At 42.4% G+C, this 144179-nt stretch overlaps 3 protein-coding genes across 7 annotated transcripts in view; 1 reads left to right on the top strand and 2 right to left on the bottom strand.

Moving 5' to 3' along the window:
- Positions 1-16939, bottom strand: part of LONP1 (lon peptidase 1, mitochondrial) — a 21871-nt gene extending 4932 nt beyond the window's left edge. The window contains exons 1-13 of the mRNA XM_021528178.2: positions 16689-16939; positions 14562-14650; positions 14042-14161; positions 12686-12914; positions 12171-12232; positions 11467-11596; positions 10922-11005; positions 9019-9239; positions 7642-7780; positions 6681-6859; positions 2459-2546; positions 926-1048; positions 74-190 (exon numbers count right to left, since the gene is read on the bottom strand). Coding sequence (XP_021383853.2) covers positions 74-190; positions 926-1048; positions 2459-2546; positions 6681-6859; positions 7642-7780; positions 9019-9239; positions 10922-11005; positions 11467-11596; positions 12171-12232; positions 12686-12914; positions 14042-14118 — 1449 coding nt within the window. The 5' untranslated portion in view covers positions 14119-14161; positions 14562-14650; positions 16689-16939. The remainder of the gene's footprint in view (positions 1-73; positions 191-925; positions 1049-2458; positions 2547-6680; positions 6860-7641; positions 7781-9018; positions 9240-10921; positions 11006-11466; positions 11597-12170; positions 12233-12685; positions 12915-14041; positions 14162-14561; positions 14651-16688) is intronic.
- Positions 16940-19508: 2569 nt separating this feature from the next.
- LOC110469444 (excitatory amino acid transporter 4) lies at positions 19509-44745 on the bottom strand. 3 transcript variants are annotated; one of them, XM_021528180.3, is made up of 12 exons: positions 44505-44742; positions 33877-34134; positions 32880-33017; positions 31890-32094; positions 31005-31047; positions 30135-30475; positions 27735-27968; positions 26501-26695; positions 25945-26079; positions 24441-24544; positions 22198-22224; positions 19509-21529 (listed from the first exon to the last, which is right to left on the bottom strand). In XM_021528180.3, exons 2-11 carry the CDS (start codon positions 34088-34090, stop codon positions 22220-22222), a joined length of 1614 nt encoding a protein of 537 aa, XP_021383855.1. In that variant the 5' UTR covers positions 34091-34134; positions 44505-44742; the 3' UTR covers positions 19509-21529; positions 22198-22219. The 3 variants fall into 3 exon arrangements, with proteins under 3 accessions (XP_021383855.1, XP_021383854.1, XP_031363031.1); XM_021528179.3 differs by lacking the exon at positions 22198-22224 and having other exon boundaries at positions 44505-44743; XM_031507171.2 differs by lacking the exons at positions 19509-21529; positions 22198-22224 and having other exon boundaries at positions 24163-24544; positions 44505-44745.
- A 28480-nt stretch (positions 44746-73225) lies between these two features.
- On the top strand, positions 73226-131519 carry RANBP3 (RAN binding protein 3). Of its 3 annotated transcripts, XM_021528175.3 has the most exons (18): positions 73226-73341; positions 87316-87371; positions 95806-96009; positions 101353-101389; positions 101479-101565; positions 104049-104120; positions 105274-105339; positions 106740-106832; positions 107921-108024; positions 115344-115463; positions 115992-116095; positions 118400-118478; positions 119389-119491; positions 120331-120455; positions 122699-122819; positions 124394-124536; positions 126165-126348; positions 127205-131519. In XM_021528175.3, the coding sequence occupies exons 1-18, from the start codon at positions 73320-73322 to the stop codon at positions 127246-127248; spliced, it is 1764 nt and encodes a 587-aa protein (XP_021383850.1). In that variant the 5' UTR covers positions 73226-73319; the 3' UTR covers positions 127249-131519. The 3 variants fall into 3 exon arrangements, with proteins under 3 accessions (XP_021383850.1, XP_021383852.1, XP_021383851.1); XM_021528177.3 differs by lacking the exon at positions 95806-96009; XM_021528176.3 differs by lacking the exon at positions 115344-115463.
- Positions 131520-144179: the final 12660 nt, after the last annotated feature.

Genomic DNA, 144179 nt, shown 5'->3' with positions numbered 1-144179 from the left:
ATGTAAGCCTTAATCTACCAAAAAAAATCTACCAGATGTAATTCACATAAAGCACAACAGTGATTTCTCTTACCTCTGCAATTGCAAGTTTCTCTTCTGCTACATATCCTGACACATTGATCACTTCCATTCTATCCCGCAGTGGCTCTGGAATGGTTTCTGTTACATTGGCAGTACAAATAAAAAGTACCTGGAAGCATTAAAAGATCCTATTAAGAACTTTCATCAATCAGTTGCTTTACTCCAAGTACTAGTTCCCAAGTTCTGTGTTTCTCTGTCTGAAGGGCTAGAGCAAGATCACCCTCTCTGTGGAATTTGTTTATATCAAAAGTTTGAATTTTAGAACTATGTAATAGCATGTTTCCTACCCCCAAAATAAATGTTTAGAAATACACAACACACAAGCTGGGAAATCAGAATGGTTTGATAGGGACCAGAAAATGGGAGATCTAGATCTCACTCAGAAGTTATTTCTACCTTCTAGGAAATTAGCTCAGAATGACCCAATTATATATTATATATACCTACTCCTAATGCGTCAATTTTGTAATTTATGTCAGCTGCACAAAAAGTGCAACAGTGTGTAAAGATGACCAGTTTCAAAAGCTTCACAGCAGCATTAGGCCACCTCCCTTGACAGCAGCTCTGTCAATCATCATGTAAAGGAAAACTCTTGCCTTTTCTAGTGGAGACCACACATCTGCCCCTGGCTCTGCAGGGAGTTAGGACATATGTGGGTGATCATGTTGTTTCATGTACAGACATTCAGTTAAAACCAACTCCTGCAGACACTATTGTGTACCATTTATGTTCTATCTGATTTTCCAGCGGAATAAAATGTCAGCATCTTTTCATAGACAGGAAATCTCTGCATTGAAACATTCAGACATTCTGGCTCTACAACCTCTGCAGAAAAGATAAATACCTTTGACAAATCCACAGGAACATCAAGATAATGATCCAAGAAGTTAGAGTTCTGTTCTGGATCCAACAGTTCTAGAAGGGCTGAGGATGGATCCCCTTGATAGCCTCTTCCTATTTTATCTACCTGTGGGAAAAAAAATTTAATACTCTAAGAAGTTTCATACCATGATAAATTCTCAAGCAAGCAAGACTTTTTTCAAGGCTCCATCTGAAAATGTTCATGAGTGCTCATTAACATCCAGTACCACTCTACCAGTTTTCTGTGCACTCATCCAAGTCTCCACTATCTTCCTGTGTGAGCACATGACACACCTGACAAGACACAGGATTTTTGAGTGTTGCAGAAAATCACTATGAAGTCTCAGGCAATGTGCATACAATAAAAAGCACTACTACTAGTGGGCTACTACTTGTTAAGCTGAGATAAGCTATAGGCACAGACCAGAACACTTACTCCACAGTGAGAGGACTAGAGTGCTAGCTTACACCACTTCCCTAATATGCAAGTGCAGACCTTGCCTTGCTCTGGCCAAGGGGCAAAAAGCCTACACACAGCCATTCAAGCAGAGCTGGGTTAGTGACTTGGGCTGTTGTTATAGTTGTAAGTTGATTGAGGCTCATGAGGACTTCCTGAAGTCATCTTGAACAACCTCACTGGTCATGTAGGGCCACTAGAACCAGGTGCCCAGGACCATGGCCAAGGTCATTGACTCATCCAGCACTGTGAACTTTGCTTCTGAGGATACAAACAAGGCCACTGCTTCTTCTCCCTTAGGAGTAGTGTGAACTGGATGGCCTCAATGAAATTTGCTGCTACAGCCAAGGCAGGGATTCTGGCCAACACCATGGAAGTATCACAACCTACAGGTTATGATAGGTTCCATTACCTTTCAAATTATGATACTCATTGGTTACATCATGCTGCAACAGATGACAGTTTATTGGTCCCACATACCATTCCTCCCAAGAATCTGCTGTTGGTCCTTCCCAGATATGGCACACAAGAAGGCCAGAACAACCTTCAGTCTGTTCTGAACACCTGTTATTATATCCTGTCCTTATCTGCTTTTCAACAAAGCATTAGGCTGGTAGTCCTGACTCATTCTCAAATCAGACCACAAATTGATTGTAAGTATCTTATTCCTTAGAGTCCTGCTTTAGACCTACTGAGAGAGTGACTCTAGCTAATAATCACACAGGCAACAGTGAATTTGTGCACAGTGATGTGCTCACACCTATGTAGGAAACACAAGAACTACAGAATCTCTGAATATCCAGCCAGGTCCATTAGGATCCAAACAGCTATAATTTAATCAGGACACAACTAGAATTTTAAAGCTTGAGTCTGTTATAAGGAGAGAAAACAAACTATCTAAAGTATCAGTGTCACCTAGAGAACTTGAGAGCCCAGCTTCATATAAACAGAAAGAACATGACATTTTTAAGAGAGTTACTGCTTCACCTTTTCTCTGGGGATCACTAATTGATACAAGCCTTTAAGAGCAAAACCTAGAAGAAAGATGAAATACTTCACCTCATCAATCAGTATAAGTGGATTCTCTGTCTTGGTCTTCTTCAGACACTGGATGATTTTTCCTGGCATTGCTCCGACATATGTCCTCCTGTTTTACCAGAGACTGTATTTAGGGAACCATTGAAAAGCACAACACGTATCAGAGCATACATCACACAGCTGACAGAACAAGTATATCCCACTGTGAAACAAGTCTTTATTTCTTCAACATCTATCAAAAGCATTCTGTATCACAATATTAAGCACCAAGACCCACCTAGTCTATTTCTAGTAAAGAACTGACATGAATTTTAGCAAAATACTCCTAGACTACAGTTTTTATCTTTAGTTTTAACCACTTCTCAATTAGAGAAAAGCAAAGAGGTTAGGCCGAGGACAGAGCTGTTTGAATTTTCATGGGTTTTGGGAAAGAAATGTTAGAAGGGGTAACATTTCACTTCCTCACTTGATAGGGACAAAAAGACCAGTGTAAATCAAAAGATACTAAAGAAACAAATTGATAATAGTAAAAATATAACCTTTCTGGTTTCTGGTATCCAGAAACAAGCAAAAGCAAAAAGGGTAACAACAGAGTGAAGGCTGAGAGGCACAGAACAGAGAACATCTGAGAAACATAGAAAGTATTTTTCTCTGCTTCTGGGTAAGACAGAGCCCTGCAGGTTCAATTTACTTCACAGAATAGCTACTCTTACTGGTTTGAAAACAGCGCTGGTTTTATGCTCAGATGCAGACCCTCTGCTCTGCTCTGGTGAGGCCAGACCTGAGGTGTCGTGCCCAGTTCTGGACTTAGGAGTTCAAGAAAGAAAAGGAACTGCTTGGGAGGGTCTAATGGAGGGCTGTGAAGGTGATGAGAAGACTGGAGCATCTCTCAGAGGAAAGGCTGAGGGAGCTGGGCCTGTTAGCCTTTATATGACTGAAAGGGGATCTTACCAACATGTAAAAATATCTGAAGGGTGGGTGTCAAGAGGACAGGGCCAGACTCTTGCCAGTGGTGCCCAGTGACAGGACACAGGCCAATGGGCACAAACTGAAACACAGGGAGTTCCACCAGAATATGAGGGGAATCTTATTGAGGGGGTACATTGAGGGGGGCAGAACCCTGGAAAAGGCTGCCCAGAGAGGCTGTGGGATCTATTTCTCTGGAGACATTCGAAACATGTCTGGACACCATCCTGTGCAACCTGCTGTAGCTGAACTTGCTTTACACAGAATCATACAGAATCACTGGGTTGGCAGAGACCTTTCAAGATCACCGAGTCCAACCCAGGCCCAGCACCTCAACTAGACCATGGCACTGAGTGCCATATCCAGTCCTTTTTTAAACACATCGAGTGATGGCAACTCCACCACTTCCATGGGCAGACCATTCCAGTACTTTATTGTCCTTTCTGTAAAAAACTTTTTCCTAATATCCAACCTATATTTCCCTTGGTGCAGCTTGAGACTGTGTCCTCTGGTTTTGTCAGTTGCTGCCCGGTGAAAGAGACTGATCCCCACCTGACTACAATGACCTTTCAGGGAGTTGTAGAGAGCAATTAAGGTCACCTCTGAATCTCCTTTTCTCCAGGATAAACAACCCCAGCTCCCTCAGACATTCCTCACAGGGCTTGTGTTCCAAGCTCCTCACCTGCCTTATTGCCCTTCTCTGGGCGTGCTCAAGTATCTCAACCTTCTTTTTCTAAACTGAGGGGCCCAACACTGGACACAGCACTCAAGGTGCAGCCTCACCAGTGCCAAGCGCAGGGGAAGAATGACCTTGCTCCTGCTGGCCACACTATTCCTGATACAGGCCGGGATGCCACTGGCCTTCTTGGCCACCAGGGCACAACTGCTGGGTCATGTTCAGCCGGTTGTCAACCAGTGCCCCCAGGTCCCTCTCTGCCTGGGTGCCGGATCTCACCCTAGGTTGGGGGTGGCTCCGTGTGGTGGAAAAATCTCTCCTCCAACCCGTGCTTTCAAAAAAAAGCTCTGAAGTCTTCTGTTGTTCGATCTTTATTGCAAGCTGTCTAAAATATTTTCTTCTCGGGCTGCTGCGGCTTGCTCACAGCTCAGGCAGAGGCACAGACACACCCTGACATCCTCTCTGACTCCTGACTGCTTCTTCTCTCCCCACCCAGGGCTGCTGCTGTCTTTTATATGGTACATTATGTGTTAAATGTTTATAGTTTTTCCCCAATGCCTATTACCTATATTAAATGGTGCCTTTCTACTCTAAACCAATCTGTGAGTGCCAACATCACCAAGAACATGGAGGTAAGGAAAAAGAAAGAGGGAGGATAGGACAGGCTCAATTACCTCCATCTTAAAACTTCTGACCCCCATTTACAAAACCAAAACCCCCCTGTACAAGACTTAAAACCCTTCTGTACAGCACTCAAAAATTCTTCCCTTTACTTTGTGACCACTTCTACTATAATATCTAAACTTTTGTGACTTCTTGTTCTTCCTGCAAAGTTGGTAAATTGTTCCATGGTTCAAACCCAAAATCACAGATGTTTCCAGCTGCCTGCCAGGGTCTCAAATGCTTCTGACCTGAACCCGGAACACCCAAAAATGTCTGAGAGACATTTTGAGTTCCGACACCTAGGCACTGATCAGCCACACCATCCCCAGCCTATAGCATTGCAGGGGTTTCTTGTGCCAAAATGCAGAACTCAGCACTTGGACTTATTAAACGTCATCTTATTAGACTCTGCCCATCCATCCAACTGTTCCAGGTCTCCCTGCAAAGCCCTCCTACTTTCCAACAGATGGACACACATTCCCACTTTAGTGTCATCTACAAATTTACTGATGTAAGACTCATCCTCATCCATGTCATCAATAAAAATATTGAACAGAGCAGGCCCAGCACAGAGCCCTGAGGGACGCCACTGGTGCCTGTCCCCAGCTGGATGCAGCACTGCTCACCCGCACACTCTGGGCCAGCCATGCAGCCAGTTCTGAGCCCAGCACAGAGTGCTCCTGTCCCAGCCGTGGGCTGCAGCTTTTCCAGGAGTGTGCTGTGGGAAACAGGGCCAAAGGCTTTGCTGGAGTCCAAACAGACACATCCACAGCCTGTCCCGCATCCACCAGGAAGGTCACCTGGTCGTGAAAGGAGACCAGGCTGGTCAAACAAGACCTAGCCCTCCTAAACCCCTGCTGGCTGGGTCTGACACCCTGGCCATCCTGTAAGTGCTGTGTGATGACACTCAGTGTAAACTGTTCCATGACCTTACTGGGTACTGAGGTCAGGCTAACTGGCCTATAATTACCTCAAGGATCCTCCTTCTCACCCTTGTTGTAAATGGGTATCCCATTGGCCAGCTTCCAGTCATTTGGAACCTCACCAGTGAGTCAGGACTGCCAGTAAATGATGGAGAGCAGCTTGGCAAGCTCATCTGCCAGCTCCATCATCATCCTGGGGTGGATCCCATCTGGTCCCATGGATTAATGAACATCCAAGCAGCTCAGCAGTTCTCTGACTGCCTCCCCCTGGATAACAGGGGGCCCATTCTGCTCCCTGACACCACCTACTAACCCAGGAGGACAGTTGTCCTGAGGACAAGCCATATTTCCACTAAAGAGTGAGGCAAAGAAGGTGTTAAACACTTCTGCATCTCCCCTACTTTAGCAGGGGAATGGTCTAGACAATCTCCAGAGGTCACTTTCAATGCCAACCATTCTAGGATTTTTTTTGTAAGTAGAAGGAAAATAAACCTATGGAAGGGTCAGATCTACCCATTTTTTGTTAACTTCTTGTTTTCCCCATGAGTCTACAGATTTTTTATTCACTTCTTGTTCTCCCCATGAATGTTCTTGTTTCCACATTTTCCTCATGCAGCATCTCCATCCTGATTATTTGGAAACCAAGTCTCAATCATACCTGAACACATATGTGAATGACTCTGTTCAAGCTGTGACCATTCTCTAGTTTTGACATCTACACACATGCATGTATTAGCATTTGTCATCAGTCCAGTGGTTTTGAGTAGCTCACTCAGCTTTTCAAAGCTGAGAATACACAATAAACAGGGAGAAACTGCACTTAAAAGCACAAATATAATTATCTTCCAAACTCCAACTTTTGCTATCTTTGTCACCTCTTTCTGTATCTCAACTCCTGTCAGCAAGGGTTGGCAAAACAGAGACGAGAATTACACACATTGTTCAACTTCAGTTAAGATTCCTATTTACTTCAGTAAAAACTGCTGGATAGAGAAATTTCTCAAGTTACACTGACCTGTGTCCTTTTATTTCTGCTACATCAGTCATCCCTCCAACACTGAAGCGGAAGTACTCTCTGTTTAGGGCTCTGGCAATGGAGCGAGCAATACTGGTTTTGCCAACTCCAGGGGGACCATAAAAACATAAAATCTTCCCCTGGGTGGATCCTCGCAGCTGGCTGACTGCAATAAATTCCTGTAGAACAGATAAAGCACCAGCAGTGAACAGAAGGGAACGTCAGCAACACCAAAACACATTTGTTATCAGGTCAAGCAGTGATTACAAAACAAGCATCATACACTAAACTGGTTCTCAAAGGACTTGGGGGAGGATAAGTGGAGAAGCTAAGTCAGGATACTGATGCATCTGTTTTGCCTCTGGTTATTTATATGCTTGGTTGTCCCCAACTTCTGTGCTCTGTATCATCTCATCAGAAGAAGCAGTCTCTCTCCACTGCCTTGGAGTGAGAAGATAGAGTTCAAGTTCTTCTCCCAGCTTCTCTTGTTCTCACCTGAGTCTCTCAAGCTACATGTGAGCATCTCCTATTGTATCACTCCCATGTGCTAAGTTAAGCTTGTTCTTATTTCACACTTCTTTGACAGACAACCCTCAAATAACACTGAACAATTGAGAAATCAAAAGATCACAGTTCAAAACTGAAACTTCAACTGATTATACACCTACAGTGAAGAAATGACTGTGCAAGTGGGAAAAAAAAAAATCAAGAGATTGCTTCCCTTGGACACTTACTTGCCCAGCATTTAGTGCAAACCAGAATATTGCAGTTTGAAATGAGAATGTGACCTTCATTGCCAGAAGTAACTAAGTACATGAACTGATTACCAGAACATTTGGGTCTTTCGTGCAGCTTTATGTTTGATGCATGAATTAACACCAATTAAATGGAGACTGCAATCTGAAACACATCCAAAATGCCTGATGTTAAGCAGTGTGTGAAATGCGACACACCGCCTTACCAGAATTCGCTTCTTGACGTCATCCATTCCATAGTGATCCTCCTCCAGAACCTCTTGGGCTCTAGCAAGCTCCAGGTTCTCCTCGCTACATTTACCCCATGGGATGGATGTCAGCCAGTCCAAATAGTTCCGTGTAACACTGACAGAAACACACAAATGAGAGTAATTGACCAGCTCATGTCTTCCTCCACCACCTTCCAAAACAACTTCATCCAGAAGAAGGGGGATATGAACTACTAATGGAAGAGAGCCTATGAAAAGCACATCACTATTTGGGTTGTCACTGCTAACCTTTTTCAGTCTTCACCTTCCCCCCCAAAAACACCAAAGCTTTTTTTCCCAGCTTTTGCTTTTCTGAAACAAAGAAACTCCAACACTACAGAGAAAGATTTAAGATGAGGAAAATGATGACAGTATGGAAGTTAACAGTAGAGATAATCAGCATAAACAAACTGAAGAGAACACAAGTGTGTCAAACCACTACTCACTGTTCTAAAACTACGCACTTAGATCAGGAATTCAAGTGTACAGGGAGGTCTGCACAACGCAGTAACTCTCAAGTTATGCACAGTCATGGACATAGGGAAGAACAGCCAGGCTGTCTGAGAGCAGGATCCACCTGAGGCCAATTGCCATGCCACCAGAGCTTTGGCTTTTTTCTCCCAAGTACTTGCTTTGCAAATTTGCAATCACTGCTACAAATCTGAAGGAAAGGGAAAGGTAATAATGCTGCCTGTGAAGCCCAGTATGTCTTTTCTATGATTGCCAAGATGCTGCTCATCCAAACGTATGCTTGCCCTTAAACACAGTCTTTTACTTTGTAAAAGATACTTTCAAAAGCAAAGACCCAGAACATTAAGAGAGCTGATAAGTACACCAACTGCTGTATAATATAGCACACTCTGACTCAACAGACAAGAAATGTTCACTTTGACCTTTGTTTCTAACAATTCACATCACAGAACACATGTTACAAACTATTCATTCACTCCTTAGCAATTCAAATACTTCAGTAACCACCTCAGGTAGCTTGACCAATGACATGTATTAGCTTTTCTCACATCTACTGAAGACACTAAAGTACGGGAAAGAAGAGCCAAAACTGAAGGCAGAAAAAGTATCACTGAACATTTCATGAGGAACTAATTGCACATATTGTATCTCTAGCATCAGACTCAAAGAGAAAAGACCTAAAATGATCAAAAGAGGTAGACTACGTAAGTAAACACAGGCAATTTGGAGAAAAATCCTATAACGTAATGATATGCTACGGGGAAGGGAGGGGAAGGGAGGGACTAAAGTAAGTGCTTCACAGAACTGCACTGATGTTTCACTCTCCCAACAAACCCTGACAGCATGACATGGCCATGCACTCACTTGAATTCTGAGGAGTGATTATCCAACAAACCCAACTTGTTCAATTCTTCATCAATCACATCCATGACATGTTTTGGCACTACCAGCTCCTTTAGTCGCTCACGGAACTTCTCTTCTATAGCATCCTTGTCCTCTTTTTCCAGACCTAGTTCTTTCTTAATTATCTTCAACTGCTCTTGAAGAAGATACTTGCGATGTGTTTGTTTGATCTTCTCTTCAACCTAGACAAAGCAACAAATATGGTAACTAATGTGCTCCTGGTACAGACCATCTAACATCAAACACTTCCAAATACTTCTCAGTTATAATGTTCCCAGCAAAAATACTACTTGGAACTAATCTGCAGTGTATTCTAACACAATAAGTGACTTAATAACATACTCCAGCACCCTCCATATCTTGGTGGCCTTCACTGGCCATGATTCAGTGCTTCAATGTTCTCTTTGTGTTGGGGAGACCAAAAGCTGGGCAGAGTAATGCAGATGTGACCTCCTTAGTACCAGAGAGGGCTAACCACTACTCTCTACCTGCTGCCTACACAGAGCAACTGAAGCTCAGTATGTAGTTGGCCTTCCTTTTCACAAGGACAGTCTACTAACTCATGGTGAGCCTCCTTCACATCAGGGCTTCAAAGTCCTTTCCTGTATAGCTAATTTCTATCCTGATTATTCCAGGCCTCGTCTGGGACTATGAATTTCTTTAGCAGAACTTTAGTAGGTTCTTACTGACTCCCCGAGGGGATACCACTAGTAGCTGGCTGAAGTTAGGATTGTGATCAACATGGTAAAGTCTTTCTGCCCATTAATCTAGCGAATTTTTCACCAACCTCATACTACATACTTCCAGTCTGTAACATCTCAATTTAGTCAGAATACTATTACGGTTGACCTCAGCAAAGGCCATGCAAATGTCAAGGTATACAACAATCATTGCTAGAATCATAGAATCATTTAGGTAGGAAAAGATGTCTGAGATCATTGAGTCCAACAATTAACCTAGCCCTGCCAAGCCCACCATTAAACCATGTTTCCTTTCTGTGTTCTGGGCCTTCTCATAGGAGAAGACAATTAGGCAGGTTGCTTTTGGGAAATCCCTTCTAGCTGTCCCAAATCATGTCCTTTTTCATATGCCTGACTTATTGGAGAATTTTCTCCATAATCTTCCCAGGGACTGGGGCAGGTTAACATGCCTACAGTCTCCCCAATTCTCTTTCTTGGAAATGGGCATGGCATTTACCTTTTTCTGCTTCCCAGGAACCTCTCCCATGACCACAGTGCTTTAATGATGAGTGAAAAAAACAGATAATGACATTGATAAGCCCTCTCAGCATCCCTAGATATATATCTGGTCCCAGAGGTTGTATCTGTTCAATTCAATTAAGAAGTCTCCAACCATTCCAATCCCGGTCCAAATGCATTTTGCACTTAATATGAATTCTAAAAGCCCCAGTTACTGGGAGTTAACAAACAAAACATGAGTCAGTATTCTCAAATATTTGTACTTCACATACTTCATTACCATTTAGATGCAGTTACTGTATTCTGATTCAATCTTACAACAGACAGGAGCTACTAGAGTTCACAAGAGTTAGCAGAAGGTGATTTGAAATGACATTGTGCAATTTACACTAGTACATACTATATACAGTATTAGGCTCTATATTGTTACATGGATGATTGGTAAACTGCAGACCTCTAGATATATCTGCTTGCATGAAACTATAACTTAGACACAATTTAATGGCAGATGCTGTAGCCTTATGTCTTGTTACTTCTACCATGTGCATGAAAAAACACATTTCTAACAGAAAACCTTAAATCTAAATAATGCACCCTTTAGAGCACATACCCATACTAAGCATCACAGTGGTGGACACAAGGTATTTGTTACTCCACAAACTTACCTCTCTTCCAAGACGCTGCTGAAGTTTGCTCAGCTCATACTCCTTTTTCAGAAGGGAAAGAGCTTTATAAAGCCGTTTAGGAATCTGGAAAAGATAGACAAAAAATGTATTTTGAGCAAAAAATGAGTTTTGAGATGCCATACCCTTGTTAAGTAACACACACAGATATATATATATATATATATATATATACACATACACACACACTTTCTCCCTCCCAGAGAGAAAGACAGAATAAAAAACTCCAACAGGTTGTCTGGGAGAGCTTTATAGCATTTGCAGATGTGGAAAGACCAACATGTAGCAACTCCATAGCAGTTAAGAAAATTATATGCTGCCAAAGATGCAGAGCACTCTGATTTAACCACAGTGCATCAATACTAATGATCTACTTTATTCTTCAACAGGAATCTAGTCACTGCTATTAACGTATCATCAAAAGTAGCACTGTAGTATCTTCTCTACTGAAGCTGGTAAGAAAAAGGTGACATACAACAGATATACTGATTCCATTCACATTGCTTGAGTTAAAAACTTCATCTTACACTGGTTTCTTCCAAGATGTCTTGAAGTTCGTGTGACTCTGCCCCTGTTAGGGCTGCACCCATGTCACTCAGATAGATAGGGTTATCTACCACACGCTGTCCAGCCTGCATCATCTGAAGTACAGACTCTCTGAAAAGAAAATGGAAAAAAACCCAAAATGCTCTGTAAATCTATATTCAAAATGGAATATCCTAATTTACTTGTCAGACAGTGCAATAGAATGAAACACAGCTCAGTTCCATAGCAAACTATTTTTGAAATTTGACTGTAGCAATACTCAGTAACAAATAGACAAATCACTTGGTTTAGAGGAATGATCACCAATATATAAAATGAAGTAGCTGAAATGCTCTCCAAACAGTTATGTAGGATTTTTTGTGCCAGTATGCCAAAACTTTTATCCAGCTTTTAAGACATGGATCAGATCATGATGCTTATTGCATTGCAGTGGGTTTCACTTAGACCCAGATCACCTGCCTTAGGACTTAATTGTTCTATGTTGTTTCTAAATTGCACATCAGGTTTCCAAAACTTTGATTCCAACAATGGACAGAGTTTATATCCCAAACCAAAAATCTATGTGACAATTCAGCAAATATTTCTACCTCATTACAACAGAAAAACAAGTGGTATAGAAAATGTCAGTATCTTCCACCCTGAGAACATGCTGTTCTCAAAGCAGGGAAGCATGGGAAGGACATACCTGTACAAGGGGTTCAAGGCAATGATGTCCCGGATTGTTTTAACGATTTCTGCAGTAAGTGCCTATAAACACAACAAAATCTAATCACCAAAAGAATGGAAAAAGATAGGCAAGATCTCAGTACAAATATTACATTCCCCAGAGTCCAGCCACTCACTGCAGTGGTGGGCTGTGATGATTCTTGGTGCTGGGGCAGTTCCTGCTCACAAGAAAGGCAGCAAGGCCTCTAGGGTGGCTTTCTGCATGCACAGAACTTGACTGGCTCTTGGCCAGAAGATACAATCAGGTTGAACACCCAAGCCAACTTCAAGGAAACACTCAGTTTGAGGGAGGTGATCACATAGATTTAAGTGCAGACTAGCCTCTTCATTCAGCAACTTTTTGAAGTCAACAGTTTTAAGGAACTGAGCTGTTATAATGAAAATTCTTTACTTTCATATAATCCCCTTGTGCAGTGACTGTGAGAAGGAACTAGTTTCTGCAGCCTGAAATTACAGCCTTACTAATTCACTTACTTTAACCTCTTCTGTGATCTGAAAATCTTCATGAACCACATTCTCTACTTCTACCATGAGAACTTCCTTTGAAGAAGCAGCTACAGGATCTAGTACCAACTCCACATCTTGGTCCTTTGTTCCAGGCTCCTCTTCAGCCTCCTTTTTAGGTCGCTTCTGTTTCCTTCTAATTTTTTGTTTGTTCTCAGGTTCCTCAGGCTCAACCTCTAGTTGCTTGTTTATACGAATCCTGAAAGCCAAAAGAAACCAGCAACAATCTCCCTGTTACATGAGATATCAGCTCTTTAGCATGAAAAGGAGAGTCTAAGCTGTATTTTGAACAATCTAAAATTTAGAAAGGACACACATTTGCAAGACACCATGTTTCATTATTTTGGCTTTTATACAGGAGTTTCCTTTTCTGTTTCCCTATAAATGCTCCTCAAATCTGGTATCTAGTGTGGTTCCTATGGATATGATTGACCAGTGCTTCCTGTCTTAATCAAATATAAAGACCAATCCTAAAGTTATATCTCAGGAATACCAAACCCTTCCAAGTTATAGGGAAATATTTATATTCCAAATAACCCCAAACCAGTAGCTTATTTCCAAAATGCAATCAAACATGGCTGTGCTTTGATAAAGCAGCAAGAGGTCTAACACTTCATTTGAAAAGGAACTGACTTGTGAATTCACGCAAATTTAGTTTTGACATGACTGCTCATTCTTTGCTGTCCAGAACAAATGCAAGTGAAGAAAAGTGAGAAGGAAAAAAAGACATGCTTCAAAGCAAACCCCACCCTGTTCCTTTGACCATGTTTCTGTCCTTGTGTTTTTCCTTCTAAAGGAAATTACTTATTTGATGTTTTTAAAAATATAATTTCTTAACTTAGTTAAAAATACCTGGCATAAATGGCTAAAACTAGATTTTCAGCAATAATCTTATTTTCTTCAGTTCTGGGGCAAAATTATGACTGGGGCAAGACATAATTAAAATTCTGAACCCCCCCCCTCCCCTCCCTTTTTAAAAGCAAAAATACTGGCTTGAATTAATTCCAGAGATTTTTTTTTTCACCAAGCCTTGCTGTAATTGTCAAAGTAACTGCTAAATTTCAGCTTAATGAAAGTTTGCTTGCATCATATCACAGTTGGTATGACAATGACATGCGCTGTCTCTTTTGTTTTGCAGCTAACCTGTCACAGCTGTGACAGGATATGGAATATCCTGACACTCACAGGATATGGCATGGTAACAAAGGAAAAACTTGCCATACATAAGTTGTGTAGAAAAAAATGCATGTATGTGGTGAAACTGATAAGGGATATCTCTGTTTAAACAGCAGCCTGGTGAGATGCAGTGAAGTACAAGTAACCAACCTTCGGTGTCCCATGACTATCATACGCAACTTGTCTCCAAGATCCTGCATTTCATGAATCTGGACAAAAGTTCCCATTTGGTATATTTCATTCAGATCCTCCACCACATCAGATTCATTGCTATTGAGCAAAAAAAATTGAGTAGATATTCAGAAACTGGAAATAGTAGGTCAGATTAAAAAATTTTTAAAAATCACTGCAGAACTTTAAACTTGACTTTGGTGCAAAGACACTTAATCCCCATTGCTACCACCATGTAACCCCTTTCCAAATCACCCAAATATCTGGACAGCTCATCTCCTTCCCAAACAACACCATTCTTTTCTATATCAAGACTCCAGCTCCCAGCAGCGCTGCTGGTGGCAACAAAGACTTTCATAGCATGAGGATGGTCCAAGACCACCCATAATTTCTGCAATGCTGTCCAAGGCAGGGCATTTAGGATGACAGCTTTTAGTGTAAATACAACCTGGACAGCTTATTTTTGTATTTTTTAAAACGATCAAGAGAAACAACTTACTTGTCATCCTTTTTAAGAAAAACACCAGCATAAGGCTGGGCAAGACGAACTTTCCTCCTCAGCAGTTCAACCAGCTTCTTATTTTTCACCTAGGACAACAGGTATGCAATCAGAGGTGGATTTTCTGTAATCTTTGCACTCCCAAGGTGTAAGGCCAGGCATGATGACACCCTACAACTAAATTATGAAGTTGGAGCTTGTACAGTTCTAGTCTTGTCTCCATTAGAGGACAGTAATATTGAAGTGGAAAAAAAGGTAAAGAAACATGAAATTTAAGTATTTTGAACAAGTCACTTCCCAGTCGAGATAAGACAAGCTCAAAGGATGGGGGAGGAACTAAGACCTGTACAAGTCTTACAAGCAAAAAAGCTTGTAAGTTACTTAACAGTATCTTATGTTATATCTTTCTGTTGCTATCACTGTTCCCTTCCCCTTCCATACCTGTGCATCCTAGCTTTCTGCTCCTGATGGGGAGTTAGTTCACCCTTCCCTATCAGTTACCTGAATTCTGCCACAAAACCCTAGTTAAAATGCTCTTCTCCAAAGCCTTCTCTGCTCAATTCCTCTCCTACACCCATGAGTCTTGAGTTCCTGCTTTGAGTTTCAGCCACTATTTCTTCCTAGTTTACTTTCTTACTTCCCTCTGATCTCTAGATGCCACACACCTGTCCCTGGCAGATCTCCCAGCACCACTGGAACTGTTAATCACAGCAGGCTGAATCCTCAGTGACCAAGAAAATAACTGCTTGTGAATTCTGCTGTTCGCATGAAGTCACCCTGCCAGCCACTGAGTGCTCTTCAAAGTGATGGACATAAGCTGCATTGCTCAATTCTTTGCTAACAATCAGCATGGTTCTGACAGAATAGCACGAGTAATACCACCACTGTTGGCCTATTCTAATCTTAGCATACCTATTCCAATTTTGTGCAATTTTATTTAGCAAAATATGCTTACCAATGTTAGAGACATTAACAGGAAGAAAATCAGTAATTTCATAGGCACTGTAGAGACTCGACCTTGTCAGGTAAATTGCAGCACAATGAATTCACAGGATAAGAGAAAACATTTAACAATTCTGTGAGACATTGTTGACCTAAGCATTGAAATTGATAACTTCTGTACATAACTGTTATATGACTGCATGCTCTTAATAACATATAACCTTCTCCTTCCCCTGACACATTTGTAAAGATGCTAGAAGATGCACATATTAGAATCTGACACGCAGAAAAATACTACAGTAGAAATAACATTATGCTAAATAATACTACAGGAACAAGAAAATATTGATTTATTTCATACTACATTTACTTCAAAATCAGACTGGCAACACACCAGAGAGGCACAAAAATACAAGTACTTTTTACAGATTGGGCTTCATTTAAGAAGGAAGAAGTATTTCTGGCCTGTAAGCTCAAGAAACACATCACTGATATAATTCATAACTATTAAGATCACACTCGGAAATGGCGACTGCCATCCCCATCCCTCAACACCCTCTCCCACCGCAGCTATACTGCTCTACACCGTATTCCTGCCTTTTTCTTGCAGCTCACAGCTTGCTGCCTTCACCAGCACGGGTCTCGGTGCTCTGACACCAGCCTACGGCGCCGAAACAAGGACACGTTTGTTTAACCTTCATCAGAGAACACAAAAATGACAGTGAACTTCGAGAGAGTATGTGTGAATCGCCGACCTTCTCTGTTAGAAGCAGAACTGCTGACGCAATTACAGTGAAACTTCAACTGGCCCAAAAGAAATCGTTATCCCGACAGGACTGGGTTACAAAGCTCGAGATAAAGGCCGAGCAGCGGCTGCCCGTGGAGGTCACGCTGCTGCTGCCCTGCTCTGCAGTTCAAGGGAGGCGCCCAGGCAAAGAGAGCGGCCAGGAGAGGCGGCATCGCCAGCGGCGGGGTCAGTCGGTGACCCCCGCACGGCCTGGGGTGATACCACCCCGGCACTCCCGCCTGAGGCCGCAACGCCGGGCTGAGCCGCCTCCGGCCGCTCTGCGAGCCAGCCCAGAGCACCTCCCGCCGAGGCTCCGGCACCTCGCGGCAGCTTCCGCCCAGGCCGGGCCGGCAGAGCCGAGCCCCGGCCCCGGGACCGAGGGCTCGGCGGCAGCTCACCTCGATGATCTTGATGAAGCGCGGGAATACAGGGTTGCGTGTCACGGCGATGAGCGGGACGTTAGGGAAATGCTCCGGGACGAGCAGTGGCGTCAAGGCCGTTATGACGGGCCCGGGCCCGGCCCCGCCACTGTCCGCCCCGCCACCGCCGCTGTCCTCACCGCCGCCGCCGCCTTCCAGTGCGTCGCCCCCAGGCAGACCACCGGGGCTGCGCTGGTGCCAGCGTGGGCCGGCGCTGAAGGTGGCGCGGGGCGGCGGCACGGAGCCCGGCGGGGCCGGGACGGCAGCGGCGGGGGCCCAGAGGCGGCGCCGCGTGGGCCCCAGGGCGGGCCCGGTGACCGCAGGCCGCCAGCGCCCGCACAGCCGCCACCAGCGCGCGGCCGCCATGCTGCCGGCGCGCGCGCCTCACTTCCGCCCTCCCAGCAGCGCCCGCCCCGCCCGCGCGGGGTCGCGTGGCGGCGCGCACGTCCGAGCCCGCCGGGAGCGCGAGTTCGAGCCCGGGTCCCGGCCCCGGCCGAGCGCGGTCGGCACGAGCGTGGCTTTGGCCACTGCCCGGTCTTCCCTTTCCTCCTCGGTTCCCTGCAGTCGGCTGCCCAAAAATGGAGACTCTATAATTTGGCTGCCCAAAAATGGAGACTCTATAATTTGCCTAATGACCCTGTGCCACTGCTCCGGCAGCTTCTGTGTAAAAAAGTATTTCCTGAGATTCCGAGGGAGCCCCCTCCCCCCACCGTGTTTCGTTTTGTGCCTATTGCTTCTTGTCCTGTCACCAGGCACTACTGAGAAGAGCCTGGCTCTGTCTTCACACCTCCCCTAAGTAGGTATTGCTCTACATTTATGACACCCCCGAGCCTTCCTTCAGCAGGCTGCAGTGCCAGCTCCCTCAGCCTTTCCTCAGGGGAGATGCCCAGTCCCTCCATCATCTCTGCAGTTCTTCTCCGGACTCTTCATGGTGTATCCGTGGGCGCTTGTAGTGGAGAGCCCACAGCTGGATGCAGCTCGCCAGCCGTGGCCTCTGCAGTGCTGAGGCAAGGCTCCCGTTCCTGAACCTCGCCGGGCCAGGACAGGCAGGGGCACCGCAGTGTCTCGGGTTCAGCTCAGGGTCCAGCAGAGCCCTCAGGTCCTTCCCCACAGAGCTGCTCTTCAGAAATTTGGCCCCTCGTGTGTCCTGGTGCATGAGGTTATTTCTCCTCAGGTGCAGGACATTGCAGTTTTTTTCATTGAATTTCAGGATGTTCCTGTCAGCCCATACTTCCATCCTGTTATAACTGAAAATTTGTCCAGCAAAAGTAATATGAAAAAATAAAATATTTCTTTTGCAATCAAATTCTATCTAGCCAGCCACAAGGAAAGAACAGAGCTGAGCCCGGGGTCGGCACTGGGTGTGCATCAAAGAAGTCAGCCTCAGCAGAGGCTTCCTCTATGCCCACACACCTCCATCCTGGCACAAGCGGTTTTTATAGGGAAAATTCTGTCTGAGGCCAAGATTTCAACAATCAGTCTTTTTTTCTATTCAGAGTCCATAGGTTAATGAGATTTTCTTTTGTTGAATCCCTTGATGAAATTTATGGGAATTCGGGAACTCTGCATTCACATGTATCTGCCCAAGGATTTCCATGATATCCATCTTGGGTCGTTTGTGAACGATCAGCACCTGGGGTTCCCCCCGCCATGGCCCATCTTCTGGCGAGCGTACCTTCTTACTTGTAAACCAGTTTCTAATATACACCCAGGCTCGCTTGAGAGGGTGGAGGGAATCCTAATACAAACGTGTATACTCTAACAAATACTCAATATCACATATATCATATCAGAAATGGCACGAAATATATCTACTACATATAACACTGTTCAAAGATTAAATTAAATTTAAAGATTCAAAGGAGCCTTGAGACTTGTCTCAGTGGTATTTGGTGAAAAGACAATAGGCAATGGACACACATTCAAAGACAAGAAATTCTATTTAAACTAAGAAAAGCATTTTTACAATGGGAGTGATTGAGTGCTGGAACAGTGTGTGGAACATGCCTCCTTGGAGATGTTCAAAATCCAATCACACAAAGTCCTGAGCAGCCTGCGCAAGTTATTCTGTTCTGAGCAGAGGGATTTGACTGGGGATCTTCAGAGGCCCCTCAGCCAAACTGCTGCTACCACACAGGAGTCTGCATGGCTGGGGGGGCAGGAGGGGTGGGCTAGATTGCAGATGTACCCCAAGTAGACTATTAGACCCTAATGGCCCTGGGCAGCCTTCCTTGGGACCCACACCTCAGACCTGCTCATAACTTGTTTTTGTCTTATGATCTGACTTCCGAGTCTGTGCTGTTGCCTTTCTTGGGTGCTGGGGGACTAGGGATGCTCTTTCCCCAGCATCCCTGTTATTCAGCTTGATTCTTGTCCCTTAGGGAACAGAAGAAAAAGGGGTATCAAGGGGAGAACAGCTTTCACTTTCTGCAGACACCTTGCCATTAATGCAACATTTTAGCAAGTAATGTAAACCCATTATTGTTTAAGCCTCTGAGACCTCTTCCACATAACCTTTTTTGGGGGTGGATTTTCCAGATGGAAGTATGTGCCTATGTGCTGTCTGGTGCAGATGAAGCAAACCTCATGTAGCTTTGTCAGTTTATGGACATATGCCAAAGATGGCATCAAAGAAGAATCTTTGGGGAAAGGCCTTGTCAAAATCTGAGATTGGTATTTCACCCATGAGGTAGGCACATGGAGATAAGAAAGTATAATACATAATGTGAAAAGTCATGTCTCTGACTTTGGAAGGTCACAGTACTGAGGAAAAATAATACAAAAAACATAATGGAAAAGTATTGTGGAAAAAATTCCCTTTATTTTTCAAATATGGAAACTATCTGTATTAAGACTGCAAATAACAGCATGAAGAAAAAGCCCTCAGGAATTAACAGGGTCAAATTGCACAAATGCCATGAACATACTGTACAGTACTGATTTCCAGTTCTTCTTTGGGCAGAGCAGAAAGACAGTTTTCATGGGCAGCTCTGACTCCTGGAACAATGTGCAACATACATAAAGTGGCATGCGGCCTAACTGAAAATCCATATTCTTCCTGGACTTTCTATCTTCAAATTAGTATTGAAGAGGTATGTCCTTATTCATGAGCTACTTGTGTATTTAGCATTGATAGCTCTCTGTTTCATTCCATCTCCAACCATTAGGAAGAGATTTGTTTGCAAATAGGAGAAACTTGGAAAGTTCCTGCAAGTAGAAGCAGCAGGACTTCAGTAAAGACTGCATAAGCTCACAAGTATCTGGTAATTTTAAAAGACAGTGGATAAAATTATAAAAAACTTTTCAATTATCCAGTTTTCAAGGCTGAGTTAGTACAAGGTCAGCACTGGATTTGGAAGAAGTACAAATACTTTAGTATTCTTGACTGAGCTCTGAAAGCTTGGCCTTTGCCAAGACTGATGCAGTGTGGATGGGGGTCTTTGGGACATGTACAGACAAGGACACAGTGCAGAGTTTTTTTATACATCAAGAAGTTCTCATTTCATCACCAGAAGGTGCAAGTCTAAATTGGCATGCATTGAGCTCCTTTCTGGGAAATCTGGCTTTGAAAGACTAATTTCTGGAATGAAGTAGAGCAACCTTAGGGTGTTTTTTAATGTACGGGGTTAAATGAGTAAATCAAGGTGGGCACCAAAATGAAATATGCAGCTTTTCACATTACAGTGAGACTGTAATATTGGCTTTCCATTTAACTCTATGTATACATATGTGCTGCAGCACGCACCTTGCAGGGTGGCTGCGGCGGGGGCACGACTGTTCCCTGTGAGCTCTGCAATCCCAGTTATCAGCAGGGACAGACAGCGATGGCACCGGGCTTGGGGTGGGACAAGATGGATTTATTCCTGGGCCCCCAGACAAGACTGGGGCGGGGGTGAACAGAAGTATAAGGTGGGGCAAATACACAGTAACAAACGGGGTGCCGAGGGCAACAAAACAGACACAGAACTCTGGAGAAGAGGGGTAGGGATAGGGAGGATTGACAACTTGGAAGGGAGGAGGTTAGGGAAGGGCTTGGGAAAATTGGCAACTGGTAAAGGGAGGGGATTAGGGAGGAAAACAGGGGGCAAACATGGATTCAAAGCAAAACACACAACAACACATATGATTGCACACATGCACCTCTTTCATATATATGTATAGATATATATGTAAGTATATGCAAATTTCTGATAATATTTTGATGTTCGGGGACTGTAAACAGACAATCTCAATCATAATCTGGTTAACAACATGGGTAAACACCAGAGCTAAAAGCTATAAAGTGAATTCTGAAATTCCCAAAGGAATACTGGTTTGCATTGTTGGAAAATGAGGCATCTACTTGTTTGTGCTCTGTTAATCTTGTGTGGAAAGCAGGAAATCACATATGGCAAGGCGTGGTGCATACCGCTTTGTGGGAACGTCTGTGAACATGTGGATGCAATGTGATATGGAGAGTCCCTTTTGTGATATGTGTACATGTCTGCTAACAAGAACTGAAAACAGGTTAGACTCCTGCTGAATTTTATTAAAGTATCATTAGAACCCTTTCAGGTAGCCTTTAGAAATTATTGGGTTGGAAAGACCCTTTGCAATATCTCTAAGCCAGAAAGCACATGCATATATTATAAAGCCAGAAGGGACCCTTATGACCATATAGTCTGTGTAACCCAAGCCATAGGACTTCCCAGAATTAATTCCCATTTGAGCTAGAATCCAATCCAACAATCTTCTGATTCATCCTTCAGTTTGCCCTTTTTATACAGGAAGTCACTTCAGGATTAGAATTCAATGTTTTCTTGAAAAGTTGGACAAGTAGTCTGAAAAAAAAAAAAAGAAAACCAAGAAGCAGTTAAATATGGACACCTTGAAATTACTATACTTCAATAGTAATAATTAACTACAAACACAAGCTGGGAAATTGCTTGATATGCAGCAGTCCTGCTTAATATGATGTGGGAATTATCATGTATTACCACTGGACTAGGGTCAATGCTATCATGCTGTTGTTAAAAAATAAAGTACTTCATTGGGTTTTATAAGCAGATCTCTTCTTTATGAAGGTTTAGACTCATCAACTGAGCAGTGTTATTGATAAGCTAGTGCTGTCTTAGCTCATTATAGATACAAGCTGATGCAGTATATCTGAAAACTCTTTGATTAAGATTCAGTCCTCAGATAGAGCCATCTCATCAAAGTAAACGTCTAACCTTGCTAAGAGTGAGGATAGGATGAACAGACTTGAGTTTCTTTCTATGTATGCATCCGGGACAGTTATCCTGATCAGCTGATGCATAGCCTGCTAACAACCATGGTAACGTGAGTCCAAGATCTAAATCTTAATGTACAGGAAATATTCTTTTCTCAGTGCTCAGTAATAATAAATCTTTAGTTGGATTGTTGTGTCAAATTTTAGTCATTCCACTTCAAAAAAGATGTGGAACAGCAAGGAGAATGTCCAGAGGAGAAGAACATGAATGATTATTACCTGTGGTATATACGGGATCTGTTTAGTCTAGAAAGGAGAAGAGTAGACATTATAAAAGTATTCAAACAAGATTAAAAAAGTGTTACAAAGAGAAGGATCATTTGTTATCCAGCTCACTCGCCTCCTGCTAGAATAGATCTCTTGTCAAAATAAGCAACCTGCCTTCCACAGACAGCAACTTGCTGCTGCCTTACAATCTGGAGTAAGCCACTACTAAACAGAACTACCAAACACTTCTAGTTACCCTGTTGTGCAACCTGTCATACAGGAAAAGGATGCATTTGTGCATTTATCTCAGGTTCCAAATAATTGTCCAGCCCATAAAAATAGAATACTCTGCCTACAGGATGTAGAATGTAGCAGCACCAATATATAACCCTGCAGTTTCTGAAAAACTAAAAAGACCCTCATGATCTGGCTTTGAACATCTCAAGAAATGTGCTTGAGGAAGCTTTGTTAGTGCTGGGGAGGGCAGCATGGGCAGCTATGCGGTTGTGATTGGCAAAGTTGACTCCAGCAATGACGCTGAGGTCTTCCTTCCATGATGTGCACCTCTGAGTGTATGGATATGGCTAGGGATGAAAAACATCAATGTGTAAAGCCAAGGTAGAGGGGTGTAAGTGACATAGTAGGTTGGGAATAATAAGCAGATCTCAAATTAAACTGGCCAGTTTAGATAGTACCTTGGTGGGTCAGGAGGCTGCTCACTGCTATTCCTGCTCTTAGCCATTGTTACAAGCAGGACAGGTACAATGCAGCAGCCCCAGCACTGTGGATAATTAACACCTTCCTGGTTAAATTATTGTCCTGTCTTGTCAAACCAAGACAATTATAGACATTCATTTTTCTGGATATTCATGGACCTGGATGTTATGAACAAGTCCTGGTAGTCCTCTTCACTGGTGTGAGAGATACCAGCTATATTCCTGGCCATGCCAGGGAAGGGGGAGAAAGCATGGATGAAGCAGGTCCCTACTTCTATCTTTAGACTCCGAGATGTTATGGATGTAATTTGAGTTTATGTCCAAGTGTGTTAAACAGAAGCTGAATTCCATTTGGTAGGAATTGAAAAATATATCCTGAATTTTTAAGTCTGGGATCTGGCAAACCTGTGCAATCTTTAAGATGTGATTTGTCTCTGCCTACAAAAGATAAGGATGTTTAGAAAGACAGAAATGTTTGAAAGCATATTTTAGAGCAATGTGACTGAGGGGAAGTCACTTCTGAAAATAGGCAGAGATGAGCACAGGAAACATTTCCTTAGAAATACTGTGATGAGGAGTAAAACTGTTTTCTGAGCAAATCTTGCATGGAAGGGAGTCATTCCTGGCATGGATGTACCACCCAGCTGCTCAGATGGGCAAATTGTTCTTAAACTTTGTGTTTCCCCTCCTGGTTTCAGCAGGATGAGAACAGCTTGCTAAAGAGAAATGAAGTTTATTGGGTTTTGGCAGACCTTGGTAGAGGGGAGAGCTGTTTCAAGACTGAATAATGGATATAACACATTTTTTAACTGTTTGCTTCTTTCACAATCCTTTAGGATCTTCCACTAATGAGAATCCTATTGATCCCTATTGGTGCTACCAGCCAGCTGTCCCTGCTATATGATCCCACATTCCTTCAGGAAGTGGGTGACTCTAGTATCTGCAACCAAACAGGTTGCCAGTGGAGTTCTCAGGAAGCATCAAGTGCATATCTGTGCAAACACCAGGACTGTGAGCAAGGAGGTAAATGCTAACATTTTGTTTGGGTGAAGGTAGTAACCAAGTGAAGACTTTGCAGCTGTATCTTCCAGGACAGAATTACAGCAACATTTTGGTGCCAGTCCACAGATGGTGGTGTTCCCAACTCACCTGGCTACTTATTTCAGAAATAAAGGAGCTGCTAGTCCAGCTCTTTCACTAGGTCTTCCTTACTCAGGCCTAACTATTTGGCTTCATAAGAATGACTAAATCAGGCTTTCTTTGCACTTTAATTTTCTCCTCTTTAATGCCAGTTAGAGAGAAATAAGGGAGCAACGGGATTAGGGAAGACTGCATGTGACAGAGGTGATAGAAAAGTGAGTGTCTTGCACAGTGGATCTTTCTCTGGACTTCTGTTTCAAGTTTTCACTTTTTACAGCATTAATCTGCACTCTGATGCCCAATTTCACAGTGCTGTCTCCCTCCTGGAGTGCCTGTGGGTGTCATTCTGTGGGCAAACTAGGTGGGAGAGCTGGTTTTTCTCCTCTATTCTGGAATTACCAAGTTCGCAGTCTTGTGCATCCAGCTCATGCCGGGAGAGATGCTCCACAATGCCAGCCCCCAGGGAATCCCCCAGGACATTCGTAGTTGTTCTAAGGCGGTCCCTGAAAAATCAGAGAAAAAAACAAAATAGAGTTTCATAGGAGCAGCTAAGGGGATAAAGATTATTTCAAGAAACATCTTCAGTGAAACTTTTTTTACTTTCTAAGTCATTCTAATAATGGATACTTCAAGCCTGACAGGAAAATTACTCCCAAAGAACCTTCCTTGATTGACATCTTGAGCTCAAGCTTCACATTCATTCCTGTTTTATTGCATTCTCAATTTCTTACTGAAAAGTTTTGGACTTGACACAAATGAAGATGAAGGTTGCTGTGTTTATACATGGACACTGTCTTTTCCAAAAGCCTTGCTGCAGACTCAGATGGCTTCAACACATCTGTTTCACTTAAGTTGCATTTTGTTCTATAAAAAGTGCTGAAATTCTGGTGCAATCCTGTAACAGCACTGCTGTGGACACCGATTTCCTTAACATGGACAGTGTGCAGTAAGACAAGGTACCAGATTCTTTGTGCAAAATAGCACATCTAAAAGACCCTTTGCAATGAGATATTCTCCACAACCACAACAATATGTCAGAGCTGCTGAAGCTGTCACCAGTCCAGCGTCCCATCAGATCCTTCAGTGGTAATAGTGGAACCTGATTGAAATAATCTACTCTGAGTAAGCACGAGAAGTAACCTGGCTTATTAGGAGGCAGGGCTCTTCCCAGACAAGTCTGGTTTTATTCACAATCCACAGGAGAAATGAAGGTGTTCTGCAAAACTGTTTCCAACTGGTCAGCCATGGCTGGGAGCAGAGTTTGGCTGCTCTGGCTACAAACCAACAATACAAGACAGAGAAGAACAGAGGAGAACAATGACATATGTATCCATATGTCAGGATTTTGGTATTTGAGAAGACAGAGGTGGGACTGTGCACAAATGCATTCTTCAATATGGCTTCTGAGAGCACTTCTATAATATCACTTGTCCCAAGTGATTTTATGTAAAAGGAAAAGAAAACTGAAATGTAGCAGATGAAACATGGCTGACTAGCTGCACGCATGTAAACACTCTTTAACTTTGTACAGCCCCGTCTCATCCCTCTTTCAGTGTTTGGTAACCCAGAACTATCATTCTGTAGTGTGGATTTTCTTATTATTGGCACAAATTTTCCCTATGACTCTGCAGATAATTTCTGGATGCATTTTAAATAAAACAAATGGAGGACATTCTGTTTGGTCACCAGGCTGACCAGCAAGTGACTTCTGATGCCTTGAGTCACTGAAGCACATGGTGAAGACTCCAGCATGGGCAGAGAGGGCTACTGTGCAAAGGTCTCAGGGATACACGTGTGTTTTAAGCTTAATGGTACAGGTTAGTGAGCATGTTTTTAGCAGATGTAATCTGTCAACACTGGCAGGAATGCACAGAAGTGCACGCCTGCTGGGCAAGGAACTTACAGAAACCAGTCCACAGCGATGATCAGTGTAATGTCTTCAGTAGGCAGCCCCACTGATGTCAGCACTATCACCATTGTCACCAGTCCTGCCTGGGGAATACCTGCGGCTCCAATGCTGGCTGCTGTGGCAGTGATGCTGGAGAGAACAGGAAAGCAAGGCTATCAGCAAAGGGAAGAAAACAGCTGGTCGTATTTGCAGAAATGTCAGGAAGTAGCTCAAACTCATCATCGTCTTGGCTGCTTTTCTGCCCTGGTTGCCATGAAGGATAGTGATACATGGGACATCAACACAATGCCAGGCTGCCCCTGCCAGACACCTCCTCATAACAGACTGCATACCACAGCTTTTCCTAAGACCTGGACATGGGCTCAAGTGGCACCTCAAAGACATGATGCCTACATGTTCTTTGACACCTGGATCTGTAGTACAGCCCTTCTTTCCCATACTTTTTTTTCCTTATTGTCTCTTCTGAGCAAAAGAGGAACCTGACCATACATCAGACAAGCCAGTAAAACTGAAACCCTTTCTGTAGTCCCAAAACTCTTTTAAAAGTCACCTTATTGTGATGATTTGCCCAAAGTCAAGTTCATAGTTGTTGACTTGTGCAATGAAGATGGCTGCAAGGGCCTCGTACAAAGCAGTGCCGTCCATGTTAATTGTGGCTCCCACAGGCAGCACAAACCTTGTGATGCGCCTGTCCACACCATTGTTTTCTTCCAGGCACCTGAAGGTTATGGGCAGAGTCGCTGAGCTGAAAGGAATATACAAAACCACATGAATTGCATTTATGCTGACTTTGGAAGAAGGACTAAGCCTCTGTCTGGTTTATGACCTTACCCGCCTGCTTTTTCACCCTGCCATGTGAACCAGAGGCCAGAAGCTGCTAGAAAAAAGAACAGTCTAAGCAAGGCTTCCTCAGAAATGATGCATGCTGAAGTTGAACATTCTGACATGGCTTTTCTCAGGGGGTTGGGACAGGGGTTGTATAACCCTGAGGCTGATGATGCTGGTATAACACCAAAAGAAGGAGGATTAAGGGTACATAGGGCAGAGTCTCAAGGCCAGAACTCCTTTTTCTGCTATTAAAAAAACTTGAGCCCTTTCTCATCCCTCCCAGTCCATAAGACAAGAATGACACATGTTTGAGAATATATCTTGCAGAGAAAGCAAAGAACCCTTTCTGAGAGAGAAAATGAGCAGGAAAAATACTATGAGTTTTCCTATGAGAATGTATGTGGAAGAGCCAGCTATGTGCTTGCCAGGACACCACTATAACAAGAAACATAGCACTTAGTGAAACAACAGTTACCTACCATCCGTTGCTTTGGCTGTCTGACATGGCAGTGTGAGTCATTGAACATACTGGTGTTGATGCTTTTGCCCAGGTCTCTGGAAAATTTAATGACAGCTGCATACAGTCTTTTTGTTTGTGAGAGATGGACGTGAAAATGTGTGCAAGTACATGTGTGTGAGAGGTATGTGCATGTGGAATAATGCTTTGATTCAGCAGAGTATTTGTCCTGAGCTCCGCATTTCAGTGGTAAGCAAAGTTACCCTCATGTTTGGTCAGGAGGAATATGGGCCATTCACTGATGTTCAGAGCTGGTCATATGAGTAGGGCTCCTGAGCAGGGCAGTGGGAACCTTCCCACTGCCAAATTAGTTTGGCTGGTCCACTGCAAAAAGCCACTAGTGCTAGAAATTGTGAGACCACAGAGCTGCATTGAGAGCAATGGAGTGCTGAGATGTAGTATCTACATCAGCCCAAACCCCACTCCTACATAGCTATACCTGGAGGAGGTGCCCAGGGCTGTGATGAGAGCCTGCAGGAGCCCTGCAATGAATACCCAGGGGTTTCGGTGAGTGACAATGAAGTAGAGCAGAGGCAGGATGCAAAGGGCGTGAATAAGGAGTCCAACGATGACAGTGAGCGTGTACATCCCCAGCTGGCCTCCCATCACTGCTAGGTCATCCATCTCCAGGATTTTGCCCGCAATTAAAAACATTATCCCAACTGGAGCATACCTGTGACAGAAGCACAAGGCCGATGGTCAGGACTGCCTCCCTCACTTTCACACCAGCTTTAGCACATGCTGTCTGGATAAATCCTCAATAAGCCAGCATACCATAAGTGCTCACTGAGCCTAATCACTGGATTACACTGCTGGTTTCTTTTCTAGAAACTTGTAGAGAGCTGGGAGTTGTTCATCCCATGGTCAAAAATCAGCTCTTGGTGCATGCCTGGAGATCTCAGCACTCTCTTTTGCACACATGGGCAGTGGTGGTTTCCTCCTCCTTTTGGGTTTTCTACATTTCTACAGCACTCTTTATAGAATTGATAAGGAAGGTTATGTAGAGAAACCTTCAGAGTCCCTTCTTTCCTAACAGAGCTTGGACTGACAGTATTTTTTTTCCTGAGAGGCACAGGAAAGTACAGGAGAAACAGGGGATCAGGGAGTAAAAACAAGTGTCCTATAGGCTCTGGGATATCAGCCTTGCTATTGTCAGATGCTCACATTTAGAGAATATGAACATCTAGGGATTCCAGATCTGGTGTAACAAGGACTGGACACACCAACACCTGTAAAAGCAGCCATGGCTCATATAACACCTCATTTTGAGGTATCCCACTATCTTTTCCATTCCTCATGTCTTTTTCCCCCCATCCATAACAATGCAGCTGACAAGCAGCACTGAGGTTACACAGAAAAGAAGACATAAGTGAGATATGGAGAGAATCATGAGCACTAATACAATAATCAGACCAAAGAAAACACCAGCTCCATGGCCACATCTCTCAGGGCTGGGACTCTGCAGCTCAAGAGTTCACATGCACCTCATGCACAAGGCTCAGAGTTCCACATGCCAAACTCCATCTTAGCCCGGGAGGTTTGGAAAAGTTTCAGGAAAGGATCTAATAAATATTTCATTTCCTCTGACCTTCCTGTTAGAACACATCCTTGGCTGCAGCTACTGGTCAGTTCTCCCCAGGAAAACAAGATCTTGGGAGGTGGTCTGCAGACTGTGGCTACAGGAAGGCATGCACAGGCAGTATCCCAAGTGTAACCAATGTTCTATACATAAACACCCTGCCTTCCTTCATCTAAAGGGAGTTTGAGGAGGGGTGTCAAAGGTCTCTGGAGTAGTGTGAGGTCTACTTGTTCCACTGTGCTCATGCTTTTGCTTCTGTGCCCCCAGGCTCTTACCTGTTCTTAGGAAAGCAAAGTCCCAAATTCTGTTTCAGACATGAAGTAAAAGATCTCAGGGGCCTGGGGCTTCCCAGCATCTCCTATGAGCTCAGGGATTCTTTCTCTTTGTGCCTTTTTCTGTAAGGCCTGTCCTGCTGTGCTCAGGACTTTTCTCTGAGATAAAAGACTGTGACTTATAAGACCAAGGAAAGGAAGCTGGAGTGATCTAAAATGGGAGACGGTGTCAGGCTGTCAGATTTCATCCTCATCAGATATTTGCATGTATTCTGCCAATGCCTCATCTATCCTGTTTTGCAGTACCTGACAAAAGTTTGAGCCCTAACTGAGTAAAAAGCTTAAAATAACAATATTTGGTAAAATGCTGCCTCCTAGATTAGACTTGTCTCAGGAATGCCTTGTTTGTCTGCACCATGTGTCATAGGCAGCCTTACACAGAAAGCAATGAGCAGCTGAGCTCCAGAGGAGTCATGATCTGGGAAGAATTTGAAAGGCAGTAACTTTGAGCTGATCCTCTCAACCCAGCTCAGCTCTCAGAGCTACTGCTTTACTGCATACAGCTGCTACCTTGAAAGCAGGAAAGGGGAAAAGGGTTACTCTGATTCATAGCTAAGTCAGACTTCTGGAACACAGCTGGAAGGAAAGCTTTTGGTGAGAAAGCCCCACACTCTACTCCTGTTGGTAAGGCTAAGAGAACTTCCACTCCAGCTCTCTGGTCTTCCAAGGATGTTTCCAGAAGCCTCAAGAAAAACAATTCCTGGTGTACCTGATATTTCTAAGGTAAAAAACAAAAAGAACAGGAAATGAAATGTGAACAAATATCCCATCCAGACTTTTCCCTCCAGCTTGATGGAACCAAAGTAGAGCTGTGCCCATCTGCTTTTCCTGTCTTGTGCATGAAATCCTTAAAGCTACCCCCACTTCTCATTGTGTCAATGGAAACTGCACCTGCAGACCTCCTGCTCCAACCGGCTGTGCTCCTCACCAGATGATAATGGCCACCAGCCTCATGATGGCTTCGTTGAGGCAGTTAAAGAACTCCCGCAGGGCCCGTCCCTTCTGCTTCATGCTGCCGATCATCAAACCGAAGCACATGGAGAACACTACCAGCCCCAGCGCGTTCACCCCATTGGCTGAGCCTGGGATGGGAATGACTTCTTCAAAGGTCAGCACCTCGGAGATGGTTCCCAGGGCATGAGTGACATTCTCCATGATGCTGGTGAAATTCTCAGGCACAGGGATCTGAGTGGTTGCCACACCTGCTGTGGCATTGCTGCTGTGGAGGATGGTTCTGGTGAAGACCCTGGTGCTGTACTGAGTCTTGTACTGAAAAGACACAGATTATCAAATGCACTCACAGGCCCCAGTCCAGATGATCAGGACACATGGTAGGCTCTTATATGCTCTGCCTGTTCTCAAGGTCCCCAGTTTAGTGCTTTCACCAGAAAGGTCAGAAAGTTCATAGAGCAGAAGGTCAAATGAGACCATTAGAGCATCTCATGTTGCTAGGACTGAGATATTCTGGCTTCTCTGATAACACTTTGTGCTACTTCTAAGGGCACTAACACTGCAGAAGAGACAGATTCTTGGAGATTCTATTCCATATCACTGCCAGTCCAAGCCTGCTACCCAAGATCATGCAAAACCCTTCCTGCCTCTGTGGGATGGAAGGGAGGTTGAAGCCCCCATGTAAAGACAGTTTGAAAAGCTTGCATGGGGGATGCTATAATATAGACTAACATCTGCAGTGCCTCCTGCAGCAGTCAGACCTCAGGAATAAAGTGCTATTCCATCCCTCAGAGAAATAGATAGGACCATGGTCCAGGGCACAAGGTGCAAAGATGAGATTTCATACCTGTTTGAAGCAGGCTTCTACCAGGTTGGGTGGGAACATATTCCTGCAGTAGATAAAACAAAGAAAGAGTTATTGTCCTGTTGAACTAGGAAGAAAACATGGGCTTCTTGGCCAACTTCTTTGTCCTGGAGCAGTGCCTGAGGTCACAACTTTCACAATGTCCACTTAAGCCCCTTTGGTCTGACTGACAGAAGGGAATATGCTGATCTGGACCCAGCACCTCTTGCAACTTGTCAAACTTCCACTACATGTTTTCAGACTCCGGAAGATTATTCAGGTATGTGAAAAGAGCTGACACACATACTGCCCTGGGGTATAGGTACATTGTAAAACCATCATCAAACCCAACCAAACCTTGAAACAATACCACACTACAATGATTAATACCCTGCCTTGCTCTTAGCCTCACCTCTACAGGTGTCATGTGAGCTCTCTGTTATCCTGTACCTCAAAAACATGGCTTTATACCACTTGAGATGGTACAGCTTTGCAATTCACTGAGTAAGGTCAAGGCAATGTCTTGGGACCCACTTCCTTGATTTCCTTTTGTCCTTGAAGATGGATATTTGGAATAGCCTTTGCCAGGTGAATTTCTGAAAGGTAGGTAGCCCACTGATGGTTTTCATTACTTGCTTTGTTGAGCACACCATGACCTCTTACATTAATACCTCTGGGGAAGGGCTGGACTCCAGGCTAAGCACTCAATCAGAGTGGCAAAGCCAGTTAGCTAGACTAAGCTAGAAGTAGTACACTTGCCAAGACTCAGCCATTAACCTCTTTCCCTAAGACTGTATGTCTAAAGCTGTGATACTTCAAAAGGATGCTCCATGGAGGAATGTAATCTCACTGATACGGTCTCAACATGAGGTCATCTTGATAACCTACCTCACCAAGTCCATGAAGGCATCAGTGGTCTGCACCTGCTCAATTCTGCCTTCTCTGTGAAGGTTGTCCTTAGATCCTTTTCCTGGATGTATGATGATCACCATGAAGATGCCGATGAAGACAGCTATGATTGTGGTCACCATATAGTAGATGATAGCCCGCATCCCCATCTTCCCAGAGACTCTGCTATCCAGTGAGGCCATTCCTGGGATGTCACACAGAGAGACAAAGTGAGGAAGCCTATCATCTTAGAGAGAAAGGGAAAGCTTGAGGAAGATTCAAAGGGTGCAGGGCTCATTCATGAGTTGGACAGGGAGCTAGGGTCTCTAGGAAGCACAGCCTACAAGGAACAGAATTTGGAGTTCCAGGGTGATGTTGATATGGAAGAATGTGGCTTGTGGGCATGAAGAAGCATAGAACTGGTGGATCTTAGTCTGCATTTGGGAATGTAGCAATTTTCTTCTAAAGCTCTCAGAAGGGAAATAATCACCTCCTAGTACATTGGGCCTTTCAGTCTCTAATGGTGGGATATTTCAGCAGGTGGAACACCTTGCAGTCCCTACTGCTGTCTGAAAACTTGTCTGTCTATCATGTCTTACTTGAGGATCTGGGTGAAACAAGCCCTCCAGCCGGTGATCAACTTCAACCCTTTTGGACTAACCTTCTATAGGCTGGAGAAAACCTGAAATTTATTTGGGTAGCAAACTTGAAGACAATTGAGGATTAAATCCTTTTTAGTGCTGGGCATTGGAACCACTGCATTGTGTTCTCCCCAGTCTTCTGAGAAAGCACAAGGTCTTCTGCTTCTCTGCATTGTTACTAAGCCAGCAAGGGTGTCAGTGTGGATCATGTTCCCTATGGCCGTAGATGCAGCCTTGTTACTACTAGCCAAGCTAATCCAAGTACCTCCAGCTGGGTCATGAAGATGTACCCGAACAACAGCTTTGCTGACCACTGTCTTGGCTGAAAGCAGCAGAAAGTACTTCTCACCTGTAATCAAGCTAGAGACAATGAGAGGAAGAACCAACATCTGGAGCATACGCATCAGCAGCTCACCAGGGAAGGAGAAATACTTGATCTGGCGATAGGTCAGCTGGTAGGGCCGGAGTGAGAAGGCCAGGATAATCCCTGTGGATCAGCAAGGGATGAGAACAGAAATGGGACAGTGTGATCCAGTGGTCTGTGTCTCAGCCTACAATGTGATTTTTCTCCTTCTCATTTACTCTCAGTTCCTCTTATTTTCAAAGGAACAAATGCTCATTTTCTAAAAGGCTATGATCCAGTTTTTATGGTATGCTCTCTCCCCTTCTGATATATTGATGTATAGAGGAGTCTTGTGCAAAACCATAGGTCTCCTTGTTCCCTGTCTATTGATCTTCTGGAGTCTGTTCCCAGGAAGCACATGAATACAAAATGCTGTGATGAGGGATATGATCTCATAGACTAAAATAAGCGTGACTACACAGTTCAGATTCTTTGTCTACCCACTTCTTAAAGTTGAGTTCAGCTAGTTAGAGTCATGTAGTCTGGATCAAAAGCTATGGACAACCTGCTATCTGATAAGCAGATTTTATTTGCATTGTATCAAGGCCATTTGCAGCATTTCTGGTCCTGTCAGGCTAAAGCTGTGGGACGAATCTGAAAAGCCCTTGTGCCTACAGCTGCACTCACAAGATACCTCTGAAGAAACCTAGATGACTTGTACAAGGATTGGTTGAGTTGGACCATCAAACTCTTTCTATTGTAGACTGTTTCTATACTGCACTAGAAAGGATCAACAAGGACTCCCTCCCACATAAACACTCTCTGTTGGGTCTCTTGTTCTTGCACACAAAAGTACTTATGATGTGGGCAGCACTCTGAGCTGCCAGCTCATCAGCTTCAACTCTTCAGTCAAATTGCTATGATAATATAAAAATCTTTGCAAAATAAAGAAACATTTCCCCATATTTATAAAGGGTGCCTGGTGCTGCCACCAGCTCCATACCTAGTAGGACCGCAGCAATGGTGAAGAGGACGAAGGCATTTCTCCTGAAGAAGCTTTTAGTGCTCTCAGCAGTGATGCTATGCATGCGTTTCTTGGCCCGCGCCGCCCGCTTGTGCACAGCCTGCCGGAACCGCTGCACGCGGCTGTCGGCATGAAGCCGCTTGGCTGCATCCTCGTTGAGAAACAGGCTGTTGACGTGGCTCTGCTCACTCATGGTCAGCACAGCTGCTTAGTCCTCCAGGCACAATGTTGCCTACACTGGGCAAGGAGAAGTACAAGCAGGAAAGCATAAGCTGTGGCACATCTTGCCTTCATCTTTAGGTCACTTCCCTGGAGCCTGCTTACGAAGGTTTATTTAAAGTTGATTAATGACCATACTCTGACCATCTGCAAGGAGCAGCCCTTGGGGAACGGTATATAAAGGGCTGCCAGGGTCTTGTCACTACTGCTTTGGTGCCTCTAGAGAAGCTCTGGCTGCTATAGCACCCAACCTGCACTGAGGAGTGGTTTATGTTGGCCCAGGCAGCCAGAATGGGCTCCACAGCCACCCAGGCTTGTTCAAAGTTTGACCACTTTGGAATGGAATTAATTTTTATCACCTGGCAACAAACCCCTTTCCCATACACAAACTCTTCCAATCAAAACCAAGCAGCAAACAACATTTCTGATGTACCTCCAAAGTGGACAGGTCTCTACCACAACAAATTTCCCCTTGAAAGCAAGTGGCACTGGCTGTTTCTGTAGAAAGGAACATTATCCTCTTGCCTTACATGGAGTCTGAGGATAAGACTTTATTTACTGACTTTTCTTTGAAACACAACAGGACTTTCAAGTAGTATCTCTTGTCAAACTCCACTGATGGGATTATCCTGATGATCTGTCTTCATAAATACTAAGACTGAAATCAAACATACTCCAAAGAAATAAATAAAGAACCAATTCTCCTCCATTACCAATTGGCTGAAAGGCCTGGACAGTCTACTGTGCTTTATCTGTTTAATTTTTACTGTTATTTCCATATTCCTCAGAACAGAAGAACAAGGAGGCTACACTGGTAAATCAGTCCCCTCTAGAGTGCTAGAAGGCACCAACCACCCAACAGTTAGCATAATGAGGAAGATTATTGCTTGGCTATGCAGGTGCCATTTTCCTTCTGTCACTGTGCCTTGACACATGGAAGGTCTGAAAATTATTCTTATTCCCAGGAATTTGCAAAGGTAATACAAACCTAAATGAAACCAAAGAAGAACAAAGTCACCTTAGCACATCAGCAAGTGCTGGAAAACCTTCTTTTGTGTTGCAAGTTAAATAAGGGCTAGTCCATTTTTAATCCTAAATTTAAATAAAAGAAACCCTCACAAATGAGACTATGTTCTCTATAAATTACCCACCTAGTATCTTCCACTTAGACCCAGATAAATGCCTATAATGAACTGAAGACATTACCTTAAAGAGGAATGTCTTCGTGGTACAAGATTGCAAGGTTGTGCACAGAAGGTGGAGATCAACATCTATTCTGAGACAAGGTTTGTTTGCATAGATACTAATGCCTTCATGAGGTTCAGAACAGCAGACACACCTCAGGTGGCCCAGCCAGGTCACTCTAAGCCTGCACAAAGGCCACTGGCAAAGATGATGTGTATTTGCTGCAGGAACCTTGCAGTGCTGCTGTGGTCATTCCAACTTTTAGGTCAGAAAACAGCATTCCATGGATTTTGATCCATGCATTCCATGGATCAAAGAACTGATGCTTGACCAAGCATTCCACTCCTTACTATTACCATTACCCCATTTTTATTTGTTGATAGAGACAATACACACCAGACTGTGTGAAAAGTTTGCCTGTCTTACTCCCTTTCATTGCCAGTCCTGCTTTTCACAGCTACATGTGAGAAAAAAACCTGCAAGATTCTTTCAGTTCATTGAGCTTGTGCCACCTGAACCTGACACTAGGTTTAGAAACTATGAATTCAGTCCCCTTGTGTCCCACAATAAACTCATATAATTTATAGACTTCCATATAAAGAGTTGAACAAATGACCCAGAACAGGTGACATTGGAACACACCTAGGTGGGTTTGAATGTCTCCAGAGGGAGGCTCCATGACCTGCCTGGGCAGCTATTCCAGTCCTGTGCTACCCTCAATGTAAGGAAATGCTACTTCATGTTGAGGAGGAACTTTTTTGTGCTTTAGTTTCAGGCCATTACTCCTCATTCTGTTGCTTGGTCATTAGGACTTCCTAATGTCCAGTCTGATCATCCTCTGGCACAACTTTGGACCATTCCCAGTTGTGCTGCCCCTGGATCTCAGAGAGAACAGTCCATCGCCTCCCTCTCCACATTCTCTCCTGAGGAAGCTGCCAAAAGCAATGCTTCCCAGCCTCCATTTCTCTGAAGGAGACAAGTCCACAGCACTCAGCTGCTCCTTGTAGGACATGCCTTCCAGCTCTTCACCAGAAAGTTCACCCTCCATTCCCCTCCTCTGGACATGTTTGAGGACCTTCACATCCTTTTTCAATGTTAGGGTGTCACTGTCGAGGCAGGATGGGAATGAGAAGACTCTGACTCAGAAAGCTACTGAGAGTAAAACTCTGATTTATTCAAAATACATTGCTCTTTTATACAGAGCTTCGTGAGGACCAACTCCATTGGTCCTGAAGTGAAAACAACCCACAACAATTGGTGCAAAGTGCTTGACGCACAGCGATAGAACTTAACTATAAACAATGTGAATAACAGGAGAGATAAAGAATTATTTACATTCTTCTCCAGCTCTTTCCCAAGCTTCTACCTTGCTAGAAGCTCTCCGTTTCTCTCTTTGACTGAATCTGAGACCCACTTTAGGACCTGCACACAGTGTTCCATGTGAGGCTGAGCAATGCTGACTACTATGGGATAATCCCCTCTCTGGACCTGCTGGTCATTCTATGTGTGATGTCTCCAGCATGCAATTTGCCCTCTCAGCTGCCTGGGAACACTGCTCACTCCTCTTGAGCTTGTGGCCAATCTGCACCCCCAGGTTCCTTTCTGCTCTTCAGCCACTTCTCTCCCAGTTTAGACTTGTATTCAGTGTTACTCTCTCCCAGCCACAGAAAATAGTACCTGGACTACTTCCATTTCATGCCTGAGATAACCCAATGCTCCAATTAATCAAAAATTTCCTTGTTCCTCAGGAAAGTCAGTGGCACCTCCCAAACTTGTCAGCAAGTTTGCTAATGGGATATTCAATTCCTGCATCTGGATCATGGATAAAAATACTGAACAGTACTGGCCCCAGTGTTAAGCCCCAAGAACACCAGCAGTGACCATTCACCAGTGCCATTCACTACAACCATTCAAGCCCTGCCATCCAGCCGACTCTTCACACTGCACACCATCAACTTGGCCCTCACACAGCTGGACAGCTGTCCAGAAGGATGCTGTGAGGGACAGTATCAAAAGCCGCACTAAAAGCCAGGAAAACGGCATGCATCACCTTCTCTTTATCAACTTGGGTTGTGACCTCATCCTAGAAAGAAATCAAACTGGTTAGAGAGGACTTTTTCTCTGCAAACCAATGTTGAAGATGGCATTATTCTTCAAATGCTTTTCAGTAGTATTCAGTAGGACCATGTGGAGACCTGGGGGCATCCCCTGAATTGGGGAGACACAAGAAGCTTTCCTCCAAAAGCCAATAAAACCCTATTGGCTCCTTCCCCTGTTCCTATGTCAGTTCCGGTGTCCCTGAGCCACTCCCTCCCTATTCCCTGACTGGACCTTATCTTTGTACTACCCCGAGACCAGGGACAGCCCCAGCGCCTTGGGAGAGAAAAAGCCTGGACCCTCCATGTGTGTGTGTGCCTGGGAGTTGAACATCTCTGGATACCATGCAAAAGCCCTTTCTGCTTCTTTACCCTGGACTTTATTAGCAGCAATTCCAGCTGCAACAGGACCTTCTCTAGAATTTTTCTAGAAACTGAGGTTAGACTCACCACTCTTTGTGTCTTCCCTTACACCTTTCTGGTGGATTAGAATAACACTGGCTTGATTACCAGTCAGCAGGGATGCCATGTGGCTTCCTACAGTAGAGCAGATGGCTACCCGAGGCAATTAATTTCCAAAAGAAGAACCACCAGAGGAACTTTCAAACCCCAGACACTCTTCTTACTCCCAAACCACTCACTCTTCATCAAACAACACAGCACACATTGGTACTGTGAAGTATTGTCTTACTTTGACATAGAAAGCTCCAAACAGTTTAGTGAAGTCAAAGTCACATTGATTACTCTACGATCACCCACCACAGATTTTCTACATACAAACCAAACTTCTCACATGCTGTGGTGACCTGAGAGGAGACCCATGTTAAGTAGGGAGAAGTAGGCTCCCCCTCATGCAAACCTTGCCTTTCTTAGAGCTGCACCATACCACAGCAATGGCACAAGTTTCCTGTACAGGGAAGGTGGGAGCAGAACCCACAGATATAAAAGGACTCACCCATTTTTTTCTCCAGATGTCTCCCCATCTATGTGCACTGGAAAATGTAGTTTTGTCCAAGCAAAATGAGATTTCTATTTTGATATGAGAAAGTACAGTATTAATCATTAGAGTCCATGTTGGACCATGTGTTCATCTGCCTTCTTAGAGCAAACGTTATTGCACAGAAGGAACTCATCAGCAGATCTTGCTCCTTTGATGTCCCCACCCTCTTGCTGACTTGCTCCCTTTCTCTCTCTGCATATTTTGCAACAGAGCAGCCCTCTCCACAGCACATTCTCTCTGTGTCACTGGTCTGGAATTGTGTAAATGTTCCCTATCGAATGAGCAGGAAATTCTCAGACTGCTGCAGTAAAGTCACAAAAATTCTCTTGTCAATGGCTTGGATTTTCCTTCTTGTGAGGAAGAAGGTGGTTTTGCTCTCTTGGTGAAGGTTGTTCTATCTGTAGCTGCTTCACCAGTCTCCACTCTGCCAGAAACACTGTTTGAGAGAGTATTTTTGGAGGTAACTTCAAGGTTTGAGCAGGGAGCACAGTATATTTTGCAAGAAAGATCAGTGTTGCAGAACAAATGCCTAGTTCCTGGCAGTGAGGTTTCACATAAACAGAGGATTTTTAGCTATTTTAGAGGTATCAGTCTGATGCTGGTGAAAGTGAAAAATGGGAAGGAAGGTTTCTGCATTACATTTTTTCCTGCTCTTTGCAGATTTTTCTGTGGTTATCTCCCCATCTACCCAATGAGATTTCCAACATGAGGGGAGGAGTGCAATACAGTTTAAGCACTTACAAAGAGCTAGAAAACAGGGAAGATCTGGATCAACTGAGATGCATCTGTTCCAACTTGTACTGAACATTGAAGAACATCTGTCCTCTTTATCTTTTGTCTCTGTTAAAGTGGTCAACGTCAGAAAAGCCAACATCAGCAAAGCATCCAGTGTGCGGCATCTTCCCGTGAGCATGTTTTCAAGAGAGAAGATATTAAAATTTTGGTGGAAGGTAGATTGGAGATAGCCATGGCACACTCAGTGCTGGAGGACCAAATGTGGGAGCATCAGGGCAGGTTTGCATCCCCTTCTCACAAATTGTATAATTTTGGTCCCACAAAGTTCTACACTCAAAATCTGAGAGTAAAATATTCTACACACCAGAGAAATTTCTTGAAATATTATCTTGAATGTAATCTTTGACTACAGGTTCCATAAAGACACAGCCTCCCACATTTTGGCCATACCCCTCTCCCAGAGAAAAGACAAGCTTGTTTAAATGAAGAACTAGGGAAAGAAGAAGTAAAAAGCAATGTTCAAATGCATCTAGTTGAAGGAAAACCCACATCAGTAAGGACATGGCTTCAGTGTCAGATCAGTCAGGGTTTTTAAAAACTTTTGTAAACGATTATGTATGAAAGGTTTTTAAAGCAATGGATATGAAAGGGAATGAAAAGGGAGAGCCCTTTTTCATCATTACTTGTGGTGACAAGATGCCAACAGAGATTTCAGTTGTGAGGTCCAAAAAGAAAGTGTGCAGAGGGCTGAGCTGTTCATCTGCTCAAAAGTGACAGGAAGAATGATCTGCTTTATGCTTAAATGAAAAGCAGTAAACACAGAAAGAAAAACTCTTAATTCTAGTTTCTTTGTGAGTTAACTCACAAAGAAACTGGAAAGATCACAGAAAAGCACAGACTGACAGAAGAAAGAACTAGGAAATATTTGGGAGACATTAGGGGACAAAGAAGAAAATATTCCATCCCTGAGAGGATGAGAAGTAGCTGGGACAGAGTTCATTTTCCTCCTAATAGTTGGTACAGTGCTGTGTTTGAAATTTAGAGTGAGAGTAATCTCAGACATTGTCTTGTGATAAAGGGAAGATGCCAAGACAGGAATCTCACTTGTGGAATGATACAAGTTTTCACATTCCAACATTAAATGCTTGAAACTTGTATTTAGAAACCCCTATACATATCTTAAATATTGCTACATCACAACAGAAAAAAAAAAGAAATTATTTGGACAAATTTCAAATTGCTTGCTGAAGGAATTTTGGATTTAATGCAGATTCTAGGAAAGCTGCTGTGAGTCTTCAATTACTTACTTTCTTTGTTGTGCAGGCTCAGCTTCAGAAAAAACCCAGCCAAATTTGTCTGTTATAAAGATATTTTACTGTCATCACTGAAATGTTCCTGCATTCAGTTATTCAAACATCAAGACGCAGGCTGCAAGTATTTATATGTGTTTCTTCATGACTGCGAAGTTTTGCACTGTCTGTATTAAGACAATTTGCATCCATGGGAGCTCACAAGCAAGCTCCTCCTGAGTCGTGCATGTTTCAGACTATCAGCAGAGGTGAAGGTCAGACTTTCCTTAGAAATGCAGTCTGTCCACTGGGCAGGCAGGTAGACTCTCAGTCTATGTGTTCCACGGTGCTGGGGTAGCCCTGCAGAGCCCCATGGGTGTGGTGCCGGTCACTGGGCAGTACTGGCACAGTGCAGAGCCCAGTGTTGTGGCACTAGGGCTGCATCTGGAGGAGATAGATTGCACCTGCATATGCAGATCCACACAGCATGCAGTTCTGCAGAGAAGGCAGAGTTCCACATGGAAAACATCTCTCAAGAGGTCAGGGCAGTGGTGCTGGCAGAGGAGGTCAGTTCTGTGTAGCAATGATACATTCAGTTTCTGCCAGGGAGAATAGACAGTTCTGCTGCCTGCAGAGAAGCTGTTTGACTGTTTGGAACTAAAGGGGATTATTCTCTGTTTCGCGTGAGCTTCTCATGCCTTAACACTGCTTCATGACAAGATGAGAAATTACATGTAGGGAAATAAATCTACTTCATGCCTGTATGCAGCTCTGCCCTCATTTCAGAAACATGCAACAGCTCCGAGGTCACAGAGAAGCAAGTGTTCTGAGCATGGGCTGGGCTGCAGAGGTCTCTGGCCTAGCTTTGTCCAGGTAATGATCAGAGCAAGGCTGTGGTAGATGAAGAAATATATCTGACTACTTTACATGGTCCAGATAAAACTCAACATCAAACCCCTAATAACAGTTTCTTAAGACCTGCATCTGGTACATCACCCCTGGGACCACAGAACTCCCACGACATACCAGGTGGACCAGCACTAGAGCCCAGAAACTCTGCTGTGCTTGTGCCAGCAGGTTGAGAGAGGTTATCCCTCCCCTCTGACTCAGCACTGGTGAGGCCACAGCTGGCATGCTGCATCCAGGTCTGGGTTTCCCAGTATGGATACAGGGAAGAGAGTCCACTGAAGGACTGTAGAAATTATGATGTGACTGGGGCATCTCCCATGAGGAAAGACTGGGAGATCTGGGACTGCTCAGCCTGGAGGAGAGAGGGCTTAGGGTAGGTCTTATTAATGTACACCTCCGTGGAGGGTGTGAAGAATTCAGTGCCAGACCTTTCTCAGTGTTGCACAGTGACCATGAGAGGTGGCAGACATGAACTGAAGTACCAGGAAATTCTTCTTAAGCATAAAGAGAGTCTTTGTTGCTGCAAGACAGACTGAACACTGGGGCAGATTGCCCAAAGAGGCTAGCAGAATGTTCTCCATTCTTGGAGATATTCAAAAGCTGTCTGTACACAGCCCTGAGCAACCAACTGTGACTGACTCTGTTTTGGGCAGAGGGATTGCACTAGATGATGTTTAGGGGTCCCTGCCAACTTCAGCAATACTGCGGCTTTCCTTCTGCTGATGTGCTGTGAGACAAAGTTTTACGGGACTTTAGACATCCTGTCCATGGCAGTGTCCTGGAGATGATTTACATTTATAATTAGCGCAGGGACATGGTTGGTTCTCCACTCTTCTCTCACTTTCTGACCCCTGCAAGCAGTTCTGCACTGCACTGAAAAACAAGAAAATGCTACCTCATTGAAACAGCCAAATGCCATTTGTGACTGTTGGACAGATTGTGAAGACCCAGGGGTGACCCAGCAGAGGGGGAGCCATCAATTAAGTGGATCCACTGTGAGATACTCCTCTGGGAATGGAGAAGGCCCTGACCACTGGCAGGACATGGCATTACAGGGCACTCTTACCATAGTGTGTGGGATTGGAAAAAACAACAAAAATTTCATATGAAGACTGTGTCTGCCTTCTTGCCCTGTGCTCCACTATCTCATGAGGCAGAGCACAGCTGCCATCTCATGCCTGCTTTCTCTGCCCTCATACAACATGTTGATACAGCTTTCTGATTACTAATGTTTCCAAGAGATATCAGCTGATGATCAAATAACCTGTCCCAAGAGAGGCAAAAATCTGCATGTTCAGCACAACAGAGAGCTCCATTCTTCAGAGGGTTCAGGCACTTGGCTGGAACAGGCCTAGTTGTCAGTACTCAGAAAAGACAGATGGGAAACAATGACTGAAATGCAGCTGCTTTACACCATTGTCCCACTATTGCTAATGTCTGTGTAGAAAAACACAAAAAGGGATTAATCTAATTAGCCAGTTTTACTCCTGGGACTGGCAGAAGTCAGCCAAAATAGAAATACCCATTGCAAACCCTCTCCCAGGTTTACCAGCCTCCAGGGGCTGGTGGAAGAGAGGCAACATAATCCCAAGACAGCAGTGTTTGGTACAGTGTGTACCATCAAACCCTGCCACGGGCATGGCACATGGCACTTGGTCAAGCCATGCTGCTCAAAGGATGACACTGGAAAAGCATGTCAGGTGTCCCCCTCAATAACAGCTGACCCTGGCTCCCTCTTCCCTCTGCTAATGCAACCTTTTTTTTTTAATTTTCTGAAAGCCAGACAGTCTGTGAAATAACCAGCACTTGTTTTTCTTGTCTCCAAGGAAACTCTGCTTTATGCTCAACATCAAAACCAACAGAATTTTCAGTGAGGGACATCTCTGCAGGTGGCAGCAAGGAAGCACCCAAAGTAGTAGAAGAAGGAAAAATCTCTGCAGAAGGAGAGGTGCTGGAAAGAATTATGCACAGCTAGGCAGATATGGAAAGGCAAGGTAAGGGGTCCCTGAAAAATTTGTGTTAGTCTTTCTGAGGTGGACTTTTGGTGCTGGGTCACCAAGGAGAGGAGTTAAATAGCCCATCCTTACATGGTGGGAGGGGAGGCTCAGTGCTTATGAGGAAGTGGCATGTCACTCTGCTCAGTGGTCTGAAAGGTGCTGTTAGCAGGTCTTAAGTTCTACTTGCTTTTGAGCAGACCATGGGCACTCCTGAGTGGGAAGCTACAGTCCCCCTACTGCCAGCTGAGTAAAACAGGTTCTTTGTGGGGTCTGTCTTTGCAAAGATGGCAAAGGAAGAATAGATGTCTCCACTCCCACCTGACATCCCCCCATCAGTAGCTCAGTACCTGTGATCAGGAGCATTAAATCCAGCTATTGTGCTATTGCCTGGGCTTTTTTTTTTTCAGTCCTGAGGACCAGGTTCTCTATCCTCACAGGGTTCATAGACTCCCCTTGGCTGAAGTCATCCTCACCCCTCATGCTATTAGATCCTTTGCAGCCTGGCCCATAGCTTGCCCTTGGGAAGGGAAATAAAAGCTGAAAGCAGTGCAACCAATGTTCAAAATTTCCATTTACAAACTGAACTCAGCCATCTTTGTTTTGTTATAGCAGCCCCTGGAAGGGCTTTATGCTTAGTAGGGCATTTCTGTTTCTTGATACCTGTCAGGCAGCTACCTCCCGGACAACTCCTACCACAACAATGGACCCAGGAGGAGAACAGATCTATTCAGGGCCCAGCCCCTGACCCATCTCTTTGGGAGAACACCAGATAAAGGGAGAGTAATCTGCAATAGGCAGGAATTTCAGCCCAGCTGAGCTCTACAACGACAGTGATCACCAGCGGAGCAGTGGGTTTGGGGCCTAAGTACAATACTGGAAGGACAAGTGCCACTTTCCACAATGCTCCCTGCTCATGCCAAGGTCCTGTGATAAGGTTGTCTCGCTCAAGCTTCCCACCAGGCATTTAACCCCACCCCAAGACACAGAGTCACATTTTTAGAGCACCCTACACTGGACTCCTTGTCAGCTCCCTGGACAGCTCCCTGTCCTAAAGCAGATGAGAGCTATCCCTGCTTCTCTCATGCACATGCCCAAGGAAATCTCCTGCCCTGCTTCAGCCCCTGGTACTGGCATCACTCTTATTCATGCATTCAGATTCACTGATAAAACAACTCACCTGGAACCAGTGCAGGTTGCCAAGCACAGAGGGAAGCAAGTAGTTTTTGTCTTGGGGGATTATTCTGCGCTGTTTCGTTCTTTAATTCTTTCAAAGGCAGGAAAAAGGATTTTCTCCCTAGAAAAGTACAGTGTTAGCAGAGAGCTCTGAGCAATACCTCCTGAGAGAGAAAAGGAAGACTGTATATGCTCAGGATACATGGCAGAAAGGGGTGGGGGAGTGGCATGTAGGAGGAGACAGAAAAAAATCTTTGATGATTGCACCAGACCAGAGCACAGAAAGCACCTGTCATCAGGAGGTTGCATAGAGCTCTTACTGGGTTTCACAGTACCAGTAGGTTAGCACTTTCTTCTGCCTCCTCACACAAGCTTCAAGGAGAGCTAGCAGTAGCAGAGATCAGGGCAGCTGTTAAATGAGAATCAAATCTCATCCCCATTCCACTCCTGCCCCTTGCAAGGACTCCTTCCACAAGGGAGGCTGCATGCATAGGTCAAGCCAGTAGCAACAGCTGAGTACTGGACAGGCAGGTCCTTCATGGGTCCAGTCTGTGTGCACAGGACCTCTGAGGTCCAGACACTCCTGTGGTTTGTACAGATCAGCTTTAGGGGATAGACATGTGTCTGTGCCTCAGCCAAACTGCTGCAGCTTCTCTTCGATGTATTAGGCATATCTTATGGAGGAATCCATTCACTCAGCATGCAAAGGAAATACAGTAGCTGTACAATCTGTCAGGGAAACAGACTCTGCTTCCAAGGAAGCAGGCAAAACTTCCACTGCTCACTGGTTTCTTAAATATTGATTCCTGATGCAGTTTCTTAGATAAAAGTGTCACATTTCAAAATATTGATCAATGCACTATGTCAAAACCACAAATCAGGTTACAGGTGTGGACACCACACAGCCCACTCTGGCCTCTGAATGTGGCGGAGTGAAAAATTATATCCAAAAACCAAGCCACAGCATCAAAATTACAACAGCACCTCTGTTTCTAGCCCTACCGAATATGTGACTTACAATGGAGGCAGTTGTTTAATGAAAGTAGCATTCTCCTTAATTCAGGTGGCCCCACTGTCACGGTTTTGCTGTGTGCTCTGGCTTTGGCATACCAAGGCTAATATGTTGCGTCTGTAGCTGGAGCTTGCCACAGAGTTTGAACTCATCTAGTCAGGCATAGGTCAAAGGCAAAGTATCATGTTCATTTTACAGATTATGCTGGAAATTAATTCCCCCCAAATCCTGTGTCCTAATCAGCTCTGTAGGAAGAGGAGAACTGGTCCTTTTCAGCCCAGGTTACAGAGAGCAACTCCCAGCACCAAATAGCTTTTTCAGACATTGATCATAGAATTGTTTAGGTTTGAAAAGAACTTCAAAATCATTCAGTGCAACCATAAATCAAGATGGTGATTAGGTGCGACTTTTCTCAATGAGCCATTTGGAGTCATGACTGTGTTTGTCATTCTCCTTGTTTAAACTTGCTCCAGACACAAGCCATCGCTGCCTTAAGAGACAAGGACACACTTTCTGAACCCAATAAATTGCTTGGTCTTCACACAATTCCATGGCTCATATGGCACTAATGACCCTAATCTTCTTATTGAAGGTTCATCAACATCTCAGGTCATGCAAGTGTCAAGGGGGACTATAAATTCAAGTACTGTGCCCTGCAAGGTTTCAGTCTTCTTTCCAGAAAAACACATTGGAATGGGCTACCCAAGAAAATAATTTTATTCCAAAATTAATATTTCTGGTTTTGGGGAATAGGTGTTCTCTGCCTGTACCACACAACAAAATCCTGCAGAAATGTGGCTGAGAGCCAGTCCAGCCGCAGATGTAAAGGGAGATTGATTGTGGTGGCCCAACCTGGTACATAGTTGATCTTCTTTGCTTCTTCTGATGGTTCACATCGGCCATTGCTGGGGCAGTCTCAGAGAAAGGACATCTCCTATTCCTCATGCCCCTGCTTCTCATGTAGCTTGGCCAGAAGCTACTCTTACAGAAGGGCCCCTGACAGCACTGTTGACACTGCTGGGGGCTGATGACGTGCAGCAGAGCACTCCTATGTGGGACTAGTGCATTTCTACCCAGAGAGTGGCAGAGCAGCTGCACACTTGGCCACCCCTGAAATGCTGTTCTGTTGTCTGATTCCACCTCAGGCAGCAATGTTCAGCTAACAGTGAATAGTTGTCCTTTCCACCTCCTATGCCTGAAGTTCAGCTTGGCTCCTAGAATCTCTGCTAATTCCTACCCTGGTTTTTAATCCCTGATTAGCACCCACAGGCCTTTTTAAGCCATAAACTTGCAGTGACAAGTGCCTTAAACCTTCTGCTTTGGCAACTTTTTCCATATTTTGACTTGTACCTGTGACAATTTCCAGGCAACTTTGAGTTATTAAATAGGACACAGAGCAGCAGCCTGAAGGAGGATATGAAGAGCTCTGCTCCCTCAGGATGGAGCTGCCTGATGCCTAGGCAGTCTTTCCAGGGTAGAGCAATCCTTGGGGAACAAACCCTGTGGTCAGCTAACTTCCCCAAGTCTCTCATCATTCTAGGAGTGCTGGGCACACTTGATCATTCACATCAGAGGCCACATGATGCTCTAAGTTTTCAACAATGGGTAAAAAGGAAACTCATAATGTCACCTTGCGAGAGGCAATGAGAAAAGACATGACAACTGCACCTCTTGTCATGGAGTCACCTTCCAGAGGGTGTTCTGATGCTATCCTTGCACAGCTGCTTGAAGATAAAGGAATGGTTTGATGGGAAACAGCTTTCCAAAATCAGCCTCCTGGAAATTTCCTCCACTAAGTACCTTTTGAAATTATTTATGCTAATTCCACAAGTAGACAAAAAATGTTACATAAGGACAGGGCAGTTTTGCACCCTTTCCATCCTTAGATACATCCTTGGTCTGTATTGATGCCTTTTTCTCTAGTCCTAGGAATACGAGCTAGACACAGGATAATAAAAAGGGGTACCTTTATGTAAGGATCCTTAGGTGCACAGTCTGTCAGGTGACAAACACTGAAGATGCCTGCCACACATAACCTGTGTATCACTTTTACAGATTCTGCAAATGAACATATCTTACAAGACCCCCCCCCCGAATTAGAAGTACACTCCGTGAAATAATGTCCTCTAGCTCTAGCACCTTCTAAATCCTCCTCCCTCAGATAGGGACCAGGCCCTGTTTATAAAAATATATCTTGAAGAGATGGTTTCAACCTTGGTTTCTAAGGAGAGCCAAAACAGCATAGGGGCCCTGGAATTTGTTTTTAACTTTCTGCCTAGGAAAATATTGAAACTAAGTTACAATAATAGACTACAAAGCTACAAATATATGTGTAAAGAATACAGAAAATATATACAAGAAAAAAAGGTACAAATCCAGATAACATCAGTATCTCAGTATCTCTGCCCAAATTGGAAAGACCCAGATCCCAAACAAGGGAAGTTCTGGGCAAATGACTTTTGAGACAAATTTTGGCTAAGGGCTTCTGTGTCTAAAGAAGAGGTTTGCAGGTCCAGCAGAACAACCCCTCCTTTATCATCGCTACTTTTTAAGAAAGACTGATTTCTATTGGGTCTTTAAAAAGCAAAACACCTATAAACGGGCTAAGAGTTGACTCATAATGTAATAAGGTAAATCTCCCATAGGAGTCTCTGTTAGAATGCAGTTAGAGTGTTCAGTTTGGACACACAACCTGGAGGAGGCATTGAGGCTGCAAGGCTAGGATACAAAACACAAGTAGCTGGTTACATCCACTGTCCCATGGCTTTCCTTGCTTCCAGCAAGCACTTTGCATATCAGTCTTTTGAAAGTGCTTGATTTTTCTGAATTGCTGGGAAAAAACCTTCAGGACCATGATGTAGTGAATGGCAGGTAAGTGTCACAGCCCTGTCAACTGAACATGTGGGGACTGGGAGGATGGATATGGACCATTCATACCTAGACCTGTCCTAGGACATGGATACTTTTTGCTGGAGTGTAAAAAGTCACTGGGATATTCCCTGCTGCTAATTGTCATGAGGAAAGATGTGATTTCTTTGAGTGTTAAGCAATCCTTCAGCCCTCCCTTCCCCGGATTTTGCAATTCTATAGTTTTGTTCTCCTTGTTACAGTAACCTTAATTTGGGGGTTGGTATTAATTCTTTCTCCTGCATTGCTCACTGGCCCTGGGAACGGAGTCCAATTATGCAGCTGTGACCTTCATTACAAGTTAGCAGACTTTCTGCAAATGAACTTCCTTCATGTTTCACAGAGCTACTCAAATAATGGATTTTCCTTCCTATGGGAAATGCCAATCTCTCAACATCTATTTTTGCCCTATTTTTAAATAAAAAGTCAAAATTTCAATTCTTACCATACATGAAGCTCATAAAAATTCAGAAATGTAAAGAATGTTTTGGTTTGGATCAGACTGATGTAAATCTACTCCTACGTGAGCTGTAGCTTTTCTTCATGTGAGTGCCTCTCATAACTTTTTTACCTCATTTTTTATAGACTTCAAGGTCTCATGGTGCTCTGCAGTGTCCCCATGTAGTCATGCTGCTATGGTGCATTTTCCTGGACGCAGTCTGGAGTGAGGAGCAAGGGCCAAGGAGAACAGGCCCCAGAGGGCTTAAAGAGACAGAGCATGTGATGTTGTTCTCACTAACAGCACCTGCCAGGACATGTGGTTAGAATTTCTGATAGGACAACAAAACAAAGACAGTGAAGCTAAAAACTGTATATCCAGTGACAAAAATTATTGCTCCCAAATTTTGTCTGGGTAGTTTCAACTGATGAATGAAACAAAGTTTTGTGAATTTCTGAAGTTTCTGTCTTTCTAAAGTGCCCTCATTTTCTTCTTGGCTGTGCTGAGAGTGTGTGCGACTGAGGCATTTTAGCTATTTTGAATCCCAGCTCATGCTCTCTGCTTCTTCCAGGTGCACTAAGGAACTTGTGTTGCACACTCCTAGGAGTTCCTAAGAGTTCTGCATTGGGAGTTTGTGTGATTTGTTATGTACTTTTTTTTGTGTACATACAGTGTACATAGGAAAGCAATGTACATACGAAAACTGTCCCTTTCTCCAGACCATTATTTCTGAGAACTGCTATCTGCCCAGGAAGAGGCATTTCAGACCAGCATGTTACCTGAATACCCACAACAGAGTGACATGAATGTCATCTGAATTTATCCCTTCATCTCCTGCCTTGTCTGATCTCACTCCATTCCTTCTGAGTCATGCTTTCAAATAGTGAGGATAAAACCTTAGGTGTTTTTTTTTGCCATGGTCTGCACAGTATTGTTCAGTTTGAAAAAGCCCTCTGAGATCATCAAGTTCAGCCATTCCCCCAGCATTGCGAAGCCCACTACTAACCCATGCCCCCAAGTGCCACATCCACATGGTCTTTAAATCCCTGCAGGGATGGAGACTCCACTACTGCCTTGGGTAGTGCCAGGGCTGGACAGCCTGTCCAGTGAAGAATTTTTTCCAGTCTAAACTCACCTGGTGCAGCTTGAGGCCATTTGCTATTGTCCTGTCCCTTGTTCCCCAGGAAGACAGCCCAACCCCTATGTGGCTCCACTTTCCTGTGAGGGTGATGTAGAGAGATCACCCTGAGCCTCTTTTTCTGCAAGCTGAGCCTGGCCTACTCCCTCAGTACTCCTTATCAGTCTTGTGCTCCAGACCCTTCCCCAGCTCTGTTCCCTTCTCTGGACATGCTCCAGCCCTTCACTGACTTTCTTGTCAGGAAGGGCCTAAAACTGAGCCCAGGGTTTGAAATGCCTCAGCAGTGCCCAGCACAGGGGACAGTCACTGAGTTGGTCCTGCTGGCCACATTGTAGCTGGTACAGCCAGGTGCCATTGGCCTTCTTGGCCACCTGGGCACACCTGGGCTCATGTTCAGCTGCTCTTGACCAGCACCCCCAGGCCCTTCTCCACTGGCAGCTTTCCAGCCACCCTGCTCCAAACCATGGGGTTCTTGTGATCCAAGGGCAGGGCCCAGCCCTTTGCCTTGCTGGCCTTGGCCTATTGATCCAACCTGTCAAATTGCCTCTGCAGAGCATTCCTGCCCTCCAGCAAATCAACATCCCACCCAGCTTGGTGTCCTCTGGGAAATGACTGAGGGTGTTCTTGATCCATCCCCTTGTCCAGATCTTTGATGAAAACCTTAAACAGTATTGAGCCTAAAACTAAGCCCTGGGGAACACCACTGGTCCCATCTGGATGTGGTTCCATTCACCACCACTCTCTTGGTTCAGATGTCCAGACAGCTTTTACCCATAAAGAGCACACCTGACTAAGTCATGAGCAGACAGTTTCTCCAGAATACAGTGGGAAACAGTGTCAAAAGCTTTACTAAGGTTGAGGTGTACAACATGCACAGCTTTTCTTTCATCCACTATACAGGTCATCTTGACATAGAAGGAGGTCAAGCAGGACTTGCCTTTCATAAACCCATGCTGGCTGAACATGATCCCCTGGTTGTCCTACACATGACATGTGACAGCTTAAGATGATCAGCTTTGCGACCTTCTCTGGCATTGACTTACTTGTAGTTCACTGGATCCTCCTTCCAATCCTTCTTCTATGTGTGCCTCATATTTGCTGACTTCCCATGGCCTAGGACCTCTCTGGCTGACTGGGAACTACTGGTAAAACGTGACTTGGTGAGCTCTTTCACCACCTCCTGCTGTACCCTTGGATTTGTGTTAGTCTAAGTGGCATAGCAGGTTACTGGCCATTAACTCTTGGATTATAGAGTCTTAATTCTGCTCCCCATCTCTGTCTTCTAGTTCAGGCTACCCTGAGGACAACTGTTCTTGCTATTAAAGACTGAGGCAAAGAAGACATTAAGTAGTTCAGCCTCTTCCTCATTTTTTGTGGCAATGCTTCTCACCACATCCAATAAGGGATGGAGATTCTCCTCAGCCTCCCTGTTGCTGATGTATCTATAGAAACACTTTTTGTTATCTTTTACAACATGGGACAGATTCATTTCTATCAGGGTTTTGGCCCTTCTAACTTTCTCCCTGCCTAACCTCCCAACATCCTCATAGTCCTCCTGAGTTCCCTGTCCCCTTTTCCAGAGGTGATAAATGCTCTTTTCCTCCCTGAGTTCCAGCCAAATTTTCTGTTTAGCCAGGCCAGTCTCTTTTTTTTAGCCTCACCAGCTCATCTTTCAGCACACGGGGACAGCCTGTTCTTGTGCCTTGGAGATTTCCTTCTTGAAGAATCTTCAGCTGTCTTGGACCCCTTCGCCTCTCAAGGCTGCTTCCCAAGGGACTCTCAATCAGTCTCCTAAACAGACCCAAGTCTGCTCTGCAGAAGTCCAGGGTGGCAGTTCTGCTGTCCTCCTTCCTTATATCTCCAGTATCAAAAACTCTGTCACTTAATCATTGCTGTGTCCAGATGGCCCCAGCTGTCACATCCCCCACCAGCCCAGCAGGGCAGCTTCCCTGGTTGTCTCACTTTCCAGCTGTGTCAGGCAGTTCTCTTCCATGCACTCCAGGAACCTCATATTCTTTCCACTATATTGTACTTCCAGCAGACATTTGGTAAATTGAAGACACACACAAGAACAAGGACCGGTGATTGTGGGGATTTTTCCAGCTGCTTATAGAATGTATTGTCTGTCTCTTCTTCCTGGTTGGTCAGTCTATGACAGTCATTGACACTCCCCCTTAACCATAAACATAAGCATTCAACCTTATCATTGAGATGCTTTTTTCAGCCCAAAATGCACAGCAGAATGCACACCGAAATGCACATGATATAGGGCTATGACACTCTTATAAGTTTAGCATATTAACAGAGTTGACAAGAACACCCAATTAGAAGTACAGTTAATGAAGTAATTCCCCCCTCGGTTTAGCCTCCTACTGAAGCCTCCCCTCTTGGTTCTAGCCCCACATTGTTTATGTCTACATACATATAAAAGCAGAAGAATGGCCTTGGTTCACTGAAGAAGTAAGATTAGAATAGGATTCCAGGAATGTGTGTCTTAACAGAGTACTGGAAAAGTACTGAAGTAAACTAAGAAACTATATAACTATACAATACAACAATAGTCTACAAAACTATGAATATATGAAATATATATAAAAAGCAAAATTCTTGTGGCATCAAATGCCATCATTAAGCTTGAGGCAGTCCCCTTTCTTGCCTGTCCCTTCTGAGAAGTCTACAGCCACCATTGCAGCACTCCAGTCATGTGAATTATCCCACCATGCCTCTGTGATGGCAACTATGCTGTAGTTTTTCAGCTGCACCATAGCTTCCAGCTCCTCCTGTTTGTTGTCCATGCTGTGGGTATTGGTGTAGGTGCATGTCAGTTGGCCTGTTGATCCCACCATCTTTCTGGAGGGAGGAGCCCTAATTCCTATGTGACCATTCTCAGATGATTCCATGGTTTCTAACTTGCTTCTTTACTGCCACCTCAATTTCCATCCCTTCCCCAAGCATGGAGATTACAGACTGAAGGACCTCATTAGCACACCATCTCTCTAACATCAGCACAGTGCCCCCAGACTTATCTCTAATGAGCTTGGGTTATTCACCTCTGTAGTTTTTCTCACTTTGTCTTTTCATTCCTCTGTTCCCTCCTCAGCAGCACTTTCTTGCTGCTCTTCCCTAACTCCCAAGCCTCCCTGCCACTACAGGAGGGTGATGATGAGGTAACAAAGAATGGTTAGGGAGAAGGGAATCCCACCCAAGAATAAGAGTTGGGTTCTTAAGAAGCAAAGGATATTGTGCTGGAAGTAATCACTCTGGAACAGTTTCTGGCTTGACTTATAATAGAAGGTCCCTGGTAACCCAAGAATCTTCAGTATAGAGTGATGTTATCCCATAGGACAACCATGGTAGTAGGAAGGCCAAAACTGGAAGAACAGCTGTCTTGAGAGGAGCTACATTTAAGTTACACTATATTGTTTGAAGGCATTTTTATGTAGCCAAGCAATTAAAAAAAAAGAAACAAACAATCACTGGCAGTAGCAGCAGAAGTCTTCTGAACAGTAGTGGACACAATTATTATTTATTCTGAGCATGGTTTGTTTCCGTGGCTAAGACTCTGCAATAGAGCACCTTCATATACACCCTGCTCCATGCCAATAGACTGAAATGTCTGAACTAGCAATTAATTATTTTAAGGGAATAGCTTGCATGATTTTGCAACAAGAGCATGTGACTTTCATTTGGCCATTCTCTATTAATAAGTTGTACAAACCAGAGTATGTCACAAAGCCTTTCTGTTGCTTCAAGTGGCTTGGTCTGATACTGCTATGGGGTGTCTGCCTTCTCTGAGCTGGGAAAATAGGATGGAAAGGCTTCACTTCTGCTGCTCTGATGATATATTTGTCCAGATTTAACTTGGTCCATTTTCTTTGCCATTCTCCATATTGTGTTACCATTGGCATTGTGCTCTTCTCCAACAGCACCCAATGCTGTGTATTTGTAAATGTATTACAAGGACAAAAGGGACCAAGTGTGATCATCTAATCTGACCTCCTTTTTCAGGACAGGAATAGCCCTGTGTTAATTAATTTTCTTTTAAGTAGAATATACTATTTTAAAGAAATTTTAGAACCTGCGTTACTATCTTCTGGTGGTCATGAATTCACCACAGTTTCAGGCAAATTATATAAGCTTGGGTCTACCTGACCCTGGAAATGATGCATAATCACTATGAAGAAGCAGTCAGCTGCTGCTGTAGAGGAGATGAACTGAAGCTACTAATGCTAATGGTAATGCTGACATTGACACACCAAGAAGCTGTAGCTTAATCACCACAGATAGGCAAACACTCATGCATACAGCACCTGCAGGCAGTCTTAGACACAATGCAAATGAGTTTTGTGGTATGAAAGTCTTAGTCAAGGTGAATGATCCTGCAGCTGTCACTGAGACAGCATCACCTCCAAGTTTTTTCCAGATGCTCCCTCAAATCTCTTCCCTCAGCATGGATTCACATAGTTCCTCTTCCCCTCCTTCCAAGTGAGATCTTGAACAACAGACTGAAGTGTTATGTTGACTTCTGGAGTTTGATTTTGCAATTTGGTTTCCATTCAATGACAGGGAGTCCACCCTGTTATTGAATGGCTTTCTGGAAGAAGGAGAATTAAAATCCAGAAGACTTCAGAGAATGCAGACAGCTCTAGAGGAAATCTACCCCATTTGCTTTCCTTCACTGAATTGCAGAATCCCTGAAAACCATCTGCTTTCAACCATTCCTTATGGATTTTGTATTTTATTCTCTCAAGTTTTGTCTAGAAAAAACACACTCCCTCTTCTTCAGAGACTTTATTTCACTCCATTAATGCCACTCTTCTGTGATGTTTCATAGGCTCCTAATTTTGACAAAACATCTGTTCACCTTGGGGTAGAACCTTGCTGTAAGACCCCAAGTGAACTCAAAGGTTCCCATATCCATCAGGAATCTCAAAATCTTTCCCATTGTGGAAGCTGTATCAGAAAGATACAGGATCTCCTCTTTCAGATTGCAGGCAACTCTACATGCATCTCCTTGCCAAACTGCTTTTGTGGTCAAATGGTATCTTATACCAAAGGCATATGTAGCTATATGCCTATCTTTGTATCTTGTCCTGTCAGCAAGATTTCTTACAAATCACTCTTTTATATATTAATATATTAACATATTAATGCAGTCTGAATTCAATAAATCAGCTTTCAAATAAACAGCTGAACAGTTTCAGCTTCATAAGCTTTGCCTCTTCTGCTACATCTTTGAAGTATTACGGGGGGAAGCATGACCATCTCTTCAAACAGTTCTCCAGAGCTGGTGTCACAGGAATTGGTTTGCCCCATTTGGTACTACAGAAGGGTTTGTTTAGCACACTTCACCCACTGAAACTGCACAGATCTGGTGCTTGGATCTCCCTGGCCCATGCAGGCAGCATGCACAGACAGTACTGGGCTGTGATTCGGAAGGTCTCCATAGATGGGTAGGGTGCTCCAAGCAGTCTGTCCTATGCCAGCACACAACACAGTCATGTATAGGCAGTCACAGTATGTGGGATCACTGCTGCCTCCAACCAAGCATCCTTTCCAAATTCCCACACAGGGAGTTTTCTCCCCATCCCCTCTCACAGGTCATAAAGCATATGGGTCATGAGGTGGTCCCCAGATGCCTGTAGGCGTTAGGCTGAGCTCAGGCAAGTATGTGGGGCTCAAGTCCTTCCTCAGAAAAGCTTGGAGCGGTGCTGTGCTGGCTGCAAGCTGTCAACAGAGGCAACACAAGCTATCTCACAGCTCATTACAGAAACTGAGCCAAAGGGAAGGCACGTTCCCAGCTTATCAGGCCACCTCCTCTGTGAGCTCTCTGATCTACTTTTCCAGTGATTGTTCCTGACCTAGGAGAAGCCCCTGAGAAATCTCACTGTTCATAGCCTGCAGCTAAATGGGCATCTGCAAGCAGCTATGGTGGGGAGATGGTAGGATGGCACGCAAAGTCTGATTAACCAGATGGAAAATTCCACTCTTCTTCATCACAGCACACCATGTTGAAGAACTTGGGAAGCAAACCAGCAGTGTGTTTGTCTGCTTGCCAGGCTGCTGCTCTGCTTTGGTCCCATGAATTGTGCACATTTGCCAGGATGCCTGCACTATCTGCTCAGCCCTCTTTTAGCACTGTGATAAGAAGTGCCTCTGGAACAGCATCTTGCACACTTTGCTCTGCTTTGAAATATTTTTTTAGCACTGCTAACAGTCAGTTCAGTGCAACATGAAGGGTGAGGCTCCAGCATGGACCAACAGAACAGACCTTTCCTTCAGTTCTGGCCATGCTGAGCACAGGAAAGCTGCTCCCTAATGCTTGAACTCCTTGCACCTCTGCTAAATGATCAGCTCTGGACATCGCCTCATCCCAGGTTAACTCAAACCCTGCTACATCGTGTAAAATTAGTCAAACTTACAGGCTCTTCTTACTTAAAGACAAGAATGATAAAGTGACTAATGAATGCCAGCCTTTCAAGAATTCAGGAATCCCAGCTGATGGTCTGAAAACCTTTGCGTGCTCTCTCTTTGATTTATTTGCCCCCTTCTGGAGCCTTTCCACACACAAACACACTCTTACCTCTAATCTGCAGCTGTGCTCACAGCAGGTTCATTTAGTCCCCTGTGAAGAGGTGAGAAAAGCGTGTGAGTGTATGGGCAGAATGTATGTGCGAGTGAATGTGCTACAATGTCACTCAGGTCACCAGTGTACAGCCAGTACTAACCAATGGGAATGAATCCCATGGGAATTACACAGCCGTAAATCCTGGCAACTATGCTACACACTGTGAATGCACTGTTGCTGATTCCCTTGCAATGCTATGCAATTAAATTATACAAAACCTGCAAATAAAGTATTAATTATTAACATACAGTATTATTCAGACTGTTCCCCTTAACACTCCTATACCATGGAGCATCTCACTTGCTAATGGCCACAAGCCGTCTGCTACCTCTGATCACAGCAGAGAAAAGAAAATGCAGAGCAAATGCCTCCACAAATGATCCCGATCCCAGCAGGGGTGGGGAGAGGCCAGTCGTCCACCTTGTAACGACGTGGTCTCTGAGGGATCTTATTTAGTATGCAGTAACAAGATAATTTAGTAAGGCTTCAATTCATTATATGCTTCCCTTGGATAAGGTTTTATATGCATATATGTTTCATCCACACGTTTAAAACATTGTCTCAAAAACCACTTGATGGGGAGGTCTGTTAGCCCTTTCCAAGTCAAATAATTTAAAATGTGGTGTCAGAAAAGAGAATGAAATTTAAAGAAGTTGTGCTTGCTCAGTCTAACCAACCAGGCATCTAGTACAAAAAATGACATACCGAGTTCTTATTAAAATATATAGTTTGCATAGCTGGCAGAGAATTTGTAAAAGATTGATATAAGGCAGTGACATAGCCAATATATTGCCTTAGGCAGGTTCAGCTCCTTTATAACCCAAGAGCAAAGCTGCTTCTTGAAGCTCAGAACTGTATGAACACCTGTTCACAAAACCTGGATTAATGTAAAATCTGTAAGGACAAATTATATTACTGATACCTCTTCCCCTCTGACTGTGATGGTGGGAGGTGCAGAAATACGAAAATACCAGAAATACGAAAGAGTATTTTTGATCCTTTCAAGTCCCTTAACATCTTTAATGATTCCCTGGATCGGGAATCCTGCCCACTTTTGGGATCTCCTGTATGATTAACAAAGTCTTCATGCAAAATTGAGCAGAGTATTACCTTTACAAAGTGCTCACCATACCTTCAAATTGTAGACCTGGAGTAAAGCTTGTGGAGGTCTCGGGGGGGAGGAGGAAGTTTGACTGTCTGAGGAAACAAGTTCTGCCTGCTTAGGTCGAATGACAGGCTCTGCCCACTTCCAACTGCTGAGTAACGCCAGGCACCGAGCTTTTGAAGATGGAAAGAAAGCCTTTGGACAGGAGGGGTTAGCCACAAGCATCACATCCACAGCTCATTTCTTGCTCTTTCTTTGTGCCCGTGACTTCCGCTGGCCCCAGCGAACGAGGCCCCGTCCCACGCCCAGCACGTCCCGCTGCCCGGGGCCGGGCGGACGGGGGCCAGGGCAGGCTGCCGGCCGCGGGGCTCGGGTTATCCCCTGGTGCTCAGTGGAGAGGAGCACGGCTGGAGCCGGCCCTCGTAAGGCTCAGGGAAATGCCGGGCAGTAGAGTCTGGGCTTCTGCCAGGCTGCTGCGGCAGGACACAAACACAAGCCAGGAGGCCTTGATAGGAAAAATGTGTGCTAATATCTTTTTTCCATGGGTTGATGTCTTTGAAATGGGTCTTAATATCTCCCCTAACTTCAAGCAGCAGGTTTGTTACTAGAGCCCAGACAGCCCAGCTCCTGAAACAGACAAGTTGGGGACTCTGCACAAGCCTGAACTTCTGAACTTTGGGGTAAAATGATGCTTTGAAGGAGGAATATGCAATAGGCAGTTCGGGAAGGCTGTACCTTCCTAGTACTTCAGACATGCGGCCAGGAGTTTGGGATAAAAAAGAGAGGCTGCATCCTCCAAAATTTCAAGAGAACCCATGGGGATATGTCCCAGTGGACTCTCTCCTTTTTCTATTTGAACAAAGTTGCAGGATTTCTCTGCCTCCTTTGTGGACAATGGCTTATCATAGTGAGATTTTACACACAACTGCTTCTCTGCCATTTTGGAGGAACCAGTTTCACAGACCTGACTGTGAGTGAAAGTCAGTGAAGCTATCTGCCACATTACTCTGCACTTTTCATAGCCTGCCTTCACTATTATGGCCATATTGTTTGCAGCCTTCCTACCTCCAGCAGCATCACACTATTAGCAAGGAAGGAATGGCTCAATCATTCAGCAGTTTTGTATTTGTAATTATTGTAGGCCACTGAGGTACAAGGCAGTCAGTAATGCTGCTTTGCAGAGAAGAGCAGTACCTGAGGAAGGTCCACCACTGCCCTGCATCTTAGATGCCTAATTTTCCACTTGAAACACTTCCTTTCTAGCTCTAGAAATACACAAGTATCAGTAGCATGGACTGGCTGTCATAAACACACTTATTGTGGCTCTGATCTGCTTGGAAACGGATGTATCTCATCAGCAGAATGGCAACAATAATCAGAATAATCTTTGTAGAAAATGCTCACTTATTTTGCTTTGAAACATGAAAAGTTTGACTACTGGATACTGATACTGGATTTGACAATGTTGCTGTGAAAGTCTGTGTAAGGTTGTTCGGCAAAGCTGAGGAAGGAGGCTGATAGTACATTTTGAGTGCATTTACATCAAACCTTAAAAGTCCTGAAAGCTTTTTTTTTTTTTTTTTTAATTATTATTGAAAAGGAGCAGCAAAAGTCTTCCCTTTAGGTTTTGTTTACATCAAAATTCGTGTTTTCATAATTCAGGAAACTTTTTCTTGTACAGAGACAGTTGCCTCCCATGCATAAATCTCACGTTTGAAAATTTCTGTTGTCCCCCCTAGCACCTTCTCATTTCTAGTTTGCATATGAGCACTTAGCTTGGAAAAAGGGTAACTCATCTTCCTTTAATCTGAGATGGCACCCAGCAAACATGATGCACAAGAAAACAGATCATTGTTCACGTCCAACATGGGAAGCGACACCCCTGTCTATATGTGGCAATGGGAGCAAGGAGTGCTGCTGCTATGGGCACTGATATGCAAAGCATGTCACAATGCGGGTATTTGTGATATTTACTGAACTGCAGAGATCAAGGTATTTTTGCTGGAGAATCAGTCCTTATAGTTACAAACACTTCCCCCACTCTTAGTCACAGACAGGAATGCAAAAAGCTGTGCTGTCTAACCCTGCAGCTCCTCCCCTAGGGAAGCCTATTCCATCTTGTAGAGCCTTTTGGAAGCTTCAGTGGAGCTAAGGGGCTTTTTGGTGCTGAGGGGATTCTCTGCAATGATCCCTCTGCTTACACTGGCAAACCCCTCTTCAAGGGCAAGTTGCAGAGGATTGTCCAGTTCAGCTCACTGTAATGTGCTGTTTTATGGCAGAGGTGGAAAATGCAGCATTGCTGGTTTCTTAAATTTCCAGTGCAGGAGCACAGGGTATAAATTGGCTGGGAATATTTGGTGCCATCTACCCTGAGTGGTGCAAGGTGCCTGCATTATTTCAGGTGGTATGTTGCTGCTATGCCTCTGCTTGGCCCCAGAGTAAAGATTTAGGGGCAGGGAGCTGGAGCTGGTCCCAATTTGTTGGTGAGGCTGGTGCTGTTGCTTGTCTGTGTCATTGCAGGATTTTCATTACTGACCATATTTCTTTCCTGTACAGCTCTGACATGCTGATATTCCCCCCAGTGCATCTCCAGCATGACATCTCTTTCATAGTGACTACTGTGTAATCTTCCTGAAGAGAAGTTGTCCTGGTGTAAGTGGTGGAAAGAGCAGTGTCAAGATAGACTTCTGAAAAGTTATCTGGGCTCTCTGCACTTGCCTTATCCAGTGGCCATAAAGAAAATTGATTTGAGAAATTAGGGTGGGCATGCTGCCATCCTGGTACCTTGGGATCTTCCCCCACATCCTGACTTCAGCATTTCCAGCACCCTGACCCTTCATGCTTCCTGGTGTGAAAGCATGTGTGTAGCCTGTCCACTTTGGCTGAGCAGAAAGCTGCTGTGTCCATGCCTATTGCCTCCAGAGGCTAAGCCCACCATGGTGTTATGTGTGATATGGATAATTCTCATGCCTATAAATAAATAAATAAATAAATAAATATATATATATATATATAAAACATGCTATATTGCTGAGAAATATTTGTATAAAGTTTTAAGCATGCAAGCCAGAGTTAGGGGATTGCCTCACATATGCCAAAACCACCGCTGAGTGATCCGAGGAACTCCCAGGTGATGATCGACTTGATAAATATCTAAGATTGAGATAGCTGGAGCCATTGGAAAGATACGTCTCAATGTCAAGTTCCAGCAATTCAATCATGGATATACATCACTCTCCAGACATGGTTTTGTTCAACTCAATGCAGAGAAAAGAAACTCCATGAATATGTGGGACTCTGAAAGGAAGAAAAGCGTGATCACAGAGAACTCTGACACAGGCAGAATAAACTGTATAAAAACCACTTGAACAGGACCGTCATGGTGAACATAGGAGACCCTATGCTTAGCAGTCAGACCTGTGTCTCACCCAGCACCAGTCCCGGGCTCAGCACTGTCCTTTTGATTGTGACTGTCTTAGACCAAATTTTGATTGCTGAATAAGAACTTATTTTTATTAATTATTAATTTGGCTAGATCACTTTTACATCTAACAATGGTGTTAACCAAGGAAGAGTGTGTTTGAATTTATACTGGAAAAGTAGAAACACATGGGAAGCCTGTGCTGAATTGCAGCTGCTCAGGGAGGGTCCTGAGAGGGGTCAGGGTTACACTAGTTCACGGCTAACATAGGTCTAGTGCCCTTGTTCACAAAGGTGTAGTGAGTGCCCCCCTCAGCATCACCAGAGGAAGAAACACTGTTCCTGAGATGGAGCCATAGCTGAATAGCAGATCCCCATTCTTAGTCAAATGGCTTCGTTTGTGTGCCTCATGCTCTGCTTGCTTCAGATGTTTCTCTGACATCTCAAGTCTAAGAAGATGCCATTTAGAATAGAAGATGGAATTCAATAGTCAGTGATTTCCCAAGAAAATATTCTAACTGCCTAATCACAAACTTGTGGCAAAAGTCACACTGGATAACTCAAACTGGCAACAGCCTTTGGGACAGACACTGATTATGAGGCACATGACAACCAACTTCCAAAACTTATATTTCTCCTTAATGTGCACCATAGTTTTAAATGTCCAGAGTCTGCAATTCCAATTTTCCAAATTGTAGTTTATGGTATTTTTCAAGTCCTAGACTGAAGTTAAGACAGGCCTCAACTGCTTTTATTATGTTCCAGGCTGCTGAAGGATCTTTAAAAACATAATGAAGGTAAATATTGAAGAGACGCAAATAATTGATTGTTTGCAGGTGTTATCAGCAAGCCTGTCTGTTTAATAGTTTCCCTATAAGTCATTCTCCTGCTGCACAACCTACAGAGACCTGAACCCATGCACAACCTTGCCTCAGACTCCACTGGCCATTGGACTTTCTGCCTCTCCCAAGTTGTTGAACTTCCAGGTGAAGACTGGGGGACAATGTTCCACCTGTCAGCAAAGAGCAGGTTTGAGATCACAAGGCACAAATCCATGGAGCCTGATTAGATGCATCCCAAGATGCTGAGGGTTGATGTAGTTGCCAAGCCATTCTCCATCCTATTTGAAAATGGTGGTCAGGTGAAGTCCCAGTGATTGGAAAAAGGAAAGCATCAATCCTATATTTAAAAGGTGTCATGCTTTTAAACCCAGCTAGAAATTCAGCCTTTTACAGCCTTACACCTTCTTTTCACCCCTTCCCCATAGAGACAAACAAAAGTCAGAGAGAGCAATTTACTGGAAACAGTAATGTGATGAGAAAATGAACAGTAACAGCAACAATTTTAATTTTAAAAGTGTGGAGTTGTGTTTTTAGGTTCCACTGTATGCATGTTCAAAATGGTTTGTCCCTCTGTACCTCCCTGTGCCCTTTTGGTTCATCCCAGGTTTTCCCGTTAGTACCTGTGTGTCCATCAATCCCAAAACTCCTGACTCATGACCCTGACCCCACCCAGATGAATTGTCCATGCTTCCCCTTTGTCTGGAGGCTTCTGCCAGGGTCACTGGGTGACTGGACAATGGCCTGGGGTCCCTCCCCTTCTGCCTCCTATGTCGATAGCCTGATTGTCCTTTCCTTGGAGGGCCACCTCCATGTCTTCTCCCGTTGGCTGATTGGGTTTCCCCGCCCTCCCTAAGTCAGGGCCTGTTCCAGGCTGAGAGCTCACTCTCTTCTGTTGGACCTCTTTGAGTGCTGTTAGGCTCTGGAGTTCTCTTCAGAGTCGCAATAATTCTTGGATCTATCCCCAGAAGGGTTTTGCCTCCTTCCTTGCCGTTGGGACTAGCAGTGTCCTTGGACCCACGAAGGCACTCCCTAAAGCCCTGCTGGGTTCAGCAGAGTGCCTCTTGCTCCTCTATCACCCTGTGGAGAGCTAGCCGGGGTGGCAGAACGAACTGGGGACGAGATGCTGGCAAAAAAGTATACAAAAGAGGGTGATTTACATTAAAAAAAGTGCTCACTGACCAACTAAACAAGCAGCAGGTCCTGCGCAGTTCTGAGACAATGAAGAAAATGGCCCCTGGGCTGCCACCCCTTCTTTCTCAGAAATGAGAATCCCCCACTTCACCCCATCTCCGCTGATGTGAAGTGGGTGCTACAGAATAACAACCTGGGCATACCCACCCAGCTCCAGGTTCTGGCCCCTCATAGCTATCACAAGAACATTAACCCTGTCTTGACCCATGTAATTACATACCAGTGACTGTCACCTCTGTGCCTGGGAAGATGTTACAAGTTTGGGAGGATGCACAAAAACTCAAAATGCACTCAGAATTGCAAAGCAAATTAATTTTATTAGCCGCACTAGCAATTAATACAATCCAGCCCTGGATTCTAAAGAAGCTGCCGAACAGGAGAAGGAGATGGAACATGGCTTCTGAGCAGGAGGGATAGGGAGGCAGGGAACCTTCAGAGCATCCCCTGGGTGAAACCAGCATGCATCATGTCTTCCTCTCCCCTCCACCCCAGGACCATACCTTATATGTCTTCCTCAGGAGCGGCTAGTTTCAACATCATCTCATTTGGAACCAATATGTGAGATGAGTGTACTCCTGTTGATGGAGTAAACAAGTTACCCTTTGTCTCCTTAAAAAGGAAAAAAAGCCCAGAAGTTTCTCTCCTGAATTTGGTTAAAAAACACTTCATAGGACCTTGGGGACTTCACCTCAAACTTAAGGACAGCTAATTGGACAGAAACCAAAAAGTCCCACCTAAGCAATTCACTATAAAAAAATAAACAAAAGAAGTAATCACTTTTGTGGAGTATTTTAGCAGGAGCAAGAACCTCTTGCCCTAGCTTGGGTTTTCTCTGTAAAGAGCTGTTTTATTTTGCCCTTTATTAAAACTTTTTGTTTCCAACACTGTCACAGAAGCCATCCTGCTTCTTTTAGGCCACCCGAGGTAGCTGAGCTATCAAGGGTATAATGCTTATTTCTGAGAGCTTATTAGACCTGGCATAAAGAGAAAAAGTGTTAGATGAGGTCATAACAGCCCATGATAACACCTCCATGCCAACAATGGTTTTTGTATGCTATTCCCCTTTCACAGGTTGAATCTCCTACCAAGTGACCAATACATAGTTTCATTTCTGAAGGTTAAAGTCTTACTAACTAACAATAAGGTCTTCTTCTACATTATTTTGTCAACATACATAACAGCAGACCAAATATGGCAGGCCTTAGACACATCTTCAGTCCCTGGCACAGAAAGGACTGGAGCAGATCTTCATGGAAGTAATATTAAGGCCCCATACAAGACAAGGAGTTGACTTGAGACAGCCAGCACAGCTTCACCAAGGGCAAATCATGACTGACCACTTTTGTGGCCTTCTATGATGGAGCTACTGCAACAATTGATGTGGGAAGATGACCAGTTTTATCCACTTAGACTTCTGTAAAGCCTGTGACATGGTCCCACATGGCATCCTTATCTCCAAAGTGGGAAGACATGGATTTGAAGAGTGGACTCTTTGGTGGTGTTGTGGTTTAAGAATGGTATTCTCCAGTTTAGTACTCCTGCTAACACTATGCACTGCTTCCACTCCACCCCCCTACAACTGGAGGCTCAAAAGACAAAAGATCATAGGTTGACATAAGAACAATTTACTGGAAAATTTTCTTATCTCACTGATAAGAATGTGAGATAAGAAAATTAACATGAACATCAACAATATTAATAACAAAAGGTACAAGAAAAATAAATTATTTACATGGCAAGTCCCCCCCAAAAAAACCCATACCAGACCATTCTGTCTACCATGTTTTCTTGGCTGGAAGGAACCCCTTCTCACTGGACAAGCCAAAGAGGGTGTCCCTTTTGTGTCAAGTAACATCTGGACCTTAGCCACACCTTCTTTTGGCTACTGCAAAAAATTAACCCTGTGCTATCTGAAACCAGGATAGGATCTGGAGTACACAGCCAGAGATATGTAGTGTGTTGAGAAGTAAAGTAAGTTTACTTTTAGAATATTGGAAATTGATTGTGTAGGTTTAAGTTTAATTTTAACTTGCTTACAGTTCAGCATGAGTGGGCCCTGCTCAAAGCTTGGCTTTGAGGTGAGCTGTAAATAAACTCAGTGAACATAAACGGCTGAGCAGGGGAGGAGACAGAGATCTGGAGATCTTCAAATAAGAGCTGAGACCCTGGAGGGCCCTAAGGTTACCCCAAGCTGGAAGAGAAGAGCAGTTAATGGCCTGCCCATGTGGACATGAAGAAAGAATCCAGTGAGGTATTAGAAGACCCCAGATCATAATTTGCCATTGGACTAAGAGGCATGTACAGAGCATGTGAAGAGCATGTGAAGGTCAGGTGCACAGACTGTGAGCAGATAAAAGCCCAGGAGTTGCACTGTTCAGTGTCCCACTTCGGAGGCACCAGCTCAAGCTGAAATAAACTGTCTGCCTCATAGCCTTTCTCAGAAGAGAAGGCCCTGGGGTGACCTCAACTTTCAGTGCTTGAAGGGAGCTTGTAAGAAGAGAGAGTGACTTTTTACACAGGCAGATAGTGATAGGACAAGGGGGAATGGTTTTAAACTAAAAGAGGAGAGATTTAGATAATGCTGAGTCATTAGGAGGAAATTCTTCCATGTGAGAGTGATGAGGCCCTGGCACAGGTTGCCTAGAGAATCTGTGGCTTCCCCCTCTCTGGAAGCGTTCAAGTCCAGGTGGGACAGGGCTTGGAGAAACCTGATCTAATGGAAACTCTCTCTGTCTGTGGCATGGGATGGAACAAGATGGGCTTTAAAGGTCCAAACTAACTCTAACCTGTCTGTGATTCTATGACTATACACCTCTAGATTTAGGGTCTTTCTTTTGTGGTCTTGTGCAGAGCCTTCTTTAAATGTCGATAGGCCAAAATCCTGAGGTTGGGTGCTACAACACAAGGTACTAAAGCAGGTACCCAGTCAGAGATGCTAAACAGAGAGGTGACAACCCAGTTAATTGTATAAGCATAGCTAAAACCACGGACATATAATTTTTCAGCAAGAAATGGTGAAAAATCAAGTGCTTGTTTCCCCATCTAGTGGTTATATTCAGAAGGAAGAATGTTCCAGTAAATATTAAGCTGCCAGTCTCTGGAGGCTGGGGCCATGTGCATGCACTAAGATCAGACACTACAAATGTGGTCTCACGTGTTTTTGCACCTTGATCCTATTTAGATAGACCAAGACTTGCAGTTATAACTGTCCATCTCCTCTTCTCCTTCTACCTGCACAGCCCTTTTAGAGAATCTTTTAAGAGTGCAAGAAATCAAATATATCACAAAATTATAGAAAGGTATAGGTAGAGTAAGATACTTTGTACTTTAAGTTCCTGCTTGAAACAAAGCTGTCTGCAAAGTTAGATCAGGTTATTCAGTCAAACTTGATCCAGTTAAATTTGAAACACTCCAAGGATGAAAATTCATCACCTCAGTGAATATACCACCTCAGTCCATATACTAGTACTGTTCCACCAGCTTAGGAAATCACTTGAATAAAACAAAGTCCTACCAAAAAAAGATGTTCCTAAGTCCTGCCAGGGAATGGGAGTGCAGGTTCCCTTTTTCTTGCACACTGTGATGTCTGCAGAGGAAGATGCTGTTTGCATTTTAGCTCTAAGGTTGTGCCAACAGGCTTGAATTGCCAGGGTCTCCCAGTAATGCAGGGTGGGAAGTAAGATTTCTCAGCTTTTTAGTTCAGGCCCTCAATAGCACTAATTAGTGACAGCCTTGCTCATGCTTTCAGGCTCTAGAGTTCTGGGCCAGTGTGTCTGGAAAGTCACAACTCAGGAACAGCACTGACATTGCAAGTTAATTAGAGAAGTGAACGCTGGACTATGAATTCTTCTAAGGCACTTCTTTGTATTTGTGAGTGGACTTAGTTGCCCTTGCACAGATGCGCTTTACTAGAAGTGAGCCACATCTTGTAAAAACCCAGCTTGCTTCCTCTGAGAAAAAAACATCAGGAAGGTAGCTTTAATGACCCTCTTGTAGTGTTTTTAGCCCTTTGCTCCTAGGTCTTGTGTTTTGACAAATTCCTTCAGTCTCTCATGCCGAACAATCCTTTGCTCTCAGGGCCCCTCATAAGCTTCCTTCTTGTTATCCCAGGTCACCATCTAGTGGGTGCTGGAGATCCCACCACAGCCAGGGAGGAGGGCTACGCCATGGCCTAAGGACATCAGGCTGCTTTTTTGAGCAGCCTCTAAGCGATGCCTGGATGAGCAGAGCTGTGTGCTAGCGGGACATCGCTGGAATGTTGAAGTTTCACTCAACGGGGCTCTTGGTTACATACAAAGGGTTTAAAAGAAAAAGCCTTCCCCTTTCCTTACAACTGGAGAAAGACTGATGGCTCTCTTCCCTCAGGGAAAATTTACAATTCAGTCCTCACAAAGGAGGAAACAAATGCTTCATGAGAAATCCCCTGCTGAGTTAAAACCTCTGAAAACATTAATTGTGGTAACCAACATCACTGTCATGTTGTTAAAGACCCTCATATGTGGGGTGTGTGGCCAGTCCCACCCCGATTAATTTTGCGTTAGGGTTACATGCAACTATTAGTTTCCAGGGATGAACCACTGGCTTCACATTGCATGTTGCCTGAAAGCAGGTTAACAGATGTATTTTCTTTATTGTTGGAATTTCCAGCAAACAAGTGCTTGAAGATACTTGGCTTTGCCACTGCTAAGTCACCCAGTAGCATTAATATAGCAGTTTCTGGCTCACGGTCATGATGTCACAGGAGGTGTGACCTGCCACAAGAGAGAGCAGAACCTTAACAAAATATTCTGAAGTGGATCTGTAATACCCACAGAAATGGTCTAGCATCTGGGAAATCATGTGACATTGGTTAGTTGAGTGTGACATAAATCCATGCTGCTGTTGAAAAAGGAAGCCCTATTCCTCTTAAGGTTGCTTGTCCTTGACAGCTGTAAAGAATGAGTTATCTGAGAATTAACTACATCAGTTCAGAAACAAGTTAAAAAATAGGTTTCAAGTGAATCAACTCAAGCAGAACCTAAGTTATACAGAGTCCTGGATATATTTTCCCAATTAATAAGAATAACTGTTCTGCTGAAAATCATAGAGATGTGGGTAGAATGGACCTTTGGAGGCCTCAGGTACAACTTTCTGCTTGATCCAGGTCTGCTACCAGAAGCAGACAAGATGGTATATTAACTGACCTACATGGTATGAGCATCTAGAAACTGCCTTCTTGTCCAGGACACTGATAGAGTGATACAGCTAGAAATGAGACAGTGATTACCTGTGGTGCTGTCTTCACTCTAGAGCATCTGTTTCTTCTTTTGCTGATGAATGCTTATGACAATGGATCAAAATGCCACTGTCATGCTATGGAACAACTGTGAATGCTTCAGGGTCTGAGTCCATCCAAATTATGCTCTCAGAAGTAGAAAGTCTTTAAACAGGGTGGGTTGATTTGGGCTGGGGTTTTCTTTGTGAAGTAGCTTTTTGCCTTTGTGTTTTTGTTTGTTTGTTTGTTTTTCTTTTGTTTGGTTGGTTTTTGTGGTTTTTTGTTTGTTGTTGGCTTTTTTGGTAGTTTTTTTTTTTTTTTTTGAGAGCTCAGCTATGGAATAATATTTAATTTCTCAAAGTCATAGTGACTTTTAGGCCATGTCCCCTTAGAAATACTGACCTAACAATAGTACTAATCAGAAAGTATGGCATTTATAGTATCTTAATGGCATGCACCCAAAATAGATTCTAGTTATATCAGCAAGTTGACAAGCTCATAGGGTACAGATAACTCTTGTAATTAATTTCTAAAAGTCACAAGAACTGTGAAATTGGTGTGGATGGAGTTTACTTTTTACTGAAGTAATAAATTGCTAGAATCACATTTATCCTGGTATTACTACAGATCTACTTGAAGGTAAATTAAATCATAATCAGAAACCTCCCAACACTGTTAGGATAAAACTGTTAATTTTCCTCTCTTACGTTAATGATTCTGAGAAATATGGGCTCTAATTAGAACATGAATAGAGAACACACTGTGAGCTGCTGGTTCTTCAGTGTATGCAACTTTCTGAGGTACATTATTTCTAAAACACTCCCCTTAAATAGGTCACATCACTCACTATGCTGGTATCACACATTCATTAGAGAAGCATAGGACAGTAATTCCTATAATTAAAGTTGTCATTATAAAAGCATTTTCATTATAAAAGCATGTTCACAGTTTCTTATTGGTTTAATAGGTTTTAATGTTCTAAAATGAAATTTTCTGTAATGGATATCTGTATCAGAATAAGTACTTAAATAATTGTTGTTTTTTAGACACATAATAAGTAATTACTCTGACTCTCACTTTTCAAGACTAGTGTTTGGCTCAGTTTGTAGGACATGTCTGCTTTGGGAAAGGAACGAAATTCCATAAAGACTGGAGCTAGGTCAGCCATGCTGTATATCCCTGAAAATTACAGTTCTTGTGTGAATAGAGACATGCCAATTCTTTTGGCTAAATTCTCTGCAAATTGTCTGCACCAAATGTTCTCCAGGGAAAAGGCACAGACAGGGTCTAGAACCACACACAGACTCAGGCTGCCATGTGGACATCATGCAGCTGTCAGCACTAATGTCCAGCCCTGTAAGCTCCCAATGGACACGCACAAAATAAAAAAAATCTTGCAAAGCTATTCAAAGTCTCAGGTCATGATCAGATGATATGCTAAAATCAGCTTTAATTCATCTGGGATCAAATTAAAAATGTTGCAGTCCCAGATATCTGTGGATTCCATGGCTGGAGCTCTACCCTCAGGGAAAACAGGGATTACTTGTTCAGGACCATGTAGCTTATTGACTAGTGGTAAGTTTATTTAAGCCAGGTAAGCATGATAGGACCCATCTCAGGTGAAAAGCAAGATTCTTAATGATATTTTCTGCCTTGGTAGCTGGAGAGTGAGAGGTTAAACAGAGCCTCCTACTGCTTAAAGTACTGCCTGGAATGCAGACCTGGTAGTAACTGATCTCCAGGAACTTTTAAAGCTGATGGAATGTGTCTGTTCAGTAACATCAGCCAGCTTTCAGCCCCCTCCCACACAGCCCACTGGATCCCATGGACTTGGGTGGTGTCTTGGTATGAAAAGACAGGTGTCTGCTAAGGAAGTCAGGAGCCTCCCCTGAAATGGAAAATGTAAACCCCCTACCTCCAAATTGTTATAATTTTCAAATTAAGGGTGCTCTCAGGCAAAGATATGGGAGCAGGAATAACAGTTCTTTATTAGGGAAAGAAAATAAAAATAAAATAATGCAGTTATACAAAGCAACACTGGCAGAGTGAAAATACAACCAGACACTTTGTGGGTCAGGGTGTTGGCAGCAGTTCAGTTGAAATGGTGGCTGCAGTCCTCCTGGAGTGACAGATGTGGTTCTGTTGAAGCAGTGATCCTGTAGAAGGCTGTAGTCTTCCTCTGAAGATACAGTGGTGGTGTAGATGGGCCTGGCCTTTCTCTGAGAATCCAGTCAAAAAGGCTGCCCTGATGTCCCAGATTATATATTATCAGAGATTATATCCAGGTAGGAATGCTTGGCTCCTCCCCCTGGGCAGAGGATCTCCCAGTGGGATAATATCATTTTTATCAGTCATGCAGTGACACTCAATAACCCATTAACAGCAGATGTCTCCCAGGAGATTGGTTTGTGGAAGAAATATAGGAAACTGTCCAACTAACAGAAGATAACTGCCACACATCTAACAGATGGGAATAGAATACACACATTATCTTGCAATCTAGTACAGGTGGGCTGAGAATTCTCCAGAGATTTTTGACTTGATCTTGTCTCTGAATCCTGTCTCAAAGCTCAGAGACCTGAGCTTGGTGAAACTAACTTGGTGGAAAGTAAGACCAGGAAAGCTTTTGAAGTCCCTTGGCAGTGTCAACTCTAGTTGACCTTTGGACTTCCTAATACCATCTCTACATGCTAAAGAAGTATTCCTATATTCCACTTCAGTAGTCTGTCCTTGCTTCCATCCCATGTATAGTTTTTTTGTGTTAATTGACAGGTTCTATATTTACCAAATTAGTCTCCCAACACTTATGCCTCTGATTGCTGGGACAAACTGTTCTTTGGCTTGGAGGAAGTCCTTATCACACTGCCAGCTCTTTTGAACTCCTTTGTTCTTCAGAGCTAACTCTCACAGAATCTCCACTTGAATAACCCAAAGTCATTCTCTTGAAGGGGCTGCAGTCTGCCATTTATCTTTGTCATGCCTCTCAGAACGGTGAATACCACAATTTCATGACTGTTACAACCAACATGACCAGGGATTAACATGTCCCCAAACATTCCTCTCTTGGTCATGAGTACCAGGTACAGCTGGGTGTCCAGTTGAACTAGATGGCTATCTAGCAAGTGTGGTAAGAATTTTTCCCTAACATGGTTTAGAAAACACCTGGATTTCCTGTGCCCACTGTCTTGCAAATTCAACTGATAATGCAGCTTGCACAGCAAGCAATCATAAAATTCCAAAGAGTATTGTCTGATCTATGGAAGTATTCCGTCATATGCTGAAGATGGACATTTACTTACAGATAGGTATTTTGTATTTAAAAATAGGTATCCTGTGTGGTGTATTCAATGTGCTGGAGGGAAAGGATACCATGCAAAAGAACATGGAGTGTTGCCAACTGCAACTCCTGCAAGTTTGTTAGGGCAATCCCAAGAACAAACACAGGCTGAGGGGAGAAAGGATTGAGAAAAGGCATGGGAAAAAGGACTTGTAGGGGCAGGTGGATAAGAAGCTCAACATGCCCCAGCCAAAGGCACTGGCACACAAAAAAACCCTCTGCCAGGCTCATTGTCCAGCATGGGCAGCAGGGGAGGGGGCTTCTGCCCTCTGCGCCACTCAGATGAGACCCCACCTGAAGAGCTGCTTCCAGCCCTAGGGAATGATATCAGAGGGATGTGGAGCTGCTGGAGCCAATCCAGAAGAGACCACAGAGATGCTCTGAGGGCTGGAGCCCCTCTGCTCTGGAGCCACGCTGGGAGAGCTGGGGATGCTCACCTGGAAAAGAGAAAGCTCTGAAGAGACCTTATGGCCTGTTCCAGTACCTAAAGGGGCTCCAGGAGAGCTGGAGAGACTTTGGACAGGAGTCTAGAATGACAGGACAAGGGGGAATGGCTTCCCACTGCAAGAGCACAGGGTTAGGTGGGATCTTGCCAAGAAATTCCTGGCTAGTAGACTGGTGAAAGCCAGGGTTGACCCATCCCTGGGTGTTCAAGGCCAGGCTGGATATGGCATTGAGCTACCTAGTCTAGAGAAAGGTGTCCCTTTCTATGGAAATGGGGGGAATGAGGTGGGCTTTAAGGTTCTTTGGAACCCAAACCATTTAGTGATGATTCTGTTTTTTTTTTTTTTTTTTTTTTTTTTTTTTTTTTTTTTTTGTTGTTGGTTTTTTTTTTTTTTTTTTTAATTAATACAATTTATTTACTCCTAACACGTTTTGTCAGTTTTGCGGTTATATTCCTGATGATGATTATCCTAGCAGGCAAACCAGATGGTTTCAATGGATGGGACTTACAAAAGGAATCAAGAGCCTGGCCCTTGGATTCTACCTTCAGCTAGTGTGATAGCTTATGAGGGATGTAGTCAAATGAAGGGCATCGTGCATGCTGCTGTTAAATGAACCTTGAAACAATCCATAGAGGTAAGACGAGAACCATTAATTGCTCAGTTTATACCCCATGTGCCAGCTGCTCTTGAGCGCAGGACGAGGCACCAGGAGCAGCTCATGGTCTGCCCGCCTGGGCTCCGCAGCCACGGGAGGACGGCAAGGCCGCGCACGGGACGGAGACCCGCAGGCAGCTAGCCCCGTTCCGACCGCCGCGATACACACGGTGCGCGGGCCGCAGGGAGCGATCGGGCCAACGCAGACCTCATAACGAGTCGGCCCACGGGGACGCTGCCCAGAAAGCCCTCACGGAGCTGCAGCACCCATGGGAAACCCATCGGGCACCGCGCGGAGCCCGCGAGTCAACCAGGGGCGGCCCTCCGCGCACGCGCGGCGCCGTCCCGGAGCGGCCGTAAATCGGGGCGTGCGCGGCGCGCGGGGCCTGCGGTGAGCGGTGTCGTTCTGCTGCGCGGTGCATTGTGGGTGCGGCTGAGGAAGTAAAATGGCGGACCTGGCGAACGAAGGTAGGTGGGAGTTGCGGGCGTCGTTACTCTGGCCCACAGTGGCCTTGCGCTGCTGTGGGCCTAGGCTGGTCCGGCCCGGCGATCCGCGTTCAGGGGCCGGTCCGGGAGCGCCGCTTCCCCTCAGCCGTCCCGGTCCCAGTGGGGAAGGCGGCCGGACAAAAGGAGCCCTGTGGCCGGGTCACCGCGCTGTCCGCGAGGCGCGGGCGGACGAAGCCAGGCTGGGGCCTACGTCCTTAGGTGCTTCCCGCGGGTCGGTGGTTCTGGGCTCACTCTGCGGCTGCTCCCGGGGCAGGTGGCCCGGGGCCCGTGCTCCCTGGACGTGGGCCCGGCGCTGGGCACGGGCCCTGGAGCACGGTAGCGAGCGCTGCGTCTTGGCCCCGGCTCTGAACCGCTTTGTGCCCCGCCATGTCCAGTTGCTTTTTGAAGTTACCGTCCACAGTTTTCGTACCACTGTAGATCTTTCCTTTGCTTACACTCTTGTTAATCCTTTAGTTAAAGGATTAATAGAAAGCCTGTGTAAAGCAGGGTGTCATAGTAGATGCATTGTGGGTTTTTAAAGCTGAAAATATCAGAGGTGGTCTAGTAAAGTGGCTTCATTTTTTTCTGAAGACCATTAGAAGAACCTGGTCTACAATACTGCAGTTTTGGGTATTCTTCCCCAAGGTGTGTACAGTGGTGTTTCAAGTGGCAGTGGGTATCCATATTTTGCCTTTGGGAATGACAAATGTCTCTCAGGGTTTTGGCAAAAGCCAGTTTGCTGTGTTGTCTCTCATCATTCTCAGGTAAAGGAAGAGGGAAAGAGATACCCAGAGTCAGGTGAATGAAAAATGTGTGTGTGGCTCCTTCTTTCAGGACAGTTTCTTTCTTTTGAACTCTGTGTCAGTGGCAATTACTGTTCTGATATTAACGTTAAACAATAGGAAGCAAATAAATGTTGGTGCAGCCTTTGAAGATGAAGCCTACAATAAGTTAACAATACAATTACGCTTAAGTTAACAAATCCTATGATGCAGCATGTCTTGGGCTGTTGGCTTCCAGACTCAGGGTGAGTTGTCAGTGCCTGAGGAGGCATGATAAGTGATCTCAAGAATAGTAGTAGCCAAATATGTAATGACTATTTGCAAGAAACTTAACATAAGTACTTATTTTATATACTGCTATTATAATACTTTTTAATGGGTTCTTTTGTTCTCTTAGAATCAGAAGCTTGGCAATACCTATCTTAAGTCATGCAAGCCCCTCACTTTACTCCCCTTTGTGCTGGGGAGCATTAAGCTCAACAGTTTACCAATACTTATTACATCTTTTGGTGATGACTTGTTGTGTGCTTCTATCTCTACTTCTTTTTTCCTGCAGGGTCTTGTAGACTGCCTGGGATGGCAAGGGGGAGTGTGATCCCATCCTTAAAATCCTTTCCTGCCTCCAGAGACTTACTTCACCTGTAAAAACCTCTTTAGTTTATACTCGCCTTTCTTCCACAGTTGTCACCTTCATCTGTTGCTGTTCTGTTTCTTCTTGCAATAAGAATGTGATAAAATCTTTCCTCAGATGAAGCAAGATCGTCTTGCTTTGAAACTGTTGTCCCCTCCTTCTAATATCATTGACTGTTGCTAGTTTTGTTCCTTTCAGTGCCATTTTTGAGATGTATATTCTTTGTATAACAGTGGAAATATGTGCACTTCCTGGATTTCGCATCTTTCTCCAGAAACTTGAAAAATTCTATAGTCTTTCTACGTGGCTTATTTGCAGACTCTGTCATGGCAAGGATCTTCTCAGGTGACTGTTTTCTCCTCGTTCTTAAGCACATCAGTGAGTTTATTTTTCCGTTGTTTAGGTGAATGCTTTACTTCCTTGTGCCCAGGTATTTTAATCTAAATATGTGACGTAACTATTTTGGTACTGTTAATTCTTTTACCTTCTGCTTCATATTGGTCTTCTGTTGTTTGTACCATTTGATAGCTCAATGTTCATGTTCACAAAAAAGTGTGATTTCAGCGAAGTTCTTAACTTTCCTGAATCTCAGTTAATCTGTACAACAGTGCTGTCTCAATTATACTTTGTTCTGAGGTGTGAAGCTAATTATTCTTTGACACACAGGCCATATAAGTACCTAGAATGAGGTTTCAGTCATTCTTGCAGACTGTTTTTGTTTGGTGTGTTTAAACAATAGCTTTTATTGTCTGTTCATGCAGGTGAAGCTCAAGATTTTTACCTGTTTGATTACTGCAACAAACCTTTTCCTGGCCTTGAGAAGTGCCGAGATTTGTGTGTCTTGTGTCCTCTCATCTTACTAATATAAAGGTCTTTTAACCTGTTACTTTTACCATGACACCCGTCTTTAAATTCATTGATTGGTGTTTCTGTTTCCAACAGTATATTAGTTATGTTTACCTTCTAGGTTTTGATGCTCTTAAACTGTTGGATGTCTTAAATCACTGCTGAGCTGTCAGTACTGCCTCCAAGTAACCATTCTGCCAATGTCTTTTACAATTTTGAGCTTTTTAAATGGATGATCTTTTTGTGATGCATTTTGTCAAAACTGCAAGCATTCTCTCTAATAATTACTTCATTTTTTTTTATTCTTGTTGTTCCTCAAGTCTTTTTCATCCACTTGTCTTTGTTTCTAATAAATAGGTGAAACTGCTCCCCTACCTCTTTATATTGGAATAATGACCAACTGTATCTTGACAAGAGAAGGCTGTTGGTTTAAGAGGGCCCTCTACTACATAGAAGGGGGCTAAAAGATGACATAGTTGCAGTGCCACTTACCAAAGAAGTTTGTACTGTGAAGTTTCCTGGGAACACATCCTGGTCTTGGCATTGCCTGTCATGGTGGCAGATTAGTTGATAAGTGTGGAGCTAATGAAGAGGAGGAGGGAGTAGTTTCTCCCTAGCTGTGTGAAGTTTGATCGACTTTGCTGCAAAGATGTAATGACATTGTGATAAAGGTTTTGGGGACTGTCGTTATGAGGGTGATTATTGAAAAACAGGGATTTAGACTGGTAAGAATAATTGTTATTGGTATTAATGTATAAAGTAGTTACTGAAAGTTCTTAGAAACTTTCTTTGAAGTCTTTGGTACTTGACTGCCACATGCGTGAAGTGTCAGTGTTAAGACAATCCAGCTAGAATACCAAAGAGAACTAGGACCTTACTGTTGGTCCTATATATTTATGGGAACCAGAATGCTTTTCTCATTAACTTGCAGCTAAAACACAACTAGTAGTTTGCTTGTCTGTAACTTACTGCTGAAGCTGCATTTTTAAGACAACAAGCTCCCCTTGTGTGGGGAATGAATTAATCTTTTCAATGGCTGAAAAGCAGTACAAATTTTTCTCAGGGCTAAAATTTGATGGATGTGTACACATTTTCCTTTCACGAGGTGTCTGTGACTTACTTGGCTTTATGAAATTGCTGAGCATACAGCACAATCATAACAGATTTACTATATGTACCTGCCTTGAATTAATTAGAGGCTAAAGAGCAGTGGTGCAGCAAGAGACCTGGGGGTTCTGGTTGATGGCAAGTTGGATCTGAGTCAGCAGTGCCCTGGAGCCAGGATGGCCAACCATGTCCTTAGAGGCATCAGGCCAGCTGGGTGAGGGAGGGGATTTGTCTCTCTGCTCTGCACTGAGGCAGCTTCATCTTGAGTTTTAGGGGCAGTTTTGGGCACCACAGTATAAAAAAACATTAAGCTAATAGAGAAGTGTCCAAAGAAGGGCCACAAGGATGGGGAAGGGTCTAGAGGGGAAGTTGTATGAGGAGCTGCTGAGGGCACTTGGTTTGTTCAGCCTGGAGAAGAGGAGAGTAAGTCTTGCAGTCTTCAACCTCCTAATGAGAGGCAGGTACCAGTCTGTACACTCTCATGACTAATGAGAGAACTTGAGGAAACAGCATGGATCTGAGTTGGGAGGTTTAGCCTGGATACGAGGAAAAGGTTTTCCACCCAGAGGGAGGTTGAGCACACAAGGCTTCTCAGGGCAGTGGACTGAGAAGCACCAAGCCTGAGTTCAATAAGTGTTTGAACAATGCTCTGTCACATGGTGGCCTTTTTGGGATGCCCTGTTTTCCTGGTGTAGGGCAAATTTGGGAGAAAACCTCTGAAGGGGTGTTCCTCTAGAAAGCAGATTCAAGCTGTCCTCCCCCAACTGGTTCATTAAAAAGTTCCCTTGAAGAAAAGTGGGAAAAACCCCTGCTGGCAAAGCATTTGCCAGCACAAAAATTGAACAATATTAAACAATAAAACCTTGCCACTCTGAAGAAATTATAAACTCAGAAAGTCTCCTTTGTGTGGTGTAGCTCAGCTCACTCAGTCTCTCATCAGACCCTCCAGTGCTGGAAATGCCACGGCCCAGCCCAATGGGCCACAGATGCAAGCTGCCAGTGCTCTTTTGGGTGTTCAGTCAAGAGCAGGTTTGAACAGTTCCAAGAAAAAGAAAATCCACAGTCCAGGGAACTTGTCTGGCTCAGTGAGCTAAAAACTAACTAAAAGCAAGGGAAAGCTCTGTCCCGCTATCTGTCTGTACTGCAGACAGCACAGTCCAGGAGAAGGATGCGGGGGAGCAAGTGCAATTTCTGATAATAAACTCCAGGGTTCTGCTCTCTCCCTCTTTGCTCTTGGAACTGGTCTTAATGGTGCAGAACTTATTTCTAGGCTAAACAGACTAATGGGGATACAAGCATCATAAAGTCATTTCAGGACACTTCACCCCTTATCCCCATATAGTCAGCTTACTACCAAAATTAGTATATATTCTAACTCAGCACTTGTGTGTATTTATATACACATACACAGTATACAGCTATATACAGACAATGGCAATGACATTCATCAGACAGTGATACTTACACGTAGTTCTCACCCCACAATCAGATCTCCCTGAGGTACACATCATGTTGTTTCATCTTTCTGCATTATCCACTGTGTACAACCTGGTCCCTAAGCAAAGACAACCCCACAAATGGGTTTGTCTGTACTCAAGGCAGCATTGATCCAAACTGTCTTCCCTGACAAACCTCTGACATGCACCGCTGGGACTTTGGCTCTGTCTACTGTATGCAGGGTGATTCAGTTTACCTATATGGGTATGCTGTGTGATGAGAGCAATTCACTTGCTCCATGTGGCATGGTGGGTAGAGGGAACCTTTGCTATGAGCATCCACCCCAGCACCGGTAGTCAGGGTGCCAGGGAGAGTTGTGCTTTGAGTCTCCCCAGGCACCTCCTGCCAAAGGCTCCAGGACAGACCATGGTTCCCAGCTGCAGAGTAGAGCATGTTCTTCACATCAGGTCCTGTCCTGTTCTGACTGGGCCAAGGGCTACTGCATGAGCCATTTCCTGCTTGATCTGGGCAAAGTCTTGTTGCTGCTTAGGACCCCAGTGGAAACTGTTCTTGTGGTTGACTAGGTAGAGAGGGTCACAATCTTACTGTACTCAAGAATATGCATTCTCCAAAAGCTTATGGCACCTAAGAAAGCTTGTGTTTCCTTCTTGCTGGTTAGTGGAGACATCATGGTGGTCTTGTTGATGACCTCAGTGGGAATCTGATACTGTCAATCTTGTCATTTTACCTCCAGGAATTGAATCTCTTGAGCAGACCCCTTGACTTTGCTTTTCTTGATGGCAAAACCAGCTTTCAGGAGAATCTGGGTGATTTTCTCTCCTTTCTCAAACACTTCTGATGCTGTGTTCCCCCATACAATTATGTCATTGATGTACTGCAGCTGTTCTGGAGCCTCACTGTTTTTCCTGGGGTTCAGTCACCCCAGGACACCTGTGCAGGGCCAGGAGTGTTCCTAATGGGTCCCTTCCAACTCAACATATTTTATGAAATACACAGAAGGTGAGCAAACTGAAGTAGTTCCTTTCAGACTAATCAGTATAATTTCTTTACCAGACTTGTAGGATGCTGATTGCTTCCGTGCCATTTTGGTGGCGGGGCAAGGGGTTGGGGGTTGCCCTGGTTGTTCATTCTACTTGTCTCATGGTAGCTTTTGGACAGAGGAAGGTCTGCTGTCACTTTGAGAGAAAATGTGTCATTCACCACTGACTGCTGCAGACTCTAGAAACAAGATTTTTTTTTTTTCCCCTATGGTGACTTCAGATGGATTAGTGGTTGCAAAGTTAGGCTGAGTGACATGTCCAAATAATTCACACCCTGGCATCATAAAGAGCTATTTAATTGACAAGGCAGAGCTATCTTAATGCCTCAATACTTCTTGTGAACACTTTTTTGAATTATTTATATATATTTTATCTACATTACCAAATAGTTGTCCTGCCTCATGGCTTTTCCCTCTGGTATGAAAATAAGCTACTTTTTTCTTTTCTGACTTGTAACATTTGCAGAAGTATCTCTTTTCACCATGTCAGTTCTAGTCATCATGAGAAGATAGGCCATAAATTATCCAGTTGTGTTTCTTGTTTCTGACATGAGGTATGGCTGGATTTTGCTTGTGGAGTTCTTTCTGCGGATAAGCTCTTAGTGGCAGCTTGCTCTTTGCTTTGAGTCTATTGTTAGCTATTGAAAAATAATGCTGTGTTGTTATCAACATCTTTTGAATTTTATAGTACTGCATATGATCTGTATCTCTTCATATGTTAAATTTAGCATGATTATTCTGCTCTTCATAATGTAAATGGTGAAAAAATCCCCAAGGACATTTTTTTGTTGCCTGCAGTGTTCCAATAAGCATAATTAAACCTAACTTTGAACTTTTACTTTCTTGACTCTTAGGTAAGTGTTTTGCAAGTGATAAATTATCACTCTGAGTATTTAAAGTCAATTAACAACCTAATTGCTGTTCTTTTTAACACTCACTTTTTCTCTCAAGTGATCTATTACAAAGAGTTACAGTTGGAGTAGCTATTCCCAACTTGTATGCTTCTGGTGTTGAAGAGTCCTTCTTGAAATTGAAGCAAGGACCTGCTTGCCAAGAAGTTGCACTGTAGGTTTTTTTTTCCCCTGCCTCATGTAGTTTTCCATGTAATCAGGCACTATTCAATTTCTAAACGTAATTTGGAGTAAATTTAAAAAGAAAAAGTTTGAAACATTGTTATTCTTAGCTTTAAAAATAAATTCTCATCTTAATGCGGCTACAGCAGATCTGGTGAGGTCTTAAAAGCTGTTTCCATGCCATGGTTCCGTCTAAAATTTAAAGATTAACCTGAATCGCCAAGATATTTCATGGTCTGGGTTGCATATCCTGTGGGGGACACTGTGTGCGTTCAGCCTGGAGGAAAGAAGTCTTCAGAGAGGCACAAGTGGAGCTTATCAGGGTCTGTGAGGAGGTTATTAGAGAGACAGACCCAGGCCCATCAGAGTGGTGTATGTTGAAAGGACAAAGACAAAAGGTGAGAGGTGGAATGAGATGTTCAGACTGGAAATAGGAGGAAGGTTGGATTTTTGTGGTGGTGGTAGGTTTTTTCACCATAAGTACAGTCAAGCAGTAGAGAAGAGACTTCCCTGGGAGGCTGCTCAGCCTCTGTCCTTGTATATTAAGACCAGACTGGATAGCCTGATTAACCTGGCCTGACATCATAATGGACCTTACTTGAAGCTGGAGATTGGACTAGAGACCTCCAACCTGATTCATGCTGTTTCCTTATGGCAGAGGCCCCAAGGGCTCAGCAGTGAAGAAGGTGACTGCTTTTTGGCCCTTGTCATTGCTGTGCCATGAGATATACTCTGTGAGCCTGAGAACTCTACAGAGATACACACTCCTGCAAATGTTTGTGTTGGAAGAGACCTTTGAAGACATCACCCCTCTTTCCTCCCACCACCCCCCCACCCCCCCCCCCAGTATTGTTCAGGGACACCTTCCACTACACCAGATTGCTCCAAACCTCATCCAGTCTGGCTTTGAATGTTGCCAGGGATGCCATCCACAGGTCCATGAAGCAACCTGTACCTCACCACCATTGTAGGGAAGAATTTCTTTCTAATATCTCATCTAAATTTACCCTCTGTCACTTTGAAGCCATTCCCCCTTGTCCAAAGTCCCTCTCCTGTGGAGCCCCTTTAGGTACTGGAACAGGCTCTTGAGGTCTGTGTGTAGCCTTCTCTTCTCCAGGCTAAACACCCCCAGCTCTCCCAGCCTGTCCCCAGAGCAGAGGGGCTCCAGACCTCAGAGCATCTCTGTGGCCTCCTCTGGGCTTGCTTCAGGAGCTCCACTCTTCATTCTCCTGATACTGTTCTCTAGGGCTGGAAGCAGCTCTTCAGGTGGGATCTCACCTGAGTGGGGCAGAGGGCAGAATCCCCCCCTGCTCATGCTGGTCAGTGAGCTCAGCACAGAGGGGGGTTTTTGTGTGCCTGTGCCTGTGGCATGTTGAGCTTCTTCTCCACCTGCCCCCACAAGTCCTTCTCCCCAGGCTTTTTCTCAATCCTTTCTCTCATCAGCCTGTGTTTTGTTCTTGGGATTGCCCTGACACACTTGCAGGAATTGCACTTAGCCTTGTAGAAGTTCATAAGGTTTGCATAGTCCCACCTCTCCAGCCTGTCCAGATGGCATCCCTTCCCTCCAGCATATCAGCCGCACCACACAGCTTGGTGTCATTGGCAGACTTCCTGCCTTCAATTCCACTGTTCATGTCACCAAAATAGATACTAAGCAGTGCTGGTCCCAAACTTGGTTTCCACTTGGACATTGAGCTGTTGACTGCAACTCTTGAGTGCAGCAGATTCCTTATCCATGGAATGGTCCATCTATCCAGTTTAGAGACAAGGAATCTCCTCTGGGACAGTGTCAAATGGTTTTCATAAGTCTAGGTAGACTGTCAGTTGTTCTTGCCTTGTCCACCAACAGTGTAAGACAATCATAGAACCAAATTTGTCAGGCATGGTTTGCTCTAAGTGAAACTAGGTTGGCTGTCACCAATCACTGCCTTATTTTCCATGTGCTTTATCAGAGTTTCCATGGTGGAGGTTCATAGAGGGTCTGCTCCATGATCTTGACAGGTGCAGAGGTGAGCCTCGCTAGCCTGTAGTGTCCCAAGTCTGCCTTTTCTCCCTTTTTGTAAATGGGTGTTAGTTTCCCCTTTTCTAGTCACTGGGAACTTCCTCAGAGGGCTACAACTTCTCAATGAATGGAGAGTGGCTTAGATACTTCCTCTGACAGTTCCCTTAGGACTCATGCATGCATTTCATCAGTTCCCATGGACTTGTGCACCTTAACCTTCCTTAGATAATCTCAAGCCTGTTTTCCTTTAGCACGTGGGCCTTCATTCTGCCAGTCCCTGCTGCTTTCCCCATTTATTACTTGGTTTGGAGCACTTCTTGGTGAAGATGGAATCAAAAACATTGAGTACCTCAGCTCTCCATATCCATGGAAACCACATCTGTTGCCTGATGGAGAGGGCCAGTGTTTTCCCCAGCCTTTCTCTTATCTCCAATGTAACTACAGAAGCTTTTCTTGCTGCCCTTGGTCCCTTGGATTTTTTTCAATGAGTCACTTCATGCTGCAATAAAGGTCTGACACCTTGTGGCTGCTAGAGGTGCATCATGTGAGTGAATGTTATGTCTAGTTGTGGTAAATATGATTGACATGGGAGAGTTTGCTATAGCTACTAGTGGTCACACATCTAGGTTAAAAATCTCATAGTAAATAGTATGTATGACTTGAAGATGGTATCTCTGCATGAGCTATGGAGGTAGTATTTTCTGTTTCTGCATTTTGATTTCCACAGCTTGTGAAGGAAGCTCAGCAGGTTTAATAGTACATGTTTTTCTCACAGTACATAGGGCATTTTTTTCTAGTTAATCACTTGATGGTAAAATATGTTAAAGAAATTTAGCCTGTGAAATCCAACTCTTGAGGTTTTTTGTAGTTATTCATGCAGGTTGAAATATCTGCAAAGTGAATAAACTGCAGGAAGGAGTTCTGTGGATTCAGTTGGTTTTCAGTTGTGGATTTAATTTGATTTGACAGTCTAAAACCATTCAGGTTTGTATGGTGCCAGGTCTTGAGATTGGAGAGGTACTATCTCTGATGCTAATTACTGAAGTTTTGCTTTCCTTCTTACATGCTTGGACTTCATCTGAATGCCTTTATCAAGACTGACATGGTTAGAAAAAATTGACATTTCTCTTTTGTTTTGCCATGTTTCTGTCTGCTTCTCTGAAGAAAAAAACCAAATCTAATCCTCAGTTTTTAAGAACTCTGTGCTCTGACTGCTCGTCTCTTGGTGAAGGAGGTCTCATGTTCTCTTACATGCATTCTACCTGAAATTTGCTTTATTTTCAAGTTGCTGAGAGTTTAGTGGACCTAAATCCATTTTATAGTAGGTCATCCTTCAGACGTCCTGGTGTAACAAAAGCTTGAGAACCTGGCCGTCTGGCTCAGATGTTGGCTAATACAAATAACAGTGGAAATCTTGTTTTGAGCCAGCACTTGACTGGGAAAACCAAAGAACTACCTAACATCTGCATTTCTGATCCGCAAAAATAAAATCTGGTATGGGGGTTCTTCAGTTGATGGAAACATGGTATGTGTAAGTGCTTTTGTATGAAAAACAATAAATGGTAGAGAGCTCTGCATAAATGCATTTGAAAATGTAACTAGAAATAGGAACCAGAATCTGGAGCTGGACATTTGAATGGGAAATTGGACACTAGAATTTTTTACCAAATGCAGAAATAGATGATTGAGGGCAGTATTACTTTGCTTTTAATGCCTTCAATGAAAATGTTTACCAAAATTTAAATAAAGCTTAGAAAAATAGGCAGTATTTAGTGAAGGTGGTCAGATTAGGCAATCTAGTAATCTCTTCCTGCCTTGGGCTAGAATTAGGAAGATGTTTTCAGCACTGTGATATTGTTGCAGACTTCAGAAAGGACAGAAATGAACAAGTGCTCCGTGTGTCTGTATTTGAGTAAGCACTGGTACAGTTGTTAGCTGTGAGTGCCTCTTATCATTGTTCCTGACCCTGTCAGTTGGTCTCACAGTCAGCAAGAGCAGTAGTGAGATTCTTGGACCTTGAATACTGGATTACTGAGTTCCTTTAGTGGACAAAGACTATGAGATGTTGCACCAGTGTTCCCTTTTTCGGGTTGACTGATAGCCCTGGGCATAGTTTGCTTTATTAGGTCCTTTTGCCATTCGCATTTGTCGTAGCTGCTCACAACCTCAAATAGTTGGAGGTTTTTCACTCTCTTTTTTTCTTTGTTCTTTCATCTATTTCTTTTTTACTGTAAGCTTTCTGCTGTTTCTGACATCTGTCTTTTTTCTTGAGTGCTTAGTTTTCAATTACTCCATTTCGTATTTTGTATTACTTTGCATCAGTTTCTCTGGCTGCTCATTCCACCTTTAGCCAGCTGTCCCATGCTTTTCTCTGCACTCTGCATTGTTGTTGAATCTGTTTTTCTTTGCTTTCTTCTCTCTCATTACTTCAATCCTTTGTTATGCACTAGAGAGACAAGTAGATTTTGTTCAGTTCTCCTTGGTATTTGTGGAATTTGGTGCAGGAATCTCTTGTAAGATGTGCATGATAATCAAGTCCCACATTCTGGGAAATCTCCCTATTGATTGCTTTGGCAGAGGGCATGCTGCTGTAGCAGTAGTACTAATGACCACTGAAGTATTGTCTTGGTGTCTGCTAAGGAAGGCAGGAGCCTCCCCTGAAATGGAAAATGTAAGCTCCCTCCCTCCAAATTGTTATAATTTTGAAATTAAGGGGCCCTCAGGCAAAGATATGGGAGCAGGAATAACAGTTCTTTATTAGGGAAAGAAAATTTTTAAAAATAAAATAAACAATGCAGCAATACAAAACAACACTGACAGAGTGAAAATACAACCAGACACTTTGTGGGTCAGGGTGTTGGTAGCAGTTCAGTTGAAATGGTGGCTGCAGTCCTCCTGGAGTGACAGATGTGGTTCTGTTGAAGCAGTGATCCTGTAGAAGGCTGTAGTCTTCCTCTGAAGATACAGTGGTGGTGTAGATGGGCTTGGCCTTTCTCTGAGAATCCAGTGGGAAAGGCTGATTGTGGTCTTCCAAATCTCAGATTATATACAAGTAGGAATCCTTGGCTCCTCTCACTGGGTGGAGCATCTCCCAATGGGATGATATAATTTTTATCAGTCATGCAGTGACACTTGATGGCCTATTAACAGCAGATGTCTCCCCAGAGGGAGGATTAATTGTGGAAAAGATAAAGAAAATGGCCCAATTAACAGAAGATAAACTACCCTACTTCCAACAGATGGGAATAGATTACACCCTCCCATTTCCAACCTAAGTATACCACCATAACTGTCACTTTGAAGTCAAGATTTAAAAGCTTAGTCATTGCCTAGTGGAGCCTCCCACAGGTAGGTTATACTGAAGCCCAGGGAATAAAAATGGATCCTTGGCTTGTATTACCACACTCTGGGTTTTGGGACAGGTATTATTACATTTAAGGGTCTGTATTGTTTTCACTTCTGAAATGGATTGTCTGCATTGTCTGCATTGCTATTATTAATAAGCGTTTTTAAGATTCAGCAGTATTTGATGGATAGATGAACTTAAAAAGGAAAAAAAAGAGCAAGCAAAATTATGTCATAAGTAGCTTAATTTCTTGATTAATTTTGCCTTTTGCAGAACATGTTATGCCAGTCTTGTTAGATCACTCTTGCAGTGTTTTTTGGTTTTGCTGGGTAATCCCTTTAAGTTAGATCCATAGAAAAATAGACGCTCTTCTACCCTCACAATTAAATGCACAGTTCTGGCAATAATTTTCATAATTTTGCATACGTGAAACTAAAGTTTCACTTTTTCAGTTAAACTGATCTAATATAACAGTTCCCAAATGGTCAGTTTCATTCCTTTTTCCTTATATGGTGCTCCAAGTACTTTACTGATCCTGCAAGATTTTGTGATACTGTTCTTTTTTGTGGTGCAAGGTAGTTCTTCTTGATAGCTTTGTATTTCTTTTTCTTTTATGTTAGCCTTTCAATCTCTGAAACTTTTAAAATTTTTAATTTTCTTAAATGTCTAGATTTGTTTATAAGACTGGATAATTGCAAAGGTGGAACTTTTTTTGCTAATTTCTTTGTAAATCAAGCTCTCTGTAAATCCCGTTTTCCAGACTGAAAGACTGAAATATTGTGCTCATCTTTAGCCCTGCAAACATACAGGAGGGCTGCTGACTGCATAGTGTGTGTGCAGCTTCTCTTCAAATATAACTCACAGACAAGATGTGTCAGTTTGTTGAACTCTCAGGAATTCTCACCTCTGCTTTACCATGCACACTCCCCCTGAGTATGTATATTTTTATTATTCAGGATTCTGAAGTAGTTGTGAAATCTCAAAGGACAATGGAAATATACACTCATTCTATACATTAATTCTACTCTTGTGGACTTGATGCTGATGTGCTTATTTAGAAAATAGCATTCTGCTAATATTTGATTCAGAGCTTTAAGATGAAAGCATATGTGCTCTTAAATTGTGCAGAAAAGGCTGGTTCCTCTGTAATGTGTAATATAGTAGGTTTGAATTGTAGACCTGCAAATATTAATATAGGACCTTTCTACAGCTTTCAGTGATAATGAAATACAAGCGTAATCAAATGTCAGTGTTAGGGGACCTTTAAGAAAGGAGTATGTGGGGGCGTAAAACAAACTCCCCTTTCATTAATGCGTGTCAGTGGGGAAGGAAAAGCATGTGTTCAGCTAGTGAACTGCTGCATCAAAGGGACTTTTCCTTCTGATGTACTAAAGTGTGGTACAAGTACTAGCTTGTAAGTGATCTGGAGGAGAAACACAAATAGCTTTTAGACATTAGTTGTGTTGTTTGTCTTAAAACACTCTTTTTTAACTTTTGAAGGTTAAGTCCTTATAAACATCAATTACCAGGAACTGGTAGAAACAATATGTGTAACTGAGATTTAACTGGCTTAGGGATTCATTGTTGCTAAAAGCATCACAGAACAGAACATTTTCATAATAGTCAAGATGAATGTGGTTGGAAAAAACTCCAATGATTTCTCTTTTTACAGAAAAACCTGCCATTGCCCCACCTGTCTTTGTATTTCAGAAGGATAAAGCACAGAAGGTAAGGAGTTATTGATACTTTCTTTTTTTGTTCTTAGCCCTGACTCCTTTCTTCCATGGTGATCAGCCCTTTGTATTGTTGTGAGGCTGAAGGTGGCTAATAGAACATTACCATCATCAATGGGCATAGTGCAAGCAGATACTGAAGGGCTAAAAGTGGGAAGATGTATGGTGGTTTCACAATACAGGTAGCTCTTCAGACAGAATATGGATCAATGTGGAAGAAAAAGTACGGTGAAGGTGTATCTTGAACATGTGGCAGAGGGGTGCTGACACGCTCAGCATGACAAAGCTACAAAGCAAAGAAAACTGGTCCAGACTATTGCTTTTCACCTCAGTGTACTTAAATGTCTCTCGTATCTTTGGTTTGTATACTGTGAAGTGTCTAGTTATCTTGGGAAATGGTAATTATGTTCGCTGATCTCAATATGGGATTTAATTCTGTCTGGTTAATAGTAAAAGCTAGTACGATTTATGTGGGGAAAAAAATCAAGGTTACTCTTGTTTCTGTTGAAGATGCTGGGAACCAACAGAAGTGTATGATACACTTTCTGTTGGATCACTGGATTATTTTGTTATCTGTGGAGTCAGAAATGTTTGAATTGAAATACTGAGTAATTTTTCAGTTGATAGCTTTTCTTTAGTTTAGAACAAGTACCAGACTCAAGCTTTCTCACAGGTTCATATTCCTCAGCAGGAGCTTGAAATTGTTTTTCAGCTTGGAAAGGATTTAAGTCTGTTGTCCTCCAAATATTAGCTAATCAAATTAAATCTGCTAGAGAGTAAGTGCTTTCAAGACATCCTTTTAATTACATTTTTTACAATAACTGTTTACATATACTGTGGAATGAAGGGAGTGGTAGTGTTTGTACTGCCAATTTTGATCATGTTTCCTCTTAGGAAACAGCTCCCAATCACCCACTGTTGCTTAGACTATTCTGAAGTCCCTTCTGAGTTGTGTCATGGTGCGTGTTCTCTGCAGATGTCTTTTACCCTGGTGGTGATTGTAGCAGTGTGCAATCCAGGCAGAGTGACGTGGTCCTGTGTCCTTTTGGGCTGGCCTGGTCCTTACATGCCAAGATAGCAGTTCTTGTACTCTCAAGTTCCTTCATGATGCACCTTTGCTTCTGCACCCCTCTAGCGGCCTGCATACTTCATGCCTTCAGCATTAAGCTGTGCAAACTCCTCCATTGGGCTGTGAGACAGATCTGTTGCACTCTGATAGATTGCAATAAAATATTCATAAAAATATATTAATAAAAGGGATAATGTATTTTGGTGCTGGCAGAGGTGATCTAAGGAGGGACATCTGTGATTTAATCTGCCCAGCTGCCTCTGAGGATGCAGAGGTGGTGCTGAGCAGATAACTGTATTCAGGACTGCCTCGACATAGACAGAAAGTCTGGCTTTGATGGGTAGAGAGTCTGTGGGCTCCTAAGCATCTTGAAGGCACAGGAGGTAGAGATAAGTTATGCATTTATTTAAATGCCAGGCGGTGGTGGTGCTGTCATGGATGCTGGCCACTGTTGCTTTGTGCATGGAATAAGTCTGGCTTGGGTGGGGAGTAGGGCCTGTTCCTTGAAACAGATCAGAGAGTCTAGTGGTAGCATCTGTCAGTTAGTTGCCAATTTTCAAAGTAGTGACAGACATAAATGCTTATGCTAGAGTGTTGTGTCGAGATAGAGGATTTTTAAAGGAGAAGGGGGAGTGGTTAATAATTTTAGTGGCTTTTATTGTTATGTATTTGACACTGCAGAGAAGGACTTGTAGAAGCATCTATGCTGTGCTTCTTGCAGTTTGATTGAATTAAAAGCTTCTTGCTTGTGCCAGTAGTTGTTTTTTGTAGTATAGATACAGTAGTAGTATAGTCAGAATATGATGCTGTGAGCTCAAGTAACAGCCGATGTCTTATGCTGTATATATCAGAACCTGGCATTCAGGCCAGCTTTAATCAATTTAATTAAGGAAAAGTGCATCATGTTACATACTGGTTGAGATCTTTCACTGTATTTTCAGAATGGCTTAATAGCTAAGATTTCCCAAGAAGGGTAACTGTTACTGTTTCTGTAAAAGGTGCTTGGTTAAGTGCATTGCCTACCACAAAAGACTAGCCTCTAAAGTTAACAGGGAAATCCTACAAACAGAGGAGTTTTTCCTTGAGCAGTGTTTTGAAGAAAATGCAAAAGTAACTTCAAAATAGTTGTTAAAGAACACACTACTTGAATATGTAATTTCTCAATGTAAATTACAATTTTAATTTAGCAAAATGTCTGTCTAGTCAAGTCACTTTTCTGTAAGCAAAAGTGTTAGTGGAGGCTTTTTAGTGCTGACACAGCAGTCTGACGATAAGCTGAGGGGAAGAAAAAGCATTGCATTGTGTATTCAGGTAACTGTCTGTGATGGTTGTTCATATGTTTGTCTAGTATTTTTCCACATGAACCTGTACTTCCTGAGCAGAATTACTTCATTTCAGTGTCTGCAGATCCTCTCAGTATTACAGCTGTGTTGATATAATTCAGTGGTCTTACTGACTTTCCTGGAACTAACAGTAGTGTCTACTATTAAGTTAAACAATGTTCTTTTTCTAGATACCCTGACTTAAGTTTGTGCTAGGAAGGTGTCTGACATTTGGGTCATACCAACACCACGGAACATTTGAGACTTGGATCAGAGTGGCTGGAAAGCTGCCTGGTGGAGTAGGACCTGGTGGTCCTGGTCAACAGCAGCTGAACATGAGCCCAGGTGTGCCCAGGTGGCCAAGAAGGCCAATGGCACCTGGCTGTACCAGCTACAATGTGGCCAGCAGGACCAACTCAGTGACTGTCCCCTGTGCTGGGCACTGCTGAGGCATTTCAAACCCTGGGCTCAGTTTTAGGCCCTTCCTGACAAGAAAGTCAGTGAAGGGCTGGAGCATGTCCAGAGAAGGGAACAGAGCTGGGAAAGGGTCTGGAGCTGATAAGGAGCAGCTGAGGGAGTGGGCAGGGGCTCAGCCTGGAGAAAAGGAGGCTCACAGGAGATTGTTTCACTCTCTACAACTCCCTGACAGGAGGGTGGAGCCAGGTGGAGGTCAGGCTCTAGCAGGGAACAAGCGATAGGATGAGAGGAAATGACCTTGAGTTGTGCTGGGGTGTTTAAGGTTGGATATTGGGAATTTCTTCACTGAAAGGGCTGTTCAGCCCTGTCACAGCTGCCCAGGATAGTGGTGGAGTCCCCATCCCTACCGGGATTTAAAAGCTGTGGTGATGTGGGCTAGTGGTAGATTTGGTAGTGCTGAGGGAATGGCTTGATTCTGATCTTGGAGAAGGTTTTAAACCTGAACAATTCTGTGGTTTTATGATCCTTTTCTCCACTAGAAATTGGAAAATATTCAGCATGTTCTAGGACAAAATTAATACTAGTCTGGAAACTAATTTTTTGACTACATCTTCCAGCTAAGGTTGTATATACTTGAATAAAATATCAGGCCTTGCAATTTGACATGTTTATATAGAGAGGACAAAAAATGCATAGTGTTCATAGTGTTGCTCCTTAATGTTACTTTACATAAGGAAGTTTGAATTTTCTTTTGCAGTTAAAGATGCTTGAGCATGTCCAGAGAAGGGCAATGAGGCTGGTGAGGGGCTTGGAACACAAGCCCTATGAGGAATGACTGAAGGGAGCTGGGGTTGTTTAGCCTGGAGAAAAGGAGACTCAGAGGTGACCTTATCACTCTCTACAACTACCTGAAGGGTGGTTGTAAGTCAGCTGGGGGTCAGTCTCTTTCTCCAGGCAGCAACTGACCTGAACCAGAGGACACAGTCTGAAGCTGCACCAAGGGAAATATAGGTTGGATGTTAGGAAAATGTTTTTTTACCGAAAGGGTGATAAAGCTGTGGAATGGTCTGCCTGGGGAGGTGGTGGAGTCACCATCCCTGGATGTGTTTAGAAAAAGACTGGATATGGCACTCAATGTTTAGTTTAGTTGAAGTGTTAGGCCATGGGTTGGACTCGATTTTGAAGGTCTCTTCCAACCTAGTAATTCTGTGAAAAGACAGGATTAGTCTGTCCTTGTTTTCAGTTTAGATGTCAATTAATGGTGGATATCAAATTTGTAGTTACTAAATATGAGTGAGTCTGTATTTTCATTATTTTCTCGTCTCCTTAACTATTTTAGAATTGTTTTTCCAATGTGTGAAATACAACTTTGCAAATATCTGAATAGTAGCACTGTTATTATTTCTGACAAGCAGAGTTCCTAGGGCTGACACCCGTTGGAAAATTGCATCAGCTTAAGGCTCAAACTGTTGAGATCTGAAAGCGATATGAAGTCTGAACCTCACTGTTACGTATAGAGTATTTCTGTTACTCCAAATAACTTCTTTATGAGCTAAGCTGTGCTTTTCATAGCACTTTCTGAATTAAATATTTAAATTGAGGGATACAACTTATATTGAGGGATACAACTTATATCTGTGTTTATTATACACTTTGGTGTTTCTGCTCTGAAACTGATTTTAGCTTCTGCCATAAAACCATTTCATGACAAGTTTCTGGCTACAGTTTACTTTTAATTAATTTTCTGAAGTTAGCTTTTAACATGCATTTCTGAGGTGAAAGTATTCTGTTACTTTTTCATTGGCACATTTTAAGCAAGTATATTAGCTCAAACAAATTTAATCAGTAGTGTAAAGAAACACTTTGTCCAAAAATGTTTTTAAATAGTGTCATTTGTTCTGCTAGTATGAACTGTTGGTACACTGGTCGTTACTGATTGTCATTACATAGGATCATTATGACCTCCCTATACTATGACCTTTTTATACTTGTGATTAACAAGTATAGGAAAAGGTAAATTCTCCACTCGGATTTAAAAAATTTTTGCACTTGAAGACACCATTGTTTATGGTGTAGCTTGCACCTTGTCTTCTTCCCTCCACCAGCCTATGTATTGGTAGAATATAGAAAAGAGTACTTTATTTCTAGTTTGTTGTATAACTGGTTTTGATCAGTGTCCTCCTTTCCATACATGAATTGATAGTGGTGACCTTTTAAGATTGACTCTGAAAGAAGGTAAGTAAGCTATGTGATACTTGGGTCATGTTCCATACCAAGAGTTTAAGGGGTAACTGGGGGTCCTAAATGCAAAGGTTCTGGAGTGAATAAGGGGCTGTGTTGTTAAGTTATTCTAGCTGTCATCACGGTCTTAACTATACAGTTTAAAACTAGGTGTAGAGTTGTAGAAGTGATGTAGGTGATTGGAATATGACATTCTCAATAGCCTGAAGAACAAAATAATGAGGTTTTTTTTTTAAGATACTTAAAGTAGGGGTTAATTGAAGTCCTGCTTTGATGCAGTGTTATTTGGAAATGCTTGGGTTTTGGTGGTTTGGGGAGGCAGATGACTAGAAAAGGTTCTTCGTGCTGTGGCCATGACTTCCAGGTTTAGGATAGTGGCAGTGAGAAAGCTGTGAATGAAATAATTTGTGTAAGGAGAAGCAGAGCATTCCCTTTCCCAGTCTGTCTCAGCATTGTTAGCATGGATACCCAGTGGAACTGTATTGTAAGTCCATAATGTACTTATAGAGTTGAAATTTGTGCTTAAGAGCTCATAATTGTGAACATTTTGCTGTACATAAAAGAACAGTCATGAAGGTATTTGGAGAGACAGTTGTACAGAAAAAGCTTGGAGGTATATAGAGAGGCTGATAAAGGTTATTAGGCATATAGACAAGAGTTGCCCTTGGCTCTAAGCAGGTAAAAAATGTGAAAAGATATACTGAGAGTAGTCTTTTTCAGCCATTGGATAGAGGTGCTAGGGTGAGGAAAATGAGGAAAGGGATTGCAAATAACTCAAATTAGAATTGGTAGGAAAAGCTGCTCCAAGAGTGCTTGTTCCAGTCATTATGTAAAAAGAATATTATTTCCTTGCCTTTATTTGGTGACTGTAGTATCACGCAAGTCTTAGCTTTAAATTATTCGTTCATGTCTCTCCTTATTTTCTGTAATACAGAGGAAACAAAATCTTCAAATAGATGTATTTAGTCTTGGTGTGTTATTTTTAGTTTTAAAAAAATAGAAGTTGTTTCATCTGGCTGAGAAAGGTGAATTTGTGTAGGTGGTTTCCTAACGTTATTCAACTCTCCCTTGATCTTTGTCATAGTGTTTAAGAGACAGGAACAGGTTTCTGTCAAGTTCTCCCTAGAACTGCATTTTATAAGGAATGTTTTCTCTAGAGAGAGGAGGCTCAAGGAGGGAGGGACACATTTCTCCGTCAAAATATTCCAGCAAAAAGGAAGAGAGTGAACTGTTCATCAGCTCCTAAGAACTTCCAGAAAGAGCTCAGATCAGAATTCATGAAGCTAAGAGACTAGGAAACACTTTCAATAGTATGCATCACTAAGGATTAAAATTAATTTTAAGAATTCACAGTTTCCTTTGGATATGCTTTTTTGAGAACAAAAAAGCAGCTGTACAAATATCTGCCTGGAGCAGTTCTGGTTTGATAAATAAATCCTTGAGTCCTTTGGCCTTGTCTTCCATGACTTAAACTATATACTATTCACAAAATTCTGAAACTTACAGTGAATTTTGATTAATATACTTTTTCTAATATAATTTTATATTTTATGTATTTATATATTTGCCATGAAATTCTTTTTTTGGATTCAGATTTTTCTTCATAGAAGTGGTGATTTGCAGTAGTTACTTTTGTTTATTTCTTTTGTGGGTCTTGAAGTGGATATTCCAGTCTTGCTTAGGATAGAAATCAGATTTGTACTTACTTCCACTTTTTTAAATGTTTGACAGCAAGTATTTCAAATATTACAGGAGTTATTAAAATCTGTTGTATGTTCACTTAGCTTACTTTAGGGTTAGGGTATTCTAAACCGTGTCAATATGAATTACTTGCAAAATATTTTGTAATTTCCAATTTTAAGTGCTTGGGATTGCATATTCTTGCCTCTTCTTCATTACGAGCAATTTTCTAAACTGTACCTAGAAGTCAGTGTATGTTTCTGGTAAGGCTCTTTTTTTTTTTTTTTTTTATTTTACATATATTGTGAGTGCTATGGCCAGTTCCAGGTAGCCTTTTCCTGCTGTTCTCCCCAGACAAAAAGGTAAGGATAGGTGGCTAGACTACAAGATTTTATTAAGTGTTTGGTGAAAAAAATGTTTCTTTAACTCTTCTCATTCTGTGGGGTTTTAAGTTAGTGTTTGGATCTGTTATTAACAACTAAATATTAAAATGTTAGATAACTTTGACAGTGCAAAAACCCAGCACCTTGAACTTTTACCTGATATTCATAGTAATAGCCCCATAAATATATTTCGACTATTTTGAGCCTTAATTATAGTAATTTCTTGCATAATAAAATTTCATGTATCGCTGGCTTTTGTTACCATGACAGGACAAGTGTTACTTGAAGAACTTGGCTCTTAAGTGCTGCTGTTTATTTTTCAGGCTTTTACTTTCTTGTACAGACCTGGGCAATGATGAGCATTTTTAGTCTCTTTGTTCTACCAAGTGTTTTCTGGGAGCAAGCTGAGTTGTGTCCTTTGGAGAGCCATCTTTTCCTTACTGCTAATTCTTCAAATACTTCACCAAAAGATGCAGGGAAGCTCAGCCTGCAGATTACAAGTGCACATCCTTGGCCTGCATGTTATCCATGGACTATAATTCAGTCCTTAATCACAATACAGTTGTTTGTGCTCCAAGTCTTTTTATAACTTTTTTGTTCTTCAAATATATACAGAATATGATAATGCAAACTTTTGTTGTACAGGCAGGGATGTGCAGCATTAAATGATGTGAAGGAGTGAAAAGTCTGTGGCAGAAGTCAAATCCCATTAGGGTGCACTAGTTATCCAGTCACCTCCCTCCTTGAAATAGACTGAAACTTGCTAATTTATGAAAAAAAAGCGTTGGTGCTGCTTTTCAGATAATTCATGTCATGTAAATATGAAAGGATCCTGTGTCTTGTGTGAATGTTAAAATAATTTCTGTGAGAATTTTATAACCAACCTCACCTCCTTCAAAAGTGGGCTGAAGAGGCAGTGAAGAACAGTTATTTAGAGTAATTGTCTAATTTTTATATCTGAATATGAAGGTAAAAGCTATCAACTGTCCTTTAGTCCTTGAGAGAGGGGAGGAGTTAAACCCCAACAAGCCTGTAGCTGGCAAAATCCTCTTGGCTGGGGGTACAGATGGTATTGGTGACTTTCAAAAGAGTGCATTTGCTCCAGCTAAGGCTTTTTGCAGGCTTGGGAAGTAATTTTGTCAGCAGGTTCTGTTACAGAGTTTCTATGTATTTTAAGTGGTGTCTCAGCAACAAGCAGCTCCTTCTGCCATACTGTGAAAACAGTGAAATTAAAAAAAAAAACGGATCCTCTCACTAGGACGACCAATCTCATGTTGCAGCCTTGCATTGAAGGGACGTTGTCTTTTCTGCTCACAGTCCCCTGCAGAGCAAAAAGCTTTGTCGGATTCAGGCGAGGACCCCCAGGGAGAGGTTGAGCCCCCCTACCATGGTCTGGGTCACACAGAACCAGCTGGTGAGTGCGACTCTGAGCACCCTGCTCCTGCTGTGGTCTCAGTCAGTGCTACCCTGAGTCCTGCTTCTGAAGCGCAGCTTGCTCCTATTCAACAAGAACTGGCAGGGGTAAGTGTCAATCTACCAAGTACTTCTGCTGCTGAGGGGATTAGAGGAAAAAGACCCTTCTATTAGGTGGAATCTGTTGCTGTTCACTGTAGGTAGTGCAAATCACAGTCTGTCTGGTTCTTTGATCTCAAGTGTTAGTCGTCTCTAAACCCTCGTTCCAATTAGAAGAAATGAAATTTGTGAGTCTCCCTATTAGCGTAACTGTAGAAGACACCTCAAGTGTTTTAAAATTTGAAGTGTCAACTGTGTTTGCTAAGGGCAAGAGCATGTCTAAATAAATGAGAAGGTGGGTCTATTTTTGAGGGATTTGCTTCAAGCAGTTAGAGGAGGACTCTTTGTTCCCTCTATGGGCCACAATGCTGCAGCTTGACAAAGTGAGCAGCTAATACTGCTTCCACTGGGTATGTCATGGCAACCTGTAATGTATTTAACAGATTAAAAACACCAAGCATCATAGCAGAGTTTTGGATTTGGGTGTTTGGAGTGAGTGGGGAGAAAATCAGTATCTTGTGGAAAAGCTGTCAGTGCTCATAATTTGATTTTTCTTCTGGTGGTGTGGCAAAATCTTTTCTGAAGGATTGGATGACTAAATGACTCCTACCATACAGTCTTTCAGAGCAACTTTAAGTGTTCCTAATCTTTCTGGTTGGTGGACCGTGTTTTCTTGGTGCAGATGAGTGTCACTGTTCATTCTGGCATCACACCCTAGGCATGTGCTCTTTGCTCAAGCTTTGTTAAGGCTGCTCTACCCAGTACCTGGACCCTTCTCTTGCACTGGTTGGTTTGGGGCTTTTTGTCCAAGAATCGGCCATTTCAAATGTACTGAATGGGTTGTCATGATTAGGTGCTAATAATAGCTGTAGGTTAAGGACCTCTTTGTGTTCAGACTGTTGCTTGATTACCTGCAGAACTCTTTCAGTCTTTTTTCTGAAGGTTAAAATTTTTAAGGGTTAATATTTTAAAATATAGCTGGTAAACATGTACAGAAAATCACGCTCTGAAAAGCCAATGTCCATAAAGGAGACAGAGGAGTCCTGCAACTTCATTTGAATAAAAAAGGAGAGTGTCCACTGGGCCGTATGTCCCCACCGGGTTTTCTCTCTTGAGGTTCTGGAGGGTGCAGCCTTCTCTTTTTATCCCAAGCTCCTGGCTGCACGTTGCCCTCTTCCTTTCCCCATTGTCTGAAGTACTAGGAAGGTACAGCCTTCCCGAACTGCCTATTGCATATTCCTCCTTCAAAGCATCATTTTACCCCAAAGTTCATAAGTTCAGGCTTGTGCAGAGTCCCCAACTTGTCTGTTTCAGGAGCTGGGCTGTCTGGGCTCTAGTAACAAACCTGCTGCTTGAAGTTAGGGGAGACATTAAGACCCATTTCAAATACGTTAATACCCATAATACCATTACCCATGGAATCGTTTGTAAAGACGTTATCACACATCTTTCCTATAAAGCATAGTCACAGACTTTTATCTCAGTTCTCTGTCATTTGAAATTGCAGTGTTACTAGAACTGACCAAGAGAATGGTATTAACCAGGAAGTGGTTATCTTTGTCTTGTTCTTAGAGAGCAGAAAATCTTATCCCAGTTAACTGTGTTCTGAAAGAAATTTAAAACCCACAAATGCTGTTGGGGATCATATGCAGAAAGTAGTGGCTGTACAGAACATCTGATTCATTCATAATTCTTTTTTATTCCAGTCAATTAAATGTACCAAATTGTATGGTGCTCAGTATGGGTATGTAACTGGCACACACTAGCAAGTACTCTTCAAATTATCACAGTGTCATACAGTAAAACCATCCCTTACCTTGAAATCTAGAGAAGGTTGATGCATCTTAAGAGTGCTTGTACTGGCTCATAGGAGCAGTAATTTTCATGCAGTCTTCCCAGGGCCTGGGAAGATGAATGAGTTAAGATAGGAGAAGTGACACTGCATATTTGTTGTTTACTTGTTTGTACACACACTCACAGATATTTCTGATATGGCATGAATTCAGTGTGGCCTTAGGTACAGCCCCTTGCAGAGCTGATGGCTGTATCCTAACTCTGCTAACCCACACCAACCTCCCACAGCACGTGGCCATCACAGCAAGACCAAGCTGATTAAGAGGTTCTGGAACAGCTTTTAAGCAAATCATAGCAGTTCAAGAATGCCTCTGTATGTGCAGAGTGTCTGGACTGAAGACTTGCATTACTTAGCTCTGAAGTCCTTTATATATAGATTTTTTTGCATCTTAAAATGCATTTCCAAAGATAAACACTAGAAGTGTACTCTTAGAGTTTTCCCTAAATTGCATTGATCTTTTTTGCTTTACCCAAATTCTCCCTTCCTCTCCCTGTTTCTGCTTACTAGTGTAAATAAGCAAAATCTGACTAGTTTTAAGTTTTGAAGTTCTTATCTTAGCTTGATGTAACAATTGCGTGAGGTATTAATGTTTGTATTTAGTTAACTACTGTGACTTAGGCTTTTAAGAAGCAGTTGGTAGCCTTTATGAAACTAATTTCCTTAACTGGAAATGTGTCTTAATTGTAGGAGCCTCTATAAATAGAGACATATATGTAACTTTTCTCTAGCTGGATTTCTGAAAGCCAGGGACAGAGAGAATAAGTGAAAAGTGGGTTCTGCTCTTAAATGAGAAAATTCTAGGTTGGATTTTGCTGTTACCAGTTTGTGTTTCATCTGCATCTAAGTCCAAACAACTGAGTGGAGATAAATTTAATTACCTTGATGGATTCTTACAGGATGAGATGGTCCTGCCTTTTGTTTCCATTTTGTGGGGTACTTGTGTAAAGCATATGTTGCTGTAAAGTACAGACTGAGTAGGTTGAGAAGAGAGGTGTAAAATGGATAGGCTGGACTGCTTTTCATTGTCACTAAATGTAATCTGCTGCTTTTCCAGTCTGTCAGATTTGTCATATGTATATACCTCTGCTTTTTGTCTAGTGTACCCAGCTTCCTCTGAAGCAGCACTGGTATGCAATTCTGGCTGCAGTGGTGACTTACTTTATTTGTGGCATCATAGAAAAGTGAAGCTTATGCTAATACAGTAGATCTGTGTACCCTCACAGAATCTACCTGGCATCTATTTGTCCAAAGGTACATAGCTTTATCTCCCAAAACTCTCGGAGCAGATTTTCTGTCCTGCTTTGCCTTCAGTAGAGTATGAGTTAGTTTTGGATATTGATGCCTGTTACCTACTAAACACAGTGATGGTACATTAGTTGTGCTTGTCAGTTACAAAATTACAGTAATAAGATGATTTGAGGCTTGTGCCTCAAATCATATAAGTTTGACTTTTGGATGTGTTACTTGAGCATTGAGAATGAAGCAGATGTTAAGATTTTGGCATTCAGGTGGAAATAATTGGTTTATTTTTAAGGATTTTTGCATATACAGATCTGCAGTTCCACTCATGCAAATTTTTTACCAAGTGTTTTCTTTTCATTTTCAGGATTTTTGATAAAAGTGGAAACAAATGGCTTTTATATGTGAAAACACTTTACATGCAAAATGGAATCATTTTGAGTTCAGATGCTGATTGCTGAAATACATTATATCATGATTTTCCATTTTAGCCTCATCTTTTGAGAAAGTATTGTGTGTTGGCAAGGTCAGTGACTGAAAAGACCACCTTCTGGTAGTACCATGGACTACTTGACTAATTATGTGGAAAGAGCCATGGATCATCAAGTGCAGTATTAACATGGCTGGGCTGATAGGTGTGTATGAATGCAGGGAGTTGCATTCTAGAACTGTCAGTAGCTTCTTATTCCCAATGCTAAAGGTTTCAAAAGTACTCAACTAGGGTGCTAGTGAGGTAGCTATATCTTTTTATGAACGTAAAACAAAACAGAAAAGCCGTTGAAGGTAATTAAATAGCCTAAGTGCAGTGTAAGTGGTTTTAATTAGCATTTAGCGGAGTACTGATAGTACAGTATTATCTGGGTTCTAAATGTATGCAGTGGTAAATAGAAAGTTTTGTACTTTCTGGTATTCTTACACCCAAGGTATGCTTCAGATGTCAGTCCTGTGCAGACTTGCGCAGTTCTTCTGTGTGTCTGCCTGCTCTCAGTGCCCAGGTGGGCTGAATCATAGTGGAGAAGGAGTTTTGGGGCATCAATGGGCTCTGCCTATAAGCTGCCATTCTTCCATTTATCAGCCAATTTCTGAAGTAAGACTGAGTGAAGGGGAGGTGTCCATCTGCATGTCCTGGGGTAGGAGTGGGATGAAAGGGTAGTGTTGGACTAGGTAGATGGTCCAGTATGTCAGAGCTGTCTGAAAGGATGGTGTAGCTAAGGTGAGGGGTGGTCTGTTCCTCCAGGTAACAAGTTACAGGACAAGAGGATATGGCTTCAAGTTGAACATTTAGACTGGATATTAGGAAAAGCATGTTCCACAAAAGGTTTGTGCAGTCATGGAACAGGCTGCCCATGGCAGTGGTGGAGCTATCTTCCCTGCAGGAATTTGTAAGATGTGTGGATGTGGCATGTTTTAGCATTGGATATGGCTGTTCTGAGGGATCACTTAGACTTGATGATCTTAAATGTTCTTGCTTACCTAAGCAATTCGATTATTCTGAGATGTTTTGTAGTGAGATGAAGATGCTGGTGCAGCTGTGATCACCTTCCACAGTGAAAGGAATCTGTCATGGAGTTATTTTTTGGAGGTGGAAAGGAGATTATATTAGTTGAGGAACTGGTAGAGAGGTAAGAGGAAGGGGCCATAGAAATCCTCAGAAAATACATAAAACCTTTGTTCAAAGACTTTTTTTAGTATCTATGCTGGTTGGTAGCCTGTGATGCTTCCTTTTTTGTTCTGGTACTGTGGAAGATGTTAAGGGACTATCCAATCCTAATTCCAATAAAAATACTGTTGTACTGGCTTATAGAGCATGTTTTGAAAGACATTCTTCTAATGCTATAATTTTGTTGAAGGAACTAATGTCACTTAGAGTAATTAGGTAAAGTGCTTTGGAATGAACTCCCAAATAATGAGTATATTTATGTTGAGCTTGAAACTTTATATTTAAAAAATGAAACCAAATTTGAAAACTGTCATTTTCAAATTTTCAGTATATAGAAAAGGTAACTGTAGTAATTGTTACACAGTCCCTAAAGATATTAGTGGTTGGGAATGTTCAAGAATTTCATTACTTGTAAAGAAATATTTTGAATTAATTAATATTTTGATAGTATAAGTCACAGATGATTATTGCATTGAGTGTGTATCACTGACATTAAAGAAAAATTCTCCTAACTGATGTTTAAAACATTTGGATCAAACTCAAGAGACTGAAATATTTAGTATGTGATCTTTGTTTGATCAGTGTAATCTGATTTCAGAGATCTGCAGATGGATCAAGTCCAGAAGATGGAGATGGTAAGAGATTTTACTGTAAAATTAAAAGCCATGAGTGTGTGTCTTGCTGGGATGTTCTGTGTTTTTTCTAATAATTTTTTTTTCTACAGAATCTGATCGTGAGGATGGAAGCTACTGCCCACCTGTAAAACGTGAGAGAACTTCATCTTTGACTCAGTTCCCTCCTTCTCAGTCAGGTAAATGTTGCTACAGTATTATATATGAGGGATGGTTTTCCTACCTAAACATTCTTTTTCCAGTCATATAAGCAGTCTTATTACTGTCTGTTGTGCTTTCAGTTAAGACCACAGCAGCCATGTACTCATGTTAGCAAATTTGGTGAAGCCCAAAGGAGCTAATAGTTTTAAAAAATGTTTTCTATCTGTAAGTTTATGTGTATTTGTAGTTTCACCTTTTACTTTTGTGCTGTTAAATTTCAGAATTAACAAGAAATCTTCTTGATTTATTGTGATCAGGTTGCTTCTTTCCAGATTTATATGTGCTACCTTTTTCTTAGTTACTCTGCTGCCAGGGAAGTTTTTCAAGTCTCAACTTGTGTTTTAGTCCTCTTCTTTTCTCCCGTTCCTTTTAAAATGGGGGGGATTCAGTGCATTTCTTAAGCACCTGACAAATGCAAGAGAGAATGACCACAGCCTGTGTGTGTGTACAGTCAGTGCAGTGAATTTACTGAGGTAAATTCATGCAGTTCACTTGTATGGAATGGTCATATTTGATGTTCACTCACAGGAACTGTCTTAATTTGTGCCGTCTCTCCTCACTGGTCATATGAAGGTTTTAGCTTTGGTCAATGGTTATTTTAGTTAAAATATGTCAGTGTTTGAGGCAGATTTCGAGACTGCTACTTTATTTCTATGTCTTAAGTTGAAACAGAGGAGATTAAAAACCTTGAAGGAAGAAACAGTAAAAAAAATGTTCCTCTCTTATGCAGCACATTTTGGAGATGTGACTAAAAGGTGAAAGCCTAGTTGTTTTGATTTTAATTTTAAAGAAAAAAATGACTGTGAAATCCAAATACTTTATAGGCATAGCATTTTCAAGTCATGCACCAGTTCTAGTCAGGGGAAGAAGCTCTTCTCTTTCAGACCACAGTTTCCTGGTGTGCAGCTCAGTGGGTCTCCATACGCCATCCTGTGAATTGAGTGATCAGGGTTGTTGCTGTCTGCTTGCCAACCACTCTTAGTAAAGGAATGCACAAAAATAATAAATACAGAGTTTTGTAGATTTTCTGTTAGAATAATAGTTTGTCTATACCCAGGCTCCCTATAATCTCTTAACACTTGCATCCTGCAATGTCTTTGTATAAGATTATAATCTCTATGCTAACATCTGTTAAGAAGTGGAGGAAAATAATTTACTCATCTCTTCTTTGGTTACATACTGGATATTCCAGGAGTCGAGTATCCTTCTCAAGCCTCTGCTTAGCTAATGAATTTTGAGAGGATGTGGTGATTTATTCCTTGACACCTTTCTTCTCTTCTGATGTGTGTTGTTCTCAAGCAGTGACAACTTTGGTTTGAATTGCAAGTTCCATGAAGGCCTCTTTGAATATTGTTGATGTTATTCAATGGCTTTGGTTTCCAGAAAATCTTTTACTTTCCCAACATTGTGGGTTTTTTTTTTTGTTTTTTTTTTTTTTTGGTGGGGTTATGTTTCTCTCAGGAATAGGGAAGTTTTACTTACATGAAAACTGTCATGTTTAAGCTTAAGGCAGACAATAATAAAAAGAGAAGGAAGTAAGAGGAAAAAAAGGAAATTAGAAAAAAATTTTAAGACTTAATTATAAAAGGCAAATGCCACATTTTTTAGTAGAGTGATCTTCAGAGGTGATCTTCATTTCTTTTTTCAACATACTTGAACTTTTTCTACAGCCTTATAAAAGCTAAAAGAGCCAGTAAGTACTGTTATGCTTTTCTTCATGCAAAATTATTTGTTGGAGAAATCTGTCTCCTTCTGATTGTCCTATTTTATAAACTGGATTGTGATTTTTGTATAACACCAAAAGTGCTAGAACTGCTGGACAGGGTGTCAGCCAAACTCCCTGTTGTTTGCTTCTTTAGGACCCAGCAAAGGGTGGATAAGAAATGCTGTCCTTTGCCTGTTTTTTCAAACATGCTTTCCCTTTGGTTTACTAATATGCTGCTGAGGTGACATCTGGCAGTACTCTGATGTGCTCTCCTCTGTTTCTATAGGAGTTTTATCTTTGCAGGGTAGTTCAAACCTAAGCTGCCTCTTGGTGAAAATAGTGTGGTCCATCAGAGCCCAGATGTTCACTTCTGCTCTCTAGCAGGCATTACACACCTTTCTGCTCTCTCTCTTTGCAAGGGACTTTTGAAATGGTATTATACATTTTGCAGTGCTATAATATATACTAACACCACTTCTAATTCCTAATTCAGATACAATTCAGATTGGGAATCCTGTATTTATACAGGATTCGGAAAAATGAAATTGGTTCTTTCTCTGTTTCAGGAGACACTGAAAGGATTTTATGGACAATGGCTTGTTTGCTACTTCAGCTGTAATGCTGTTTTAATTTAGAAGAAATAAAACCAAAATAAAACACTAGAAGAGTAGTTTTCAATTTGAAGTTTGGGAACAGGTTTATAATAAAGAACAACATACACAACTTCCCTTTTTTTTCCTTTTTCCTTGACTGCAGTAACAAAGAATAATGTCTTTATGCCATCAAGCTTTTGTGAACCCTCTGTGGGCAATTCTGACTCAGAACCAGGTGAGCTTCCTCATTTTTCTGCTTTTTTCTTGAACTGTTGTTAATTTGTCGTGGTCTAAAGTAATCGGATACTTCAGAAGTAAGAAGTACTTCTGTCTGTGAGAATGGAAGTGATGATAGTTCTGATCTTAGTGCTGTTCTCTTGCTCACTTCATCGTTCAACATCACCATTGCTGGAGGTAATTAAAATAATATCAAAGTTGTTAAATGCTTTGGGAGTGATGGTAGAATACTGCAGCATGGCCCTTACCTGCTAGCCTCACAATAAAACCTTTGGGAAAGCTTAATGTATCTACTTTGGAAAAATGTTATTTTATATTGGAAAGCAAAACAACCATAAGGTATGACTGTGTCCAGCTATGACCTGTGAGCCCTGTGTTGACAGAACTGCCAATTTTGTTAGTCTCCATAGTTCTAGTTCAGTTGTCTTGGTATCACTGTAGTGCACATCATTTGCACTACATATGCATGTTACATATGCTTATAACCAAGCACAGTGAGACTGTAAGATGCTGAGTTGTCTTATTCTGAGTACAGATATTAAGCCCCTAAAAGGAAAGAAGTGTAATTATTCTGTATAAGTTCTAGGGAACTCAGTTTTTAAGAGCTGTAGTTTTATAATTTTTTTTTTGAGATTTTGGTATTTAATTTAAAAACCATAACTGTAGTGAGTGTGAGCAAAGGAGTTTATCTTCCTACTACAAAAGCATGAGTAAAAGCTTATTATTACAAGAAACTAACATTAAGCAATTAAGTTTAACTTGGTTCATGATCATTAGGAGTTATAGTTGTTAGCAGCTGTCATGTTCGGTCATAACTTTGATTTTCCTTCTTTAGTTTGATTCTCACTTAAAACCTTTATTATCTATATTAAATCCTTCACAGAAGGAGCCCGATTTCTCTGATGAACATAGTACCTTTCCTGCTTCTTCAGAAAAAAAAATTTGAACTTCTTACTTGTCTGTGATGATTGCTGGAAATTCAGGTTACTTTCAGAAGAAGAGAATTTGTTCTTTGGAAAGCTCCTAATAACTTTGTGTATTTATAGGACTTGTGGGTTGTTACAGTGGGGAAAACTGAGCAATTTTATGACTGAATGGATATTTCTAATATGTTACAGCTTTGTCCTTGTAATTTTGTATTTCACTTCCAGAGGAAAAGAGCAGTGGATTCCGGCTGAAGCCACCAATACTTATACATGGTCAGGCGCCTAGTGCAGGTGAGTTCACTGTTTACTGCAACAGTAACCAGCTCAAGCATCTTAATTAGTAGTTTCATCAATCAGCTAGTGTAAATAGAAGGTAGCAATACCTATGTGTCTACAGGAAAAAGTCTTGTCTTCTCTAAGTGGTTGTGCCCATATCTGCTGTGTAATGCGTATGGACGCATTGGATCAGCTGTGCATGTCTGAAGTGGATCTCCCAGCTGTTGCTGCTTAGCAAGCTTCTGTTTGTGCTTGGAGTTATCCTACAGACAGTGAATTTGATTTCTTTGGTAGCAAACAATAAGAAAAAGCATGTTCAACAAGTGTCTTGAGCAAGTTCTGGCCATTACTGAGTATTTAGTCTGCGACCAGGAAGTGTCAAGAGAATGCCCAGTTCTGCTCTCCCTGGCTTTTGGCAGCAATGTAAGTGGCAGGTCTTGATCATTCCTGTTCTGCACTACAGGTTGGCTATGACTGAGTTTCCTGTTTATTGATGTATACACAGCCACTATCAGAAAGATATTAGTATTACACTCCTTAGGAATTTGAGGGGGAAAAAAAACAACCCAAAACTATATAGGTAACGAAAGCTATTGTTGCATAACAATATGGAAACTTCATTTCACTTGAAGGAAGAGTGGTAAATTTAAGAAAGGAACAAGCTGTTTTGAGCTTATGAGTGTTTGAACTTTGGATAGCTTTAAAATCTGATGTCATGCCCTTTTAATATGGGTGAGCTGAAATTGAACTAATTGCTATGAGTGAGTTCTGTTGCAGTATTTTATTGGATCAAGAGTTCATCTTGACCTTTTTTAGTGAAGAAAACTGAATTTTCCAGGCTTACCATAACCTTCTAGAGTTAATGTTACAATGTTTGGGGTTTTTTTAATTAGGTTTTTTAAGGTCAGTTAGCTTTTCGAATCATAGCAGAATTAGAGTTGTAGTGTTGTACATCTTACTATAATAACCAAACAAGCCAGGTTAATTCAAAAAGCCAAAAGGTTGTTAAATTACACAACACAACTATTACAGTACCAATATGTTTGATTGCATGGATAAAAAAAAAAATTACTACTATCTGGAAAGTACGGTATTAGAAGGAGAAAAGAAGACTTGTAATGTGTAGTTGAATGAAATTTCAGTGCATAAATAGGGCTATTTCTAGATCAATTTCATCTATGCTTTCCTGGATAAGGTAGACAGTGTATTTTAAAGTGTCTTTTTAGGCTAGGAAATAGTCTTCCCTATTTGGGACTAATTCTCTTTTGAGGCTGAGTAAGGAGGGATGGAAAAGGAGTAGAAGCTTTGTCTGTTTTTTAATTGTCTTCTATTGGAAGCAGTTAGTGAAGATTAGGTGAAGCTGAATTTTCCAACTTTAAAATTTTATACTTCTTGAAAAACCTTTGCAATTGCAGGTCTCCCTAGCCAGAAACCGAAGGAACAGCAGCGAAGTGTGCTCCGTCCAGCAGTACTACAGGCACCGCAGCCAAAAGCTTTCTCACAGATGGGTAAATAATGCTTTTGCATTCTAAATACAGTGGAGAGAGAACAAAAATACTGAATTTTTTTACTGTGGTGGTTTGCTTTTACTCAATGCTCACCTTGGTTTTTCTAGTTTTCTCCTTACAGAAAAGAAACATCTTAAACAGTAAGCGTATCTGTATTACATTAAGGATAACATAGTGGAACCTTCAGATCTTGTGTAGGGTGACTGATGTTGCCAGGCTTCTAACTTCGGTGTAGTCAATACTTGAGTTTTGAAATAAAAAGACTTGTAAGAGTATGGATAAGTAATCAATCTCAAATGACAGCATTGACCATGATGTAATAAGCTATTATTGGTAATTGATCAACAGTAAAGTACCTAAATCAGTGAGAGGTGCCTCTGGGCTTAGGGACCATTTTGCAGTTGGGGCTTTGAAGTACAGTTTTAATTCTGAACACAGAATTTTAATATTTAAGTTTGATCATTCATATAATGCTTTTTGTATTATGGAATTGCAGAATTTGATGTAGCTGATGTAAGCAGACATGATTAAAGTGTGGAAATTAATGCAAAATCTGTTTAAAGTCCCTGTCTCTTAAACCCCATGTTTCCCCAGCCCGATGCTATTTGTTATATGGAAGTTTAGTTAAACAGAAACAGAAGTAACTTCAGGTAATGCAGAATCTGGCATAGAACCAAACAATTCTAGCTTGATTTCTTGACGTGCCTCCTGACACAGATTGGATTCTACAGAGGACTTAGTATTGGGGTAAAATTTTCAGTGAGAGTTCGTATGTGAGCAGGTAGATCAGTCTGAAGACAAGCCCTGCTGGGTGTGAACAGTATTAGATTGGAGAAGGATGGTTGCTTGAAGTTGTACATATTGAAGTCCTTACAACATTTGTATAGATTAATTTGCTGACTTGGTTTTCTGCATTTGGAACTTTGATTCTGCTAAGCATTGCTGAATTGTGGTCCTCATGTCTCTTGCAAAATATGGGAAATTTTTAGCTTACATTGCAATGTTTAATGGACTTAAACAAGAAAACTTTTAGGACAGTCTAAATATCTAGAGGGTTCATGTATATATTGTTTGTTTCTGTGTTGCAGTTCTCAGCAGTGGCACCAATGGTGTAAATATCCCTCCAGATTCTGCAGCCACATCACAATCACTAAGTGATGCAACATTGAAAAGTTCAGACTCTGAAGACAAGGTGAGTTGGAGAAGGAGACTTAAAGTGACAAATGTAAATATTTTAGGAAATAAGGCTGGAAAGACATACAGGGATGGCTTCTGCTATGCTAAAAGAAGCTGTTTGAATGCAGAGGCTTTGTTTTGGGAAGGCACTGAATTGGTCAAGGCTTTATAGATTAAGATCAGAGGGGAAGCCAACAAGAGTGAGATCAAAATGAACCTTCACCAGACTTGGACTGATAAAGTAGAGAAAGTAACTAACACCCTTAAGAACTAAAAGCTTCACAATTACAGGCCTTGGTTCTAAAGGAGGACTTTAGTACTTGGACACCTGATAAAATGGCAACATGTCCTGGTGGAAATCCTCCTGAGTACTCTTGGAGATCTTAGAAATAAGTTGCTGAGCATATTTGCATATGCTGGCTAAGTTGACATGGAAGGTATTTAGCTGTACCTGGTATTCACAGCAAAGAACTGGCTAGAAATGCAAAGAGAGTAGCTGTCATTGAGACATCAATGAGATTGAGATACTCAGGGAGCTAATAAATAGCAGAATAAAGATCCATACTTCAGGACAGAAGACTTCAGGTTGTTCATTGAGCTGGTTGGTAGGATTCTGAAGGACAGCAGAGCTCATGAGAGCTCATTACCTTCATGGGCAGCCACCTCAGATAATGAATAATTTATCCCAAGCGCATGAAACTGTGCAAATTTGGCAGGAGACCAGTGTTTGGGCTTGGGAGCTCCTTAAATCCAGAAAGAGAATGTGCATATATCTTGTGAAAGCAGTCAAGACACCTGAGAAGTATGCAGTAGGATTGCCTGGATGTGTTGGAGAACTGGTAAAGCCTAAATTTGGCTGGAGTTGGAAATTACAGGGAATGAAAAGCTGCAAGCAAGGCTTCCACTAGTATTGGCAGCAAAGGTAAAATGAAGGAAAATTGTAGACCTGCAAAATGTTGAAGTGGTGAAAAAAATGAAAAAAATTTGTACTCAATACCTTTGTCTTGTTTTCCACTGAAGAGGTCTGCTGTCAGATCTACCAAGTCCTTTATTTAGGGGAGTTTGAGGGAGAGAATTATTACAATAAATTTGCTTAAGGACTGTTTTAGACAGTTTGATGTACACAGGTCCATAGGACCAGACTGGGTGTATCCATAGGTGCAGAGGGGAGTCATGGTTTAACCCCAGCTGGCAGCTAAGTACCATGGAGCTACTTGTTCACTCCCTCCACTCAGTTGGGATAGGGAGAAGAATCAGGAAAAAGGTAATGCTAGGGGATTGAGATAAGAACAGTGTTGAAACAGAGTACAGTATAATAATAATAATAATTGTAGTGAAAAGGGGACAGAGACAGATAAAACACAAAGAAAAGAAGTGGTGCCCAGTGTAGGTGCTCAGCACCCACTGATCTGTGCCCAGCCTGCCTCCCAGAAGTCATCAGCCCCTCGCCAGCAGTTCCCCAGTTTACACACTGGGCAGGATGTTTTATGGTGTGGAATATCCCTCTGGTCAGTTCAGGTCAGCTGTCCTAGCTGTGTTCCCCCCCAGCTTCTTGTGCAACTCCTTGCTGGCAGAGCATGAGACACTGAAAAATCCTTGACTTGGTGTGAGCATGACTGAGCCACAGCCAAAATATCAGTGCATGATCAAGATTATTCTCATCCTGGATCCAAAATACAGTGTTGTGCCAGTGTTGTACTGGCAAGAAAATGAACTCAGGCAGGGAGCTGGGGGCTGCTTGTGTGAGACCCCTGCCTGTCCTCAGAGAGTTATGGTACTGTGGTGGGTCCCAGTTACTGGGAAAGAAGAAAGCATGTCACATGTTTCCACGAATAGCAAGAAAGAGGTTCCAGGAAAACAGAAATGGCTCAGCTCCTTCTTCTCCCTTTGTGGTGAAGGAATCCTAGGATATGAAGCACCTTAAAGGGATTGAGAACAGCCAGTATAGATAAAACAGAGACCGACCCGATGGGTTTTTTATCCTCTGAGTTTATTTGCTTTGCAGAGAGCCCTACTTGTTGACTTTAGGCAAGATCTTTGTGTGGTCTGAAGTATCATTGTTGTAGCCAAAATGGAGAGAGGTATACTGGTTGAGTGGAATTTAAAGTGGGTGATAAATTGACAGAAGCAGTGAGCTTTGCAGGTAGCAGCCAGTGATTGGAAGTCTGACAAGTGTCAGTCACTAGAGGCATTCCTTAGGACTGTTCAACATATAAACAAAGGAAATACTTGATCCAATATTTTTCTGTGAATCTCATCTTCACTTTCAGCTTTAGCCTCACTGGCTGTTAGTATGAGGCTTAACAATTCCACATATTGTTGGTCCTTAACCTCCAAAGTAATCTCTCCATTTTTTAATATTATTTTTGCTTCTAATTGTTCCAATAAATCTACCCGAAAGTTCTGATGGAGAATTGGGCATATATAAAAACTTGTGAATTCCCCATTGTTTCCCAAGTTTATATTTCAATGGCCTAGAAAAATAAGCTCTTTCAGGTTGGCCGGTTGCCCCTTTTATCATGATATAATCATCTGTTACAGGTATTAAAGCTTTATTTAATACCAAATATGTTGCCCTTGTGTCTATCAAAATTTACATTTCCTTTTCCTTGTTCCCTAGTTTCATTATAACCAGAGGGTCCCTTAGGGTAAGGTCCTCTGGTCCACATCAGTCTTCCTTTACATGGGCAACCACCACCCTCCCTTTTTGATCTCTTCTTTGTTCATTGCTATTTCTTTGTTCCAGGCACTGGTTCTTCCACGGTCCAACTCTCTTGCAGAATGCACATTGATCTCTCCTTAGCTGACATGGTCCCTGCCTTAGTGGCCCTTGTCCACATTTCCCTTTTTCTTCTTGCCTTACTACTGCTAATAATTTTTTCATCCCTACTTTGCACTTTTCTTCCCAGTTACTTAATACTCTCCATGCCTCTTCTAGCAAAGTCTCTAAATCCTGTGCTGTCGGAACTGTATCTTCTGAAATTTTTGTCTAATTTGCGTCCTGTGTAGATTGTCCTAAGAATAAACCCATTAGATGTTGTATTCCTTCCTCAGACTCGGGATGTAAGGTTGTATAACGACACATTGCATCCCACAAATGTTCTAGAAATTCAGAAGGCGTTTTGGAGGGACTTTGCTTAATTGTATATAGGGCTGACCAGTTTATTGGTTTAGGAATTGCCCGTTCTAACCCCCTTCATATGAAGTCTTGATAATCCTCTAATCTTCCCATATCATTAACATCATTAGCATTCCTATGTGGATCCTGGAGAGGAAAGACATCTCTTATATCACTCTGTGTTATTCTACAAGCATCTTCTGCTAAACCCCCAGCTATCTTTAAAATCAGTTGTTTTTCTGTTTCCATTAGGGCATCCAACAACAGCTGGAGATCTAATTAATTAGGTTGACACTGTTTCATCATAAACTTTAATTTCTTTGCAACACCTATTGGTTCACTCTGATAATGTTTAACAATCTTTTCCCAAACCTCTAAAACTGCTGTAGAAAAAGGGATTTTAACTGACATTGTCTTCCCTTCAGGACTTACTGCCTCCCTCAAAGGTGCTTGTATAATTTTCTTAGTTTGTTTCCAAGTCTGGGATGCTATAGGGGCCTCTGGAGGGGCTCCTCTTGTTCACTGTCGCTGCTGGGTAGTTGGAAAGATTTAGGAGTATTCGAGGTGGGAGATAGAATAAAAGCTGGAGTTGAACTTGAGAGAGAAGCTGGAGTTGATTCAGCTGAGTTTAAAACCAGAGCTGAAGTTAAAACAGAAATAGCTTTGTTCAAAGCTGGAGCTGGGGTTGAAATAGTAGTGGAGTGGGGGATGGAATATGAGCTGGAGTTTGGACAGAGGTGTTAGAGGGTGGAGCAAGAGCTGGAGTTGAAATTGAGGGTGAAGTCTTGAGAGGTGGAATAAGAGCTGGAGCTGGAGTTGAGGTTGTTCCCAAATTTTATGCCCCTCTCTGCTTCCGTTGCTTTCTAAGAGGTGGTTCAAAGATCCCCCAACTCTTGCTCCAGTGAGTCAGCTGGGTATACCTTGTCTGGGTGTGTGCAGCATTGGTTTATGGAGCATGCACTACAACACCATTTCAGCCTCCCCCTTCTAGCCTCATTAGCTTTTTCCAGGGCCAATAAAAAGAGGTCAGAGGAAGCCCCGAGTCCACAGTCCCTCTGCCACTTAGGGTGGTTCTGGAGGGAGAAAAGCATATCAGCATACATCACCTCTTCCCATTTCTGTTCCTGTCTCAAAAATAACATAAGCTGTAACAAAGTCTCATAACGTAGAGTTTCAGTTGGAAGCCACCTGACCCCCTTTTCAAACCTCTAAAGTGGCCACCACTGTGTGGAAAGTTTCACAAGGGTCCTTTTATTTTCTATCCCCCAATACCCTACTAGTTCCTTCCAGTGTGCCAAAGTACACCCTAAAGAACTACTTCTGGGGATTTCTTTACTCTGGTTGCTTCTCATTGATCCTCTTCAGAAGCTAGGGACTTCTTATAAAATAGGGAATGCTGGACAGGACAAATGCAGATCAAGCCAATATGGTTAATGCTACGTTCTCCGTTTATTGTTTATAAGATGGCAGTTTATATACACTTAAATATAGTTTACAAATTTTGAGCGCCCTATCATTAGCCAGCAAACATTGTTTGTCTTCATCTTAAGGTGACTAGAGTTTCACACTGCAGACCTATACCAATTCACATTCAGATGGCTCCTTAATACTGTGTTTACCTTAACATCATTTCTAACTGCATCACAAACTAATCTCTTACTGTGTCAAAGGCTTCAAAGGCCTTGCTGGGGCCCATATCTGAGATCAGCACTCCAATCCTTATTGCCTTCTCCTTTGCTTCTTGTCTCACTTCCACCCAAAACTGGCTTCACAGATTTGTAAAGTCCTTTCCTAGTCTTCTCGCACAGCCCACCACTCAGGTACTAAATGTGACTTTCCACACACCAGCTTTAAAATCCTTGATTCTAGATCAGCTTGATCAGGGAGCTGTTGACACTGGACACGCTCTCCGTACCAGTTAGCAGAAGAACAGTAATAATGTCCTATGCAAATCTTACACTGCAGAAACACCCATGTGCAATGCCAACCTCGAGATGTACCAAAAGCTGCAGGAAAATTCCCACAAATGCAAGCTATTCCATTCACCCCTTCTCGACTCTATAAATTCTCCACAGCTGGTTGCTCCCAATCCAAAGCCACTAGTCCCCCAGCAGACATCTGATATAAACCTTTTAAATACACTCTCTCATTTCCCATCTATCCACCAGTTTACTAAATTTACAAACTCTCACGAGTTGAGCCCAAACAACTGAATCAAAGGAGTTCCTCCTATCCGTCTGGCCAGATAGGATTCTCAGACCAAAACTACCCCTATTATAATTACAAACACAATCCCCATACCTAAATCCACAAATAAACTCTTACCAAAGGCTTCAAACAAACCAGTTTTACTTATTCACACTCAACGTGTGCTACACTTACAACTTTTGACACAAGATGACAGTGTTGCCACAAAAATACACAACTCCAAACACCATTACAACATCACAATGTTATTATTCCTGTGGGAAACACTTTGTGCAGTCTAACAATATACAAACACACTACACTTACAGCACTCAACTTCTATGTTTTAAATTCCACAAACATAAACAACTGAAGAGCAAAGTGCTGCCCCTATAATTTCTCAGAGTCTGAACCATTTTAAAGTAAACAGTGGGTATTACAGTAAATTCCATCCCCTGTAACCAAAACACACACATGTACACACACACAGAGTCACAACAGGGAGGGGATTTATTAAGGATCATGCACCCCACTCACTTTGTTTTTCCCCGGCTGTTTGAGTCGCCCAAAAACAGAACCATGGGTCCAAACTCTCACTTGCGTCATGCCAACAGCACGTCTCAACAAACACTCTCACAAAGTCTGACAGTCAGGATTCATTTACAATTAATTGAGATTGGGATTTGTCCTCATGACTGCTAGCCCCAATTGCTACCAGACTGAGCCCTCCATGGTGAAAGAAATGGCAAAATCCCCTGCTGTCAGCAGCAAAAGCCCAAGCTCTGTATGGCGGTTTAACAACTCTTTCTGCTGACAACCAGATTTCAATTTCAACTTCAGCTTGCAAACACATTATAGGGGCACAAGTTTCACATGGGACGTCTCCCATGACTTACCAACAGCCTTTCTTGACCACGCGTACACCTTAAAGGTCACTACTTAAAACAGTTTCAATTTATAAACACACAATTTTGTCTGGAATTTTAGTAGTCAGGGGTCCTTGGCTGCTGCTGGATGAACAGTCCAGGCAGTAGACCTCACTCTTCCAGGAATATTCTGGGTGTGCCCTGAGGGGGTCCATGACCTGGGCTGGTCTCACATCTGAGCAGAGTCTCCTCCTGGCTGGCTCACCAAGTAAATCATTAAAACCAAATATTGCAGACAAAGACTCTTAACTAATTAAAGTTAACAAGTAGTATGTTTATTACAGCATGGGGTGGGGGGTTGTCCTTGACATGTGTGACCACACCACACAAGGATTTTTGCCTTCTGTTTATTTCCCAAAATAATACATATGCATAACCCCAGCATCTCCACTCTGTATTAAAATGAGGTTATTAGTCCTTCACATGTGCGCATTTCTTCTCTTGAATTGGGGTGGTGGTCTCTAATTGGGTCAGTGGTCCCCAGGATGAAGTCAGGAAGTCTTTGTCAACTCTCTGTGACCTTCTGGCACCATTCTAGGCCCCCTGCTCCCTGATGGATTGACATGGAGTCCAGGTGCTGGGCATTGTTTTGCTGGTTTCAATATGTTCCTATAATGGTTCACTTGCTCCACTTCCTTCTATAAATGAGCTCATAATATAACCATTAGCTTCAGCATCTAATAATCATTAACCTATCATTAGTGTATCTAACTTCAGTATGAATTGGTTCTAATCCTCAGCTAAAATCTTAGCCCTTTAAAATCATGATTCAGAACCAGACTACCAAAATGTAAAACTGTCACATGGATCTTTTGAAACTTGATATGAGATCTTGGGCAGCCTAATATAAGTTTGAAGTTGGTGCTGCTTTGAACACAGTTTGGACCAAGTGATTGTTAGAAATTCCTTTGAACCTTTACTATTCTGTGATTTGCTAAGAAAAACACTTAACAACAGAGACATTATTTAAATGCAAAACATGCCTTATAGATCTGAAAGAGTTGTTGGCTTGGCATTGTAAATGAATGTGTGACTCACCTTATCATAAGGTGGTTTTATTTAAAGAAACTCAGCTTCTTTGGCTACATTTTTCCATTTCTTCAGGCAGCAGAATGTCAGCAAAAGGAGTCCAACAATACTTCAGATGATGACAGCTCTGAGAAGGCTGAACTAAATGCACAGCAAGCATTTGTTTTTGGGCAAAATTTACGAGATAGAGTTAAGGTAAACACATTTGTTCTCTTGACTAAGAGTTTATGAATATATGTAAAAGTAAAAGCTATGAACACAGCAGAGTTGTTTGCTTAATAAAACTAGTCTTCTGGACATTTAATAAATGAATTCTGTTAAGTAACATAGAACCTTTTTGTTTAAAAAAAAAAACATCTACTGCAATTGTGAGTAGCGACTATAGCTCAGTAGAATGTAGTGTCTTCTCTTACTTTTTGAGTTAGAATGAAGTTGAAATGTGGTCCTAATCTGCTCCAATGCAACCAAGACTTCACAGAAATGATGGAAAAATAGGCTGAACCTGGGCTTAAACTTGTGCATAGAATAACTGAATTGGATTGTTAGTACCTCCTGTTGAAGACAGGTTTGCGCAGGCTTCCTAGCATGATAAAAGAAGGTGTAATATTGGGACATATCTTGTTTTATTGTAGAAAGCATTTGTGGATGAAACTTTGTCTTCAGGAAGAATGAGTTGAAAATTTTGTGATTAATATTATTGATATATACTTGTTCTTTTTCTAGCTAGGAGATGAAAGCAATGAAACTGCTGATGTGCAGAATGCTGGCCTTCTGACATCAGATATACCCTCTGCGACAAATTATTTTCTACAGTACATCAGTTCCAGGTGAGACTACAGGGAAACCAATAGCACAGTTCTCCTTACTCTTTATTTTCTTTATTGAAAATTCTTTATGATTCAGCTCTTTATTAGATGCAGGGCTTAGACTAGGTTAGTGGGGACCCTGACTTCTGAAGAGTGAGACAACACTCTTCAGATCTGGGGGAATCCTCAGTCATCTCATCAAGGGAGATGCATTTAACTATTTATTTGACCACATCCTTACCAAAGCCTCTTCAGAAAACCAAAAAGCATGACATGAGAAGTCTTTTCATGCATGATCAGAAACATTGATGGACTAAATTTGAGCTGCCAGTAGAATCTTGTGGAGATCTGCACTGTATTTGTGTTATTCAGTAGGTTTCATATATGATACAGATAAAAGGAAGAACAGTTGACATTTTTTCATGATAGTAAGCTTTTCAGAATGGCCTGTATGAATAAGTAGGAGCCTAACTGTGGGAGGTTACTTCTGATGAATAGCAATAACATCAATAATATCAGAAGAAATGTGATGTATAGGTAAAGTGAAGCAGCCAGGAGAAAACTGCTAATCCTGTTTTATGTAGTGGTGAGCTCTGAGCTGACAGCTTTCAGTTGTGGCTAAGGTAGTGATACATGAAATCTGTATCTCTGTAAAGATACTAGCTTAGTAGTGGTCAAAAAAATGAAGTAGTGTAAAGAATAATAATAAAACAGACGATACAGAGCTGTGAATTTATGGAAAAATGTGAGAGGAAATTCCACCAAGAGTGATGAAGCAGAGCGACTCTCTGCTCCTGGCATAAGCTGAAATTCAGATTGAGGCAATGAAATAATTGTAGGAAAAGCACTAATAAATGCTTTCTTTGTCCTTATATTTGGCATTTTTAAGATACTGTTGTTCACCATGAAGGAAGCAGTAGGCAGTTTTGCAGTCAATGAATTTTTGATGCTGAACTTTTCAGATGTTACGCTGGAGAGGTAGAGAACACCTTTGCCCTCTTGATGCCAGATCAGTGGCTTTCCAATAGACACAGTCAGACTTGTTCAATCAGATTTGGCAAACAATAACTGCTAGTATGTGATCTTTTAATACTGGAATATTTTTTCATATTTTTCAACTCATATCACATCTACTGTAATTTCATTTGAGTCTTTAATTTGGGAAGATTTATTCATGGTGAGTCAGTTGCAAGAAACCTAGGTTTGGACTTGTCCTAAAAACAATAGTGTTTCTAAGGGGAGTTGGCTTTAGTTTTCAGCTGAGATGGCAAAGCATTATGGTAATCAGCTTGTAAAAGGAAACTCCTTCCTTTGTGTAACACTGTCAGTTCTTTAAACACTGTAATGTGCTAGGTAGCATGGCAGATATTGGTAGGCCACATTGATATTGGTAGGCCCACAGATATTGGTAGGTCCCTGTCAACATTTGGAGCTCAGAACTGTGGTATTTAATACCCTTAGGAGGTAAAGCTATCTTCCACTGAGGATCTCCTTTGTTCTAGGAATCTCCTTAATCAGAAGAAGCAACTCTACATGTACAGTTTAAAGGTTTGTTTGGTTACACTTGAATCATGTAGGTGTGAGTCCCTGTTTTCCAAACTTGGTGAAATGCATGTAGGCTTGATTCAGAATGGTCTGTATGTTCATTTTGTGAGCAAGCTGGTGTCTTAGGAAGGTATGCCTGATGGCAAGGGACAGGAACAATGACTTGTTAAGTCATTTGAGTCTGTAAAAGAATAAAACTTGTCCTTCCTAAATAGGATTAAAAATCTGTTAATAAAAATACTAATGGGAGGAAGATGTTTATTCTATAAGGAAGAAGTAAAGGCTGAGATTTGATTGTGAAACTTCTTGGACAGTCTGTATTGCAGCTAGTCTGATAAAAGGCTTTACTGCTACCTTTGCTTCAGTTACAATCTTGCAAGTGCTTTTGTTTCTGTTCTTTCCGTTTCTGAGAAAATTGACCTAAAGTTTAAGTCTGTGCATGCAGACTACTGTTTTAAAAGATGTATGTTATATGATTAGACAATAAGCCCTCACTTAGCATTCAGCATAGTTTTGTATATTAATAGCTATCTGAAGAGGAAGATTTTTACAGAGACAAAATCATTTGTTGTCATTCTGAGAGAATTCTTGTTCTGTAAAACTAGGATGTGCTTTTGTGTTAAGTTGGATTAATTTTTACTTAGGTTTGTGTCAACCAGTGCTTACTTTATTGAAGCCAGTGACAATCACTCACTTTCTGAGAAATTTTATTAGTAGAAAATAAAAGAGGTATTATTTTCTGCCTTGTAAAACCTGGCTTATTTATTGGGTTTTTTTCAGTGTAGAGAACTCTACAAACAGTGCAGATGCGTCTAGCAACAAGTTTGTTTTTGGACAGAACATGAGTGAGCGAGTCCTAGTGAGTATCCACTATGTATATGTTGTAATTTTGCCAGCAGTTTGTTACAGATTCTCACTCAGGAATTTTGAGAGCCTTTAATTATACTTCTCACTTGAGTATGGGGTTTTTTGAGTGGCTTCCCTTGAAGATAACTTACTTTGAGTGCAGCACAGGAAGTTCATTATGAGCTATTGTCTGCCCAGCAATACTTTCCAGGATTTCCCTTTCAAGCTCTCAGTGTTAAGGAGATTCAGTGCTCTCTCTGTAGTGCATGTGGTTCTTGTACCCAAGCATTTTATGGCACAGCTTGTTGCTTTAAATGGCTATTGGAGTATAAGTATTAAACAGTATTTTATGTTTGTCCTCAAAATTGAGAGCAGTTCAGTAATGTGACTCCCCCCAGGATGGGATTTCAAGCCCAGCAGTAAAGCAGCTGCCTCAGGACTGAGGTATGATTCTGGAAATGCTGTTTATGATGTACCAACCTAAGGAATAACTTCTAGTACCTCACTGTTTCCTGCTGTTGTTTTTATTCCTGTGCTGGAACAAAATGGAAATGTTTAATGCTGAGTGTTCAGACATGTCTAACTACCAAGCAGGAGTTCAGTCAGTTATGCCATGAGTAGCTGAAGCTGAAATTGACTTGCTGTATTGAACAAAGCAAGTCAAAAAGCTTCAAAATAAGGATTGAAATTTGGTATCAGTTCAAGGGAAAATAATTTGAACTGTTTTTTAGGTCACGCTCCATTCAGTTCCTTGGCTGACTGTAGGATAGTTTTAACTGTGAAAGCATGTTGTTTGAGATTCTTTTTTTGTCATATGGTTTATAAATACTGAAGCTGCCCTCAGTACTTGGTCACTAGTCTTGTTTAGCAGAATTAGTGTATGCTTTCTCTCTTCTGTTTACCTCATCTTATTTCTGTGATAGAGTCCACCAAAATCAAATGAAGGTAGTACAGAGGGTAATAAGGAGAATGCTGCTACAGAGTCTGGGTCTGAATCGTCTTCTCAGGAGGCCACACCAGAAAAAGGTGAAAAACAAAATAAAAATATTATATATAATGGTAGTTAATCCCTTTTAAAATTACTGTATTTTTCAATAGCCTGTTACTTTTCAAAAACATAAGATTTTTATGTTGCCTTTATTGTCTCCTGTAACCAAAGATACGGGCTGAGTGTGGAAGTTGCTGGATATAAACATGTGCAGGCTGCCCTTTCTTTTTCATTGACAGTCTGTGGTTGTGAGAGTATCTTCAATGGAATAAAATTAGAGGGAATTAACAGAATTGGTAATAGGACTTGGTAAAAAAACATAGGAGAAATGTGGCAAACTTTTTTTAAAAATAATTCTATTTTATTTCAAGTGACTGAATTTCTGGGTCAAATGTGTATTATTGCATTGAGTGGGTGCCCCACATGTTGCTTGAACTCAGAACTGTTTGCTGGATTCTATGACTTCAGATTGTCAAGATATTATGGAAATTCTGGGTTTTCTTCAATAAACTGCCTGCAAGCCCAAATGGAAGTGGAAAATTAAATGCACTGTCCATGTGTAGGCACAGTTGTATGGCTGGCAAGAGTATCAGTATTGCTGGAGCATCTACAGATAAGCAGGTGTCCATGCAAAGGTTTTGAACTATTGTATGTAGGGACAAAACTTCTTGAGAATTTATCTATTTTGTTCCTTATGCTTGTAAAACAAGTATTAAAAGACAATCTTTAACTTCTGCTTTAAATATCAGTCCTTTTTTACATGTTCTATTTAAGCTGTTTTCTATACATTTCAAAAGGTCTCAAAATTCTATTAGACTTTTGTATATCTTACAAAATTTTATGCTAATAATTCTCAGACTCTCAAAATGTTGTTCAGCTAATAATATTTCAGAATCACTGGCAGAGTCTGCAGCAGCCTATACTAAAGCAACAGCAAGGAAGTGTTTATTAGCGAAGGTAGAAGTGATTACTGGGGAGGAAGCTGAAAGTAACGTGTTACAGGTAAGAAATGGATAGAGGAGCTTTGAGTTTATGGGGATTCATATGGATGTCTGTCACAGTAACAAGTCCATAGATAAGCTGGATTTAAATCTATACAGGGGACCCTCAGCCAAATCTATTAAAGCTTAGATGCAAGCACACCACTGGCCAGAGATCTGGGCAGAGAGAGATCCCAACCAATCAGCTGTTTAAACCAGGAAGTTTCAAACCCCCTATATAATCAGGCCTCCATAATAAACTGTTGCTGTTGTTGCCTGGATCTCTGAGAGTTTTGTGTTGTCCCTGTCTCTGACCAACGGCCCCATGTAACAGATCTCCAGTGAATGCATACCATCTGATTCCCTACAATTCAGCCTTCCTCTATATCTCTAATGTATTTTCTTGTGTTAAAATGCAAACTCTAGATATTTATATCAGATCCTTATTTATTAACTTGTTATACATTGTTTTTTAATTTCCTCTTTCTGAATAAATTTTAGTATATAAGCCATCCAGGCGTATCTTAAGCATACTTTCCTGAATCTGTCACATAGAAGCTTCTATTTTCTGTGAGACAATTATTTGGAAAAAAATTAAATTAATTAAATATTTTTAAGTTCTTCAATTGTTGTACTACAGAAGATTTTTTTAAAACTTGGAATGAACTATTTATGCCAGTAGTCTCGTTTCTTGCAAAACAGAAACTATATCACAAACACTCAGGAATTTGGTTTGAGATACTTAATTGAATTAGTGATGTTGTAGAAGGATATTTGGTCATGACTTGGACTGCTGATTTTAATAATGATATATTTAACATTGTAGTTATTCATTAACTTAAATATACTTTCTAACTCCAGTATATCCTTAAGAAAAACTTTCAGGGTTTTCATATAAAATGAAGTGGTATATGTATTTTTTCCCATCTCTCTTTATCCTCTAATTATAGTTTGATTTTTTCCGTGAGATATTTTGTTTCTCAGCATTTGAACTGTGTTATTTTCAAGGATAACTTTTTTATTCTTACAGACATGATGCTCTATTCTTCTGACACCAAACAGTTGCACTATCAGTATCTAATGCCCATCAGTTACACCTGCGTTACCTTACAAAATTATACTCTGTAATGTTGGTCTTCTTGGACTTCTTTTTACCACACATAAATGGTCTTTAAGTGGTTCTTCTGTTTCTATGTACATCTCTGTTTCTATGTAATTCAGAAATGTCTGGATCTTCAGATAATTGAACAAGAAACGGAAGAGATAAGAATCCTGTTTCACTTAGGAAAACCACAACTTTTGGTGGTTGTGTTTTTAAATTACAACATACTCATGCAAGTCAGTCCTCTATGAAGTATACAACTTAATAAAGTTGTATACTTCACAGAGGACTGACTTGCATAAATATGTTGTGATTTAACAGACATCTTGCCTAACTTTAATTATTTTTTTTTCTTGTGAAATCTAATGCATTAAAATTCCAAGTGGGACTTGTACAGACAGAACTATGTTAATGTTGCAGAAACATACAGAGCTAGATGTTCTGGTGTGAAGAAGATAAGAAGTTGAGGGAATGAAAATGGAAGTATCTTTTGCATTTAGTGCATGCTTATCTGTGGGGAACTTGAGGGGTGATGGTTTGAGGTATAAAGCCTCAGCAGTAACAGTGAAGTTGGATTAGAGAGGGCAATACAGAGTAGAGATGTTTGGCATGGAAGAAAAAGGGAGCTTGTAGGTCAAGATCCTTCAGTATTCCTACTGTTGGAAAAAATAAATGCACATATTTGAATTTTGTAACCTCTGAACCCTAAGTTATTAATGACTTTGTATGGTTCAGGCTTTGATAATGAATTGATAATGAGCTGGCATGTTTGTTCATCCTTTACTTCCTTACAGGAAGAATTTTGCTTTGCTTTCATTATATTTGCTGGGTTGCAATGTGTACCTAAGGCTTTTTAAAGAATGACATTAAGTTTCCTCTGTGAAAATTTATATCTTACCTGAAAATTACTTCTTGTTTTGATCTTGAACCCTCTTATTCTTCAAGAATATGTAGCTTCTTTTAATAAAACTTGAGGAATGCAGACAGCATATTTTGAGAAATTTATTGCAAAAGAGAGGATGATTGTTTTGGTTTCCACAGCTATGAACAATTAAAAATTCCAGTATGAAATCTGAATATTTTTTTTAATCAACTGTAGGTGACTAAGAAATATATGATTACTTCAATCAACCACTATGCCATAGAGATATTTTCTGTTACAGATTCAGTGCAAGCTGTTTGTATTTGATAAAAGCTCTCAGTCTTGGGTGGAAAGAGGTCGAGGACTCCTGAGACTCAATGATATGGCTTCAACAGATGATGGAACATTACAGTCTCGACTGGGTAAGAGGAACCAGGGGAAATGAGATACTGGATGACAGCCATGCTATTTTCATAAGGTTCTTCCTTGACACACAGCAACATTCACTTCAGTTTGTATTAGCTCCAGCAATTCAGTAGCAGTTTGGACCTTTTCTTTTGCTTCAGTTAGTGAATACTGCCTCCAAAGAGGGTATCTTCATACCCTTCTATTGTGGCAGATGTTCCAGTTACTTTTTCCCCCAATAAAAGCAAGCCATGTTTAGTAACTAGAATATTTGCCTAGAAATTGATTGTAACATCATTCAGATCTGGCTGCTTTGGATGGGTTGCTTGTGATGAGGGAAGTCTGAATAGTGTACGATTGTTCAGGCTGGCAGGAATGTGCATTAGCCTGAGATTATCTGCTCAGATACCACTGCTGAACTTTAATGTATTAACATATAAGACTTCAGACTAAATAGCTTTAGATATGACTCATAATTTTTAATAACCTTGTTGCAGTTTAAGCCCAGCCAACAGCCAAGCCCCTTGCAGCTGCTTGCTCACTCTCTCTCCAGCAGGATCAGGGAGAGAATTAGAAGTATATAAAAGTTAGAAAACTCCTGGGTTGAGATAAAGGCAGTTCAATAAAGAAAGCAAAAGCGGTGCATTCAAATTGCAAACAAAGCAAAACAAATTAATTCAGTGCTTACTGTGGGCAAGCAGGTGTTCATCCATCTCCAGGACAGCAGGATCCCATCATGTGTAATGGTGACTTGGGAGGACAAACGCCATCACTCCAAATATCCTCCCTTCCTCCTCTTCCCCCTGCTTTATATCCTGAGCATGGTGTTTTCTGTTCTGGAATATCCCTTTAGTCAGTTTGGGTCACCTGTCCCAGCTGTGTCTGCCCCTAACCTCCCACATAGTTGTCACAGCACAGCTGGTATGTAGCTGGACAGATTAATATGGCCATAAACAGAGATCCAATTCGGCTTGCCTAGTTCATTGGAGAAAATAAGTAAAGTCCCTAGGTGAGCAATGATAGGATAAATTTGAACTCAAAGAACCCCAGCCAATTCCATTCAATCCTGAATGCAAACATATCACTGGTCAAGGAGCTAGGTAGTGCAGAGACCCTGATCAATCAGTTGTCCAAGCACAGGAACCCCCTATAAAAGGGCACGCCAAACAATAAACCGAGCTATTTGTCACATGATCATCAGTAATTTCTGTTGTACCTGTCTCCAACCTATGACCATAACGTATTACATACTCCCATTGTCCTCATCAGTGTATGTAGTATGAAAAGCAGAAAATACCTTGGCTCTGTGCAAGCACTGCTCAACAATAACAAAAACATCTCTATATTATCAACTGTCCGTTCAGCAGAAACCCAAAATACAGCTCCATAGCATTGACTGGAAAGAAAGTTAACTCTACCTCAGCCAAAACCAGCACAAGTCTACATTCTTCTTATTTACAGTTGTGACAAAAGCCTAAGAGGGCTTATTTGTAAAAAGACTGAAACCTTTGTACAATAAAAAGTGTATTGACTGTTTTGAGCTTCCTGTTGTGTCTTTTTCCACCTAACTGATCTTGTAACTTGGCTTTAGTGATGAGGACTCAGGGGAGTCTCAGGTTAATCTTAAATACGAAGCTCTGGGCTCAGATGCAGATCGATAAAGCCAGTGAGAAGAGTATCCGTATCACCGCCATGGATACAGAGGACCAAGGAGTTAAAGTTTTTCTTATATCAGTGAGTACTATTTATGTCTTGACCATCCTACTCAAGTTGGTGCTTACTTAAACTGTAGCTGAGGTAGCATTCCATTTTTCTTTGCACCCTACACTGTCTTAAAATCACCCCTGCCCCAAAGACAAGGCACTTGGCAGATTTCCTGGTCTAAAAAGTCTTGCTAGTTGTGAACAAAAGGCCACATCAAAGGCTACCCTATGAAGCTGTGTTGCTCAAAGCATTGCCCATAGAGTCATGGGATCTGTTCCACACATACTGAGACTCTAACTATAGTGTTTCATGCCAATTCTTTTCTGATTTAAAAAAAATGGCATAATTTAATAGATTTTATGCAGTAGTTTAACCAAAATTTGATCTAGTGGAAGTTTCAGCACAGGAAAACCATCATTGTCTGCAGTGCAGGAGGATGAATAGGTGCCCACTGAAAAGGAAACACTAAAACTGTCAATAACATCATATTAGTACTTAAGGTTTACGTATTTTAACTTTGATTTTCCTTTGATACAGAGTATTAAAGCAGAAACAGGATAGTGAAAGTGATTTCTGTGCTTACTAAATGGGGAACGGCAATTGCAATCAGAATTACTAAAACACTGATCTGATCATACAGTCAGTAAGGGAGAAAGGTCATTCTCTAATGCCTGCTAAAGCACTAAAAGAATTGGAGAGGTCTGAGAAGATTCTTTTGATTTGCACTGATTTTACACAAGATGTGGCAAAAGAATTAGTGTTCCTAGGGATCAGAAATCTAGAGCATCAGCAAATGGCCAGCTTTCCCTGTGACATTAGGTTTGTAGGGCTGGGATCTGGAGTCTCAGAATTGAACTTAATGATACCAAATATGCATTGAAAAAGAAAAAAAGTAAAATTATTGGATAAATTTTTCTCCATATTTTTCTAGTTTTGAAAGTTTTGAGTTAATCTGTCATAAGGTTATTAGCTCTTGATTTTAGTATTGATAAAAGGTATCTTATTTGGAATTACTTTTTCATTTCAGCTTATTTAAGGAGAATTTTGCTGATATACAGTTGACAGATTGAAGTGTCAGATGGGGTGGATGTAAACTATTTTTTATGAAAGAATTTGACAGGTTTTCAAAAATGCTTCCCTATGAAACAGAGACTGTTCAAAAAAAAACTTTGAATAATTGCCTGTTTGTTCATTGAGTTTTCTCATTATATCTCATACTGAAATTTTATGCCAGTGCCTAATGAAACAGTTGGATTGATTATGATTAACTAATGTATGATGTTGAATTATTGACGGGGCAGCAAAAATCTGCAAGATTTTAATTGAAGGTCTTTTTAATATAATCTTTTGGGAGGTGTCAGGAAATCTATGTGATTTATATGTGAAGAAGGCTATATGAGATCAGCAAATACTGGGTATGTTAGCCAGAGAAAGTTGGAACTAAGCAGATGAATATACTCTTACCACCAGAATTCTCTATATCTAATGTCCTGCTGTGTACCACAGCCCAATCTGACCAGTTTGAGAAATACTTTATGAGAAAACTAAAAAGTATATTGTGAAATTTGGCATGACTGGTGTGTATTATGTCATCTGTGTTTTAATTGCATTATAATTCCATGCATCTTTTTCTTATTTCTGAATATTAAAAAATGCAGGCAAGCTCTAAAGATACAGGGCAATTGTATGCTGCATTGCACCATCGGATCTTGGCCTTGCGCAGTAGAGTGGAACAAGAGCAAGAAGTCAAGAATGTAGCACCTGAGCCAGAGGTAACACAGTCAAATGAGGAAGACAGTGATGATGATGATGTCATTGCACCTTCAGGATCAGTTGGAAGTGGTAAGAAGGACAATGGTATTTCCTGTTTTCCATGCATTTTTTTCTGTGTCATTTCTTAAAGCAAGTCTGTGCTCATTGTGTATGTCTATGGAGTAGGACTATTGCATGGCTTTCCTTTTTGAATGCAACTACTCCTTGCTTCTCCAAACTGGTAAAAGGCCCCTGTGCTGCCTCTGAGATGCCAGATTTAGCAGAGGTTTTCTGTGCTTTTTATCACTTACAGGATTTCTAAGGGTGGTTCTGAGTTTCATTTTGGCCTTCATCATGGCCAGGAGTTGCACATAAAACCTGAGATGACTCAGGATCAGTAGACAGCATCCAGACTGACCTTTACAGTAGAGAGCTGTTTGGAAAGCAGAAGGCTTACAAAGGGGCAGAGTGTAATGTTTTTTATTGTGCATGAGGAGACCATAATTTAAGAAAAATACTAGTCTTCAGTTTGAAGAAGGCTTCCTTTTGTACTCTGAACTTGGATGTCTTCTGTGCTTTGCTTTCTTGTGGCTGGGAACATCCAGCCTATGGTAGTCCTCCATCTTGATTCACAGAAGGGGAAAACAAAAGGAATGAATATGAACAAAAGCAGTGGGAAGATTAAAGTGCTTTGAAATTGAGCTTTTAGGTTTTGGGATGCTGCTGGGATTCCTGAACTAGATTAGTCAAGAACATAAAATTGTACAGTAGACAAATATTAGTCTGGAGAAGGCCATATGCAGTGTGGGGGAGGAAGAATTCTATGAATTCTCTCATTGAACACCTGAATCTGAGACTTATGTAGGTTATTTGAGATGAGTCTCTTACTGCAAGGCAAGAAAGAAAAGATATTTCTTATGACCAAGAACTACTTTTATTGTTTCAGGTCCTAATGATGAAGGTGATGGGCAGAACATTGGCAGCACATAGCAGATGTGAGCTGATCTGCTTGCAAGGCTGCTATAAACACCATCTTGCAGGCATCTCTGGATACCCCAGGCCAGCGATTATTTCAGGCAGTTTTGAAAGCTCCAGGACCTAAGAACTGTGCATCTCTGTTCTATTCATTTGGGTTTTTGGTCTGGATCAGTAGATTCCACACAAAAAATAGCAGACTTGGAAACTACCTGAATGTGGTTTGGGACGTTGAAAGCTCATCATATTGATGAGCAAAAACAACAACAACAAAAAAAAATCCAACCCCAAAACAACAAAAACACAAAATGCAACCACCCTCAACCATTTCCCCTCTTCCTTGTAATTAAAATGGCACATTACAGCTTGTTACAGCTTTTCATTGGGACCTTTTGTCTGTTTCTTCAGTAGTTCATGTCTTGCAGGTCTCCAAGATAGAACTTTTCAATGTGGTTCCAAATTGAATTCTGCTTTTATAACCCCTACTCCCCTTTACGCAGGGAAACTCAGTCCTCACCAGCTCCTATGCTCACTGGCTGCCCTTTTGGGTTCCTTTATTTTTTTTGGATTGTAGATGGGGCAGGTTATGTTTTTACCTTTTAATCCCAACATGGGTTGTGGATGTGGACACCATTGTTTGCTGTCTAGTGGATTTGTAAACAGAAAGCAACAAAACATTGTGGTTCACCAGAAAAGCTTTTTTAATGCGATAAGAGACTTTAAAGTCTGCAGGACGTTTTGCTAACTCCGTTTTTCTTTCCACTTCATTATTATCTTTTGGGGATTTATATTGTGGTGAGACTTTTTTATTTTAGTTTTTCAATAAGATGCTCTCGTGTGTTGAAAAAGTGAAACTATTGTTTTGTACTGTTCTGTTACTATTTAAGGGAGAGCTAAGCCACTATATATAATAGATGTTGCATACATTTTTTCTTAGAAAATTTTGTTTCTGTGGCTACAGTAAAGTGCAGGAGGCATACAGGTTAGACCTTCAGAAAAGTTAATGACAAAACAGCTGTTAGCCCTTGGAAGAATAATAGGCTCATGTAATGAGCGCTGCCACCCATTAAAATAAATCTATATAATAAAGCAGCTCTCATTTAATGGCTTGATTCAACAAGCCATTTAAGCACTTGCGTGACTTAACTGTATGTGAATAATCTTACTGAAGTCAATGCAACTCTTCATGCTTAAACTTGAGGACATTTTTTTTAAATCTTGTTGAATTAATGGCCTTAAATAGAAAATTTAACTTCTAAACCCTTCCTCTCCTTGTTCCATTTTCTGAAGTCTTGCAGCATGAAGAAAAAGGTAATACTGCCAGCCTTGAGTAGTTTGGGCTGAAGGTTATTGTATTCTGTTCCACCACAAATAAAAGCAAAAATGTGGTTTTTTGTGTGTAATTCTGAAGTACTCCTACTGTAACCATAATTTTTTTTCTTTTTTTTTTTTTTCCCTTTGGATATTTTTTAATCATTTGAGCCTTTTGTGTGAAAGTTGAGTTTTATTTTCTTACTGGAACATATAGTATGTTCTTGTCCAGCAAGTTTGGAATTTGGTAGTCACCAGGTCACTTTCACTTTAATTCCCCAAATTCTTCTATTTCCTTTATAGTTTGCTGATAGATGATTTCTTACTTGCATGCTTGCTCTTTTGTAGGTTAAGGATCTAAAATGCATCACCTAAAAGAAAATGAAAGGGAAAGAAGCATTTGATGTAGGATGAATTGAAAACGGAAACCCAGGTTATAACACAAAGTCAACTTTGAAATTTGGTATTCAAATAGCAAAACAGTCCATACTGCCTCTTATTTTAATGGAACACACTTTTCACTGGCAGTCAAGAACAAGTCTTCCCCCGTTTTCTGTTGTTAATCATCACTGAAGACTGATGCTCTTGTGGCAGAGGGTGCTTTCCCTTTTCCTGATAGCCAGTTGAAGGAACATCTGTGATTACTTTTCTGGCAATTGAAAAGGGCTAATGATAAGCTGTGCCACTGCATCTTGATCTCTCTGGATTGTCTGCTCATGCCTTCTTGCATTTTGGTTTTCTTTTTTCCTCCTTAGGGTTATGGCGGTTCTTACCAATGAACAGACCTGTTGCTGCACCCCCTACTCTTGCCATGCTTCAACAGGAACATGGCAGATTCCTTAGTATCCACCACACAATTGTTTCTGCATCACAAGGTCTGGGGACTTTCAAGTAAGTGATCTGCATTTTGGATCTGGGATCTTTTACATTGTTGAGATACTCAGATTTAAACTACTCTTTTCAAAAACTCTTGCTCCATAAAGCTGTTTCTTGTTAACAGCTTGTTCATAAGGAAAATTAATATGGTGTCTTAGCCCGCACAGTCTACTTCTGTGAAAACAGGCATTATTTCCTGGACCAGCCTCTATGGTGCCCATGCTGAGTCTCACTTTGAAGTGTTTTACCTAAAATGCAATTGATGGTGCATGAAGATTCAGAAATATTGAGTAAGCATGCTTGCTTTGGGGCTTGATGGTACACAATAACATACAGCTTTCTAAAATATCGGCAACTATTTACTGATGTGGATTTTATTTTTAGCTAGAAGCTTTGCATAAATGTTTATAGTGAGGGCAGAAATGTTGCTGTGCATCCTGACAGAATTGGCAATGGGTTGAGTTCAGGCCCTGCCCAGCAAGAGACAGTTAGCCAAAGCAAAACCCTGACTTAGCTCTCTGCTTAACCCTTAGTAAGCTAGTGACAGGCAAAATCAGATAATGCCCATGTGTCTTGAAAGATATATGTAAGACTGTCATATCAAAATGTACATGGGAATTACATTAAAACCTGTGCCGGCAAGCAAGCAAACAAAACACCTTGAGCCCTGCATTGTGTTTCCTGTACCGAGCAGTGGCTGTTCGTGGAGAGGGTAATGGTGACCAGCTCTGCTGCCTTACAGCAGTCTTCCTGTTGATCATGCTTGTGCTCCATCTTTTCCCTTAGGCCTCTTGTTCACTTTTGTGTGGTGTTGACAACTCCTGTATATCCTGTTGGCTGCTGACTCATACAGGCACAGCCTTTCATGTTTCCAAGTGGAAAAAAAATACTGAAGAGTGTAGTAAAGTTGAACATACTTGCTGATGACTCAACAGTGTACTCTGGCAACCAGAAGGGCCAGCCATGTGCCCCTGATGGGGGGCATCAGGCCAACTGGGTGAGGGAGGGGATTGTGTCTCTCTGCTCTGCACTGGGGCAGCTTCATCTTGAGTTTTAGGGGCAGTTTTGGGCACCACAGTATAAAAAAGAAATTAAGCTAATAGAGGAGTGTCCAAAGAAAGGCCACAAGGATGGGGAAGGGTCTAGAGGGGAAGTTGAATGAAGAGCTGCTGAGGGCACTTGGTTTGTTCAGCCTGGAGAAGAGGAGACTAAGGGGAGATCTCAGTGCAGTCTTCAGCCTCCTCATGATGGGACGTTAGGGGCAGGTCTGTACACTCTCATGATCAATGAGAGAGCTTGAGGAAACAGCACGGAGCTGCGTCAGGTGAGGTTTAGCTTGGATATCAGGAAGATTTTCACCCAGAGGGTGATTTTAGAATTGAGATGGGCTCCTCAGGGCAGTGGTCACAGCACCAAACCTGAATTCAAGAAGCATTTGGACAGTGCTCTCAGTCATAGGGTGGGGTGCCCTGTGCAGGGCCAGGAGCTGGATTTGATAATCCTGCTGGGTCCCTTCCAACTCATCAAGCTCTATGATTCCATGAAAATGTTGTTAGAATTGTGATGTCACTGAAACCAGAACTAAGTTTCGTATCCATAAAATGAAAAAAAATGGCACCCACACGAAACACAAACATTAAGGTAAGAGAATGTTGTCATTACAACATCTTTTTGTAGTCCAGTTCCCAGTGCATTGCTTTAGAGAAGACAGGGCAGGAAATGATTTAATGAATAAATGAGTCCTCAGCCATTCTGCATGAGAACTAGGGTGGGAGGTGACCAGATTGTTAGAAGCCTGTAGGAATAAAAAATGTCCAGCTTTGTAATGGCTTCTCTCTGTTCTCTGAAAATCAATTGATGCCATTGCTTGGGTATTACTGCTATTAAATGACTGCTCCCAACACATCCCATTCTGCAGTTGAACTGGTCTCTTGCTCTCCCAGTGAGTGTAGAAAATGGTTTATTTACTTTCTAGACACATGTTATATATTTCAAAATTTACCATGTTTCCCACAATCTTCTCTAGTTTTAGGAATTCCAGTTATGATAATTGCTGTAATTTGTCATACAAGATTTTATTAAACTGACTTTTCACTGTGTGCTTTTTCTCCCAGTGTTACTTGGTCTTTCTGTGCACTGACTGGCTTAAGTTGAACTCTAGTCCATTCTGTGGGTAGCAGATTGTCAGAGACAATGTTACAAAGATGGTTTAATTTTTTTTGTAATGGTTTCTTTTTTTCCCCTCCTGTGAAATCATCACAGACCAAAACAGGTGCAAGAGAGAATTGCTTAATCAGACAGCCTTGATTCTTTTCTGCTAGGTGGAAGTACAGGTATCTCATTAAGAAATGCTTACAGATAATTTTTATAAGTAAAAGACCTTCTCATTTGAAGGTAGTATTCAGAGCTCTGTTTTGGCTACCTCCTTTCAAGGACTCCTTTCCAAAACTCATCCTTTTGTAAAGATACAAAAGCTGAATTTGTCATTGAGAGCACTCATAATTCTGTTGCATGGTGTCTTGGTTTGACAAGACAGGAGTCTGTGAAGGAGGGCGAAAAGCCTCCTGTGCAATGGAGAAGGTAAACCCCCTCCCTCCGAATTACTAGGATTTTTAAATTAAAAGGCTCTCAGGCAAAGATATGGGAATGGGAGTAACAATTCTTTACTAGGAGAAAACTAGTTAACAATTTAAAAAGGCAAATGCAATCAGTACAAACAAAACTAGTGATAAAGTCCACAACCTGAGGATTCGGGGTGTTGGTAGCAGTCCGGTTGAAATGATAGCTGCTCCTCTTGCAGTAGCTGATGAATTGCAGCTGAAGTGGTGATCTTTAGAAGGGTATAGCTTTTCTCTGAAGATCTGGTGGCAGTGGGGCCGGTCTTCCTCTGCGCCGGGGCTGCCTCTGAGCTCCGCCGCCGCCGCCTCACCGCGCTCCAGCCGCTTCTCTGGGAATCCCACCGAAGGAGCTGCTTCTCTGGGAAATCCCGCAAAGAGAGAGAGCTGCTTCTCTGGGAATCCCGTAAAGAGAGAGAGAGCTGCTCTGTCTCCAAAAAAGTACCACCTTATACAATAAAAGAGTGCTTGGCTTCCCCCTCTGGGTGGAGCATCTCACAATGGGATGATGTTGCATTTACCAGCCCTGCAAGTGAGTCAGTCAATGGCCCATTAACAAACCATTACCTCTTCGGAGCAAACCATTGTTCTTGGAAGAAATAACAAATCTGCCCAACCTCCAACAGATGGCAAATAGAATACAAGCTTATTTTACAAACCAGGACATTATCTACCCCCTATTCTACTTATTCTATTTCCATCTGCACACAATGAAATCTTACACCCAGTTCTCACTTAAGGCCAAGTTTCCCTGTGGTACACAGTGGGTCTCCCTATCTTTCTGCATTACCCACCAAGTGTAACCAGGTCCTTGAGCAAAGACAATCCCACAAATGGGTTGGTCTTTGCCTGAGGTGGGATTAATCCAAACAGTTTTCCCTAAGATACCTTTCATAGGTACTACAGGGACCTTATCTCCATCTACTGTGTGTAAGGGTTCTGACTGGGCAGGGCCAGCTCGATTGACAGACCCTCGGGTGTTGACCATCCAGGTTGCTTTTGCCAGGTTAATTTCCCAGTTTCTAAATGTTCCTCCACCAAGTGCCTTTAGGGTAGTCTTAAGGAGTCCGTTGCACCGTTCAACTTTGCCGGCAGCTGGAGCATGATAGGGAATATGATATATCCATTCCGTACCATGTTCTCTGGCCCAGGTGTTGATAAGGCTGTTCTTGAAATGGGTGCCGTTGTCAGACTCAATTCTCTCAGGGGTGCCATGTCTCCACAGGACTTGCTTTTCCAAGCCTAAGATGGTGTTCCGGGCAGTGGCATGAGGTACAGGGAAAGTCTCCAGCCATCCAGTGGTGGCTTCCACCATGGTCAGCACGTAGCGCTTGCCTTGGCGTGTCTGGGGCAGTGTGATATAGTCAATCTGCCAGGCCTCCCCATACTTGTACTTGGACCACCGCCCACCATACCATAGGGGCTTCACTCTCTTGGCCTGTTTGATGGCAGCACACGTCTCACAGTCATGGATAACCTGGGAAACACTGTCCATGGTTAGATCCACCCCTCGGTCTCGTGCCCACTTGTAGGTGGCATCTCTGCCCTGATGACCTGAGGCATCATGAGCCCATTGAGCCAGGAACAACTCCCCCTTATGGTGCCAATCTAAGTCTATTTTTGACACCTCTATTTTTGCTGCCTGATCTACCTGCTCGTTGTTTCGGTGCTCCTCATTAGCCCGACTTTTGGGGACATGGGCATCTACATGACGGACTTTCACCGTTAGCTTTTCCACCCAAGAGGCAATGTCTTTCCATATATCAGCAGCCCAGATTGGCTTTCCTCTACTTTGCCAGTTGGCCTTCCTCCACCTTCCCAGCCAGCCCCACAGAGCATTGGCTACCATCCACGAATCAGTATAAAGGTAGAGCTTTGGCCACTTCTCCCTTTCAGCAATGTCCAGAGCTAGCTGAACGGCCTTGAGTTCAGCGAGTTGGCTTGATCCACCTTCTCCTTCGGTAGCTTGTGCAACTTGGCATGTGGGGCTCCATACGGCTGCTTTCCACTTCCGGTTCATCCCTACAATGCGACAGGAGCCGTCAGTGAAAAGAGCGTAGCAGGTCTCCTCTGCTGGTAGTTGGTTGTATGGTGGAGCTTCTTCAGTCCTTGTCACTTGTACCTGCTCCTCATCATCAGTGAGACCAAAGTTTTCACCTTCTGGCCAGTTCGTAATTATCTCCAAAATCCCAGGGCGATTCAGGTTTCCAATACGGGCGCATTGAGTGATGAGGGCAATCCATTTGCTCCATGTGGCGTCAGTGGCATGGTGGGTAGAGGGAACCTTTCCTTTAAACATCCACCCCAGCACCGGTAGTTGGGGTGCCAGGAGGAGCTGTGCTTCTGTGTGGCTTGAACTCCTTCAAAGGCAGCCAAGATTTCCTTCTCTGTGGGAGTGTAGTTGGCTTCAGACCCTCTGTAACTTCGGCTCCAGAATCCCAGTGGTCGGCCTCGAGTCTCCCCAGGCACTTTCTGCCAAAGGCTCCAGGACAACCCATGGTTCCCAGCTGCAGAATAGAGCACATTCTTGACCTCTGGTCCCGTCCTGACTGGGCCAAGGGCTACAGCATGAGCGATCTCCTGCTTTATCTGGGTGAAGGCTTGTTGCTGCTCTGGGCCCCAGTGGAAATCATTCTTCTTTCGGGTAACCAGATAAAGAGGGATCACAATCTGGCTATACTTGGGAATGTGCATTCTCCAGAAACCTATGGCACCTAGGAAAGCTTGTGTTTCCTTTTTGCTGGTTGGTGGGGACATAGCTGTGATCTTGTTGATGACCTCAGTGGGAATCTGGCACCGTCCGTCTTGCCATTTCACTCCCAGGAACTGGATCTCTCAGGCAGGTCCCTTGACTTTGCTCTTCTTGATGGCGAAGCCAGCTTCTAGTAATATCTGGATGATCCTCTCACCTTTCTCAAACACTTCTGCCGCTGTGCTCCCCCACACAATGATGTCATCAATGTATTGCAGATATTCTGGAGCCTCACCCTTTTCTAGTGAAGTCTGGATCAGTCCATGGCAGATGGTAAGGGCTGTGTTTCCACCCCTGGGGCAGTCGGTTCCAGGTGTACTGCACGCCCCTCCAGGTGAAAGCGAACTGAGGCCTGCATTCTGCTGCCAGAGGAATGGAGAAAAACGCATTAGCAATATCAATGGTGTCATACCACTTTGCTGCCTTGGACTCCAGCTCGTACTGGAGTTCCAGCATATCCAGTACAGCAGCGCTCAGCGGTGGAGTCACTTCATTTAAGCCACAATAGTCCACAGTCAATCTCCATTCTTTGTCAGATTTGCGCACAGGCCAGATGGGGCTGTTGAAGGGTGAGTGGGTTTTGCTGACCACCCCTTGGCTCTCCAACTCCCGAATCATTTTGTGGATGGGGATCACGGCATCTCGATCCGTCCGATACTGCCAGCGGTGCACTGTCGAGGTCACAATTGGCACTCGTTGCTCTTCCACCCTTAGGAGTCCTACTGCAGAGGGGTTTTCTGACAGTCCAGGCAAGGTGTTCAATTGCTTAATGTCTTCTGCCTCTACAGTGGCTATTCCAAAAGCCCACCTGAGTCCCTTTGGGTCTTTGTAATATCCGTTCCGGAGGAAGTCTATGCCCAGGATACACGGAGCATCTGGGCCAGTCACTATAGGATGTTTCTTCCACTCCTTCTCAGTCAGGCTCACCTTGGCTTCCACCAGAGTCAATTGTTGTGATCCCCCTGTCACACCAGCAATGGAAACAGGCTCTGCCCCCACATGTCCCGATGGTATCAGAGTACACTGTGCACCAGTATCAACTAAAGCATCATATTTGTGTGGCTCTGATGTGCCAGGCCATCGGATCCACACTGTCCAGAAGATCCGGTTTTCCCGTGCCTCTCCCTGGCTAGAGACAGGGCCCCTCTAACACTGGTTATCATTCCTTTCCTGGGCATACATACTAGAGGTCCCTTCAAGGGGGTCTGACAGATCGTACACACAAGCTTGGTCACAGGAGGTTGAGGCTACCTTCACTTTGGTGGAACTCCCCTGGTTAGAGTTTCCCTCCTTAAGTTGACAGACCCGTGCTGCCAGGACAGAAGTGGGTTTCCCATCCCACCTCCCCATGTCTTCCCCATGGTCACGCAGGAAGAACCACAGATTAGCCCTTGGGGTGTACCCTCTCTCTCTAACTGGGGATTGTTGGGCGCTGATTCTGTGGCCTGTGACTCTCATGGGTGCTGCATTAACCTTCCTCATCTCCTCCCTCATCTCCTCTTTAAACTCCTTAATCACAACTGAGATATGAGCCTGCATTGGGCCATTAGTCATACTCTCATAATTCCTAAGTTTGTTGGCAACAGAACCCACTGTCTCTCGGTGAGCGTCAGCATTGATTGTTGCAATGAAGGTGGTGTATTGAGATGGCCCCAGATTTGCTAGACTCCACAGCATTTGTCCTGTACACCTGACCTTGTCGGGGTCATTATTGTGTCGTCCATCCCTCCCAAAGAGTACCTCCAATACTGCCACTTCCCTCAGCTGTTGGATCCCTTCCTCGAGGGTCTTCCAGCGCATTCTATTATGGTGCTCCTGCATTCTCTCTCTGTGGACAAAGCTCTCCCTGACACTCATTAAGAGCCGCTCCCAGAGAGAAAGGGACCCTGGTTCCCTTACAAAAACCTGATTTATACCTGAGTCCTGGGTCAAGGCTCCCAAGTTCCTTGCCTCACCACCATCCAGCTGCACGCCTGTACCCATAAGATCCCAAACCCGGAGTAACCAGGTAGCATAAGCCTCACGCCCTCGTCTCACAATGTCTTTATGCAGATTACGGAGACTTTCGTACGTCAGGGACTCGGTGATGATAGCAATCTCTGGCTCCCCTGTGGGTTGTGAGGTTCCTCCATTCCTGTCCCTATCTGCAGGGTGCTCTGCTTTCACCTTAGACTTCCTTGTTTCTACCGGAGCAACTGCTGCTGACCGTGACTGCCTTTGTGGTTCAGCTGGAACCTGGACATTTGTAACATCTGTGGGTTCCACAGCTGTACTATTAGACTGTCCCTCCTCAAGGCAAAGGGCCGGTTTCTCACCAGCTGGGGAAATGCACTCCTTCAGCATCTCTCGTATCTCCTTAACCAGAGCCCTCACCCAATCTGGGTGGCTCATTTCTGAGGTGGGCTGTGGGGCAGGGTCAGGCTCTGGAGCAGCAGCATCTCGAGTCTCTGGGGCAGTGTCAGGTTCTGCAGGAGCATACCTAGCCTCTGGTGTAGGTGTGACGGTAGTTATCCAGGTTAATCTTCCCTTATCTCTGAGTGCTAAATATAACAGGCCTATCAGCAAGACCACCCATTGTATGATATCATTAGCACTTAGAGAGGATCTTAACCCTTTGAGAACTGGTGGAGCAGACCCAAAAAGATGGTTAAAAGGTTGGGAGAAAGTTTCCCCAGGTGCTATTTCCTCGCAGTAGGTACCGTTATTAAAGTAACCCCAAAAACATACAGTTAGTGTGTGATAGCTATGAATCCATGTACCTGCCTTCCAGAGGAAATTAAAGATCCATGAATTCCTCACCCAATTAACCCAGCAGCCAAACTTGATAACAGACACCGTAGCCTTAGTTATAGGACCCATTTTTAGATAAGGGTCTGCAAATGGGAAAAGTATAGCTACGATCACATGCCACCCAAACCAAGGTAAACTAGACCACATGGTGATGCTTAAGATGTTTTTACACACAACAAAAAACCAAATTACTTAAGAACTGTTAATCCTTTTTCCCTCTCAATGCCCTCAAGCCCCAAGTTGATGCGCCAAAATCTGTCTTGGTTTGACAAGACAGGAGTCTGTGAAGGAGGGCGAAAAGCCTCCTGTGCAATGGAGAAGGTAAACCCCCTCCCTCCGAATTACTAGGATTTTTAAATTAAAAGGCTCTCAGGCAAAGATATGGGAATGGGAGTAACAATTCTTTACTAGGAGAAAACTAGTTAACAATTTAAAAAGGCAAATGCAATCAGTACAAACAAAACTAGTGATAAAGTCCACAACCTGAGGATTCGGGGTGTTGGTAGCAGTCCGGTTGAAATGATAACTGCTCCTCTGAATTGCAGCTGAAGTGGTGATCTTTAGAAGGGTATAGCTTTTCTCTGAAGATCTGGTGGCAGTGGGGCCGGTCTTCCTCTGCGCCGGGGTTGCCTCCGAGCTCCGCCACCGCCGCCTCACCGCGCTCCAGCCGCTTCTCTGGGAATCCCACCGAAGGAGCTGCTTCTCTGGGAAATCCCGCAAAGAGAGAGAGCTGCTTCTCTGGGAATCCCGTAAAGAGAGAGAGAGCTGCTCTGTCTCCAAAAAGGTACCACCTTATACAATAAAAGAGTGCTTGGCTTCCCCCTCTGGGTGGAGCATCTCACAATGGGATGATGTTACGTTTACCAGCCCTACAAGTGAGTCAGTCAATGGCCCATTAACAAACCATTACCTCTTCGGAGCAAACCATTGTTCTTGGAAGAAATAACAAACCTGCCCAACCTCCAACAGATGGCAAATAGAATACAAGCTTATCTTACAAACCAGGACACATGGGTAGGCAGTGAATACCTTTTCCAGGGTTATCTGTGAATTAAATGTTGGGCTATTTTAAATTAATCACTCCTGATCAAATTCTGGTGGCTTACCTTCAGCTTCTAATGAAACTGGAAAAGCCAAGTGGTGATGTTATGTTTGATTTCCTTCTCCTGTTCCAGAGACCAGGAGGTCTCATTGAGCCCACACTGTACAGTGTCTGCTGCTGGTAACTGAGCATCCATGTGCTGACTGTACACTGTCCTCTAAAAAGCAGCTTGCTGTCAGTAGTCCTTTTAGCAGACAAGATAAACTGTTCCGGAGAATTGAGAGCACAAATTCTGCTGCAGATAGATCTATTGTACGAGGCCCTACAAAAAGCTCCGAAGAGGGAAGGATGGGGTAATGCTTTGAATGCAATTTGCTGATGGATGGTTCTGCCATTTTTGAAAAGGTTTTTGAGATAGAAAGAACCCCAATTGTGAGAAATTACACTCACTTAAAAAAATTAGAAGGTTTATTAAAACCTTATCAAAAAGTACAATAGAAGACTGAATAGAGAAAATAGTACAGCGCACTGGGAGCAAAGGATTCCATCACCATCTGCTCATCCACACAATGGATGTTCCCTTTAGCTGCTCCCAAGGTTTTGTCAATAGACTCCTTCACTTTACAGTGGTGGAGATCACTTTCTTGTATCTTGAGTGGAGGTGTTGCCATAGTTACAAGCTGATCCTCCCAGGTGTCCTGACTACCCAGGCCATCCTGTGATAACAATGCAAGGCGGGGAGAAACATAACTATACATCTACAAAACTTTTCTTAACATATACTTAATATGCACTCTTTGATTTCGAGTGTCAACCATTGCATTACTCATCTATAACAACCCCCCCTTTTCTATAAGTCATTTGGCTTGAACAATTAACTAAAAAAATTTTTCTCTCCTGAATGAGTCATATTAACATCTGTCAATGTGGGCAAGGACAGTGGGAACTGGAGAAAAAAAATCTCAGGTTTTCCCTAGACACACTTATTTGGAATAGATAAAAGGACATCAAAGAGGTCCAGTATGGCTTTGACTCTCATCTACCTTGCCTATGTGGTTTGTTCCCATAGTAGGTGAATCTTAGTGGTGTGTACAGAGCCCAACTTGGTCTTGCCCTCTAATCCCTTTTGTATTAAAAGACAATTGAGGAATAACAGAGGTCCATTATGGCCTTTTTTGCACCTACCTAGTTACCATGGGGGGTTGCTACTCGCAGCAGGCCTATGGAATCTTCTTGGAAGCTAAGAAAGGGGCCAACTTGGTCTTGCCCTCCATTCCTTGTCTTTACTTGTGGTTCTTAAGAAAGCTGCCCCATTACCTCTTACAGTCCCTTGTGTACTTCCCCTTAACAGATGCTTGTAATTCTCGCCCGTTAAAAGAGGAAAACAGTTCTCAAGCTGGCTGGTGGAAGCTTGACTCTACTTTTTGGGCATCTTGTTGTTTTTCTGTCTTTTGGTCTCTGAGAGTCAATCTCATTTCACCCAGTCTGGATGTTATAGTCCATTCTTTGGGTTCTTCTACTGGGCCTTTAACTCTGTTGGCATCAGTCCATCCCCACTCTGCAGTTTGAACAGCCAATGTGGTGGTGAGTAGTACCTGAAAGGGACCTTCCTACTGAGGAGTTATGGGCTGATCTCTCCATGACTTGATCATTACCCAATTTCCAGGATTAATATTAAGGATTCTGAAATCCAGCATGGTAGTTTGAGGAATTGCCCCTTTATGACTTAGCCCTTCTAAGGTTTGTGCTGTAGACATATTTCTTGGCATAGGCTTCCTCTTCCTCGTAGGTAGCAACCTTCTGGGGTAAGGTCAAAAAGGATAACCAAAACATAATTTCATAGCTGAGACCCCCAGATCTGACCAGAGCTGGGTTCTAATTTCTAACAAGGCTAAAGAGAGACATTTTATCCATGACATCTGGGTTTCAATCATCAGCTTAACTAGACTTCTTCTAAGAGTTGAATTAATCCTCTCAACACGACCAAAACTCTGTGGATGCCATGGAGTGTAATTCCCATTTTACTCCCAGGGCTTGAACAACTTTGCAATATTTTAAATGTGAAATAAGTTCCTTGGTCTGAATTAATCCTGTTCACTATCCCATACTGGGGAATGATTGATTCTAGAAGTGTTTTACTCACAGCACTGGTATTGGCTTTAACAGTCACTACCAGCTCTACCCAATGAGTCAAGTGATGTACTATCACTAGCAAAAACTTCCACCGGTGTACCTGGGGAAGCTCGGTAAAGGATGTTTTGAAAGAGCCTCCTCTGGGTGTTTTCCTCATGACTTTCTTGTTCACTTGTTAACATACCACACACCTTTCAGCTACTTGATCACTTAGTGTTTGAGTACCCCAGTGTGTTGTACCACGTATACCTTCTAGCATTTTCTTGGCAAGGGATTTATTCAACATTTGCCTCCCATCTGCTAATTTCCATTTCCCTTTGTTATCTTTCTTGGCTCTTATTTTAAGGAGTTCTTCCTCTTCTGTCCCACTGAATACGGGGACTTCTTGCACTTCTCTCATGGAGGCTAATACCATAACTAGTTTTTCTGTCCCTGATTTGGCTGCATTTTTAGCTTCTAAATCTGCTAAATTGTTCCCTCGTGCCTCTTGAGTCGCCCCTTTTTGATGTCCTTTAACATATACTACTGCCACTTCCTCTGGAAATTGTAACGTTTCTCACACTTCTGAAATAAGTTTCTCATGAGTCAGTCCATTTCCCTTTGAATTTAATAGCCCCCTCTCTTCCCAAATTTTTCCAAAGTTATGCACTACTCCAAAAGCATATTTTGAGTCCATATATATTGTTCCTCTTTTCTATATTATTATTTCCAGAGCTCATTTTAGGACATATAACTCATATGCTTGGGCTGAACAGTTGGAAGGTAACTTTCCCTTTTCTATGGCTATTAACTCTTCATCTACTATAGCATACCCTGATACCCAGTGCCCCTGGATTACCCTTGAAGATCTGTCAATGTACAATAGTTTCCTTCCTTGGAGTGGTTGATCTGTTAGGTCCTCTCTTACTTTAGTTAGATAGTTTATAACCTCTAGACAATTATGTATTAGTTCTTCATCTGGTTCTCCATACAAAAACTGGGCAGGGTTGAATTGGTTACTCACAATTAGCTCTAAATCATTATCTATTAAGATGGCTTCATACTTTAACACTTGGGAATAAGTGAGCCATTTCTCAGCCTTTTGGCTCAGGATACTCCTAACTGTGTGTGGGCTATATATCTTCATTTTCCCCCCAAAGGTTAATTTTTTGCTTTCTTCTATGAGTAGGGCAGTTGCTGCCACCACCTGAATGCTGGTTGGCCACCCCCAGCTGACAGGATCTAGCAGTTTTGATAAGCAGGCCACAGGTTTCCTGGATCCTCCCCAGTCCTGGGCTAATACACCATGTGCTACCCCTTTTTCTATATTGACAAACAGATAGAAGGGTTTGTCTAAGACAGGAAGACTCAGTGCTGGTGCACTAATTTTTGCTTTAAAGCTTCAAACTTTTGCTCATCTTTTCTCACCTAATCTTTTCTTCTACTAACTTTCATACAAGAACTTGATGGCCTGCATGTATCTTTCAATCCATAGCTTACGATATTCCAACAAGCCTAGAAATCTTCTAACTTCTGTCTTAGTTTTAGGTGGTGGAAAGTGAGACTATCCCCATAACTCTCTCAGGGTTCAGTTGCTGGCTCCCTTAACAAATCATATGTCCTAGGTATTTTACTTCACATTCTACAAATTGGAGTTTCCCTTTTGATACCCAAAGTTCTTGGTTCCCCAGAAAATTTAGTGCCAAACTTCGTTTTCTTCCTGTCCTGAGAGAAACAAATCATCTACATATTCTATAAGTTTTATCTCAGGTTTGATGGAGAAAAGTTATAGTACTTCTCCTAATGCTTAGGAGCACTACTGAATAGGTTTGAGGATTCAGAAAACACATAGGGCAACCTAATCCACCAAAGCTGTTGCTTCCTCCCTGAATCAGGGTCCTTCTATTCAAAGGCAAATATATCCCTACTTTATTCTGCTAGTGGGCAAGCCCAAAAAGCATCTTTAGGTCTATCACTCTAAACCACTGATGTAAGTAGTGTATAGGGGGTTAGTCACTACTGAGTATTGATTCAATGTTCTTTTATTCACTTCTCCTAAGTCTTGCACAAGCCTGTAAGTCCCACCTGACTCTTTACTGCTAATATGGGTGTATTGAGGGGACCTACATGGCTCTAAGGTCCCCTCCTCAAGTAGGCCCTGGATCACCAGCTACAGTCCTTGTCTCCCTTCCAGGGAGAGTGGATATTGTCGTATCTGAACTGGATGGTTTTCATTAAGTATTTTTATTATCATAGGTTTCATGTTTAATTTACCTCAATTTTTCAAGGTAAAAATACCATACCATTTTATGGTATGGTACGATACCATACCATACCATTTAATGAATTTTTTTCTCATCTTCTTCCCTTAACTGGAGAAGTTTAACTACCATTTTTGCTTCCTCTGGGAGTACTCCAATGTCCAACTGCACCTGAAAATCCCGTCCTAATAAATTGCACTCGACTGCTGGAACTAATAGGACATTCCCAATCCCTGTTTTATTTGTTCCTTCAAACTTTACTTGCCTTATAACTGAGACTTTGAACCCTTCCTCTTTTGCACCTACTACTTGCATGGTATCTTGACCCTTTTTACACCCCTTTGGAATTCTGCAAACACAAGTTCTTTCAGCCCCCGTGTCTACTAAAAATTCACATTCTTCCTTCTGGGGACCTGTTTTTAAAGTTGTCAAGGGCTCCTGATGCTATTCAGTCCCCAGGAGGTAGAGTCCCTAACACCACTAGTCTTCTGCTTCTCCTTTTTGCTCAGTCTCATAGATCCTCAGGTCCTTTTCCTTCTGGGAACAATTCTTTCTGATATGCCCATTCTCTTTACAGTAAAAATAAACTCGTCCTAGGTTTCCTTGTTTCCCAAATGTCCTAGTTTAGGGCAAATTTGGGGGAAAACCTCTGGAAGGAGCCCCCAGAAAATAAACCCCCATGGCCCCTCCCCACGCACCTGGTTTGGGAAAAAATTTTCTCTGAGGGAAGTGGAAAAGAATCTGTTTATTTAACAAATAAAGCATTCCCCAGCACCAAAAAAATTAACACCAGATGACAACAAAACTCTTTTCACCACTCTGAAGAGATGAAGACATCCATAAAGTCTTTCCTGGGAGTGGTTGCCCGGGTCTGGACGCTGGGGATTGCTCTGGGCACTGGGGATGGCTGCTGCAGATCACAGAGCTCAGGCTCTGGGTGTTCCTCAGTGTTTCCCAGTTCCCAGTCTGGAGCAGGTTGGATGGTATTCAGGAAAAGGAAAAAAAAAAGAACCAGTCCAGGGAAAGAATTGGACTGCTTAGCTAAACTAACTAGAAAAGCAAAGGCAAAAGCAGAAGCAAGCAAAGCAAAGCAAGCGAAAGCCAGCAAGCAAAGCAAAAGCAAGACAGCCAGCACTAGCCTCTTCTGGACAGCAGACCATGGGGGGAGGTGAGCCGGCTGTTAACAA

The sequence above is a fragment of the Lonchura striata genome, chromosome 28 (assembly GCF_046129695.1).
Source record: "Lonchura striata isolate bLonStr1 chromosome 28, bLonStr1.mat, whole genome shotgun sequence".
Lineage (NCBI taxonomy): Eukaryota > Metazoa > Chordata > Aves > Passeriformes > Estrildidae > Lonchura > Lonchura striata.
This window is presented reverse-complemented; position numbering and strand designations above follow the sequence as displayed.

Bases quoted from the DNA above. Each gene is read 5' to 3' on its own strand.
- LOC110469444 (XM_031507171.2), bottom strand. From the start codon at position 34,090: ATGAGTGAGCAGAGCCACGTCAACAGCCTGTTTCTCAACGAGGATGCA. The intron at 27,969-30,134 runs GTGAGGAGCACA...CTTCTGTCACAG, and splicing joins CTGGTGGCCATTATCATCTG to GTATGCTCCAGTTGGGATAA. The intron at 24,545-25,944 runs GTAAGTTCCTTG...CTGATTTTTCAG, and splicing joins ATCGCTGTGGACTGGTTTCT to GGACCGCCTTAGAACAACTA.
- RANBP3 (XM_021528175.3), top strand. From the start codon at position 73,320: ATGGCGGACCTGGCGAACGAAG. The intron at 115,464-115,991 runs GTAAACACATTT...TTCTTTTTCTAG, and splicing joins ATTTACGAGATAGAGTTAAG to CTAGGAGATGAAAGCAATGA. The intron at 118,479-119,388 runs GTGAGTATCCAC...TTTCTGTGATAG, and splicing joins ACATGAGTGAGCGAGTCCTA to AGTCCACCAAAATCAAATGA.